Genomic DNA, 124156 nt, shown 5'->3' on the forward strand with positions numbered 1-124156 from the left:
GCCAAGAGGAAGCCCTGAATGTCACCAGGTGTGACTCCACACCAAAACAAAGAAAAAAAAGGGGGGGGGGGCGGGTGGAAAGGGAAAAAGAAGAAAATTTTAAAAAGGACTGGAATCAGGCTGTGGCTCAGCATAATGCTTAGCTACACACACACACACACACACACACACACACACACACACACACACAAACATAGTGCTTAAGTGGCAGAGCACGTGTCTGCTGGTCCCATGTGCAGTCGCTGTGACCCGCCGTCTCTCAGAGTTGGTCCCCACCAGCATCTCTCCCTTCTCCCACCAGCACTGCTGCAGGTGGACCCTCAGGAAAACAAAGTTTGTTACGCTGAAGCAGCTCCCTATCTGCATCTGGGTTCCTCTCAGGACTTCTGGTACTTAGGGAGTGACAGACATGTTCTCCTCCCTCTTGGGAAGGGGAAGGAAAATCCCCTAGATTCTCATAGGATGAATCGGCTCAGAGAGGAGATCGATGCCAAACACACCCTGAGCACAGACATGGAAGAAAAACCAGAGAAGGTCAAGACAAGGCAGCCCATCCATGGAGCCCGACGAAGGAAGCAGAAGGAAGCCTTCACGGAGCTGGCCTGGCAGGAATTTGATTGCTCTGACCTTTTGTTTTTGCTTTGGGTTCATAGCCTGCTGTACTCAGGGCTTAACTCCTGGCTCTGTGCTTAGGGATCACTCCTGGTGGGGTTGAGGACCAGACAGGATGCCAAGGATTGAACCTGGACCCACCGCAAGCCAGGCAAGAGCCCTTCCTGCTGTCCTGTCTCATCTCTTCAGTTCTTTAGCTTCTTCTTCTTCTTTTTTTAAAATGGGTTCAGGAAGCTTTATTGGCAACCAGCCATAGGCAGACTGGGAGACCATGGCCTCATGCCCTCCCAGCATCTGGTCTGACCGTCACGGGAAGGGGTTTCTATGGGGAAGGAGCCACGAGGGAAGGGTGAGTGCAGGGATGAATGGTAAACTGCCCTTTGGGTGTCCCCTAAGTACACCCCTCCTTCTCTATCAACCTAAACAAAGTGAGGACCAACAGTCCCTGTCGCCAGCTTTGCGTTGTCCTTGTTTAATATTTAGCTTTTGGTAGGTCTCATCCCTACAATCACTTCTCCCTTCATTTCTGTGGAAGTTGGGGTAAGGAACCAAAACCAGCTGCTTCCTGCTGACGTGACGCTTTATCTTTTTTTTTTTTAAGAAAACTTCTTTTTATTTGTTTATTTATTTTATTGAATCACTGTGAGATAGACCCTTACAAAGCTGTTCATGATTAGGTTTCAGTTGTACAGTGTTCCAACACCCACCCTTCCACCAACCAGGGCACATTTCCCAGCACCAACCAGTGTCCCCAGCTTCCCTCCCATCATCACCCCCACCCCCACCCCTTACCCCCCCAGCCAGCCTCTATGACAGTTGCTTTTCTTCTCTTTCTCTCTCTCTTTCTTCTTTTGGCATTGTGGTCTGCAATACAGATACTGAATAACCCTAATTTCAGTTCTTGTCTTAGCGTGATCATTTCCTATTATCGTCTATTGTCAATTATTGTCATAATAGGAATCAACCACAAGTGTGTGGGGGCAGAACTGGTAATGATTCCAACCATCTTCTAGTCCCTGTTTATCCCTGGCCGTGGATATTAATCTTCAAATTGTAATATATATATATATCACAGATGACTGTGCAGTCATTCTGGATCTGTCCCTCTCCTTCTGACTCATGTCACTCAGCATGATACTCTCCATGTCCATCCGTTTATAGGCAAAGTTCATGACTTCATTCTTCCTAACAGCTGCATAGTATTCCATTGTGTAGATGTGCCAAAGTTCCTTTATCTAGTTGTCTATTCTCTTAACCCTTTATATTTCCTCAAGGATCCCAGCATAAGGGGAAATCCTTTTTCTGTAACCCACATCTCTGTTAGGCTTGTTCTGTTAGCCCCCTCTGTCCTTTGTTGAAAAGAAACAAGGTACTAACTCAGATCTCCAGCCAGAGATTTTTTTTTTTCTTATGGGGGCAGGGGCTGTCACTGAGGAGTTGAGGACTTCCTTGTGGTTCTGTGCTTAGGGATCACTCCTGGGGGGCTTGAGGAACCGTATGTAGTGCAGGGATCAGACTCAGGCTGGCCACATGGAAGACAAGTGCCCTACCCACTGTACCGTGGCTCTGGCCCCTCTGGCCAGGGCTTTTATTTTATTTTATTTTTGAAAGAGAGAGAGAGAGTAGTTTTTATTGACATTTATTTAGAAAGATGTAAAGGCAGAGAAAGAGAAGTGTTTGAGAGAGAACATTGGTTTCTTTTTTTTTTTTTTTTTTTTTTTTTTAACTTTTCAGGTTATATCCGGCGATGCTCAGGGGTTACTCCTGGCTCTGCACTCAGGACTCACTCCTGGTGGTGCTCAGAGGACCATATGGGATGCTGGGAATTGAACCTGGGTCGGTCGCATGCAAGGCAAATGCCCTACCCGCTGTGCTATCGCTCCAGCCCCTGGCCAGGACTTTTATTTCTTTTATTTTTAATTTTAAAAAAAATTTTTATTAGTGAAACACCATGAGGTACAGTTGTAGACTTACAAATTTTTGTGCTTGGGTTTCAGTTATACAATTATCAAGTACCCATCCCTCCACCAGTGTGCCCAGGGCTTTTAAAAGGACATTGCCACTGGGCATTTGGGCTCTGAAGGAAAGACAGGGCAGCCAAAGAGGTGTAGGGAAGAGGTCAGATTAAGAAACCAAGCTGAGGAGATGCATTAGGAGCAAAGGCCTTTCCTTGGCAGTCCTTGCTCTGCATGACGTGGGACTTGCTCAAATTCGTCTTTCTCTTATCTCAAAATCTGGCCTCTGCTTTTAAAAATAAGATGAAAGGATTGGAGGTGTTTTTTCCAAATTCCCTTGGAATGCTAGTCCCCCAAATGATACTCCTGGGATGAGGGCACCTGCCCTGTGCACACCTGGTCTGGACTCAGTCCCAGCACCACAGTCCTGGATGGGCTGTATGTGGTCCTCGGGGTGTTGGCCTGTCAGGCCCCGGAGCACTGCATCCTCCAGCTCTCATGAGCTGAATATCACAGGGGCCCCGAGCTCCCTGAGCACTGCTGGGAGGCCCCTCAAAACATGAAAATGGAAAATAATTATGCTGCTACATTAATGAGGAGCTTTGGAATAACGTAAATATCCTATATTTAAATAGCACAGGGATACCGTCAGAGCCCTGTACGAAACAACGCAGGGAATATGGTAGAGTGGGTAACGCCTGTCTTGCACACGGCCGACATGGGTTCCTAACTAAGCACAGTTAGGAAGAAGGTCCTAACTTGGTTCCCTGAGCACCGCCAGGAGTAATTCCTGAGTGCATGAGCCAGGAGTAACCCCTGTGCATCGCTGGGTATGACCCTGAGCACAGCCAGGTGTGCCGCTAACTCTTGAAACCAAACAAACTGAATAATGAAAGGTGACAGTGAAAAGAATAAAAGGGAATGTGAAAGGAAGAATTAAAATTCAGTACTAAGACTTCATTTTAATGTTTCTGGGTATGGGGCCGCACCTGGGGTGCTTGGGGGCTGCTGTGTGCTCAGCCCAGTGAGCCCCATCTCTGGCCCCAGCCCACACTTGACTGTCACGGGGACCTCTAGGAGGGGGGAGGGGTACCACACATCAAACTGCAGTTTCATGCTTGAAAGGCCTCTGACACAGAGGTCTCCCTCTCCCCAGCTATCTCCAGGCAGGCCTGCCTGATGATGTATCTTCACGTGCTGGGTAATCTGTTGGCACCAGGCTGATCTATGGCTAATCACTCACAGAAGGTGCAGTTTCGTGGGTGATGAAGAAACAGAAGCACAGTTCTGTGAGATGAGGCCTTTAAAGTAAGAGAATTGCCTTCTCCCAGGTCTGTGCAACACCATAGCAGCAGCCAGGAGAGAGCCAGGTCCCATGGAAGGAGCCCATGCTGGGTGACCCGTCGCCACCCTGAGCCCCTACACCTGCCCCTAGCAGCCCGAGAGAGCCGGGCGGGAACGACCCCAGCAGCATGCAGCAACAGCCCACCCAGGGCGACAGCCACTGACCGGCCAAGCCAAAGGCCCAGTGACATTTTTTAGCTTTCTAAGGATGGAAGGGGAACTCTTTGTGATTTCCTCTTTTTTTTTTTTTAAATCCCAAGACTTTTATTTTTTTCTTTTTGGCTCACACCCGGCAATACACAGGGGTTACTCCTGGCTCTTCACTCAAGAATTACTCTTGGCGGTGCTCAGGGGACCATATGGGACGCTGGGAATCGAACCCAGGTCGCCCTACCCCGCTGTGCTATCGCTTCAGCGCCAAATTCCAAGATGTTTTAATTCCATGAACAAATTAAAGTTCACTGAAATGAAGAGCTGTTTTATTTTAATTTTTTTAAATTTTTATTTTATTTTTTTTCTTTTTGGGTCACACCTGGCGATGCACAGGGGTTACTCCTGGCTCATGCACTCAGGAATTATCCTGGGCGGTGCTCAGGGGACCATATGGGATGCTGGGAATCGAATCCGGGTCGGCCACATGCAAGGCAAATGCCCTACCCGTTGTGCTATCACTCCAGCCCATTTTAATTTTTTTAAAGGGCTACCCATTCTCTCTCTCTCTCTAGAAAACTTCTTTGAAGATAAATGCCTGTCACTGTCACTGTCCTCCCATTGTTTATCGATTTTCTTGAGTGGGCCCAGTAACGTCTCCATCGTGAGACTTTGTTGTTACTGTGTTTGGCATATCAAATACGTCACAGGGAGCTTGCCAGGCTTTGCCGAGCAGGTGAGATACTCTTGGCAACTTGCCAGGCTGTCCGAGAGGGTCGGAGGAATCGAACTCGGGTCAGCTATGTTGGCCGCTTGCAAGGCAAACGCCCTGCCCGCTGTGCTATCGCTCCAACCCCAAGATAAATGCCTAAGAAGCATAAAACCGAATTACAAAAATGGCCATGGTTTGTAATACCTTCAAAGGAATTTTTCTTTCCATTTTTCCTCAACCAAGTTAAATCATGTTTGAAAAAATCTTTAAGAATGTGATTTCTACCCCTAACTGCATCCTCGTTGGAGGAACAATGTACCTTAGTAACAGAAAATAAAACTGTGGTGTTGGTGTGTGTGTGTGGGGGGCAGATTGACAATCCAGTGGCATTTGCCTTGCACGTGGCCCACCCAGGTTTGGTTCCCCAGGACCCCCAGGTGGTCCCCCTGAGTCCTCCAGCAGTGATCCCTGAGCACAGAGCCAGGTATAAGCCCTGAGCACTGCTGGGTATGGGTCAAAACCAAAAAAATGGAAAAAAGAAAAGAAAGCTGTAGGTAAAACAAGCCACTGACCGAGAGAACTTTACCTCCAGCATTGACATCAAAGAAACTTGGGTTTCTTTCTCCTTTTCAAGTGTGTGTGTGTGTGTGTGTGTGTGTGTGTGTGTGTGTGTGCGTGTGTGCGCGCGCGCGCGTGTGGGTGGGGGGGGGAAGGGTGGAGGATGGATAGGGGGACAGGGGTGAACACACCTAGAGGTGTTCAGGGCTTACTCCTGGCTCTGCACTCAGGGATCACTCCTGGCAGGGTTCAGGGAACCCATTGCAGTGCTAGTAAAAGAGCTGTCTCCTCCTCCTCCTCCTCCCCCTTCTCCTCCTCCTCCTCCTCCTCCTCCTGTCATACCCAGGGGAACCCATTGCAGTGCTAGTAAAAGAGCTGTTTCCTCCTCCTCCTCCTCCTCCTCCTCCTCCTCCTCCTCCTCCTGTCATACCCAGGGGAACCCATTGCAGTGCTAGTAAAAGAGCTGTTTCCTCCTCCTCCTCCTCCTCCTCCTCCTCCTCCTCCTCCTCCTCCTCCTCCTCCTCCTCCTCCTGTCATACCCAGGGGTTGCTCCTGGCCCTACACTCAGGAATTACTCCTGGCGGTGCTTGGGAGACCATATGGTAAGCTGGAAATTGAACCCGGATCGGTCGCTTGCAAGGCAAACCTGCTATGCTATTCCCGAGATGCTTCTTCTGAAAGTATTGTCAATCATTTCAGGTGGCCAACACTGAAACTATGCATGTCCTTAGAACAACTCTCTCCGGAGAGCACGGATGAGAAAAACTGTCGTGCCCGGATCTGACACTTGGGCTATGAACTGTCTTTAGGTTAGTGTGTCTGAGAACCATTTGTTCGCCCTAAATCCCCTTCCCCTGCCATGAATCACTGGCGTTTTAGACCTTAACCCTCAGAGCCAGAAGCTGTATTAATAGACATTCTTTCTAAAAAAAAAAATGTTCTAAGCACCAGAAACTCTGACCTCGTATAGCACTCGACAATTTCTAAGAATAGACCCTGTCTCTTCATAAGAACACAATTCCTTTATTCAAGGCGCAAAGAAATCAGCATCCACTAACTCAGCATCCAACACAACTGCTAACAGCCCTTTGCAGGACACCCCAACAGCAGCCAGGAATGCAGTCTCCTTTGTCCATTTTTCACTGGAAAAATAAAGCAGCCTATTTTAAAACTCAGCAGGAACTTATCCCAAATAATTTCATTCTTCCAAGTGAAGAAAAGTGTCAAAGAATGTTTTCTCCCATCTTGTTTTTTAGCCTTTGATTCAACAGTAGAGAAACGCTGATGTCTAATCACTTACTAATTAACTGGGACCTCGGTTCTCATCGTCCCTGGAACTAACGTTTAGCCCTAATGCACTGTTTGCATCAAAAGCTCTCTCGCTCCCTAAAACAGGCTCTTTGAGCCTGGCAGAACATTTCAAAAGTTCTTTTTATATATTTTGCTAAATATGAGGGGTTGATTTATACTCTAAAAAGAAAAAAAATCAAAGGATCTGTTTATCTTACCAGTTCTTATTTATATGCCAATTTGTCAATTAAAAAAAAATTCCATTTCCAGGGGTTGGAGCAATAGCACAGCAGGTAAGGCATTTGCCTTGCATGCGGTTGACCCGGGTTCGATTCCCAGCATCCCATATGGTCCCCTGAGCACCGCCAGGAGTAATTCCTAAGTGCATGAGCCAGGAGTGCAACGCTGGGTATGACCCAAAAAACAAACAAAACAAAACAAAACAAAAAAATTCCATTTCCAGTATTTCTTAGGAATCCGGACTTTTCCTATAAATATAAGGAGGAAGTCCAGCTAAGATAATAATACTGACTTTTCCAGATTTTTACTTTGTGTCTTCTTTAAAGTGGACTGTGGGTGGTGGATAGTTGTTAGTGTTATGATTCTGGTATATTTCCCAGAATATATCTAATAGCATCTAGTCTAGCACTTCTCACTTTTAAAAACCTGAGAAACTTTTCTGCAGCACTCACTGAATGACCAAATGGCTGAGAAAGTACATAAAATGCTCTCCTGAAATACAAAATAGAAAGATTAGCTCCAGTTGTTTGTGATTCTGAAGAGAATGGGTTTTACATTGACATTCGGATTGCTTATTCTGAGTGAAAAAGAAAAAAGGTGAAGTGCTTTACAGTAGTATTAAAGGTGGGGTCTCACGCATAGAGCATTCCAGCACCACCCAGTGTGCCCCCCCCCCCCCCCCCCGTTGTTCTAGGGTCCCCCTCCCCCTCCTACCCTTTTCTCCTCCATCCCTCTGCCTGGATAAGCTTCTCAGGAAGGCCAGCTGTTTGTCACCTTTGGGTATGCTATTTCCATTATTCCCTTACTCTCTTTATGTCCCACATGAGGATGGCATTACATGCATACATACATATCACTGTATATCGCTGTTTCTTTATCCAATTGTCTGTTCTTTTGAACACAGGTTGTTTCCTGACTTTGGCTCTTATGAATAGTGCTGTAATGAACACAGGAGTGCAAATGTCTTTTCTGAATAGCTTTTAGCCCTTGAGGTAGATGCCAAGAAGTGGAACTGCATCATATGGAAGCTCAGTTCCTAGCTTTTTTCCCCAGAAGTATCTATAGTTGTTTTTCAGAGGCTGGACTAAATATTCCCACTAGCAGTGAAAGGTGGGAATTTTTTCCCGCCCCCATGCCAACATTGGTTGTTTTATTCTTTGTGATGTGTCACTGGTAAGAAATGATATCTAATTGTTATTTTGATTTGCATTTCACTGATAATGATATAGAGCATATTTTTTCCATATAATCTTGGTCATCTGTATGTCTTTCTTGAAGAAGTTTATGTTCATCTTTTTCCGTTTCTTTTGATGGGGTTGCTTTTTCTTGTTAAGTCCTACCATTGATTATCTTTTTTTTTCTTCTTGCTTTTTGGGTCACATCCGCCGATGCACAGGAGTTACTCCTGGCTCTGCACTCAGGAATCACTCCTGGTGGTGCTCGGGGGACCATATGGGATGCTGGGAATCGAACCCGGGTTGTCCATGTGCAACACAAACGCCCTACCTGCTGTGCTATCGCTCCAGCCCCATACCACTGATTGTCTCTAAATGTAAAATGAGGGGCTGGAGTGATAGCAGAGAGGGTAGGGCGTTTGCCTGGTACGCGGCCGACCCAGGTTCAATTCCCAGCATCCCATATGGTTCCCTGAGCACCTCCAGGAGTAATTCCTGAGTGCAAAGCCAGGAGTAATGCCTGAGCATCGCTGGGTATGACCCAAAAAGCAAAAATAAATAATAAAAAAATTAAAAAAAATGTAAAATGATCACCTTTTAATTTTTAGTGCAGAATACCACAAAAACTGAATTCCCATTGCTTAAATAATAGAAACAAAAACCCATTCAGGTAATCCTTTTTTTTGGGATACTTTACAGATGAGGAAAATTATGTTTTACTTAAAAAATTTTTTTTGCAATGTTTTTATTTTGGAATGAGTTTTGTTTACTTAATTTTTTTATATATTTTTTTGCAATAAGATTTTGCCAAATCACAGGTAGATTAATTTTCAGGCTGAAAACTCTGTAGCCTTAAGAGAATGGGAACAGGCTAACTCCCCTCCCTTCTGATGGGCCCTGCAGCCAACATATTCAACCTCCACTCTCTATAACAGAGCTCAGCTCTGCAATTCTTGGAGTGCATGAGCATGTATGCACCTCCTCCAAATTTCATGGTACTGACAGCCCAGTAGAGCACACAAATTCGATAGGAAAATTGAGTAGAAAACCACCAAGCTCAATGAGCAAAGTCATTAACACAGAGGCTCAACCACCACCAGCTCAGTAAATTACTAATGACTTTACTAACACCATTTGTGAGATGTAACGATCCGAGGCTGACTTTTATTGATCTATTTTCTGATGATTCCTTTTGTCATTTTATTGTAACAAGCAATCTGAAATAAATTTGTGTCTGCTAAGAGGATAGACTTGGGGGGTGGGAGGGAACCTGGACACATTGCGGGTCACACTGATGGCAAGACTGGGGTTGGAGCATGTATGCCTGAGGCTGTATTATAGGACATCTTTGTAAATCACGGTGCTATAATAAAATTCTTATTTTTGGAGGGGGACATACAGCAGGGCTCAGAGTCTTCTAGGCCATGCTGGGGACTGAATCCAGGGCTGTGGAATACAAAGCATGTTCTCAAGCCCTGACTCGTCTTCCCAGCCCCCAAGATAACTATGCTGTAAGTATTTTGAAGGAAAGATCTCTTATATCCAAGAAAAGACACTGCTTGACCTGGAGACAACATTGCCACAGTGGAATGAGGCATACAAACCAAGTATTTGATAATTTCCAAAATAACTAGTTATTTTTTCATATTTGTCCTACTCTTTTTTTAATAATATGAAGATAACTCTCCCCCCCACTCCTACCCATCCACCCCCCTGCTCTGTGCTTGGGGGTCACTCCTGATGGTGCATGTGGGGGGGGGATGCTTATCTATTCCAAGGATAGAAACTAGGTCAAATAAGTCTTAACCCCTTAATCTCTTCTGGCCCCTGCCTCCTTTTTTTGTTTCGGGGCCACACCTGGCAATGCTCAGTGGTTACTCAGGAATCACCCCCTGGTGGGCCTGGGGGACCTTATGGGCTTCACTATTGCTCTCGTGTGTAATCTCCAGTGACTAGGGAAACCCCGGGGGCTCTCTCTCGCGGCCTGCATTCGGTGGGCTCGGGCAGCTCCAAACGGCCGATGTCACGGGCGAATGAAGGAGGAAACGAGGTCGCCAGGCTGGTTGATGATCAGCTGCTGTTTATTCCATTCTCCCCACGCGCCTGTTCCAGTCTCTCTGAGCCCCTCATTCCCGTCTCTTCCTGACTCTCGCTCATCTCTCCGCGCTCCCTCTGTAAGCCCTGTCTCTCGTCTCTCCACGTGCCTGCTCCTGCACTCTTCCCCTACATTCTTCTCCCTCTGTCCCCCTTGCTAGTCTCTCAGCGCTCCATCTTGTTGCCCGGGCCTCTCTCGTCCCCCCCCCCCCCCCCCAACACACACAGCTCTCCAGCACAGGGGTTACTCCAGGTGGGGCTTGGAGGACCATATGGGATGCCGGGGATTGAACCCGGGTCTACCTGCTATGCTGTCGCTCCAGCCCCTCATCACTCATTTTATTCCTTTCAATAGTTTACTTTTATGTTTGTGGGCCATCCCATACCCGGTGGGGTGCACTCCTAGCTCTGTGCTCAGGGATCTTTCCTGGCAAGCTCAGGTAACCATGTGGTGTACCAGGTGCTGAATCTGGGTCGGCTCATGCAAGGCAAGTGCCCTATCCAATGTACTATCTCTATGGCCCCAACTCTTTATTTTTAAAAACTATTTCTTAAACAAAAAACTACGAACTCTTTACATTAAAATTGAGAAATTTATTGGTACTTTTTCATGAGGTGGTAGGCAGAATTAAAGAAGAAATATACAGCTTTAAATAGTTGAAATCATCCTAAATCTTCATGACAATTATACATTTATGGCTAAAAATAAAAAATAGACTTTAATAATTAAATCATTAAAAAATTTGCTCAATAATTTATTTGAAATTAAACCAATACAAGGATAACTGGGATCTGGGCATTTAAAAAAATGAAATGATGCCATTCATCCTTCTCAAAAAAATTGTGACCCTAGTAATCAACAGTGGTTCAGTTTGGTTCCTCACTCACAGAAGCAACCTCTCCTTTTCACCACTTAAACTGTTGTCGACTGTCAGTTTTTTGATTTGTAAGGATGCCAGCTTTGGCTCCAGGTGAAATGTTTCCAGAAGGCATCGGAGACCTAAGACATAGTTAGCCCTACTCAGAGAAGTGAAGGGTCAGTATCTCAAGCGTGACTGTCATGGCTTCCTTGAGTGCTCACTGAGGTCAAATATCCTCATACAAAGATTAAAAGGTAAAATTACATCTTAACAGCAGCCAAAAATTTATATACTTTTTATGTATTTACACTATTGTACATATTTACACAACCACAACAAATACTGAATTGTAGAAACAGGAGATCACCTATAGAATTATTCAATTAATGTCTCAGCTTTATTTTCTTGTGCAAACTGGAAGTTTTCTCAAACTCCTTAGAAAGCTAAAGACAGTCAACATTGCGAAGGCCACCATCCATTGTTAAAGAGCCAAACCTAAAATACGAAAGAAAAGTCAATCACAAAAGACTCATTTACTTGACTCCTCATCTATTAAAGAATACAGAATACTTTCTTGGAGTAAAGAATACTATTTTTTTTCTTAAACTCATTTGCTATATTTCTCATGGAAACAAGGTCTTATTTTATTGTAAATATGTAAAAAAAAATATAATTCAGTGATAGATGAGAATACTCTGGGGGTAGTTATAGCTTTATTTAGCTTGCATGTGGCAAAGCCATGTTTGATCCCCAGCAGCCCATACAGTCCCCTGAACACTGTGTGATCTCTGAGCATGGAGGCAGGAGTGAGCCCTGAGCAGTTGGGTGTGGCCCTGTGGCTCTGTGCACAGGGATAACTCATGTCACAACTCAGCCCTGGCAGGACTGGGGTGGATGGGACAGGGAGGGAAAGAATTGGGGAAGCGACAGAACCTAGAAAGTGTTGCTCAGTGCTGAGAACTAGATAATTCCTTTTTGGCAGGCTGGGATTTATATGAAAGGATGCAGAGTTGGGAATAAGTGGACACACTCTAAGGGCAGTAAGAATGAAATCTTGCTGTAGAGAATGCTCTTTGAGGCAAGAGTGGACAGAAAATTAATGAACAGGCTGTGGCCAGACTATTTGAGTTTGAGTCTGAGTTTATGCTTGACCCTTTGTGGTAATAGGAGCCTACAAGCCACTCAGACTCACTCACTCACTTAGTGGCCGGACTAGCTTAACAGTGGGCAAAGAAAGCTTGGCTGCAATCCCTGACAGATGGCAGGAGACTGAGACTAAGGAAACTGGTATGAGGTTACTGTCACAGCTCACAGTGAGGGAGACGGGAGTACCCACTGACGCTGATGTCCAAAGGAGGAGGAGAAGCAGTGGGTCCAGAGAAGAGGAGATTAGAGGGGAAAATGAGTTGGGAAGGAACAACATTCAAGAGATTTTAGATATTAACAATCTGAAGTGACAGAGAAGTACCCAAGTGAAGTCCGCACAGAAGACCTGGACTCTATTACTGTTGGGACTCTATTAGAAGACCTGGACTCTATTACTGTTGGGACTCTATCAGAAGACCTGGACTCTATTACTGTTTCTGGCACAAGTCCCTCAGCAGTCACTCAACCATAGATTGCCCAATAACCTACAAATTTTTAAAACGTCGGAGGAGAGATTTGGACATGTCTAGGGACTGGAGGTATTCAGTTATTTCTCTGTGGGGGGCCACTCCTGGCTGTGCTCATCGGGGTTTACTCCTGGCTCTGTGCACAGGGCTAACTCATGTCAGAACTCAGGGGACCATATGTGGTGCCTGGGATTGAATCTGGGTTGGCTGTGTGCAAGGCAAGGGTACTATCCCTATCTCTCCGGCTCTCATGCCCTGCAGGGGGCTTTGCAGGTGGCCCTGCAAATGACACAGCACCAACCAAGTGCTGGCTTCTTATGAACAAGGCTGGGGCTACAATGGAAAGTCACTGTCTAAGTGAGAAACCGTTATAAAAAATAATGTGCAAAAGATTTCATCTTCACAAAGTTGATTTTAGTAATTATATTAACCAATGCTTCTCGAAAATAGAATTAATGAGCTGACTTGTCTTTATCCAAATGGTTGAAAACACATTCAGAAGCACCACAAAAGTTCTGACTTTATATCCAATTCCTACTAGTCTACTAAAAATGAATAAGAAACCCAAATTTAGACACACACACACACACACACACACACACACACACACACACACACACACTCAACGTATATAAAAATCACCAGGCAAGAATGAACTTTGTATTACTCACCTTTCTAAAATATGATTATTTTCAGCAAGTTCTTTAACCACTCCTTCCATTTCTTCCTTTAATTTTTTCATACTACACATACAAAATAAAGATAAAAAATCTCTACTTAAGAAAGTACAAATTATTTTAGAACTGTACTAATATTGCTGTTAGTTCTCTAAATTGATCTAACTCATTTACATCGCAAACATATTCACAACAAATATAAAAAAATTCTAAATATCTAATGCTATACCTAACAGCAACATTAGAGTTAGCAAACAACCAAGTTCTTACCCAAGAGTCATTTCCACTAATGTGTTGGAACATGGATAAACTGGGGTCATGGTATGTTTCATTCCACTGGAGGCGGCAAACATTTTCTGAGGTAAAGTTTCTTGTAACTGAAATATCAGAAAACCACATCAATCATAGAACAAAGTCTTTAGCTATATATTATTTCAGATAAAATATTAATAGATTTTTGTTGTTAATTGTGGATACCATACCCAACAACACCGGGGTCCATGTGTCTGTCATTGTTCTAGGCCCTTTTTATAAGATGTTTCTTTTTCCATGACATCTCTTTGGTTCATAATGTGTGGGAATTCCAGGGGGTTAGTTCACATCTTCACATGTGTGAAAAATCACCAGTCCTACCACCACAGAGCCCCTGACTCATCCCTGCCCTCACTGCCCCTCAGGTAACCGCTCAGTCTAGGAGTTAGGTTCTGTTTTCAGAAATTTTAGTCGTAAACATCTAAGTTCTCAAAACATGACTCAAAATGCTTTCCACAAATGGGCAAGAAGATCTGAAAGAAGCATATTATATCCTAGTTCTACCTTGTTGATCACATCAAATATAAACACAATTTTTCCTACTAGGAAAATGACCTTATATTTTCAATACTTTCGGGAACTGTACCTCATTAGTATAGTCTTGATACTTTGATACTTCTTCTTCAATATCAAAACACTGATTAGTTAGTGATAATAACTGTTTCCTTAGATGAAGCATCTTTCTGAAAACCAAAAAGTATCAATTAATAGAATTCTTATTTAAAATACACAATAAACATTCCAAGTTGTGCAGTCAACACTAATCACCCTTCAAGTGTTCACTTGCCTCATCCAGTCTTCTGATTTATCCAGAAACGCATCATACTTTTTAACACACTCCTCTGTGAAGTGGGACAGAGCTTTTGTTGCATGGTAATACAATTTTTGCCTGTAATTCAGAAATAATTGAGGTTTAAGCCAACACAGCTGCTTCTATTTTCAAACATATAAATGAATGTTTCTTGTAGTGACCTGTGAGACTTTAGTATAACGCAGAAAAAGCAGAAGTTTCTAAGACAATAATTCTAGTATTATAACAATGAGAAAGAGAACGCTCTCAATAGAGAACAGTTAAAAAAAAAAAGCCGTGTGAGGTTAGGAGAGCAACCAAGGATGATTTCTATCCCGTGTGCCACCACCAGGGCACCATCAGGGCAGAAGGCTGCCCCCTCACTGTCCCACTTCAGGACCTCTCAAACAGGGATCAGAAAAGAGATCCTCAAAAAACACGCACGCCAGAAACAATTCTGTAAAAAATCAAGATGAGCAGTATTTTGCTTTTATTTTGGGGGCCACAAGTGGCTGTGCTCAGGGCTTACTTTTGACTGTATGCTCCGGAATCGCTCCATGTGGTGTCGGGGATTCAACCTATGTCAGCTGCACGCTAAGCAAGAGTCTTGCCTGTTTTACTCTCTCTCTGACACTAAAAACACTCGTAAGGACTGGGATGTGGTTTGGTGGTAAAGAATATACATATTCTTGCACATATTGAGTTCAAGTCTCATGGCGGGGAAAGGCCACTTGCAGATGTGCCATGGGGACATTCTTGGTGGTCCCTAAATTATTCAGTTAGCAGTGAGTGACTGGGGCCTGGCAGTGTTCGTGGGGCCATGTGTGGCAGGGACAGGGCTCAGGGTTGTGACCGTGCCAGGCAGGGCTCCAATCCTGTGATATTTTAGCTCTCAGGCCCTGAAATATAATCTTTACTATAATTTTAACTCGCAGAAGAGCCGTATTACAAACATAAAAATAATTACTAAACATAACCCAGATACTTACTTATCAAATTTGTGGATTTGTTCTTCATTATAAGCTAGTCCTAAAAAATAAGAAAAGATGTAACTTTTATAAATATAGAATCATAAAAATCAGATACGAAAAGTATTTGGATTTTTGAAATCATTACTTAAAAACGGTAGGTCAAACGTCAAAAATGGTAACCCCTGGGCTATACTGGCCCACCAACGTCATTACTTGGTCTGTACAATGTTAACATTAAAAATAAACAGCTGACATTTAAAAATCAGGGTATTTCTAATAAAACCGATTTCTCTAGCTTCTCTCAAGAAGCAAGCAACAAATGAGATGAGCCTGGGCAGTCCTTCCCTTGATGGGGAAGCTTGCTCTTTCTTCTCTATTTCTCAGGCTCCTCGGGCCAATCTCGCTTAGCGCCTGGGGATCACTTCTGATGGGCTGGAAGACCATATGGGGTGCCCGGGATTGAACCTGGGTTGGCCTCACGCAAGACAAAAGCCCTACCCACTGTACTATCTTTCCGGCTCCAAAAATACATATACATACTGAATTAACAGCTACGAAGACCAATTCATTAATAAGCAAATTTTACTTACTTCGTTCTGCTTTGTCTTTTTTGAACTGATAGTAAATCTCTGTGATGCAATTTAGGAGAACCTGTAGCTTTTCAACACTATTTAAGAAAAACACATAAATGAGCTGATGTGAGAAAGAACATTAAACGCGAAGAGCAAAAACTACCAACTAAACTTATAACCTACTGTCTATCTCTTGGATGCGTGCCTTCTTGATGGGCCCATGTATCTGCCAGCAATCCACCTGGAGATAATTTGCTTTCGATATCCTGAAGACTGGTCTCTATTGTTCCCTGAGAACTGGAGAGCTAAAAAAAAAAAAAAAAAAAAAGAAAAAAAAAAGGAAAGAATGAGTTCAGATTCAGAAATAGTCCTAATACTGATCATGTCTAAAGACTGAATCACACTTCTTTTGTAGAATACATCAATTCAAAGTCAATCTAATTATTTTTTAAATGCAAGGGTGATTAGGTTTATTTCTAATCTAGGGCCCATGGTATAAGAACAAGTGTGCAGCTAATTAGTTTTCGTACATTTTATCAACCTATTCTAACACTGCCTCAGGATAGCTCAGTAAAAGAGTGCATGTCTTGTACCACAGGACCTGGGTTTGATGGCTGGCATGGAAACAGTATTAAATTCATCTTACTTTTCTTCATTTGGAACACTACCTCAGAGAGTTGTGAAATTCAAACAGGCACATTAGCACAGTTGCAAGCATAAACGAAGGTATACAAGTTGCGCTTTGTTTAGAGGCTGAAGAAAGTAACTCCTATTTAACAATAGAAAAGGCACCTCAATAAGAACCTGCTAATTTAAGTTTAGTAAATTATCACTTATCTGCAACATAACTGAGCATTTGTAAACCTTGTGAAGAAAGGTTAGACTTTCTGGATAAACATTTCTAAATATTTTCTGGCACATTTCTCCGGGACCCAGGGATGGCCCTGTGACAGAAGTGCCTGCCTTGCAGAGGCCTCAGGATCCATCCTGGTGCTGCCCACCTGAGCAGAGTGAGGTCCAGCATCTCTACGCCTTTGGGCCTCTGCTGAATAATGAAGTACGCAATCTCTGGCCACCCCAGCCAAAGACGTGCACAGGTAGTAAGGCCAGGTTTGTGAGGACGATGACGACGGGATATCACAAATGAAATTTGGGACCAGGGCTGGGGAGACAGTATAGGAGGTAAGGCCACATAAGGATCCCTTGAGCGGCACCAGGGGTCACTCCTGAGCACAAACCCCCATCACACATTCCATCAGTGAACACTATACTGCAACGCGTAAGCACCACAACCCAAGAGTGGAACTCCAGCAAGCACATGTGCGCTATAGTTAAAGTCTAGAGCCCCAACGAGCACCACACGTGTCCTAGCACCACAACCTCGGTTATTGCAACAACAAAGGGAAGGGGAAAAACTGGGACCTATTTCATGCTTTTCCAGTACAGTGTGAAGTGGTAGTTTTCACCGCCATTAGCAAAAAAGGTGCTTTGTCATACTTTTTGTACTGTGACTTTTTTTTTTGCCTTAATAATTTTAAAGACTAAATAGTATCTCGAATTTTGCATTACTGTCAAGGTTATATACTTTTATAAGAGTTCTAGTCACCAGATCAATTCATTCCAGTTTCCTCCTGTGGGGATCTGGCTGAGAAGTTAAGCAATCCCTGTGTGGGGACTCTGATCTGTGGCTCTGCCTGGCTCCGGCCTCCAGCACTGCTGGCTATGAACTTGATGGCCCACACCAAAATAAATGTTTCGAAGTGTTTATTTATTTATTTATTTATTTATTTATTTATTTTACCTTTGATTATTTATTTATTTATTTTTTAAATTTATTTATTTTTTTACAGTTGTAGATTTACAATTTTTTTTTGTGCTTGGGTTTCGATTATACAATGATCAGATACCCATCCCTCCACCAGTGCCCGTTTTTCACCACCATGGATAATATCCCTCCCACCCCCATCCCCCCATCCCCCCCTGCCTCTGTGGCAGGGCAATCCCCTGTGTTCTCTCTCTCCGTTTGGGTGTTGTGGTCTGCAAAAGAGGCATTGAGTGGCAAACATGTTCAGTCCATAGTCTACTTTCGACATGCATCACCCCTCCTGGGAGGATCCTCCAAACATCCTATATTTGGTGCTCCCTTCTCTATCTGAACTGCCCTTTCCTCTAGGATACCCGGCTGGCCTCTAAGTTATGGAGTAATCCTCCTGGTGCTGATCTCAGCTATTCTTGGGTATTAATCTCATACTTTGTTACTTTATATCCCCCAGATGAATGCAATCTTTCTATGTCTATCCCTCTCTTTCTGACTCATTTCGCTTAGCATGATACTTTCCATATTGTACCACTTGTATGTAAATTTCATGACTTCATCTTTTCTAAGAGCTACATAGTACTCCATTGTGTAGATGTACCAAAGTTTCTTTAACCAGTCATCTGTTCTTGGGCATTCAGGTTTCTTCCAGTTTCTGGCTATTGTAAAGAGTGCTGCAATGAACAAACAAGTGCAGATGTCACTTCGACTATACATTTTTGCCTCTCTGGGATATATTCCCAGGAGTGGTATAGCTGGGTCAAATGGGAGCTCAATTTCTAATTTTTTGAGAATCGTCCATACTGTTGTCCAGAAGGGCTGAACCAGTGGACATTCCCACCAACAGTGAAGGAGTGTCCCTTTCTCGCCACATCCACGCCAGCATTGGTTGCTTTTGTTCTTTTGAATGTGGGCCAGTCTCTGAGGTGTGAGATGGTATCTCATTGTGGTTTTGATCTGCATCTCTCTGATGATTAATGATGTAGAGCATTTTCTCATGTGCTTTTTTGCCATTCGGATTTCTTCTTTGAGAAAGTTTCTGTTCATTTCATTGCCCCATTTTTGGATGGGGTTGGATGTTTTCTTCTTGTGGAGTTTAACCAGTATTTTGTATATCCTGGATATCAACCCCAGATGTGTATTCGGCGAATATCCTTTCCCATTCTGTAGACTGTCTTTGTATTTTGGTCACTGTTTCTTTGGAGGTGCAGAAGCTTCTTAGTTTAAGATAGTCCCATTTATCTATCTCTGTTTTCCGAAGTGTTTATTTTTTTGTCATGGCCAGTGATGCTTGGGAAACCACGTGGTGTAGGGATGAGCTTGGGTCTCTGGCATGCAAAGCCTTAGGCTTGTTGTCTCAGCTCAAAAAAAAGTTTTTTTTCTTTTGGGTGACACCTGGCGATGCTCAGGGGTAAGTTACTCCTGACTCTGCTCTCAGGAATTATTCCTGGCAATGCTCAGGGGACCATCTGGGATGATGCTGGGAATCAAACCCAGGTTGGCTGTGTGCCCTACCTGCTGTACTAGTGCCCTCAAAATATTTTTTGTCAACTACAGACTTAATTTTTTTTCCTTACCAATTTATGAGTTTTTTTTTTCTTTTTGGGTCACACCTGGCTATGCACAGGGGTTACTCCTGGGCTCTGCACTCAGGAGTTACTCCTGGCGGTGCTCAGGGGACCATATGGGATGCTGGGAATCAAACCTGGGTCGGCCGCGTGCAAGGCAAATGCCCTACTTGCTGTGCTATCTCTCCAGCCCCTTATGAGTTATTTTGATTTAAAAATAATGGTTTTTAATCTATTTTCCTCCCTTCCCTTTTCCTTTTTTAACACCAGGGACTCTGAGCCACACCCAGCAGTGTCTTTGCTCAGGGATCATTCCTGACAAGGTACAGGGGACCAAATGTACTGCTAAGGATCAAATGGGATTCGGTCATGTGCAAAGACAGCACCTTACCCTACATATTAATTTTCTAGCTCCACTTTTTTTTTAAGTCTATAGTTCTATTATGGGTAACACAGGCAAGATAATTTTTATTTATTTTGGTTTTCAGTTGGGCCAACCTGGCTGTGCTCAGGGCTTATTCCTGGCTCTGTACTCAGGAATCATTCCAGGTGGCTCAGGGGACCATATGGGGTGCTGGATAAACCTAGGCTGACTGCGTGAGGCAAAGGTCCTACTTTGTACTATCACTCTGGACCCAACATAAGCAAGTTTATTTTAAAGTCAATAATACATTTTTTAGTTTTTGGTTTTGGGGCGACACCTGGCAATCCTGGCGGTGATTGTGGGACCATATGGAATGCCAGGGATTGAATCCAGGTCGGCGGCATGCAAGGTAAACCACTCTACCTGCTGTACTATCTCTCTGGTCCCATTACATTTTTATTTAAGTAATTTCCTATTATGGTTCCTCCCCCGCCCACCTGTTACTTTACTTCTCCAAAGTTTGAATCTGGATCTCCAGAATGACCTACTAACAAATTCTGCTTAACCCACTTGTCCAATTTGTCAACCTATGCCATCTTTTGTTTAGCTTCTCTGATCTGTACAAGTCAACACAGCAAGGATTGTTGGAATCCTTTTCTGGGGTGTGGGGGTTTTGGGGGCCACACCTGGCAGTGCGCAGGGCTTACTCCTGGCTCTGTACTTAGTCATCATCATTGGAAAGATTTGGGGGACCCTATGGGGTACCAGAGATTGAACCTGGATAGACTGTGCGCAAGGCAAGTGTCCTACCTGCTGTACCCATGGAACAAGTTACTTTTTTTTTACAGCAATGCTGAGAACAAAAAGCAGCAAGGAACCCAGAACAGAGGGCAGAAAAACAGAGTGAATGTATGTAAAAATGTATTAAATTCATTGCTTGTAACATTAAGTCTATTTGAAATGTAGTATAAAAACCACACCACCTGGGGAATATCTACGCTGTTATTGAAAAGTAAAAATAAACGCAAGTTCGTAGGCTAACAACCATTTAATAAATTATGTAAAAGATGACTAAAATAGAAAGTGCTCTTCAAAATTTTCACAGCAGCAGAATCATCTGGTGAGCTGACTGAACACGGATTCCTGGGCCCTGTCTGGGACGCAGTAAGTTGGGGTCAGCCTCCTGAGCTTGCACTGTGGGCTGTTCTCACATCAGACTCGTGCTGCTCGAGAAACTACTCTGAGAAATCAGTGCCACGAGATACCACACAGAGCTTTGAAAAGCAATTCACTGGGGGGTGAGAATCTATCGTATTATTTTTTCTTTCCCCCATTCCAAACCCTCGTCATCACTGTCGCTGTGATGCGCAGGCATCAAACACTCTGCTGTGGCGCACAGGCCATCAACACCGTGTGGCGCCAGGCCCACAGGAAGCACTCAGACGGCCCTCAAACGCTGAGTGCTGCCGAGTGCAGCCTCACGCCTGCACGGCAGCTGCTCCCTCACTGGAGCCCCTACGCTGTCTTTGCTATTTACAAATTTCACTTCTGAAATTAAGGTTTGTTAGAAAAGGAGGCACACAATGAAATCTAGCGAGGAAGAATTAGCCTCAAGTTAAAGGTGATTTTTGTTCTGTTTTTGGGACACACCTAGAGATGCTCAGGGGTTCAGGAATTACTCCTGGCAGTGCTGAGGGGACCGCACGGCATGCTGGGGATCAAACCTAGATGAGCAGCACGTAAGGCAAGTGCTGTACCCTCCGTACTATAGTGCTTTATATCCACGGTCCTCCCGTTGTTCATCGATTTGCTCGAGCGGGCCCAGTAACGTCTCCATTGTGACACTTGTTACTGTGTTTGGCATATCGAATACGTTACGGGGAGCTTGTCAGGCTTTGCCATGCGGGTGAGATACTCTCGGCAGCTTGCCGGGCTCTCTGAGAGGGGTGGAGGAACCGAACTCGGGTCGGCCATGTTGGCTGCGTGTAAGACAAATGCCCTACCGCTGTGCTATCGCTCCAGCCCCAGTGCTTTATATATTGGCTACTATATAGCCCAATTCTTATAAGACTGATTTTAAACTAGTTAATCATTCCATGCTTTGATTCTCATAGAAATTGAAATCTTCACAAAAATATTATGAAAAGAAACCATAGCTTCCTAAAACAAACCAAAAAAAACACCACAACATACAATTTCAACTCAAAATGCTCAAATGATGCAAACATTGGAAACAGGTGATGTAAAGCAAGTTAGAAAACAAGCTCAAAAACGAACAAAAACCAGTATGGCTGCCAGATAGGCAGATACAGTAGAAACCCCCAAACATTGTAAGACATTGTTTCTTCAACAGCTATATTCTTTTTGTTTCTGGGTTATACCTGGGGAGTTCAGGAATTCCTCCTGTTCTGGGTTCAGGGAGCACCCCAGCGGTGCTCAGGGGACCATATGCAGTACCAAAGACTGAGTTGTTGTCTGCTGCATGAAGAACAGGTGCTGTACTTTACTATCTCTCTGGTCCATAGCTATAGATAGCAACATTTTCCAAGGGTTTTTGATCCTAACAAAATAGAAATTCTTTTCGTTTTAACCCAGTATCACTTAGATCTATAGGTTTGTGGAACAGCAATTTCCTTCTGTGATACACTGACATTCAAATAGTTGTGACCAATCGAACATGCAGTCTGAAGCCCTACGTGAAGTGCTCTACCACTCTACCACTGAGTTACATCTCCACACACTGAGCCGCAGTTTTAAACAGGGTACATTTGTGTTTAGTGCAAAACAGAAGATGTCACAATGCATTTCATTAGCAATAAGAATACATAAGTACTGGAAGGAGTTCCTAAAAACTAGAAAGGCTGCCCTCTTTTAGGAGATTTAAGCTACATTCATTTTCTTGGAAAGTGAGATCTAATTTGGCCAGCAAAAATTAAATTATGAACTGAAGTTTGTCACAACTTTGAATACTTACTCTCAACAATTTTGTGTGTATATCGGAAATTTCCCCTAACTCTGCTGCTTCTAAATTGACTTTCATCAACTTTTCATATCTGTATGAAAAATAAGTTAGGAAAATAAAATTAATAATTAAAAAACTACTCTATATTATTCTATCATAATCTGCTAAGAATGAAATATTGATTGTAAAGTCCATGAATTAATGGATTCCAAGAAAATATGACATATTCCTGAAGAAATTTTATGTAGTTCTACTTATAAATTTACATGTTAAGAAAGGAAATAAATTTTAAATAGTTGAATGCCAGGACATAAGTCAAAATAGAAAATTTCAGACTTAATGGAGGTCAATAATAAATAGATTCTATTTACTTATTATATTTCCTGTATATATTAATTGTGTAGTCTAGGAAGAGAACAGTTTACAATATTCTGTTTCAAAAGGCTCAGGGGACAAAATTAAAAAGTCAGAATGAATGAAAAGCAATTTCAAATTCTAAAAACACAGTTTTAGAATAACCTTCCAACTTCCTTTGTGGATTCCAGGTTTTATATTTTCTATTCACAGTGCCTTGTTAGCAAGGTAAAAAACCAAAATCAGATGACCTTTTCTTTCCTCTGCAAGGAGGAGAAGATACCACCTGAGATGGCATTCATTTCCTACCCAGGTAAAGATGCTTTCTGCCTCTATGAGGAAGTAACTTTAATCAAAGGTTGCTTTTGAAAACAAACACTTAGAGAGCATACTATATAGTTAAGTACAAGGAAAATATAATCAAACAACTTAAACCACACGGAACAACTTTAAAAAAACATTTTAACTACTACTAGAAAAGAGTTAAGCTACTCACACTTTCACAGTCTTTTCAATGTTTCTGATGCAGAAATCCAATGTGATCACAACTTCTGTCTTTTTGTGAACAGTTTCATTATAGTCATCTTTAACTAATTCTCTAAAAACAATTTTACACTCATTAGTTCTCTGAAAGACTTAATTCCCCTTATCTATAACTTCTATAAATTCATAACATTCTTGACATATTACAAACTCCATTCAGACTTTCTTTCCTTTTTCAAGGGCACATCTGCTGGTGCTCAGGTGACTCCCAGCTCTGTGCTTGGGGTTTGCTTCTGGTGGTGCTCAGAGGAGACGAGAAACTCTCCGGCAGCGGGGACTGAGCACAGGGCTCTCAAGCAAAGCATGTGCTCCAGCCCTCTGAGCTATCTTCCAGCCCCCAATTCACACACTTTAGGACTCTATCACAGAAAACATTTCTGGGATTTTATAGATTATCTAGGGCATAAATTACTACCACTTAGTAAGTTAATAGTTTAGAAACATAGAACATTAATACTATATTGAAGAATAAAGAGTAATTTATAATCTCAGAAATAAATTATACCGCATTATATCGTGTATCACTAGAATTTTTATTACATGTAGTACACTGCTTTAAAAAAATTTTTGTGATTTCTGAAGAAGCAGGACAACACAGTAAATGTATAATTAGAGGGACTTTGGACTATGTCAAAGGGCAACAAACCAATACCCAAGGCCTATTTTTCTATAGTCAATAAGAATGGAATTTACTTTTTACTAGGAGGTTTAGTTTTTTTTGTGTGTATGTGGTGCCAGAGATAGAAACTCTGCCAAAGGTTCTATCTCTGGCACTATTGAACTACATCCCTGAACCTGGGATTTACTTTTTGAAATGTCGTAGACACAAAATAAGAGACAAAACAGAACCTTATACAGCCTGTGACACAATACTGGCTAATAGACCAAAGATAATATAGCTCGCAAGTTGATTCCCGGCACCATATATGGTCCCTTGAGCCAGGAGTGATCTGAGTGCAGAGCCAGGAGTAAACCCTGGGCATAGTAGGGCACTCCCCCATGCCCGATAATAAAATAGTAATCGACACTTTATTTTATTTTGGTGATGCAAGATAGGGTCTTTTTTTGTTTTGTTTTGTTTATATTTATTTTGGGGCTACACCGACAATGCCCAGTTACTCCACTGCAGTCAGAGAACTATATGGGATATCAGGGATCAACATCGGGTTGGAGGCATACAAGGTAAGCACCTTACTGCTGTACTATAGCTCTGGCCCAGAAGAAAGATAGTTTCTATTGAAACTTATTTAGAAAGATGTGAGAGAATGGGAGAAGTATGTGTCCATAGGCTTCTCCAGAGTGCAAATAAGCAAGCAAAGCAACACCGAGACAAGCAAGTGGGATATGTTCGAGGGAGCATGTGGGCTTGGACATCCTTCAGGACATTTTTAAGAAAAGTTTGCCAACAGCAGTGTCTATGTTAAAAATTACTTTTGGGCACCAAAGACATATTTCTGCAACAGAGCATTTGCCTTATAAGTGTGAGGCCCTGGATTTGATTCCTATCACCACCAAAAAATAATTTTTTCCCCCTTCTAACTTAATAAACTAAAAGCTAATAAGGTACAGAAGCAAAGACTTCATGGAAGAATGGCTAGGTTAAATTAACATCAAGAGCAAATGCACGGTTCTCAATACTACAGGGAAAAAAATGCAGACAGCATTTAGTTTCTAGGAACTACTTAATAAAAGTGTTTAATGAAAGAAAAGCACAGCTTTGAAAACTGGGTATATGAACACACAACAAAGTAACATACATTTATGCATTAAACATGGAAAGTGACAGAAAAAAAAAACTATTCTTTTTTCTTGTCATAAGTAGTAACAGCAGAACAGAATGATGGATGAAATGGCTTTGTATGTGTTTCAGAGAGAAGGGAATGACAGATGTAAGCTAGGTGTATATAAATCATCACATCCACCAAAGAAACAGAGCACCATCATCAATGATAGGAACCCTGAACAAAGGTCCTTATAAGTGTGTATAAAATTAAGAAGTTTCAAATGATATGCATGACAGGCAGATTCTCTGAAGAGACCCTGATTTTTTTTTCTTTTTGCTCCACTGGGCTGTATTGAGGGCTTATTCCTGGCGGGCTCAAAGAACCACCAATATGGACGTCAGAGACTCAAGCTAGGTCAGTACGTATAAAGGGAACACCCTACCCACTGTCCTTATCTCTCGGGCTGGGAGAGACCCTGGTTTTCTGCTATGATGACACGCTCTGGTTATCACAGATTAAAGAAAAGTTCAAATCATACTCTTCCACAAAGCATTTTTAAGATCACTTTTAGGGAGATAATAACAAAATTGTTGTGCAATTTTGTGAATGTGCCAAAACTCATGACGTTGAATAAATTAAATGGTGAGTTACATTGTATATGAATTGCATCTCAGTAACAATGTTGAAATAGAGGAAGATTCTGAGGAGATAACCCCTAGGAAGAAGTACAGGTTGTACTGGATGGTAACTAGGCTAAGCCCTAAACGAGAGTGAAATGACCAGCAAAACAAAACAAGGTCCTCAGAACAGTGATTCATTTATTATCACACTGTAATGTGTGGGTATGTTTTGTTCTGTTTTTTTTTTTTGACTGGGAGTCACACCTGGGTGTGCTCAGGGCTTATCTTGCACTCAGGGATCACTACTGGCAGGGCACAAGGACATTCTGTGGTGCTGGAGAACTGAATCTGGGTAGGACATACGCAAAGCAAATGCCTTACGCACTGTACTCTCTGGCCCACAGGGATGCTTTAAAATTCAGATACCCTTTACCCTATCTATCTCACAAGGCTACTATAGGAATACAGCGGGGGAAAAAAAGAAAAAATATTCTGAAAGTGAAATATAAAACACAGATATTATAATAAAAATCACATAGTTTCAAAAGCTAAAGTACCAAAGAGTAGGCTGTTAGCTATCATTTTAAGGAGGTCTAAGTGAATGTCAACTTTCAAACTTCAATTTATTACTTACATCAACCATCGTATCCCCTTCCGCATTAATTCCTGATAAAGCAACAATGTACTGGCAATTCTACATGCATAACACACAACTCCAGTGATTGCCTAATGGAGAAATACAAAATATCCATTATTGGTGCTGTGTATGGAGAAGTAAAATCACAGTAACTGTCAACTGCTATAAACTAGGGACAGATATAACAGCAATAAAAACATTGCAGTTAAGACTAATGTTATAAAATACACTATCTCAAAGGATGAAATTTTCTTGTAAGTTTAAGGAAGGGCACAACAAAAAACGAAGACAAGACAATTGATAACATATGACAATTTAAATGATAAATCCCCCAAATCATGTGGACATAGTCATAATGTATCACTTCCACTACTGACAGGATGATCTGAGTTCCTGGCAAGATGGCAATCTCATTAAAGCACTGACCTTTGCCATGCTGGCATCCCCATCCAAGTCATAGCGTGGAAGGACCTTAGGGAGGGAAACTGAAATACAACAGTAAAGTCATTAATATGAGAAACAATTTCCAATGAAATGTTTCTCTTTTAAATAAAACATTAAAATTGTAACACTGAAATCTAGCAATAACCTTTAGATTAAATTATTACTGGCAAAACATCTTTTTTTGTGTATATGGTACTGGGCATTGAACCCAGGGCCTCATACATGAAGGCATTGTTTCTACCACTGAGCTACATTCTTGGTCCTACTATCAAAACTCTTTACAGTTCTTGATTAAAAAAGCAAGCAACAAACAACATATGCAATGGGGCCGGAAAGATAGTTTTGGAGGTGAAGCACATGTCCTGCACACTGCGGAGGCAGCAGCAACCCTGGTTCAAACTCTGGACAGCACTCTTGAGCACAGAGCTTGGAATAGCCCCTGAGTATCTTTGGTGTAACCTACACCTCACCCTTTCTTCAAACTCCCACGCCCAAAGGAGAATAAAAGCTCCCACATGTAAAAATTTCATACAAGCTATCTATACTACTCATAGCATGCGACAGGGTGGAATGAAGACGTTACTGGCACCCGCTCGAGCAAATCGATGAACAAAAGGATGACAAGTGACAAGTGATGACAAGTGACAAGCAACTTATAGGAGGCTAAACTTTTTCTTAAATATAGTCCCACACAATCTCAGTCCCACACAACAATCTCAGTACTTATCTTTATTTTATTTTTTGCTTTTTTGGGTCACACCCAGCGATGCACAGGGGTTACTCCTGGCTCTGCACTTAGGAATTACTCCTTGTGGTGCTTGAGGGACATATGCGATGCTGGGGATTGAACCTGGGTCTGCCGCGTGCAAGGCAAACGCCCTACCCGCTGTACTATCACTCCAGCCTGTCAGTACTTATCTTTAAATAAAATCCCAAAGATCTAAATAAAAACGTGAAATCTGGTTAACTTCTTATTTTTTGCTTGTAGGGTTAACAACTGAAAATGAGTCCAATGCAGGTCTGATTTTTCCATTGCCTGGCCAAGTGACTTATTTCCACTAGACACAGTATTTATTTGCTGAAATCCATCAAAAGGATGGTGTTAGTAGCACATTAAACGCTGAGAGCTAGCAGCCATGCCTCCCTCCCAAAGTCACTGCCGTGGGACTCACCCGCTGGCCCTGCTCCATCGAATACAACAAACTCTCCGAGGAGACCCAAGCCAAACAGCTAAAATTCATGGACACACGGTGTCGGGTTCACACCCCCACCGCCCCTTGGAAAACTCTGGGTGCCCTTAAGAGGGGAGGGGTGGAGTCGCCAGCCCTGAGAGGGAACGGGCGGGTTCCCAACCTGCTGCAGCCTGGCCCATGGCTCAGCGCCACTTTTTCACTCATAGTTGCTGCAGATGGGCTCTGGTGCCCAGACAAGCACTCCGGGATCTTCTCACCCTGCTTCTGGAAGCCAAGCAGCTCCCCCCCCCCCCCCCTCCCCCCGCAGCAGCGCCACTGGCCCAGACACAGATCCTGAAGTCTCTGGGCCAAGGGCACACATGGGGCCAGGCAACACCTCCACAGTCCTCACTACGGCCATCCCAGCGGGAGAGTGCCCCAAATTGGATGGGAGAGTAAAACAGAAGCCAACTGAACTCGGCGAACAGAAACAGTAGCACAGAAGACTCAACTAGCAACAAACGGCTGAGTAAATCTTTAGAACACTTCAAGACCCCACAGTGAGATATAACATTTCCACATAAAAAAAAGATTTAAAACTTATGATTTTAATACTGGAGCTCTGTTATTCAATTTTAATTCTAGAACTGTATCAACAGTTGTGGCTTTTTTCTACATTAAACAAATAAATTTGCTTAAACAATAGTAATTTAGAGACGACATACAACAAATTATTTTACCACGGCATGAAACAAAATATTCCAGGTTGCCTAACAAGGCTCTAAGTTTTATTACTAATCTCTTTCATCTAATTTATGAAATTTTAATGCCGATGCAAGTTCTATATTAATATCACCAACTTTATGAAATGACAAATCATTTTTATAATTAAGAGATTTTTCTTATTGAGTAGAAAGAACAAAAAAAGAAAAAGTCCATCTCACTTTTTTCGTATATCAATCCTATGATTTTCTGAGGTTCCCGGCTTACAACGAAGATTGGATTTTCCTCAGTAGTTTTAGGAAAATTCTGTGCCAGTTTTCCAGGTTCTAGAACTAAGCGTCGTCCTTCATATATAAGTTCTTGGTTGGAAGAAATGATTTTGGTTTGTTTATATACCAGTTCATGAAATACAGTAGCACTGTGTGAGAAACAATTTAAAAAGACAACAAAATAATTGGGATAAAATAATGATTAAAAATTTTTGGGGGGCCCACCTGGTGATGCTCAGGGGTTACTCCTGGCTATGCATTCAGGAATTACTCCTGGTGGTGCTTGGGAGCTCTGTATGGGATGCTGGAGATTGAACCTTGGTTGGTTTTGTGCAAGGCAAACATCCTACTCACTGTATTATCTTTCCAGCCCTGAGACTAAATTTTAAAAAAATAATCCTTCATTTCTAGTGATTTATCAGCTTTTAACCAGTCCATAGAAACACTGCTCTGCTGATGCGGATACACTACTATAAAGGCTGTCACTGTTACTGTCCTCCCATTGTTCATCAATTTGCTCGAGCGGGCCCAGTAACGTCTCCATTGTGACAATTGTTATTGTGTTCAGCATTTCGAATACGTCAGGGGTAGCTTGCCGGGCTATTAAACTGAAAATCCCATAGAACCTCTCTACAAAGCATCACTTCAAAATACTTTCTATTTGTATACCTCTACAGGGTATGTGCAACATACAGCCTTATTTAAAAAAACAAAACAAAACAAAAACCTAATTTTAGCCAGCAAGAGCCACACAAAACCTATCCATTGACATTTCTTACATTTTATATACCAATAAGCCATATCTCAGAAAGATAATTTGTGGCAAAAAAATTTGAAAAGAGAATTACCACAAGAACATTTTGTCTCCACCAGAAATAATATACCTAAGCTTTAAGCAAAACCCACATTTAGGTTAAAATAAGCTAAGTAGCTCCCAGAAGAGAGCGACACAGGCTGTCTTCACTGGGGCAACTCGGTGGGAGATGGTGAGGCCCCTCCCCAGCCCAACAGAGCCCCAGCAGCCAAACATCCCCACCCCCCAGAACCCAGTCGCTGCCATGCTCACGGCTGTTCTCCACGGGCTTGAATGAGCCTTACACATGAGTGCATCTGCAGAAAAGCCCAGGTTTGTGGGACCCAAGTCTGAAACCTCCAAGCTCACTTGCAGCAGGAAATGGCCTCCTCCCTGCATCTCCCAAGTTCACCAGTAGCTTGACAGTCACACCCACAAACTGCCCGTGGTGCCATATAATCTCATCAATGGTCAAGACCCAGAGACTCAGAAATAAAGCTCCCACAAGAGAGCAGCATAGGCCTCACCCATGAACGAATCTGCTCTATAATCATATTCCAAGTTTTAGAAGTCCTGGGCCTCTCCTACTCCACACCACTCATGTACCAAGAGTAGCACACATTTGATTGGTTTTAACAAACATGTTTATAATCTTTTATACAAGTACTTAACAGCTCCACAACGAAACACAACAATCTTCCCACAGTCTCCTCTAAGGAAACGTTATTAGATCATCATTAGCAGATTATTCATAACAAGCAATTACAAAATTGTTTCGGTGTTGCTTTGTGGGGGCACGGTTTGGAATTGGGGCTGGATACATTGGAAATACTATGGTGGGAAGGTGCAATGGTGGTGGGATTGGTGCTTGAATATTAAATATAATGAATTATTGTGAACAACTTTATAAAAATAAAATTTATAAAAAAATAAGTAAAATAGATTTTCTTCAAAAAATAACAATATTTTAACATTCAATAATGGAGAATCAACATAGTGTGCTTAAGAGCATTACCTTTTTTTGGTATTTGTTTTTTTTTTTCTTTTGTTTTTAACCACACATGGCTGTGCTTGGGGCACCATCCATGGTATCAGAGATCAAATCAGGGTCGGTTGCCTGCAAGGCAAGTGCCTTAACCCTTGCACATCTCTGTGGCGCTAAGCATTAACACCAGAGTCAGACCATGTGAGCTCAAATTCCAGTCTCTTTACTTGCACTGTTTATTATCACAAAGTTCACTGTCAACTTGTGCTACATTTTCTTATCTATAAAGTGGAAATAATAGTACCTACCTCATAAAACTGTTAAGATTACATAACTTAAACATTTAAAGAAATAAGAACATTCCATGCAATATGACTATATGTAATTTATTAAATAAGGTTTCAAATGATAATTTGAGAAAACAAGGTAGATTCTTTGTAAATAGATCTGCAAAATCAAAGCAATGATTTAGCAACATAATTTTGATTCGTCTCAGCCATAAGCCTCCACTATGATTTAGTTTGGATGGCATTATATGCTCCTATTTTTCATATAAGAGAATATGATTTTTTCCCTTTTTTCAGGATGGTGGATTTGGGCCACACCTGGCTGCACTCAGAGATCCCTCTTGGCAGTGCTCAGTAAAACAAATCTGGGTTGGTCACAGACAAGGCAAGTGCCTTACCTGCTGTACTATTCTCTAGTCTCTTCAGGACAGTGTACTTAATAAAATCTGATCATTTATAGATACTGTTTGTGGTTCTAAAATTATGCAATGAGAGAAGGGACAGAAATAAAGTCTTGCAGATGATGCTTTTGCTTCAAAGAAAAGTGGAAAGGAACTTAGGGAACCAAATGGGATAGAGGAGATCGAACTTGGGTTGGTTGGATGCCAGACAAGTGCTCTATAAACTGTACTATTACTCCAGCCCCTTCAATGTAATTTTCTTTTATTTTTGGTCACACCCTGCGATGCTCAGGGGTTAGTCCTGGCTCTACACTCAAGAATTACTCCTGGCGGTGCTCGGGGGAACATATGGGATGCTGGGAATGGAACCTGGGACGGCCGCATGCAAGGCAAATGCCATACCCGCTATGCTATTGCTCCAGCCCCTCAAATGTAATTTTCTAAATGGGAACTGGATATCTTGAGTCAAGTGGAAGCATCTTTGCTATTTTCTTTCATAATTTTTAATTTTTTTTTTGGCTTTGGGGCCACATCTGGTGGTGCTGGGGATTGAACCAGGGTTGGTTATGTGCAAGACAAACGCCATACTCACTGTACTATCATACCGGCCTCTGTAATTTTTATAAACACAACATAATGATACAAGATAAATACAAAAAGGTACTTACGTATTATAACTATGAATATAAATCTTATGAGCTGTCATATGTTGCAGTGAAAAGACATGAATTATCATTCGGTGAAGTATATCACTTGTTTCTGCAAAAAACTGGTCAAAACCCCAACACTTTTCCTGATCTGCTTCAAGGATGTTTGCAAGAACAGGGGTAAGTAGAACCTGAAGACCCCTAAAATAGAAAAGTAATTTGAAGAGTGAATGAATGTGTTCTATTTTGTCAAGATACAAATATATACCCCTCTCGGAGAGTCCAGCAAGCTACGGAGAGTATCCCACCCGCATGGCAGAGCCTGACAAGCTCCCTGTGGCGTATTCCATACGCCAAACACAGTAACAACAAGCCTCACAATGGAGACCTTACTGGGTGCTCATGAGCAAATCAATGAACAACGGGAGGACAGTGCTACAAATATATATTATGTATCAGCTGCTAATATTATTGAATTTTTTTTTTTTGGTGGTGGGGGGGAGGTCACGCCTGACGATGCTCAGGGGTGATGATGCTCCTGGTTCTGTACTCAGGAATTACTCCTTGTGGTCGTGGGTAGACCATATAGGACGTGGGAGAATTGAACCTGGGGCGGCTGTGTGCAAGGCAAACATACTATCCACAGTGCTATCACTCCAGCCCCCTAATATTATTACTGTCACTGTCCTCCCGTTGTTCATCGATTTGCTTGAGTGGGTCCAGTAACGTCTCCATTGTGACTTTGTTGTTACTGTGTTTGGCATATTGACTACGTCACAGGTAGCTTGCCAGGCTTTGCCGTTTGGGAGCGATACATGATAGCACAGCGGGAAGGGCGTTTGCCTTGCACGCAGCCAACATGGCCGACCCCAGTTCGATTCTGCCGCCCCTCTTGGAGAGCCCGGTAATATTAATTTTTTAAAACTCTAAATTAAACCTGTCAACTTTTCAGAAAGCCAAGTAATTTTATTTTAACAGTATATGTCAATAAGTCATAGGTTACAGTATTTTTATGCTATTCCACTGGTTATTTTCTGTAATTCTCTTCTCATGTTTCCTGATTTTTTCCCCCCTAGCACATTTAACAGTTTATACCCGGATACATCTTTAGGAATGAATTAGTGCCATTTCAACTGAGAATAACTTTTGCCATTATTTTATTTTGTTGTTGTTTTGGGGCTACACCCAGTGATACAAAAGGGTAAGTCCTGGTTCTGAGCTCAGGAATTACTCCTGGTGCTTGGAGGACCATATGGGATGGCAGGGATTGAACCCTCGCCAGCAGTGTGCAGCCAAGCATCCCACTTGCTGTACTATCTCTCCAGTACCACAAACTAAGAAAAATCTTTGATAGCACATTTTTCTAAAAATAAAAGGAATGCCCTGTTATTTTATCTTATTTAATCTTTTTCATGTTCTCACTAAATTGTAAAACATGCTCAAACCCCCAGATACAAAATTTCAGATAGTCTTAAAATGTAAACTTAACTCTGTCAGACACTGGTTTCCTTGTCTGTTTTAAAAGTACGCAGTGGACATTTTTCAGTTTGACAGGTAGCTGTTCTCCCTTCCTTTTAAACTTTTTTTTTTGGGGGGGGTGTGGTTTTGGGTTTACCCCAGGTCTGTGCCCAGAGTATCACTCTTGGTAGGGCTCCAGGGACTATGTGGGGTGGAGACAGAACCCAGGTCGGCTGGATGCAGGCAAGCACCCTATACACTGTACTATTGCTCTGGCCCTAGTCTCACTCTTCTTGTAAGAGAATTTATACCTCTGCTCTCTTGCTTCCTACAGGAGGTGGTCAGTGCTACAAATATATATTATGTATCAGCTGCTAATATTATTGAATTTAATAATAAGATTGTTAAACAAGTATTCAGAAATCTTTGTTAAATCAGAGAAGAAAACATTTCTTTCCCTGAGCTTTCAAAACCATGAGAATAAATCTGGAAATGTAAGATGCCACCCTGTGGTGCTCGGAGCGAGTCCGACTGGGAATGAAGAGAAATCAGAGAAAAGTAGATCTAAAGCATTCCATAAGAACAAGCTTTGAAAATCTGAGTCTGAGGATTCAGCTGGGCTGAATTCACACACGCATGCAAACTTTTAATTACAACGTAAATCTATTTCACTTTTCATTGAAATCAGTTGAGTGGGGATTTTCTCATTTGCTAGCCATGACATTTAGTATACATAAGAAATGGTTGTCATATATATGTACGTGTGTACACACACACACACCCACACACACACACACCAGAGAAAGCTTGTAATCTTTCTGAAATTTGCAATCAGTATAGTTCACATCTTCACATTGCTGATTCTGAGTTTTAGCAATATGACATATATAAACCTATAAACAGTAAGGAGTCTTTTTTTTACATCTACAAATATAGCAATATGCTTAATACCCCCAAATGAATATTTTCTAAACAGAAAATACAAATAATTGTTATAATATTAAATTTAGCTTCCCAACACAATGAACTTCTCTTGGTAATTCTAACTATATAACAAGTTTTTATTTGACTACTTTAAAACAACCAGGAAAAAGAAATTTAAGAACAATGGTTTCAAAAAATTATTCTAGTAGTGGAAATCTTGAATTAAAGAGTTTTTATAGGGCTTGGGGCAGCAGCTCAAAGAAATGGAGCTCAAGCTCTGCATGGAAGAGCCCTGGTTCTTCACAGTCCTAGGAGTAGTGAGGTGAGCAATCTCCACTCACTGAGCTGGGAGTAGTCACACCCTCCAAAACAAAATCCACCAAAATTAAATCAATTTTTCTCAGAAATCAATTTATAAAAATATATTGCAGGGGCCAGAGTGATAACACAGTGAGTAGGGCAGTTGCCTTGCACACGGCCAACCGGGTCCAATCCCGAGCATCCCATACGGTGTCCTGAGCATCGCCAGGAGTAAATCCTGTGTGCAGAGCCAGGAGTAACCCTGAGCATCACTGGGTGTGACCCAAAGAGCAAGAAAAATAAAAATCGTACTAACACGTTCTATATATTTTAGATATGCATACATGTATGTGTTACACATTCAAGAGAATTCTAATACTAATAAAATAATCATTAATCATTATAATTACAATGAGGTTGGTAAATCATAACCGGTATCTCTCTGGTCTCTCTGGACTCGTATTTTTTAGAATTCATTACTCCTATTTACACTACTATTTATAATGTTTTCATGGAGGTCAATATAATAGATATCAAGGTCCTATCCTGGATCCCCACACTGTCCAGAATTCTAAGACAAGTGATTAGTAATTTCAAAAATGTGTGCCCTATGTTCTCACAGAAACCTTGAAATTACCGACATGGAACACAATCTAGCTTTTTGTCACAGACTGAAAATAATGAACCAAAGCATATGCTTTTGGTAACATCTGGTTTCCTCAGAAAAGCTTCATCTAAGTGTCGTGATTTAAGCCAGAGAGACTCCCAAGAGCACAGAGTGAGGAGGGCGACGCACCGGGAGAGGCTGCAGGAGGTGGGCATGTCTCCGCTCCAGTCGATCGGGCCGTTCTCGGCTTTCTGCACTCCGGATATCGCGCCAGAAGGCTTCCCTGTGATTATTTTATACCTTGGAAGTAATAAAGGAGAATCAAGTAAGCAGTTCATCATTGCACAGCCAACCAATGGGCTTTGCAAAATTATTTCCTCAGATGCACCTACAATCATCTACTAGACGAAACTTTGTGATTGATGTTCACGGGCTCCATAAACAATCAAAATACTTTGAATCTGACTGACTGAAGTAGAATAGTGGTTGTATGATTTACTTTATATATGCCATAATTAATTTTCATTTGAGATCTCAGAGTGCCATATAACAGCATCTTGATGTTCACAACAAAAATATAAATTTTTCCATCTGAAAAAATCGAGCAAACACAAAAAAAGTCACGTTACAGAATGTCTCTAGACCATGGGGGAAGAAAGCAACTAATACCTCTTTACCCATATTATCTACAGGCATAGTCAACTAGACTATGTATATATATCAACAAGATTCTTTGCATATCAAAAAAAATTAGACATTTGGAAAAATGTATATACCAAAATTAAAAAGCAAATAAAATGTGATACTGCTGCAGGTGATAGAAATGAAGGTGAGCACTGAAGAAAGAAAGAGATGGGGGTAGGGAGGCAAAAGACTTCTAAAAGTGCAACAGTGAGTCAATGAGAGCAGCTTATGAGGTTTTCCTCAACAAAATCTGCAACTAGTAGAGAAATGCGAGTGTCATGATGTCAAGGCTGTGCATCTACCACAGGCTGGAGAGATAGCTCAATGGGCTGAATGCATGCTTTGTGGGCAGGAGGACCAGGCTGAACCCCCGGCACTGCCGCGTTGACCCCTGAGCGCTGAGCCAGGTGCAGTCCCCAAACAAAACAAAACGAATCCAAAAGAACAATACTTCCCAGATCAAAGAAAAAACACTGCAGCAGAATGTATATTGATAGAAAGTATTTCCGACATTTTTAATGTCTACACTGTGCTGAGCGATCTTTTTTTTTTTTTTGAAAAACGGAACAAATCAGTGCATTGATGTGGATTGCTGTGGCTTCCTCAGCTGAAGCAGCCAGGATATCTGCCTTAAGAGATTTCTCTTTCTGGGGGCTGGAGTGATAGCACAGCAGGGAGGGCATTTGCCTTGCACACGGCTGTCCAAGCATCCTATATGGCCCCCTGAGCACCACCAGGAGTGACCTCTGTGCACCGGTGGGTGTGACCCAAAAAGCAAATCAATCAATGAATAAAATAAAAAGAAAAAGAGATTTCTCTCTTTTTTTTTTTGAGAGAAAAGCAAGAGGTCTCAGTTAAGCCCAGAGTTTCAGATATACAAAGCATTTTTTTTACTACTGAGCTACATCCTCCACTCTTAAGAAATTTTCCGAAGATGGAAATTTATGTAAAATATTAGCTGCATACATAGGACAATGAGATAGTACAGGGCTTAAAGTGCTTGCCTAGATGCAGGTAACCCTAGTTTAAAACCGCACTGCAAGGTCCCTTAATGGCATTGGAGGCAGCCCCACCAGCACCAGCAGATGTAGCCCCAAACTCTCCAGCCCTGCAAATGATGATGTATCCATATGAGAAGGATCTGATGGTGGAGGAGTAAGTAGATATTTACAAAATAATTCCAGAAGAGTAAAAGAATGATGGCAGAATTCTGAAGAAAATGCTTAAAAATTTAAGAAAAAAGCTTAACTAAATTTGAAAAGATCCGTAAGTAACTCACAACTGGTCAACAAGACACTGAAGAATCACCACTGCTAGAGTGTGTGGTGAAGTATGTTTTACAAGTAAAACAGTCAGTACTACTTAGTACATCTCTGCACATCCACAAGCATCAGTGTTCCCCCAAATAGTTTAGTTTCTATACAAACAGAAGCAAAATCTTCTGATTTTTTTTTTATTTGCTACCACACCTGGCAGTACTTGGGAGCTCCTCTTGGTTTAGGCCTTGGTGGTGCCAGAGACTGAACTCAGGGCTCCTGCATGCAGCCCTCTGAACCATTTTCTTGGACCTAATTTTTTTCTAATGTATCTGTTCACGTTGTGGTCAGCCAGATCATCAAGTCTGCCTAGTTGCTTGTAACTCCGAGGTTTGCATTATTAAGGAACACAATTTGTATTTAATATGCTTTTAGGACAGCAAAAAAAGGCTGATATTGTTTTAAATCGTATTTATAAAATAGAGGTATGAGTAACTGCTTGGTGTCATAGGTACCATTTTGTTTAATGAGAGCCTCTTGTCGGGAAAAGGCTTTTTTTTTTTTTTGGTCCATGCTCAAGGTTCAAGGCTCAACACTCACTCCCGGTGGGGCTCGTTGAATATATGCGATGCCAGGGACTGAGCTTGGGTCGGCCACATAAAGGGCAAGCACCCTACCTGCTGTACTCTGGCTCTGGCCCTAAAAAGATTTTATAAAAACAGCACTTTCTAAAGCAGTCTCCGGTAATCATCTCTGTCAAGATAATTAGTAAAGTTAATGGCTAATTTCTTCCTGTGAATATTTGTTATCCTTGCTAAAAAACATACCATCCAATCTATCAGGGAAACTTTTATTTCTCAGACCAACAAAAAGACATGCTTCCCTAAATATTCTCATCCGACACTGTTTAACGGGATTAGTGAAACTTGCCTTTAAAAAGGCAAGTTCAGATACCTAGAGGTCTAAAACAAAAATGTTGAGATTTAAAAGAATGGTGGACACATAGAGTTTGCAGCGAAATACTGTCCCTAATCATTCAGTAAACAATGGTCAGAATTTCCTAATTTTGGTTTTTCTCTCTCTCCTTTTTTTTTGGCCATACCTGGCAGGCAGTGGCTCAGAGATCACATGCTTGGCCAAGTCTGAGGGACTATTTGTAGTGCTGGGACTGAACTGGGGATGGCCGAATGCAAGACTGTATCTTAATCCCATACTATCTCTCCAGTCCCAACCAATTAGTTTCATGTGTATTTGGGTTAGTTTGCATTAAACTGGGTCATTCGCTGCTTTTTTTTTTTTGCTTTGGTTATAGCTGGTGGTGCTCAGGGCTCACTCCTGTCTCTACACTCAGAGCTCTCTCCTGGTGGGGTCTGGAGGAGCACATGGGAGACTAAGCATTGGAGACTAAGACCGGTCAGTCACACACAGGCAAGGGCCCCAGCACTGTACTACCAGTTTGGCCCCTCACTAATTTTTTTAAACAAAAAGATGTGTAGTCAATTCAACAGGTGAATTTTACTTTTCTGGTTGCGCGTGGGCCACACCTGGCAGTGTTTAGGCTCACTCCTGGCTCTGCACTCAGGAATCACTCCTGGTGATGCTTGGGGATCATACTGGATGGTGGAGATTGAGCGTGGCTTGGCCGTGTGCCCTATCCACTGTACTATCTCTCGAGCCCCCCAATGGGTGAATTTATGAATGAATTCCACAGCTTGACATTCTCTTTCCTCCATTAGTTTGTAAAGAGTGATTTTTGTTGTTTTTTTGAGCCACACCTGAAACTGCTCAAGAATCTCTGGGTCGGGCCAAAGCAATAGTACAGCGGGGAGTGTTTGCCTTGCACGCAACCAACACGGGGTCAATCCCTGGCATCACATATGGTCCCCTGAGCACCGCCAAGAGCAATTCCTGAGTGCAGAACCAGGAGGAACCCCTGAGCACTGCCAAGTATGAACCTCTCCCCCACCCAAAAGAAAAAAATATCCCTGGGTCTGTGCTCAGAGATCATTCCTGCTGGTACTCAAGAGGGGGACTCTATATGTCATATACTGAACTGAAGTCAGCTGTGTGCAGCCTTAAACCCCCTGACACCTCACTGGCTCCTAAAGAGTGATTTTATACAGAGTAATTATTTTCTAAAAATTATTCATTTATCAATGAATAATCTAATAGTAAAACACATTCTATCTCTAAATGCATTCCGTTTACTACACTAAGGAAAACATAATTTGAAATGCTAATTTTTTAAAAGGGTAAGAACATTTCAGCTCTATTCTCTTATCAAATTTCAATTATATAACACAATGCTTTTAACGATAGCCGCCATACTTAAATAGTAAATGAAACCAGACCACTTAGGGCAAGAATTATATATCTAGTAACTATTTTCTTCAGTTATATGGAGGAAATACCCTGATAAGTACACAAATAAATATTTTACTGAACTAAAACAATAGTTTATTTTTATTTTTGTTTTGAGGTCAAAACCTAAGTTTTCAGGGGCTACTCCAGGCACTATGATCAGGTGTGACCCTTGTAAATGCTGAGGAAACTAAATACAGTACCAGGGATCAAACTGAGGTTGGCTACATGCAAGGCAAGGGTATCAGCCCATACTATCTCTAGTCTCAGCAGTTTATTTTTAATAATGGACCAATACTGGATACCACTACCACTTTGTATGCAAGATCTTTAAATACATTATAGATTAAGCTATATGCTTTAATAAGGCTGCATTCTCATTAAAAACAACTGAAAATAACAGAAATAATGGCTAAAACAACTTTCATTAATGTACATCTCCAACATGATGAAACAAAGAAAGACAAATGTCTAAAAAATACTTCTAATTTTAGATGGAGAACTCACTTACATCACTTCCTTATTTCTACGTGGCCCTTCAAATGGTCTAAATGGCAATGATCCAGTAGCTGCATGGTAAAATGTTACCCCAATGCTCCAAAGATCAACAGTTGCTCCATATTTCTTCTGATGATCTTTTCTTAGCACTGCTCTCTCATACATATCAGGATGCTTAAAAAAAAAAAAGATAAAAAATTACTAACATATACTGTTGCTATTACAGGAAAAACTCTAATCGTCAATAATGCCTACTATTTTCTAAGAATTCCACTTCCCCAAGATTGTCCTTGTCCTCAAGTCACCACCACCACCACCTACTTCTGAATTTTAATCACCTCACTTTATACTTCAAAGACAAGAACAGAAGCGAGCAAACATCAACTATTCCTTAAGCCATTTACCAAATACCAATCTGAATGGACACTGCAGACCTACCTTCCAGTTATAGCAGCACTGCTTCTAGCAAAGGCAAGCTTTTCCACTATACTCATCCACCACTGTAGCAACTCCAGAAACCAGGTCCTGCAATTATTGCTTTTATTTTATGCATGAATCCCACCCCTCCACCATTAGACCAGTCCCCCCAGCCTACATTCTTTACTATCACATTGAACATTGAAAAGGAAAAAACCCAGGGGTCGGGGGCTGGAGGGAATAGCACAGGAGTTAGGGTGTTTGCCTTGTATGCGGCCAACTCCAGTTTTATCTGTGGCACCACACTGGCCCCTTAGGATTGCCCATGTGGCCTAATCTGGCCATCTGCTCCCGACAAAAAGCAAAGGAAACAGAAAAAAGAAAAGTAAGTGCTGGGGAGATGGTACGAAGAGCTGAAGCATATACTTGGCATACTGAAACCCTAGGCTTAATCCTTGAGCATCACTAGTAGTGGACTACGAACACTGTTCCAGGAGTAACCCTGAGCAACACACTGAGAAAATTAATGCCAACTCACCCCTCTCCCCCACAAACCCCAACCTTAAAGAGCTCAGGAATGTGACTAGAGTATCTGCCTGGCAGACATGAGGGAAGCCACAAATCTGGCACCCTGCACCACCACCCATCCTGAGTGTGATCCCAGCAGCACTGGGATCCTAACAAATGGCACAATCAAATGTGTGAGTACTGCAACCAAGAGTGTAACACCACAACAGAGGTGTGCATGAGCATCACAACCAAGACGTGTGATCCCTCAGCAAGCATAAGGATGTGATGTCTAGTCATGCACCAACCACAACAACAAAGGGAATGGAAAGGGAAAACAAAAGCCATTTTTTTGGGGGGAGGACGGGGGTTAGGTCCACACATCAGGTAATGCTCAGGGATTACTCCTGACTCTGTGCTCAGGGGTTACGTACGGTGATGATTGAGGGACCATGTGGGCTATCAGGGATTGAAACCAAGTTGGCTGTGTACAAGGCAAACACCCTATCTGTTATATACTATCTCTCCAGCCCTCACAGAAAACAACTTTTATTTTTCAAAAATTTTTGTTTTATTTTATTTTTGCTTTTTGGGTCACACCCGGCGATACAAAGGGGTTACTCCTGGCTCATGCACTTACGAATTACTCCTGGAGATGTTAGGGGCACCACATGGGATGGTGGGAATCGAACCCGAGTCGTTTGCCGTGAGGGCGAGATACTCTCGGTAGCTTGCCAGGTTCTCTAAGAGGGGCGGAGGAATAAGCTGGGCTGGCCGCGCGCAAGGCAAACGCCCTACTGCTGTGCTATCACTCCAGCCATAAATTACCTCCACAACTCGTTAACACCCAGATCTCTGCATCTCCCAATTTTCTACTTTACCATAGTAAAATGTCTCTAACTATGACATTAAGTATCAGCTAAATGCTTTATTTGTTGCTTGTTTTACTTTTCATAAGACTATGACAAATGATGCATAGAGACTGAGAGCTATTTCCCTGGCCTTCAACTATAGGCCTTTAATTCTCCAATTATCCCTTACCTTAAGCCCTGGATTTATATGTTTTCTTAAATGTCTATTATTTTCTTGAATGCAGAAAAGAGCACCAACTTGACATACCCAAAACAGACTCCTGGTCTTCCCACCGAAGCTAATTCCTTCTAACTTTGATTTCTGACCACACTTGGCAATGCTCAGGGCTTCCTCCTGGCTGTGTTCAGGTAGAGATCCCAGGTCAGCCTCAGGTGAGGCAAGCATCCTGCCAGTACAGCACTGCCCACTGTACTATCTCTCCAGCCCCAGTTCCTTCTAATTTTATCCTCTAAGTAAATAGGAGGTCTATCCAGGTGAACACAACCAAAATCTATCAGGCAGCCTAATTTTTTCACACCACAAATGCAACCTGCCAGAGCAGGTCACATAGACTCTGAGACGACTACATTTCTTAGACCCGACCCAGAGGACTGGCCTGACGGGATTCTCTGGGGCTCTAGTGACCCAGACCAATTGCTGGCGAGATTAAACACAGCTGAGGCTCCTAACATCCGTCAGCACTACAGTACAGTTGCAACGAAGAGATGGACTGTATAGCTTAGAGCTTACCAATCCAGAACTTTAAAAAAAAAATTTTTTTTTTTTTGCATTTTGGGTCACACCTGGCAATGCAAAGGGGTTACTCCTGGCTTTGCACTCAGGAATTACTCCTGGTGGTGCGTGGGGGACCATATGGGATGCTGGGAATAGAACCTAGGTGCAAGGCAAAACGCCCTACCCACTGTGCTACTGCTCCAGTCCCAATCCAGAACTTCTGGTGGACATTTAGTTTTACAAGGAACCACCAAGGTTGCTTATTTAGCCTCCTGACGCTTACCATTATGGAGGTTATATATGTAAATTTGTAAACTTTTAAGATCCTTCAAAGATAAAGCTGAAAGGAAGCACTCTGGGGTGACTCAAAGGACCGATGCACATACTTTATATGTGGGAGCCACAGACCCAACTCCCCAGCGGGGCATGGTCCTACAAGCACCACCAGGAATGACCCTCAAGCACCAACCTGGGACTAGCCCCCAGAATGGTCAAATGTGGCACAACCCCTTCATACTTTATCTTACTTACACCCTTCCTCAATTAAAAAAGGGAGCACTGTACTCCTGTTGTTCACCGATTTGCTCGAGAGGGCCCAGTAACATCGCCATTGTGAGAAAGAATGAATTTTGGGGGCTGCAGAGAGATTATCGGTAGGGAGCTTGCCCCGCACAATGAGACCTGGATTTGCTCCCCATCAGCGCCTCACCAGCTCCACCAGGAGTGATCCCTGAGTACAGAGCCACAGGTAAGCTCTGAGCACTGTCAGGGGTGGCCCCCAAACAAAAAAGATTCCAAATCAAAACAATGCCTTAAGTGGTATTGGGTTGTGGCTTAAGGGACTGAAAGAACCAATGCAGGTAAAACCGTGGGAAAATGTTTCTTAATGGGAGTCGAGGGCTGGGTGTCTAATTTAGTAAAAGGGCACCTGCCTTGTGTAAGGCCTAGGTACACAATCCTGGGCTTGGGGTGTAGAGGGAGTCCACGAGTCTGACTTCCAAAGACAAAGGGTAACAAGCCCTCCCTCGATTTTTTTGTTGTTGCTGCAGGGGGAGGGATTCTTTCAGAAAAACACTTGAATGAGAAAGCAGAAGAGGAGATTAAGCAGGGGTCTGAACTGAGTGCCTCAACCTCTGTTTGCCAGATATGTGGGGTCCTGAGCGGTTTTGCTGGTTCTCTAGGCTAGCATATAAAGTAACTATTGTCCAAGAAGCACTAGCCAGGTCTCTGACCTACCAGTGAGTAATCAGTGTATTAACGGTGCTTTGGATAGATGAAGATTATCTGGGTATTTCTTACATTTGGAACAAAAGGTCACAAACCTGAGAAAAATAAATACAATTCTAGGTGACAAAGAGGGGACCCTCCTCAAAAGACGCAGGGATACACTGCCTATTTGGCATGGCTGTGACAACTATTCCCGAGGTGTTGACAGGCCAACAGAAACATGTGGGTGTGACACATCTGTCCCCAAGGGCTCTCTCTTCTGAAGATGCTACTGTGGCTGCTGTTCCTGAGTCTGCGCCTCTGATCCAGACTAGAAGGATAAGCACAGGAGCTCTAGCAAAATTCTCAGATTGTATTATTAACAAACGCTATTCACCATATTGAAATAAGGTGAAAGAAAGAAATGTGAGCACATGTAGGAGAGAAAATTCAACATGTGACCTAGAAATTCAATTTCTGTTTTTGGGCCACACTCAGTGGTGCTTAGGGATCACTCCTGGAGGTGCTCGGGGGACCATACGGGGTGACGGAGATGGAACCGGGATCAGCTGTGCGCAGGCAAGCAACTGACCCTCTGTACTATCTCTCTGGCGCTTCTAGTACATTTCTGTTGCTGTTGTTTTGGGGCCACACCCAGAGTGCTCAGGAGTTATTCCTAGCAAAGCGCTTATGAATTAGTCCTGGTGCTGCTCAGGGGACCATTCTGGGTCCAGGGATCAAACCTGGGTTGGCTGTGTGAAAGGCACGTGTCTTACCCACTGCACTACTGCTCTGGCCGCACAAATGACTTCTTTGAATAGAATCTTTTGCTTTCAGAATTCTGATGGATTTGTCTCTATAAAGAAAACTGGCCAATGGTTTTGAAAACTTTAGTGGTAAAGAGATAACTGTGTATATTAAAGTCGTAAGAGTTGGGCCAGAGAGATAGTAAAGGGGTTAAGGTGCCTGCCTTGCATTCAGATGACCTGGCCGATGCCAGAGTGATCCTTAGCACCACCTATGGTCTCCCGAGCACTCTGGCTGAGCTCAGAGCCAGAATCAGCACCCCTACCCCCCGGCCCTCAACTGCCTCAAAGACCATAAGAGCCAAAACATTTGGAAATATGTGACTCAAACTATATTAATTCAATTAAAAAACAGTTTGCTCAGGAGGTAGGGAGGTGGAAGAGAACTCTGGGACGTTGTTGGAGAGTTACTGACACTGGTGGGGTTGGAGTAGTTACATCAGATGCCTGTAACTATTACTAAAAGCTTTGTAAATCACAATGCCTAAATACAAACTGAAAGTGAAAAATATATAGCAAGTGCTCTTACTGAAAATGAATCCTTTATTAGCTAGATGTTTCTTAAATATATAATTATTCTTTTAGTTCATACTGGTGGTATAATTACAGAATTTGAAAATGATGTAAATTAGTAGTATAAGTATTTCTGTAGTGCCAGGGATCAAACTAGGGCCTCACATAAGCAAAGCATGCACTTGACTACTGAGTTATGTCCCTGACCACTTATTAAGAATTTTTTGGTTCATGTTTTGTTTTGGGACCACATAATATGGTGCTCAGTAGCTACTCCTGGCTGTGTGCTCAAGAGTAACCTCTGGCAGTGCTAGAACTTTACACGGTGCTGGGATTGGCTGCATGCAAGGAAAGCACCTTACCTCCTTTCTATCTCTCTGGCCCTAGTAAGAATTTTAAACAGATCAACAGCATCCTTAGAAACCAATATAATACCATCACCCCCCATCTTCATTAAAATAATTCAGAAATGTTTTTTGTCATAAAAGTTACACGTATAGTGAGCTGATTGGTCAACTACCCATATTTACAATATCTCAAATGAAATTATTAGTGATAGACGACTTACCAAATATTCTTCGGTGCCATACAGAGAAACAAATTGCTCATCATCTTCCAATTCTCTAGCTGCACCAAAATCTGTCAGTTTGTATACAGACTGTCCATCTTCCCCTATAACACGCATGATATTTCCTGGCTTGATATCACGATGCACTATGCCATTCTCTCGGAGATGATTCATTCCACCCACTTTAGCAGTAAACATAGGACAAAGAAAATCGCCATGAGGTATACATGTCAAATGTACATGTTAAACAAGATGTTTTTCCATAAATCGGTTCAAAGATATTTCAAATGAAAATAAATAGTATTTACATATCTATTTGAGAAATAAAGACTATGTGCTACAATGAAAAGAGAAAGATCAATACAGCATACAGTTCAATTTTTCTTAATATTTTTGGGAAAATGGAACAAGATGGTTAAGCAGATGACTTCCCGAACGATTTTGTGTTTTGTTTTGCATTAAGGAATCACTGAACCCAGGGACTGACACGGGTCACATGAGCACTCCAGTGCCAAGCCACACCCTCACTCTGGTTACACGTCACAAAAGTGTGTCCTGCCTGCACAGCGCCTGTGCTAGTCTCTGTGCTGCTCTAATTTTTGTGTATGTGCTGCATGCTTCCTGAGAACTTCTGGAAAGCAATTGTATTGGTTCTGTACATGTAAGTCACCTGCTTAAACTTAATGATAAAGATTCCAAGAAAGTGCTTCATCAGTCCTATTGTTCTTTTTTACTATATCCACCGGGCTGGAGCAGTAACACAACAGGTAGGGCATTTGCCTTGTACGCAGCCTACACGGCTGAGCCGGGCTCGATTCCTCCGGCTCTCTCGGAGAGCCTGGCAAGCTACAGAGAGTATCTCGCCCTCATGGCAAAGCCTGGCAAACTACCCGTGACATATCCCATATGCCAAACACAGTAACATAAGTCTCACAAGAGACATTACTGGGCTCCCTCAAGCAAATAGATGAACAACAGGAGGACAGTGCTACCGTGTTACTCTATCCACCAGAATCATCTCATGAGCACAGCGGGAGTAGCCTCTGAGCACCACCGGGTGAAGCCAAAACATCAAATTAAGGAAAAAAACCCCAAATACCCAAACATAAAAACCCCCAAAACCAACCAAAGAATTCTAGAAAGGTAAGCTTAATATACAACATAAAAAATAATAGAGGCGAAATGTTAGGCATGTTTACACAGAAATACATATACACACATATATGTATATATAATTCCATAAAAATACACATAAATGTGTGTATATTTAGGTGTTTGCGTGTATATATATATTTTTTGGGGAGGTGACATTTTTGGGCCACACCCAGCAATGCTCAGGGCTTACTTCTGGCTCTGCACTCATGATTCACTCCTGGTGGTACTTGGAGAACCATATGGGATGCCAGGGATTGAATCCAGGTTGGCTGCATGCAAGACAAGTGCCCTACCTGCTGTACTATTTCTCCAGCCCCTAAAAATATACGTGAGGCCAGGTACATAGCTTAGCAATACAGCACTTGATTTGTGAATACCGCGGCTTTGGGTTTAATCCTTCAAACCCAGCATTTCTTAGGGCTGGGCCGGGGCGCACTGTTATAGCTGGTATAGCACAAGCCTCACACCTATAAGATCCTGGTTTTGATTCCCAGCACTGGAAAAAACACAGATTCTAATGTGCTTCAGTACAATATAAAAAAGAACATTTTCCATTAAAAATTTTTTTAAATGAAGCTGATTTGGTTAATAGTCACTAACAATTTGAAACATTAGTTTGACAGCTGGTAGATGAATGTGAAAATACATTAAAAATAATCTTAGGGCTATCAACATACAATTATGAAAATTCAGGACTAAGGCTAACTTAGGTTTTGATAACCTGTAGCTTACTTCAACTACACAGGTTTGTATTTCTCAGTTTATCCTCACCTAATTGGTCTCCAGATGACTTCCAGTATCAAGCTGAATAATTCCCACTGACCTTATACTTTATCACCGGACATTTCCTGTTCCTCAAATATTGATTCATATGTTTTCAAGAAGATTTTATTCCTATTGGTTTGCCATGTGTTTCAGAAAAACAACTTTATTGGGATAAAAATCCAAGTACAAAAATTCCTCGAGGCATACAATCTAATAGTTTTTACTGCAGTCAGAATACAAAACCATCATCATAATTTCAGAACATTTCATTATGCCAAAAAGATCAACCCATACCTTACCCACTGTACTATCTCTCCGAACCCAAAGGTCTATGTTTTTTTTTTTTGGGGGGGGGGTCACACATGGCAATGCACAGGGGTTACTCCTGGCTCATGCACTTGGGGATTACTTCTGGCAGTGCTCGAGGGACCATATGGGATGCTGGGAATAGAACCCAGGTCAGCCGCATGCAAGGTAAACACCCTACCCGCTGTGCTATCGCTCCAGCCCAGCCAAAGGTCTATGTTTTTAATGTAAGAAATTAATTAAAAAAATTCTTATGTCATTCTTATATGTGCATATATTTTAAATCATAAATAAACGTACCCACATCTCGCAAAACAATTAAAAATTCAGACTCTGGTAGTCCATAGGCATTAGATGGCTCTTCTAAAACAGTGTATAAACTTCCGCATGGACAAAATTCCATAACAAGCACTTTATGTCTTGTTGTTGTCTGGAAAACAAAAATCACTGATTGGGACTTAAAAAGTTTAAATTTTATATCATACTTATCTGATTAATTTAAATGTAGGGTTTGCCACATTGATGAAGCCACTTCAACTGCTTCTCACAGGAGTCAGTATTTGTTGACTGTACACATGTAAAAATAAACATTTTTGAAGTTCCTGATACAATGCTGGATTACTTCTTGAAGAGGAACCAAGCACAGTGAAAACTGGCTATAAATGAACTAGAAAATCATTGCTGATGTTATAGTGGATTTGCTAAAACTATCTTTAATTTCTAATACTTCATAGCACATTTAGGTCATTAGAGCTGTTAACAAGTCTCTTGAACACTTGAAAATTTTCTCATTAAAAAATACTTTTATTGGGGGCTGGAGCAGTACCACAGTGGGTAGAGCGTTTGCCTTGCACGCCGCCAACATGGCCAACACAGGTTCTATTCCCAGCATCCCACATGGTCCCCTGAGCACCGCCAGGAGTGATTCCTGAGTGCATGAGCCAGGAATAACCCCTGAGCATCGCTGGGTGTGACCCAAAAAGCAAAAAAACAACAACAAAAAAACCCCTTTTGTTTTGGGGCTGGAGATAGCACAACGGGCAGGGTGTTTGCCTTGCACGCGGCCGACCCAGGTTCAATTCCAAGCAGCCCATATGGTCCCCTGAGCACTGCCAGGAGTGATTCCTGAGTGCAGAGCCAGGAGTAACCACTGTGTATTGCCGGGTTATTACCCAAAAAGCAAAAAAACAAAAAAACCCCAAAAACCCACACTTGTTTCAAGGAATAGGTTCCTAGTGCTAAAAACATAGGTGACAGGATAGCTGAGGTTCCTCTCACGGTAAAGTTCTAGTCTGCTCACTTGTATTTGAGCTACAAGGTATTAAATTAAAGCTGGACTTTAAAGTATATTTACAATAAATAAGATAATCAAGAATTTGTAACAGCTTTATAGGAAAAATACACTGCCAAATTACATATGCACACTAATTATAAGATATAAGCCCATTTCAGATAACTAAAATCATGAATGAGTCTTAAAATAATTATTTAACTCTAATTTTTATCTTACAACTTTTAATCCTTTTTACCTTTTATATTTTTCTCTACATATCTCCACTTCTATAAAATGTCTTGAATTTCTCTACTGAGTAAAGGTAAAAAATCATCTTACTTTTTCTGGCTTGTTTCTGGGCCATATCCAGCTGTGTCCAAACCTTATTTCTGGCTCTGTGCTCAGGAACATTCCTGAGGATTCAGGGAACCATACACTGTGCCCAGGATTGAACGAACCCAGGTGGTCAGGGGGCAAGGCACACACCCTACCTGCTGTACTATCTCTTTGCCCTGAAGAAAAATAATTTTAAAGGAAAAAAATGTTTTTTCAATAATGAAATATGCTGATTACAGAGAATTTGGTAAATGTCCATTATTACATAACACAGAGATAACTATGTCAGTATTCTGGTGTTTTCCCTTCTATAACAAATCACACTGTTTATATCTTATACTGCGTATCTTAAGGTTATATATTGCATATATATTTGAATCCTGATTTGTAACATTATTTATAAGCATATTCTGAATAAAATATGCACTGGCGTGTCTTGAAGTGGCATGAAGTATACAGAATATGCAGCCTAATGAAAAATTCTCTTTACCCAAAGAGCAATCTGGTATTTAACCCAGCCAGGTTACAGGAAGTGTTCTCTGGGCCTCTGGAATGTTCTCCCTGACAACTTGTCTTTCTTTACTTGGGCTTGACTACAAGACAGCTGAACAATGTAATAGAACATGGGAATTTCAGAATATGCATATCAGTTTCAACTTCTGGAGGAAACTGAAACTGAAGAATTAGCTCAAACTTTCCTAGAGCAGGGAAAGGTTATAGACCAAAGGTCATCCGTACAGGGTGTGTTTTAAGAATCAGTTAAAAACTATGTAAACCAAAAGCTCATATGAGTATTCAAAGTTGGCAAAGCTCTGCACTTGTTATTCATCAAGGTTGGAAGAATAAAATTTTCTTAAGGACAAAAATTCAGATTTAGAACCCTTTAATATACTACCCAAAATGATTCCTCTTAGGCATTTTCAATCTTTTTTTCCAATTTTGTGTATTTCTGCAATATTATAACTGGAATTGTAATTACGGTGTTCTTTTGGTTAATTTTCTTAGTTATTCAAGGTTCCAGCGAATTATCAATGAGTGTTGTCACACAAACCCCCAAAGCTGATTTGAAGCAAAGGCAGCCCTAGGGATCCCTAAATCTGTAGCTGATGTCTAAATGAGCACAGACTTATGAGAACTGTCTATGTGTAATTCAACAAACTCCTCTGCAACTGCTGTCAAGTTCTGAACAGGCCAGCAGTCTGCAGCGACACACTCTCTTAACCTCAGGTCTGCAGCCTCCAGGTGAGCCTCTCCCACATATTCGAACTCATTTCACCTTTCTTTACTAGACAAGAGATGGCAATGAACATCCCCGTGTATAAATTAAAGCATGCTTCTGATTACTTCTTAGAAATCATTTATATTAAGGATAGGTATAAACTGCCAAATTATTTTCCAAAGGTGTGATTTTTATTGTCCATGCCTAAAGGTATTAAAATAGATTTTTATTTTCATTATTTCTATCTTTCAGGGGGGAGAGGGTGGAGACCACACCCAGCAGTGCTCAAGATTTACTCCTGGCCCACTGTTACTATTGCTCTAGCCCCCATTTCCATTATTTCTAGTAATTTTCCTACTAATATTAGTATTTTCGCTATTTCCTCCTAAAAACCAACATTTGGTGGTGGGGGTGAGGAGGGGTATACCTGGAGGTGCTCAGGGGCATATACTCCAGTCTATTGAGCTATCTCTCCTGGCCCCAAACCTATCTTTTGTAATTCTACTTCATACACTACTCTGAATACATGAAATTTTATTCTCTTACGAAATCTTTTTGGTGTTATTTCATTTGTGTCAGTAAGACTAGTTTTAAAAATAAAATAATAAAATAGTATAAAAATATTCTACTTTCCTTTACTTCTTTAAGTGGAGGTGAGTCTTCCAAGTGGTGCTTAGTGGGTCCAGGGGCCAAGGGAGACTCAAGGCCCACATGGCCAGTGGTTCAATGTGGGGCCCTTGGGTGCCACGGGTCATGAGGGTCACCCTAGCAGTGCTCAGGGACATCCAAGGAAAAAACCTTGTGGTATTTGGGGATCCTTGTGTAGGGATCAAACCCAGGTTAAGCAGGCCAGAACGATACAGCAGCGGGGAGGGCATTTGCCTTGCAAGCGGCTGACCTGGATTTGAATCCTGGCATCCTATATGGCCCCTCTGAGCACCTCCAGGAGTAATTCCTGAGTGCAGAGACAGGAGTAACAACCCCTGACCATTGCCGGGTGTGACACAAAAAGCAAAATAATAAACAAATAAATCATTAAAAAAAACCAAAACCAAAACCAAAAAAACAGGTTAAGCACATGTGCCCTAACCTACTCCCTCACTATATCTCTGGGGTCTTTATTAACTTCTTTGTGATTCCTTGATACTTAACTCCAACTGTTCTATCTAGTCAATAATCTGAGGATACTTGGTGGTAGGAATTCTTATTTTTCTCATTAAAGGAAAACACACACAGAGGTCTGGACAGAGAGAACAGCAGGTAGAGCATTCGCTTTATATGCAGCCGACCTGGGTTTAATCCCCAGGATCACGCTTGGTCCTGCAAGCCCGGTGAGGAGTGATTCCTGAGTACAGATGGATAGGACACTCACTCCCCAAAGTAATAAACACGGAAGGGCCTGCAGGACAGGACAGGGATAAGGGACTCGCAGAGCATGCAAATGACACCTGCTGGATCCTCAGCACAGACAAGGTGCCCCAAAAACTGTCAGAGTGCCCCCCGAGCAGAGAGTTGGGAACAGTCATTGCTGAGCACTGCAGTGTGTGGCCCAAAAAGACCCAGACATCATTTCTAACTCAATTATCAGGTTATGTCTCCCGTAATACTATCACCATAATGAAAGATGAATTGAACTTTGACTACTTACCTCCTCCTCAATAGCAAATAATTTGACAATATTTTTGTGATTGAGTTTCTTTAACACTTCAAATTCTCTCATTTGAACATCCACTGGACGAAGGAAGCTTATGTTATTAAAAACTTTAATAGCAAATAAGTCACCGGTTTTCTGGAAAAAAAAAACAAATACTGTGCTTATTAATAATTTTACAAAGATAAAAATATATTAGTATAATTAGATATATAAATTTGTTTTAGAAAACAGAGCTTCTTAAACCTTTTTCCACTTGCAACACCTATTTGTCTGAGAAGTTTTGTTTGTTGTTTTGGGGTCACACCTGGTTGTGCTCTTAGCTCAGGGACCACTCCTGGAGGGGTTGGGGGAGTCATGTGAGATGCTGGGAATTGAAACTGGGGCAGCCCTGCGCAAGGCAAGTGCCTTACCCCTATACTACCTCTCCAGTCCCTCAAGAAAATTTTAACATGACCCTGGGTATAGAGGTATAAAACACATGTATGTAAGTCAAACACTTATTGTTTATAAACCATAAGATTTTAAGACAAATTTTCAATAACTTATGCAATTCTATATGGGTTTAGAAAGCAAGGGTATACAGAGCCCTCACTACCTTAGAAGTAAAGGTAACTTACTTTGACTTGACTTAAAAATAAAGTAAATCATTCTTTTCAAACAGCACGTGCTGGGATGTAGAAAGGTTATTTTCCTCTATATAACAAACAGTCTACTAATGCACACTGGAGCTTGCCTATATCTCAACCAATTACGTGTACTCTTCGCATTTTTTCCCACAGGAGAAGTCCATCTCCTGAACTTTCTTTCCCTTAAACGTGTATTGTTCTTTCTCTCCCTTCACATTTCTCTATGTAAACGTTCTCAATAAAACCTTACTTAAAAAAAAGTCCATTTATAACACCTAGCAGAAGAACCCTGATAATACCAAACACTTCCTATTTTTGTTTTAGACAAGAAATACAAAGTGAAACTCACAAGGGTTTTTGAAGTTAAAAAAAAATTGTTTTGGGGCCACACCCTTTGATGCTCAGGAGACCACTGAACCTGCGTTAGCTGCCTACAAAGCAAGTGCCCTATCCCCTGAACTATAGCTCTGGCCAGTGTACGGCTAAAGGTAGCCTAAGGACTTGGTGCAAAGGGCTGGGATGTGTGATTTGCACAAAGAAGCCCTGGATTTTCTTCTTTTTTTGTTTTTGGACCACACCTGGTATGACCACCTGGGGAGCCAGAAATCAAACCCAGACTAGTCAGGACGAAGGCAAGTGCAGTATCTGCTGCTATATTATCTCTCTGGCCCTGAAGCCCTGGGCTTGACCCTCAGTACTGCCAAGAATGGTTCCAGATTATAGAGCTGAGAGTAACCCAGAGCATTGATAGGCATGGCCTTCCCTATAATAACGCAAGAACTTTTAAGATCCATTCCTTAGCTGTGACAATATGTGCATATGTGGGAGAAAGAGTTGTAGTGTAAGGTTAAATTAGACAAAGGTCACTGGATTGTAGCTCTGCTACCTCTGGTACCTTTCTGCCACTGTGCCTGGGTAATTAACAAACTCTGTAGGGGAGCAAAGACAGTTCCTCTCCTCTATCTCACGCCTGCAGCACTGTCCCCTCCCGGCCCCACCAAGGACTAAGATGGAACGCAGAATTACAAAGCACCACTATAAACAGGACAGAATCTGAAGAGACATGTATGCTCAGTTACCTTAAGAACCGTGATTTACAAAGTTATTGATAGTTGAGTTTTCGGCATGTAATATTTCAACACCAATCCTACCACCAGTGTGTGCCAACTTCCCTCCACTGGGGTCCCCATACGCCTCTCCCTGCCCCCACCCCAACACATACACCCTGGCAGGCACATTACAAAGTTCAGTGGTTGCAATTTAGATCTCATGTTCCCAGTGTTGCTGAGTCTGTGCTTTGGATATGCAGCTCTACTGCTCTCCCACATCACAGTATAATCAAGGCCCTGGACTCTGTTCCCACACTGTTTCCCTTTCTCATCTTCTTCCTCCCCCTCTTGATTTCTTTCCTTCTCTGTCCTTTTCCTCCCTAAGCTCTGGGGTTAAGGGTGATTTAAGCATCCCCTTCACTACATAACATGTCCTCATGCCATTACCCTATAATGGTAAGTGAGATCATGCTGTGTTTGTTTCTTTTTCTGGCTTACTCGATCAACGTATTTTCTAGTTCCGACCACATCGCAGCAAATTGCGTGATTTTATCATTCCTCGCAGCTGCATGGTATTCCTCTTCATAATCCATTCATCTGTCTTTGGACACCAAGGTTGATTCCACATCGCAGGTACTGTATTGAGTGCAGCAATGAATAATGGTGTGCATATGTCCTTTAGAATGAATGTCATTAAGTCCTGGGGGTAGATGCCCAAAAGTGGAATTGCTGGGTCATATAGCAGCTGAAGTCTAAATTTACTGAGGCCTCTCTATGTTGTTTTCCACAGGGTTGAACCAGACAGCATTCCCACCAGCAATACATGACGTTCTCTTGTTCTTTACCTTAAGGCTCTCTTCTAGATTCTCCCACCTCCTCCAATCACTAAGTGAGATACTCAAAATTTAATCCTATGAAGGTACCGGCAGAGGAACAAAGGCATGCGCGTCTCGGGGCTGAGATCTCCAAGCCTGCTCGGATCGGGGCTGAGCATCCTCCACCCAGATCCTCCATCTTCCAGTAGGCAGGGGTCACACCCACCAACTGACCCCCCGGCGCCGTGTAATCCCATCAACGGCCAAGAACCAGAGACTATAAAAGCCAGCTCTCGGAAGCTTATTATCTCATTCTTACTTTGGACACACTTGATCTTAGCCAAAAGGCCGAGGGCTGGAGCGATAGCACAGCGGTAGGGCGTCTGCCTTACAAGCGGCCAACATGGCCGACCCGAGTTCGATTCCTCCGCCCCTCTCGGAGAGCCCGGCAAGCTACTGAGAGTATCTCGTCCACACGGCAGAGCCTGGCAAGCTCCCCGTGACATATTCGATATGCCAAACACAGTAACAACAAAGTCTCCAATGGAGACGTTACTGGGCCCGCTCGAGCAAATCGATGAACAATGGGAGGGCCTTTTACTTTGGACAACCTGGCAGGCTACTGACTGTTAACTTGCCCACAATGGCAGAGTCTGGCAAACTGCCTATGGAGTACCCAATATGCCAAATACCAGTAACAATGATGGGTCTCATTCTCCTAAAGAGCCTTGAATATGGCACTTTAAAAACTCAGGGTTAGGACGAAGGAGACGTTACTGGTGCCTGCTCGAGGCAATCGACAAACAACAGGATGACTGTGATCGTGATTAAAGGTTTACCTTATGATCCAACATTTACCAGGCAGATGAAAAGATCACTTCTTTGAACTTGGGGGTCAAGCACACCCCTCAAGGATATCTTCAGTTCTTTGTGTTGTTCCAACATTGGCACCCTCTTAACTTTCCATATAGACTTCCCACTTATAAACATTATCCTCTTCCTGTCAATATCCCAGTTCTCAAGTTCTTTTCTCACTTAATAAAACCTCACTACCTGCAGAGCAGCATCAGAAGACGACATCTAGATCATTTCTTCCTTTCTTTTCTTGTTCTCCTGTTGGATAACACTGGGTTGTCCGTGCTCATTCTGGTCTTCCTGGACGGACTATGACTTGGGGATACAAAGCTGCTGATCTCTTGGCAGCACCAATTTTTACCTTGGCTGCAGAAGAGCACCAGGCCTTATAAGCAAATGCTTGCCATCTTCATGTTCACCATCATATTCCAATGTGAGAAGCCAGGCGTATTGTCCGTGCTTGCTCTATCTGTGCCCCTCTACACTGCACCTTCCATGTGGCTGGAGCTGATCCCCAAGGCCTACAGGTCAATGTATTATGGCAAACGGAAAGTATGTATGTCATATTCTTTCCCAAAAAATCTTTTCTCCATGTAGCTATAGATACTTATTCTCTTTTCCTAGGGGCTGTTCCCATTTCTTCTGAGAGAAAGCAGTTTGCTTCTTTCTACTACAGTGTTTTTTTTGTCATGGGCGTTCCATCTGCTATTAAAACTGACAATGGCCCAGTCTATACTAGTAAAGCTTTTTAAGCTTTCATGTGATGAATGGCAAATTAAACACACTACTGGAATCCTTTATAACCCACAGAGACAAGGCATAGTTGAGCGTAACCACAGAACCCTAAAACACAGTTATTAAAAAACCAAAAGGAGGTATGCCCCCACTTGGCTCCCTGTCCTTGACATTATTCTCTTTAAACTTTTTAAAATTTACCTCAAGGAGAGCCCTACAGAGCAGTTGAGAAGCATTTTCAGGAAGGTGCATAGGCTAAGGACATAATTCTCCTATTTGGGTTAAAACTGAGAGTGAGTGGCAGGGAACTCCTCATTCGGGGAAAAGGCTATGCTTTTTGTTTCAACAGATGACAACCCCACAAGGAAACTTTGGGTTCCATTACGTCTCGTCAGGAGTCGAATTCACCTGCCGGGTTCAGCCCCCAGACCGCCAGACCCTCAACTCTCCAAACCCCAGCCCGCCAAACCAATTCCAGCTGGAAGCCATAAGGAAATCAAAGGAGGAGTCAGCATCAGAGAACCTGTGGAAAAAGTTCTCTAACTCCTTTACAAGACTGCTCTGCCATTCCCGACAATTTGTTGGGCTCCTGATTGACTCTCTCCTGAGACTCACTGCTGTGACCATTAGCACTGTGTTGCCGGAACAGCTCTTCAAACCTTGATCCAGACACATGATTTCGTCAAAACGTGACAAAATGACTCTCACCACCTCTGGACAGTGCAGGCTACTGTCAACCATGATGTTGTACAATGATTGGACACTATATCAGACGCTGCTCTCGGTTCAGGAATGGGTTGAAATTTTAATTTTTGGGGTTTTGCAAACAGGAAATGGGGAGATGTTGGATAACACTGGGTTGTCCTTGCTCCTTCCGCAAGGAGCTTAAGCTTAGGTTTACTGAGCTACTCCGACAACAGTGCTCCTGAGGCACACCCAATTCCATCAAGCACCGGTAACCCTATACTGCTTTTCTTTCTCCTTTATGTCATTTGCATGGCTTATTTAGCAATCTCTTTTCTGTATAGACACAGGAAGACAGCTATGTTTTTATAATTTACTCCTGGGCATCCATCGTATTTACCTGATTTAAGCCTCAGTTGCCCTTACTTCCTAACACCCCCAAAAGGAGGGTCCTGATGAAGGGACTGGGTGGACCCAGGGCAAGTTGTAAGCTACCCTGGCATCAGAAGCATATACACTTATACACCATAAGTGTAGTAAGTTAAGACCACGCTCATGGAACAAACTCTGTCATGGCCCAAAAAGAAGTAACTGAGTAAGAACTCTGCTGGGGTTAGGAAAGACTAACCTGGCCTGAGGACTGTGGTCTGGAATATATGGCGAGATGTCCCCAGGAAGAGCCAACCTTTAAGCTTAATATATCTCTTACTGTGTTCAAACAAAATGACTACAAATATTAAATATGTAAATTTACTATGACTGTTTAAATGTACTACTAGCTGAGGAAAAGATAAAGCAATACACCCTAGATGGAATCCCGCCCTTGAGTAGATCTCCTAGTAATCTGGAGTGCTCAACCCTCAGATGAGGTTTTGTCCTTGAGTTAATCTCCTAGAACTTCCCCTGAAGGAGTGGCTTTACCTCTGTTTGACATGTTACGACAATGTTCAACCCGACCTATGTGTACCCCCACCCTTCCTGATTTCTACATAACTATGCTGTAAGGGATAAAACGAAGTAGAGGACTTTAAGTTCTATGAGTGGAATAGGATGATGGAACTATTACTGGGACTATGACCAAAACTATGAGTATGACTATGACTGTGCTGTAAGGGGAGACTGGACAACCCTGGGGAGGAGAGAGAAATAAACTATGATCAGCCTGGGGCCCTATTTTTTCATTCCCGAGCCTTCGCCTGTCTGTCGCTGTGGGCCAGCCAAGGGAATGGCTCTCGGCCACCAAAGGTTCCTGTGCGCACGCGCTCTGGCACCTCCCTGCACTTTTCCTTTTGAAATTCACATCCTCCCCCATTAACTACACGTATAATCAACACTGTTTCCAGATCACTTTCTGACAATATGAAAATAGAAGAAGAGTTTATAGTCGAAACATACCATATTCCTATTTGTTCAACCAGAGTAAGAACATTACCAAATATCTGTACAAATCAAGAGGGTTAAGTTTCTTTTTGAGGACACACGCCCTAAACTTAATCTAAAATAAGGAGAATCCTGGCCTTGAGAAATAGAAAACTTAGTGCCTGACTTTCGAGCACCTGGTTACAATCCTGGCTGCTCTGCGATCTGCGGACTCTGGAGTAGAGCAAGTATTTTCTGCTCATGCCAAATGGGGGGTGAGCAACCCAAAACAAATTCTAACCACTAACAAGCAATACAGCCACGGATGTGTGACCCCTGGTCAGCCTGTGTGTGAGCAAGCAAGGACTCTTGGTGAGATCACAACCGTAACTTGTGTGCCTCAACGAAGAGTGTGTGCCCTGGTGAGCACATACGCAAGTAACTGCAACGAGAGGACGAGGACCTCAGGGAGCACCACACGTAAGAAAGAAAAAAGTGAAGCACCACTGCCAGGCGTGTGTGTGCATCCCCAGTCACTGTGACAACCACCATCATCAACAACAACAAAGGGAAAGGGGAGAAGGGAGGGAGGGAGACAATAAAAAAGGATGAGAATCTTAACAGAGGGAAGCAGGGGAAATAATAATTTTGTCACATATGCTGTGATCTCTGCCGTATTTTAAAAAATTGTATTACTAAACATCGTACCTGAAGATACGTAAGGATGAACTATTTTCCCTTTATTAGCTGCAGTGACTCATCACTCACCGTGTCAAAGTCAAAGCACATACGAATAACACTTCCAGATCTACGTTCACATATTTCTATACAGCTGGCAGAGCAACACACCCTGCCACAGTTCTCTTCCCTTAACTTCACCTCAGTTCTCATGCACACAACTACCCAGCCACTCACATTAGTAACGAAAAGCAACTGAATGAAAGAGACAGACTTGAGAAGTTATACCCTCTGAATAACAAATAGTAAACTTGGGGACCTGATTATTCCAAACAGTAACACGAAAGGGTTTTAGCTTTCCACTATCGAAAATTCTCACACAGATTATTAAGGGAAAGTGGGATTTCTTGTGCACAGTCCTACACCACTGAAATTGATATCACAGAAAAAATACTTTTTCTCAATACTAAACTGGGTCTTAGCAATTCTTTCTTTTTCTATTTTAAAAATTTGGGCCACTGGGGCCAGAGTGATAGTACAAAGGTTAGGGCTCTTGCTTTACATGTGGTCATTCCAGGTTCAATTCCCGGCATCCCAGATGGTCCCCTTTGAATCACCAGGAGCAACTCAAAGACAGCAAACCCGAGAGTGTAATGGGACAGAATATGCAAGCACCCCAACCTGATGTGACACCTCCAGCAAGCACCATGGTCTGCCACGAACTCAATCCACATCTTCACAACAACAATGAAGGGAAAGGAAGGGGAGGAAGTAAAAGTAAACAGAGTCCTTACTCTGTGTAAGCACTTACACAAAGAATTCTGAGTATCTAGAGGACAAAAATACGTGGAATATTTACTAGTGCCAGGCATTTTAAATATTCCTCATCCAATCTCCATCACAACCATGTACTTGCTGCTCTAGCCATTTGTAATTTATGGTCCTCCTGAATGATATTTTTCTTTTTTTTTTTTCTTTTTGGGTCACACTCGGCGATGCACAGGGGTTACTCCTGGCTCTGCACTCAGAAATTACTCCTGGCGGTGCTCGGGGGACCATATGGGATGCTGGGAATCAAATCCAGTCGGCCGCGTGCAAGGCAAACACCCTCCCCGCTATGCTATCGCTCCAGCCCCCTGAATGGTATTTCTATACTAAACCTAAAACTCTTGGTGGGCTAGGCCCACTGCAGCGTCTGACATCTAAAAGGATTCCAACATTTGCTCAATTAATTTGGAAGACAGAAGGTCAGATGTGGTTTCATCACTAAATCCTGTGCTGTCACCTTTTTTTAAATCCCTCTTGGCACAAACCACAAACCAAAACAATTCCTAGGACAAGAATGCCCAAGATTCACAATCAACTGGATGAAGGACCCAGAAACCATAATGAGCTTTGATCAAAGATGGAAACTATTCTGGAATCAGACGGAAAAAAAAAACCAAGAGCTGTGCATATGACACTGATTCATTCTCTATAAACCACAGAAGCTGTTCACAGTCATAAACTCTCCCCGGAGGAAACAGCCCTCTGAATACTTATCACAATGTCACTGACAAAACTGACTACTAACCTCAAGGCTACAAGAATAGATGAAGGAACTCCTCAATACTAAAATGCTTCCTGTGCTTGAAAAGAATGTTAGGAGGCTGCAAACATATTTGGCTCTAAAAAAATTTACAGAGTTGAAAAATTAATAATCATGAGTCACAGAGGTAGCTCAAAGGGTTGAAGTGCACGCATCGCATATACAGGGCGGGCGGCTTGATCTCCAAGAATCATGAATGGGCTCCAAAGTGCCACTGATGCAGCCTTCGAGGTCCCTAGCACTACTGGGGAAGCCTCAAACAAAAAACGTGATTATATGCATTATGTTTTTTACTCCATTATTTTATCTTCTTTCCCAGGACAGAAACCCCTTAATATTTTGTTTGGTTTGGCTTTTGGTTCACACTTGACGATGCTCTGGGGTTACTCCTGGCGGTGCTTGGGGGACTCTTGGGGGATGCTGGGGCTAGGACCCAGGTTGGGCGCACACAGGGCAAACACCCTATCCACTGTGCTATCTTTTGGGTAACACCTTTTGACATTTTATTTCAACTTATTTTAATGATTCTTAATTCTGTCCCGCTATAAACTCTGATATATTATCTTTCTGGTTCTTCAACCTCCAGAATTAGTTCTTTTATTCTGTTCTCACTTCTAACAAATTCAGAGGCCCTTCTGCCAGAATATATAAAGACAGCATTTTCGACCTGGACTCTTGATAAATTTCCTTCTCCTCCCACGTCTTGAAGGATGCTCTTACTGAGGCAAGAAGCTTGGGGAAGTGTTTTAGAATTATCCTCTCGGGTACACTTCAATTTGCTTACTCCAACCCTGCCACAGTGAACATTCTGTCACTGCCTGGGCGGCAGAGATTGAGGAAAGATGACAAAGGTTCACCCCTAAGTTCCCCAGCCATTTTTTTTAGCCAACCTGCTGTTTTTTCTCCACACTGCCCTCATTGAAGGGATAATAATGACCGATTGACTCTGACATGTACGGCAACCACAATACAGGTATGTTCTTTAGGCAAAATCATCAAATCTCACATCAGAGTACAAGTGTATATCTTGGAAGGGCAAAACAAAAAATACAGTGAAAACAGAGTGAAACAAAAAAACCAAAAACCTTGGTTTTCTCTATACCAACCTTATGTCTTCCACGAAAGACATTTGCAGTAGCTCCTTGACCCAAAATATCAGATAAAAGCCACAGATGATTGGAAGTGCTCTGCATCTCGGCTTGATCAGGCGATTCTCGGTATACTAAGAGAAAAGGGGAAACGTGCATGTTTGACATAAGGAATCATTTAATAAACAGAATGCCATCTACTCAATTTCAAGTTAGATCTTATTAACAGTAACTAAATTGAAATATACAAAGTTCAATGTTAGTATCTAAGTTTCTAGCTATATTAAAGGCTAAATGCTTGTGTACACTTTGCTAAAACCTCTAATATCACTAATATCACTCTAATAAACCACTAATATGACTCATACTCAAATGAATTCCTTTGTCACAGGTAAAAAGAGAAATCTATCTTCCTTCTAATTTAGTAAATGTCACTGACAATAGTGGTCATCTCTTTCTTTCAAATGTCTTGAAAGTTAAACCAAAGAGAAATTATAAAGTGTTTTAAAAAGAAATATGGAAAATACAACAAAAACCGAGGAAAAGGACTTTGTTTCCTGCCAGGGTAGGGCAACAGGCAGGAAAGAGGTTATGTGGAAAGCCTTCATATCTTTTGCTCAATTTTGCTGTGAACTGCCCTAAAAAAAAAAAAAAGCCCAGGAACCAGGGATCTAGCTCAGAGATAGAGTGTTCCTCTTGCATGAGGTCCTTGGGTTTGAAAACCTGTAACCTCAAAACCAAAAGGGTACTCTCTTTAAACAACAACAACAACAACAACAACGACAAAAAAACCCTACCCTTGGTCTTTAACACTGGAAGGTTACCTGGGTGTATAGTAAAAAAAATTTGAATTTCATGTCGGAGTTGCAATCAATGCAATATAGCAAAAGCACTGGTCCCACCCGGGGAGGACCTGTCAATGCTAAACCCGAACACACTACAACAGTCGGTCATGAACGGCTGCCAATATCCAAATTAGGACTGGGAACAAATAAAGAACGGCCATCGGCCTAAAATGTCACCAAAATTTTCGATCATTCAAGACGGAACTTACAGTTTTACCAACCAATCGAGTTTAAACCACCGAGACAGCACTTTGTGCGCAATGTGCAACAACCAAAACCAAAACCAAAAGCACAACACCTCGTCACACCTAGGGGGAAAGAGCCGCAAAGAAAGAAATACACCTCTGTCTCCAGCAGGGAGGTAGTAAGCCAGCAGAAGAGAGCGCGCTGCCCTGCAGCGAACCAACGGGGGTAGAGCCGACCCTTCCCGATCCGACCGGACCCGCGGCGGCGAGGGGGGTCCCACCCGCTTAGCGCGAGCATCCTCTAGGCTATGCGGCCAGAGGGGGCTCTCCGCGCGCGGGGCCTGTCGGTGCCCGTGTCGGTGCCCGTTTCCCGGGGACCCGCCGGGGCCCAAACGTGACTCAGCAGCTCCCGGAGGGGCTGTTCGGGCACAGACGCGCCCCCACCCCAAGAGTGCGGAGCCGTCCAGGGTGCAGGCGGCTCAACAAGTTGCGTGAGCAGCGGCCGTGCCGCACGCGCGCGTCCTTCCAGGTCGTCCCACGCGGGGCAGGCGCAGCCCGCGGCCGCCAGGGCTCGCGGGGTGGGGGGTGGGGGTGGGGGAGACGCTCGGCCGGCTCTTCGGGAAGCCCCCCTGGCCCTGGCTGTGCTGACGGGGCACGCTCGGGGCGCGGCGCCGTCCCGGGCCCCTGGAAAAACGCCGGAGCGCGGCGCTTCCGGTGAGACGCCCAGCGGGTCGGCCGCCGAGCCACCCCCCGCCCCCCACACACACGGTTAACCGTCCGCCGCGTATCGCCGGCGCCGAGGGCGGCCACCTGCGAGGCCGGGAGGATGGAGGCGCCCCGGGGCGCAAGGCCGCCGCCCGCCAGCACGCCCGCCCGCCCGCGAGCCGCCGTCGGGGGCCCGGAGGGTCGGCCTCGGGGCCCGCCCCGCCCCCCCCCACCCCCCGCTCTGACTCAGCAGCCGCCCGGCGCCCCCCGCGGCCCGCGCTCGCGGCAGCGCCCGCGCCTCCCCCGCCGCCCGCCGCCCGCGCGGCTCCCGGCCCCGCGGCCGCCCGCTCGCTCACCGCGCCCGAGCTCCGCCGCGCCACCGCCAGCGGCTCCCGCGGCCTCCGGGAGCCTCGGGACACTTCCGGCTTCTCCAGCCCCGGCTGGGGCCACGTGACCGGCGGTCCTCTCGCTCGCGCGCGGCTGCGCGTGCGCACTCGCCGCCGCTCGGGCCGGGGCCTCGGCGGCTAGCGGCTGGGGCCTGAGCCCCGGCAGGTCCCGATCTGCTGCTGCCGAGGGTCACGGCTCCTGCCCATCCCCTCGCGTGAGGTCGAAGGCGGGAAGCTCTGCGCAGTGAGCACGGGGATTTCGGTTCTTTGGGGAGGGTGGGGGTGGCAGGGAGGCCACACAGCCGGTCCTGCCTCTGCACTCAGGAATAGCTCCTGGTGGACTCTGGCACCCGTGCCGGGTGAGGGTGGGGGTCCCGGGGACCGACCCCAGGTGGGCAGCGTGCAAGGCCAGCGCCCTTCCCGCTGTACTGTTGTACTGTTTCTCCGCCCAGTAATTAATGTCTTACAACTGTGAGTACCGCCCGGGTGTCAGCGAGCCACAGGCGGAGTGCAGGGACAGCTGGTGGGAAAAGGGACTTTGAACTGAATGCAGACCTGCCGGTCAGCCTGGGAGCGGGGCGGCTCAACAGTGAGGGGCTTGCAGAGCGCCCACTAACCTAAGTCTGCAACCGTTGGTTTTGATCTATCCTAAAGGCCACGGTCACCGCAGGGGCATGGCATTTTATCTCTTGAAAATTCTTGGTAAATTTCTATATGAAATTCACTTAACTTCCTCTTTTAGGAGTATTTTTGAAAAGTGGCCTTTTTCTCCAGTAATCTAGCCATCTCCAAACGGTTGTTTCCTGGAGGAGTTCCCTTCTGCCCATGACAGCACCAAAGCTTTTCTCCAGAGCAAAAAAACCACACTACTGCTATCTCTCGAGGTGGGGGATGGGGGCTAGGGTGGGCGGGAGGGGAGTGCCCTTCCCTATGGAACAACTCCAAAACCAGCAACGAAAAGGGAAACCATGACAGGGTGGCCGAGGACAGAGGCTTTTGCAGGTTGCAGTTACCGAGATGCTCCTTGTGAAATACTAAATTTAAACAAAGGTTGAAGCTTGTTTTTTTTCAGCTTCCTTAAGCATGTTAACTGCTATGCACAAGGAAGCTAACAAAAGCCCCCACTCAATGCTTGTCACAAGGTTTTATCAGAAAGTTGAAATGGAGTCATTAACAGTTCTGTTCACTGTTTGCAGTTCAGTTCTCCCCTGTTATAAGGAGGGAGTATTATAAGGACTTGTCATAATCCCTTAGGACACTCAGCTTCACAGCTCAAAGTTGTATGGGAGAAATTGTGATTAACTGAGCCCAAGGCCCCCCATTCACACTTTTACAAGCAATAGTGATGAATACTACAAACACCACAGTGTATTTTAAAGGTCAGACTGCTTTTAAAAACTGTTAACGATTCTTTCCAGATTTAATCTCAGAACAGAACTGGACCAGACATCCCAAGACCCTGGTGATACAACAGATGGTTCATTTGCTAACAAGTGAGTCATCCTGGAGGCGATTCTTAGGGAGCTTGCTTTTGGAAATGAAGTACACAAAAAATAAGACAAATCTGACTTACCCAAATTGCTGGGATATTTCCAAAATGGTACTCTGGGAACTTCAGAGAATTGAGAGGCATTGTTAGACATGATTTCATAATGTTAAATATGATGTTATGGTTCTCATTCCATGTACTGATTTCTCAGCTCTGAATATATGTAAATCTTATGAAGGGCTTTAGAACCAGAGGGCAGGCCAGGGTGGTAGTTTGAAGGGCTGGAAAAAATTCTTTGCATGTAGGAACCACGGACTTGATTCCCAGCACATGGTCTCCCAGAGTGACTCGGACCAACCCGAGTACCTTGCTGGAAGTAGCCCCTGAACAATGCTAGGTGTGCCCCTCAGTAGCCAGGGGCAAAGGAGGTGGTGTAACCTTATGTATATGGAAATAATACAGTATAATACAGTAGTAAAAGCTGTTACTAAGCTTTTGTGTGCAGGCACTACGTATGCACCTTTGTGTTTAACTTTATCCCCCCACTGCGTAACAGTTATACCCTGTAATACCAGCACACACACACAAAAATAACAATTTTTGGCATAGTATCTGATGATTATGTAAGCTCTCTTACCAAATCATATTTGGGCTTTTAGACTTTAAAGTTAAAAGGAAGGAGACAAGGGAAGATATTTCTAGTATTAAATGAGCAGTTACTGCTTATAAGCATCATAAATGGGTATAATGTGCTTTAAGTAAACCTAATAAAAGGAAAATTGGGATTTAATTTGGTTTTAAAATTCAATCAACATTCTCACAGGCTTTTCCCCATGCTTTTTAATTTTTTTTTGGTGGGGGGGGCAGGGAGCTGATTGAGAAGCCATACCTGGTGATCCTGAGGTTCACTGAGAGGTGCTTGGGGGACCCTGGATTGCCTGGGGTTGAACCCAGGCCCACTACATACAGAGTATGTGCTCAGCTGGCTAAAGCTATCTCTGGGCTCCAGTGCCAAGATTCAATCTAGCAGAGCTAAGAGGCATATAACCTTTCAGGAGCATAATTAATAAACCATCATAACCTTCAATGTGTGAGCCTTTGAACAGATAGGGAGAAAAAAGATGAGGAAATAGGGCTCAAGTGTGTGTAATAATACCAAAAGAGACTTGGTAGATTTCACTACGTAAAATTTATTTAATTTTTTTTTTTATAAAAAATGTAATAACACCAGGGCCTACTCTGAAATCAGTTAATTTATGAAACCACCTCTTTTGTAGAATACACATTGGCATTAAAACAGTGTAAAGAATGTAATTGCTATCTACAAAAAAAAAATTAAGTTTTGATTGGGTATTTCCCCTGCACTTTGCGGGTTTACATACATCCAAGAAAATGAAAATCTTCAAACATTTTATATTCAGCAATTTTTTAAAAAGTACACTGTTTTCCTGCTGTGATCTTTATAAAGGGCTTAAAGTTTCAAGTAAGAACAAAAAAAGGTACTAGGATAATTCTGCTGTATCTTTCAGCAGCACTTTTATATAGAACAGTTTGAACTGGCATGCAAGCAACTTCTCCTGTTGTCACATACCTGTATTTTGGGAAAAATCACACCCATTTTACAGAAAATTCCCAATACATATACTGCAATAAGCTCAGAGCAATGTTAAAAAGACCAGTGTGAATGGCACACAAAAATTGCTTCCTTATAAATTATTAAATGGAATTCCTCATCATGAAGTAGGCACAGGAGATCCAGTTCTTAGGGCTTTGCTCTCTGGAAGAATACCTGTAAATAAAGTACAAATTAGTACTGATGTCAAAAGATGCTACCTTTCACCTGAAGAATGGCTCCAAGTCACTGAGAGCTTATCCTTTCATACGATATAAAGGCTATTTAAAACATTTCAGAACTTCATCACATCCAAACTAGCTTAAGAAACTTCTAGACGCTTTGAGGAAGTCTAGAGTCAATTTATGTTGACATAATTTAGGAAACTAATGAAAATATAGCATTATCTCTAAAGCTCTGAGATTTAAATGGTCAGACGAAGAAATGTGCCTTTTCACTGATTAGTCACTGTCCTCTGTTGTTCAGCGATTTGCTCGAGCGGGCCCAGTAACGTCTCCATTGTGAGACTCATTGTTACTGCGTTTGGCATATCGAATACATCACAGGTAGCTTGCCAGGCTTTGCCGTGCAGGCAAGATACTCTCGGTAGCTTGCCAGGCTCTCCGAGAGGGGCGGAGGAATCAAACCTGGCTCTGCTGGGCTGGCCGCACAAGGCAAATGCCCTACACGCTATGCTATCACTCCAGCCCCACTGATTAGTAGTACTGTCAAAATTAATGTGGAGAAATGATAAGATGATGGAGAAAACCAAGTAGTCAGTGCCATAAATAAAAATAAACCCAGCAGTTTTAATTCCTTAAAGATTTTTTTCCTCTCCCCCTCTCCCTCTCCCGTGGGCCAAGACAGCTCAAAAGGACGAAATGCATGCGTGGCATTGAGAACCCCAGGTCGAGCCCCAGCAACATTTGGTTCCCTGAACAAGGGACTGTGTATGGTCCCCCCAAAACAAAACCACTCTCCCCCTAAACAAATTCGACATCTGAGACTGAACAAGTACCAGTTTTGTGAGGCAGTGACCCAGCACTACATATTTGTTTTCATAGTTAGATACATGGTAAGTGAACACAGGTAAAGGGTAGGGAGATAGTATAAAGGGCTGGAGTGCAGGTTTTGCATGTGGAATTAAATTAAATTGGGTTTAAACCTGGCACCACAAGATTCCAAGTCAGGAAGAGCCCCCCCCCCCCAACCAGGTGTGCCACCAAAACTAAGAAGTCAGCTCTCTAAGGATGAAGAGGACACATGCACCATTGTTCCTCTTATCTGATAAAGATACTCTTAGTGGAGAGAAAAGAATGCTCACTATATATAGGTAAAAGAAAGCCTTTTACAAGGAGGCCATGCTTGAGGTAAGCCTAGAGAAACAGGGAGGATTCATAAAGGAGGGTATTTGCTAGTGAGGTAGGACGTTGGAGCATCAGCAAGAATAGCAAAAAAACTGGGCTGGAGCAATAGCACAGCGGGTAGGGCGCTTGCCTTGTACACGGCCAACCCAGGTTCGATTCCCAGCATCCCACATGGTCCCCCAAGCACCGCCAGGAAACCCCTGTGCATCACCGGGTGTGACCCAAAAAGCCGGGGGGGGGGGAGAACGAATAGCAAAAACTGTTCCTGTAAGAGAAACCAGAAAGGGAGTCTGAGATGGGGATATGGGGCTGAGGAAAAGTCCCAATACACCAAACTAAGAATAGGGAACTTTTTTAAGTCTTATATAGGCTTATGGAGACTATAAGGAAGGAGAGTGATTTTCAGAGGACGGTTCAATGTTTTCAAATATCAGCTTGGCTAGAATAAGGAAGTAAGATCAGAATAACATGCTTACACAAGAGGAGCAGCAGTATGGGCAGAAAGGAAGTGATGAGAGGAGGAAATATCAGCAATACCTAAGGTAGCAAGCAGGCAAAAAAAAAAAAAAAGAAAAGAAACAGTTTTTTCCAACTAAAGACTATGGCCGGAGAGAAGCTGGGTGTGGAAGGAAGACATTTTATAGATGCTGTCTGGATTAATCAATAAACTTGGAACACAATCCTGATAGATCTGCTGTTAGTTATTTCAATCGTTTTCTGAATCCTCTTGTCCACAAATCTGATCATTTATTAAACAGAGGCTATCTCCCTAAGCACTTTGCTTTTACAGGAAACAAGAGTGGGAGGATCCCCAATTACACTCAACAAACTTTGGCAGTTCAAGCTGAAAAACAACTACTGGGGGGAAACGGACAAAGATGTCAGAATCGGAAACAAAGGGTAGCACCCAGCAAAGTATCCTAAGGTTAACAAGAATTTCACTGAATGGGTTAGACCAAATCCACTGTCTTACCTACTGCCAAAAAATCAGCACCAAGCTTTACCCTCACATGAAGACAATCAATAAAAAGAACTGTTTTTTATTCTGACACACTGTAATTTCGTTCTCAGATCAGGAGGCTGGGAAAATCACTTATGCTTGGTATTTGCAACTGTTAGCATAGTGGAGCGATAGCGCAGCGGTAGGGCGTTCGCCTTACAAGCGGCCAACATGGCCGACTCGAGTTCGATTCCTCTGCCCCTCTCGGAGAGCCCGGCAAGCTACCGAGAGTATTCGATATGCCAGACACAGTAACGACAAAGTCTCCAATGGAGACGTTACTGGGCCCGCTCGAGCAAATCGACGATCAACGGGAGGGCCTTTACCTTTATGGCTAGCTGACTAGGTTTGAGCAAGACGGCCTGCCTCACTATTTCACTGTTAATATGAACCTACTTGCTACTTCTTGCAAAATTGGATGTTTTGTGTGTGTGTGTGTGTTTTTTTAATTCTGTGTTTTTATGAATATAAAAGAGCCTTGAAGTCAAATCAGGGAACTCTTTTTTTTGTCCATTTGAAATAATTTAAATGTTTCAAAATAAGATACAACCATTAACTTGTACTTCTGTTTCTGTTTTTAGTTCCTTATAACCTATTATGAGCAAATGTTTTAAAATATTAAACACAGTATAATATTTTAACTGTAGGTTTGTGGGTTTTTTTTAATTTGTGGGTTTCTTTTTTTTTTTTTTTGGTGCTAAGGATCATATCCAAAGCTTCACAAATGCGAAGGAAATGCTCTACCACTGAGCAATAGCCTTGACCTGTAACTGCAGACTTTTAGAACCAGGTTTACTACATAACTAATACCGGTCAAAATGAAATCAGATGCAGTATCCTGTAATATAATATCAATTATCTCTTGTCTCTGAAACATCACCTAACTTTATGAAGCTAAGTAAGTTTTTCAAAGACCTACCTTTAAGTAATTTTTAAAAACTTTAGCATCAGGCTGCTGAAGTGCTTGACAGAACTCCTGTAGGGGATGGGTTAGGTATGAGGGGACATGGAAGGGAAAGAGAGAAGAAATCAATATATATTAAATCCATCAATTCTGGGCCAAGTAGATAGTACAGGGTTAAGGTGCTTGCTGTGCATACAAATGACCCTGGTTTGATCCCGGGCATCACATGGTTTCCCAATTCCCACTGGGAATAAGCCTTGAGTACAGATCTGGGGGTATCCCCAGAGCACTGCCAAAAGTGGCCCAAATCTCCACTCCCCCCCCCAACAAAATTTCTCTGTAATTCAAATACACAGTATTCTTTGAAGATTATGATTAAAAACTGAAAGTGAATTCTTTTTTGCTTTTTGTGCTGTACCCAGCAACGTTCAGGGCTATTCCTGGCTCAGTGCTTGGGGGATCAAGGAGGCAGGGACTGAATGGAGGTCTCCCACATGTAAGGCATTTTCTCACACCACTGAGTTGTTTCTCTGGCCTAAAAGTGGCCATCTTAACTATTTTTATATAGTGTTTACTATATGCATACTGTTGTGCAACATATCTCCAGAACTTCTTTTGTTTTTGGACACACCTGGCAGTGATGGGACCATGTAAAGCTAAGAATCGAACTCATGTCTCCTGTATGCTAAGCATGTTAGTAACCTCTTGAGCAATATCCAGTCCTGAGAACATTTTTATCTTGCAAAACTGAACCTCTGTATACACTAAACTCCCCTATTTCTGTCCCTTGGACACCCATTACTTTACCTTTGGTTTCTAAGTCTATCTCAGATGATTCATAAAAGTAGAACCATGCAGTAATCAATTTTTGGTGATTGGCTTATTTTGTTTAAAATAACATTCTCTGGGGCTGGAGGAATAGCACAGCGGGTAAGGCATTTGCCTTGCACGCGGCTGATCTGGGTTCGATTCCCAGCATCCCATATGGTCCCCTGAGCACCGCCAGGGGTAATTCCTGAGTGCAAACCCAGGAGTAACCCCTGTGCATCACCAAGTGTGACCCCCCCCCCAAAAACCCAAACAAACCCAAAACTCAAAGTTCATGCATGTCATAGCATGAACAGGATCTACTCTGTGTGTGTGTGTGTGTGTGTGTGTGTGTGTGTGTGTGTATTTGTTTACAAACAATGATCAGGGGGTGTGAAGGCCACTCCCAGTGATATTCAGCCAAATGGGGTGGGTGATTTAATGCTTAGCTCAGCAATGTAGTGTGAGAGGTAGGATTTTCCTTGTTTGTCAGGGTGACAGAGGAATTGGCTTCAACCCTACAGGGCTCAGGGTTACTCCAGGAATCACTCCTGGAGGGGCTCAAGGGACCAAATGTAGTGCTATTGACTGAACCTGGGTCAGATGCATGTTAAGACAAGTTCCCCACCGGCTGCACTATTTTTCTAGCAACAGGAGCTCATTTGCTAAACCCCTTGTGTGTGCGAGTGCTAGGGAAAGAAGCCAGGTCACTTATATCCAAGGAATGTGCTTTTGCTGCCGAGCCACCTCCTCAGCAAGATTTCCGTTATTAAGCAGAAAGTAATATCTGTGTTATGTTTATAGTCACCGGCTGCGGAATGTTTCATTCAAGGCCCACCACATCCATGACAAGTGATCAGCACAACAGAGCAGGCTGTATTTGGGAAATCATGCTTGACAAAATCATAATCGATCCAATAAAGTTCATTCTTGATATCACGCAACTGTGTAACACGTTTTCATCTCCCTTTCACTCATCAAAGGTTGTTTCACCAAAATAGTTACCGGCATTTTCAAATGTAACAGCTGTCAGAGAGGTGGCTTTTACTTTGAGGCCAGGGCACTCCTGGACAACACCTACTCACCCGGACGGGAGAGCAGGACACCAGGGCAACGTTACAGTGTGACTGCTGCTCTCCCCCGTCAAGCGGGCAGCCGAGCAGTTACACCAGAAGACGACAATCTCTTCAATGTAACTTTGCAAAAATTTCATCAGAGGACACATGATCCTTATCTTTTATCATAAAATTACTACGTAGAAACACGTCATTTTGCTTTAGTTTAGCAATCTGAAGGAATTTAACACAAAATCAAATGGCGGCTCTGGGGCATGGCTAAGTGGCAAAAAGCACCTGCTTTACATGAGTTCGATGGTGTCACCATATGTACCGAGCATGGTCCTGGCAGCTGCCCTGTCCCTGGGACCCTCCCAGCACCCAACAACATGCAGATCTCCTGTGCACAGCCTGATGTGAGCATACTGCAGCCAGGTGGGCCCTCAAGCATGTGTGAGCACAAGAAAGCAACCTCACTTGGGTTTCCAAACACCTCAACAACAACTGTGTAGTTCCTGGCGAGCACAGAGGCCGAGTGTGCAAGCACTGTACCAAGTGGCTTGCAATCTCAGAATAGCGGCAAAAGGAAGGGTAGGAGGAAAAAAAATCTCTCTTCAGGGAGCTGCTTGAGCTGTGTTCAGAGAAGGGCCTGGACAGGGCTGAGGGTGCCACTGCAACCAACACTTGGTCTAGCTGTATGAGCCTGATGGTTTGGGACTCAGGCCCAGCAATGCAGTGCTGCACCAGCCTGGCAGTACAAGAGGCCAATAAGGCGACACCAGCATGACTTGGGAGACAGAGGGAGAGGTGTGAATCAAGACATTTGGAACACAGCCCGACTAGACTGCAGTTATCTCCACATAGCTATAGTATTCTTTACTAGTTACTGGAGTGATAGTACTATGGAACCAGCTTGGGGCATCCAGCCTGCAAAGCACGTGCTCCACCCCTTGAAACTATATCCTTAGTTAACACAGAAAAAGAAGAAAAGAAAATATGCTACCACTTCTTACCTGAATTATCTCTGGTGCTACCTGCAAAGAAGGCAGGTATTCTTGTTGAAGATACTGAATGCATTCTGGGCCCTGAAAATTCAAAGATAATTAAAACGGAATTATTTTCTTCCTTGATATTATAATGTGCAAGAAAAATTAGAACAACACACATAAATACATGTTTGGTTTTTGGTTCACAACTGGTAGTGCCTGGATTGGCTATCGCTTCTGGTTGTGCTGGGGGTCTAGGTTTGTACTGAGAATAGAATTCTGACACAAGCAAGTATTCTACCACTGAGCCACATCTTTGGCCTCCACACAAAACACATAGATACAATATAATAACTGACAGGAATCCCTTATAATTTGAAGCCTGGTTCTGGCAAATTTCTGGTAACTTGGACAAATTAACCTCTCTGAGCTTCAGTTTCCCCATTTGAAAAATGTAGCTGTTGTGAGGTCTAGATGACTTAATATAAATCTTAGGCTGGAGCAGAGTACAGAGGGTCGGGTACTGCTTGCTTTGCATGCAGCCGATCTGGGTTTGATCCCCAGCATGCCATAATGGTCCCCCCGAGCGCTGTCCAGACTAATTCCTGAGTACAGAGACAGAAGTAAACCCTGAAAACCATTGGGTGTGGCGCAAAAAAAAAAAAAAACCAGGAAAAAAAAAAGATAATAGAAATGTGATGCTCTCAGACTAACAGTATTCACTGCATGTTAATATTGCTTAGTGTTACAGAGGGCTAAGATTAAACATGCTTCTAAATCAGGAGCTCAAAAAGCCTAAAGATGCACTGAAAGGAGACAGCCCAGGGGTGCTCCTGTTCTATCTTCTACGTGGACTGGAGGCCCCTGGGACAGAGCCCCAGAAATTAAAGTAAAAGCAAGAATAAATAAAGTGACACCATCTTACGGGCAGACAAAAGGCCCAATGCCACATCTCCAAAAGAATATGATGCTGCAAAATCTTCCCAGGTAGACTGGTCCAGGCTGAGGACTCTGGAGCCATCTCAGAATGTGGGGTGTGCGGATTCCCCAGCAGCCTGCAGCCACATTCCACACCATCTGACACAGAAATGGCCCAGCTCCACAACTGAACCTAATCAAACTGCTGAGCCACCAAATTGTTCCAGATCTACAATTCCCGGACCGTGAAGCCGTGTACAACTCCTAATTTCACAAAACTGTCAGATCAGGAGGCTCACAGCAAATCTGATTGGGAAGTTGCATAGAAGCCCACCAACCTCCACAAGCTTAAACAATTAACATAGAAGGCTCAGCTAGCATTAACAACACAGCAGATCCTCAGACAATGACTAGTGACATCCTTATGAGATGTAACAATTATCGTATATTGACTCTTATTGATCTAAGTTTTGATAATTCCATCTGCCTTTGTGTTGTAACAATGAAGTAAATTGTTGGTGCCTGCAAGGGCAGGCTGGGGTGGCGGGAAACAGGGGACACTGGTGGAGGGAAAGTCAGACTGATGGTGGGGTTGGTGTTGGAACACTCAAGGCCCCAAACAATTGTATTATGAATGACTTGGTAAAACAAAGTCTTGAAATAAAAACATTCAAAACAAAACAAAACACGAATGGGTGATCTGGTGGCAGATAAGAACAAAAAGCACATCTCCCTTTTCCTGCTCACCAAACCAACGGAAGAAAAATTTAGTAGACGAGGAAGTCAAAATCCAGGGAAATAACATGTTTTGTCCAGTGTGCTCTGAATTAAATCTGTATTTAAATGCGGGTTACCAGACTTAATTTTTTTTTTAATTAAAAACTAGAAGGGGAAGAAAAAAAGCCCCTGAGGAGGAGGAACTCAGTACTTAGTATAGGACTAAGTTTGCAGGTCACCCGACTTTTCAAGCCACTGCTCTTCCTCTGGAGGCCCAAACATTAGACTGCTTGTAATTTTTTTCATAAACCTGGAGACTAACACCTTTAATTCCTTAGATCCCTCCTGCTTCCCTTCTCATCTATCTCTTTATTTCCTGCCAGTAACCTCAAAAATCCCCACTACTACCACTTTAAAATGATCTGTGGTACTTTTTAAATCAGGGAAGTAAATTTATGCCTCAAGAGGAAATTAGTCAAGTAAATAAATGAGGAACTAAAACATCGAAGCAAAAAATTCTCAAATGTTCCATCTGATTCAGTTCTGTATGTATCTAAATTACAGCTTCCTTTCAAGGACAAGGTAAACATTTCTGTTAAACCTCACTGTTTTTTATTCCACATTCCCTCCACTCTCTTCACAGCAGCGACATCAACCCGTCTCCTCTCAAGACTTTTCCTTTTCTCTTGACTTCCATAGCCTTTGGCTCCATTTCTGGCTTCCTCCAGACTCTCAGCGGTAGCCTGGGTTGCTGCTACTGTGGACTTAGAAAATCTCCAACATTCCTACCATGTCACTACTCCAAAATTTATCTCATCCTAATTACTTTAACCCATATTCCAAACTGCTTTCAGAACAGTTTCTTAAACTACAGCCCTGGGCCTGAAAGTTGGCTCAGAATGGGCTGGGCATATGCTCCACAAGCTGCAGGCCCAGCCGAGTTTGACGCCTGGCACTGCAGTGGTCCCCTGAGCATAGCTGGGGAGTGACCCCCAGGCACAGAACTGGGATTAGACTGAGCACGACCAGCTGCAGCCCATACCTCCCTGCCCAACTACAACATTTCTAACTTCCCAACTTTTCACAGAAAACACAAACTTTACCACCCAGCCCGGCACAGACCCCCACCCCAGATTAGCGATTACTCCTACCTCCATACTTGAGCTAGACAGGAAGCACTATTATTTCCTACCAAATCTACCATGTAGGATCTTCATGAATAGCTGTGATTCACTGTACAGAACAATCCCTCATCGGTCTGTTTAAAGTCTGGGGAAGGTACCTTTTTCCTGCCAAGGGTTATCTGTGTTTTTATATCTTCATCTGCAGGCCCTGAGATACAGGCTTACTGGCTGTGGGCAGCAGACAAGAAGCATTCATGTTTGCTTCCTCATGTTCCAATGCCAGACCACCAGGATTTTGTGGATCTAATACAACCAATTCTCCATTCCTGATATACAGGTTAACAACAAAACAGAAACAAAACCAAATCCCCCCAAATAATCACTTCTTTCCTGTGGCTCCCTTAGATTTGTCCTAATAGGAAAAATTGCATCTTTTTCTTTAGATCCACACTATTATATTACAGATGTATCACCTTTATTTAACATGCCCACACGGCAGAGTCTGGCAAACTCCCCGTGGTATACCCAATATGCCAAATACCAGTAACAATGATGGGTCTCATTCTCCTAACCCTGAAAAAGCCTTGAATATGGCACTTTAAAAAAAAAAAAATCTCAGGGCTAGGACGAAGAAGACGTTACTGGCACCTGCTCGAGGCAATCGACGAACAACAGGGTGGTCGTGATCGTGATCGTGATCACCTTTATTAAAGTCCTTACCCAAAATAAAATGAATTAAAAAAAAATAGGGCCCTTACCCCATTCTACTGCATTATTTATCTGCCTTGATTTCAGGCACTATAAACATTTCATTCTGCAATATATAACTCCCCACATAACAAACCAGCTCCCAAACATATACCCCTTCCATCCTAGCAAATAATGGGCATAGAGCAATATTTCTAAACTGGAGAACCACGAAATCGCTCAGCATAGAAACTTCAGTTCAAAGGAGGGGGTGAGCTGAATGGAGACCGGTCAAAGAGTTCCAGTTTTAGGGGGTAAAGGAAGCTGCCCCAGGTGGCTGCAGCAATGAGGGAGCAGCACTCCTGCGTGGACATCCTGACTGGAAAGAGGCTGGAGATAGACATTTTTGGTTTGTTTGTTTTTTTTAACTACCCAATTTTTAAATGTAAATCATTTCAAGTTATTTAGAATATTATATATAAAATTTGGTCATAATAATAGTTCTATCACCCCAAAATAATGATGAGCAATTACAAATAATACTGGGAGGAAAAAGGGATACTATCACTCTGATTCCATCTTTTCTTTATTACCAAAAAATCCTAACTTTTTAATTTAAGACACAGTACTAGACAGATAATACAGTGTTAAGATGCTTGCCTTGCATGCAGCCAATCCTGGTTTAATTCCTGATACCATGTATGGCCACATGGGCACCACCAGAAGTGATCTCTGAAGAGCCCTTGACCATGTCTGGCGTGACCTTCCATCTTGAAAATAAGGCCACAATCTTTTTGGACCCGGGGGAAGAGCGCAGTGGCTTAGAAATATCCATCTTGTGGGATAAAGTTGGGGATTCAATGCTTGGAGTTTTCACAGGTGCCAGACATGATGCTGGCAACTCTGCTGCCTGAGATTTTCAGCAACATACATGTTTTCAAAGCACCTCAGGGAAGCGTGTGTGAGAGAACAACTTAAAAAGGATCACGAGCACTGCAACTAAAATTAGGTGAACATCAAGGCCACAACGTGCCACCACGGTAGGCACAGGTGTGAGCACTTGGGTGGACCCCAGTAAAGCAACACTAAGGAGTGAGGTCCCGGCAAACTCAACTAAATGTGTGTGTGAGCCACACCCAGGCAGGTGTGTGACTCTTGATCATCACAGCATCCAAGAAAAAGACAATATAAGTGCAACTGAAGCTGTAACAAGCAAGCACACAAGGTAAATATGAAGGGACGATGGGGCTTACCCGTTTGAGATGAATTGTTTTCAGTGTCACTGCACACTCAGATAAGGCCTGTGGAAAACAAGTTGAAAAATTTTAAGAGTCAAATTTCAGTTACTGATCCAATGCTCTTTCCTCTTTATTTCCCTGTCCTTAACAGGGAAATGCTAACTGCTCCGTAACATTTATCTCTGAGAAGGAACAAAGGAAAGAAGGGTTAACAGGCAAACTGAAAAAGTGGGTTGGCAAGGAAAAGTAAAAGAGGAAAAAGGTTTTTTTTGGTTTTTTTTTGGGGGGGTCACACCTGGTGATGCACAGGAGTTACTCCTGGCTCTGCACTCAGAAATTATCCCTGGTGGTATTCAGGGGACCACATGGGATGCTGGGAATCGAACCCAGGTCAGCCGCATGCAAGGCAAATGCCCTACCCACTGTGCTATCACTCTAGCCCCGAGAAGAGGAAAAAGTTTTAATAAAATCATAATTAGGGATTCCACTTATGGGAAGGCCACACCATGTATAAAATCTTAATATTTTTAGACTTTGATCTAGCTCTCCCTTTCTCCGGAGAATTTCGTGTTCTCCTTAGAATTAGAGTCTTTTCCTCAATAAAACTTGCAACTTCACTTAAATGAAAAATAGTCTTGACATTAAATACTCTGATGATAAGCTTTAAATTACTCTGAATGGTTAAGAAGAGTATAAAAAAAAAACACCAGCTTAAAGTTTTTTTTTTTTTTTTTGGGGGGGGGTAGTGGAGGGGGTCATTCCCAGTTGCACTCAAGGCTTATTCGTAGCTTTGCACTTGGGGATCACTTTTAGTGGGCTCAGGGTTACCATGTGGGGTGCCGGGGTGAAACCTGGGTCAGCCACATGTAAGGCAAATGTCCTGCTTTTACTGTACTATCGCTCTGGCCCCAAAAACCTGAAGTTTAACTTAAGTATAACTTTTAAAATTGTCAGGAAATTAATAATTCAACTAAACTTTAAAGAATGTTACTAGGGCCCACGAAGACCCACAAAGGGTCCTCAAAAGGCTCAAAAGGCACATGATTGCAAGCTGAAACCTGGGGTTCAATCTCTGGCACTGTATGGCTCCCCAAGAACCACTGAGGAAAACCTCTGAGCGCAGAGCCCCCAAACACTGCCAGGTATGACCCCCAAAACAAACAAAAAGGTGTTTCCATCATGTATGTGTTCATGGTCCCAGAAAAGATCCAGGTCATTAAAAATGGAAAGAACTGATTTTAACACATTTAATGTTAACACTGAACTTCAGGGGAAAAAAAAATCTATAAAAAGTACTAGCAACTTTTAAAAAATGAATTCTAATTTGAAATTATTCCATGGTAAAGAATCAGTTAAGCCTAATCGGATCAACCTTGCATTAAAGAAGAAATTGTGACTTAAAACACATGAGATCTATGAAGGAAACAATGATTCTAGGTACTTACCAATACTGTCTGTGCATCTGCCAGGTCAAACGTTTGCTTTAAAGGTGCTAGGAAACACGCAGGGACAATGTGCTTATAAACAAAATCCGCAAATCCCACAGGTCCGTCTTTACCTCCTGCCAAGAGAGTTTAAATTTTCATCTTGATTATATAAAGAAAATTAATTTATTGCTGGGGAGAATTAACTGCCAGCCCTGTCTAGGTTCTGTTTCATTTCTAAGAGTCTTGGAAACATTCACCTATATGAGGCCATAGGCTCAATCCTGGGACTTTGTGTGTGTGTGTGTGTGTGAGTGTGTGTAAAATAACCTCTTGGAGAGAGAGTACAGGGCTTAGGGTGCAGGCCTTATATAAAGCTGATCCTGGTCTCATCTCCAGCCTTGGGTAAGGTCCTTGAGCACTGTCAGCAGTTACCCCTGAGTGCAGAGCTGAGGTTAAGGGGCATGATCTGAGTAGTCCCCAGGCCCATGGCAGCCTAACACCCCCTAGTCCTTAGGACCCTGGAAGAACTGCCCGCTTGGTAGGGGGAGAATCGCTAGGACGGGTTCTGGATCTTCTGAGCATGGCTGGGGAGGGAAACTCATCTTACCCCAGAGTTCTACCAACTTGGAAAGGATGATAAAACATGTTTTTTGTGCAATTGGATCTGGATATTCGACTGCTCCTTGGATGACAGTAACTAGCACTCGTTCTACATTCTCTGCACCTATAAAAGGAAAAATAAGTTTGATTTCAAAAGAAACTAGAAGTGAACTTGAAGCTCTAATTTCCACCTAATGACAAGGCCAAAGCATTTCTGAAATTAAGATTCCCTTTTTTGGATTCGTTTTGGGAGCCACGCCCAGCTGTGCTCAGGGCTTACTCCTGGTGGTGGTCAGAGGACAATATGTGGTGTGGACCGTATTCAATTAATTTAGCGCCTACATTTTTAGGTATAAGCTACTGAAAAATCACTCTTCCCTTAATATCTTGTTTTCTGGATTTCCAATATAGCAAAATTCTCTGTTAATCTAGAGTCCCATTTATTTTTCAAGTTCAAAATGGCCACTCAATTATCAGAATGATTCTGGCAAATGGTCACCATACTATTTATAATATTAAGGAATCAACTAAAAAATTAAGAAGCCAACTAGAAAAATAAATTAGGGTTTGCCTTAGGGTTGGGGAAATGGCCCAAATGTTAGGATACATACTTTGTATGCAGGAGTCCCAGATCAATACCCAGCACTGAATGCTTCCCCCAGCAAAGTTGTGGGTGGGTGGCCTTGGAGCACTGTGCTAGAAGTTGTCCCCATACCACCAATGTGCCCAAAATCCAAAATAAAATGAATAGGAATACTCTCTTAGATGTTTATCCAAATGGTTTGAAAATACCACTCTGAAAATATTTATGTAAGCTGGAGATAATACAGCAGGTATTCCAAGTCACTTGCCTTGCACGTGCTGACCGTATTCAATCTCTGGCACACCTTACGTCCCTCTGAGTCCATCAGGAATAAGCACTGAGCACTGCTGAGTGTAGCCCCAAATCTGTGCCCCCACGCCAAAGGAGAAAGAAAATATCTATGTACCTACCACTCTCCATGGTCACCACACCATTATTTAAAATAATCGGAACATGAAATCAACCTAAATGCTCAAAGATGACAGTATAAAGAAGCTGTGGTCTACTCAATGGAATGCCATTAAAAATTACCAATAGAATTTGGGCCAGAGTGATCATACAGCAGGAAGGATGCTTGTGCTGCACAAGGCTAATGAGTTTGATCCCTGGCACCCATATGGTCCCCTGAGCCTGTCAGAAATGATCCCTGAACACAGAATAAGCACTGAGTACTGCTGGGTGTGGCCCCACTACCCAGGCCAAAAAAAAAATTGTAACATCTAGGACAAAAATGGATGGATTGTAAGGTTTATGTAAGAGAAAGAAGGACATGAAAGACAATGGCATGACAGATGGGCTCACTCATGTGGAATATAACTAAAGTAGGAGCTAACAAAATAAAACAGACTCCATCAAAACTACGGTTGCCATCAGAGATAAAATGACAAGAATGCATCAGTAGAGGTATTATAAAATGACAAGAATGCATCAGTAGAGGTATTATTTGATGGATGGAACTGAACTTTGGGGTGGGTGAAATGAATCTTATTCCACAAAGAAATGTTAAGTTATATGCCCAAAATTCAATGTTGGCTGAATTGATTGATAATGCCTTAGGAAAAAAAGAAATGATACAAATGAATTCTAATCCATGTGAAAATGGATTCCACCCTGAAAATAAACTATCATTCTAGAGGCCAACATGCAGTCACTAGGCAGACACACAGGCCAGACAAGGGTTGAAACACACAACAGAGGCAGCAAACACCCCACCTTGATTTGCTATGACTTCGCTCATTCCGCTGCCTGTGACCGTCTGCAGAAAAGCAAAGTAACTCCTTCGCAACATCTGCTTCTCCAAAGCGGCAGACTGATCGTTTTCTTCTGCTGGTCGGAGCAGTACTTCAAAAATTGCATGCAGCAGAGGCATGAACATTTGCTGCAAAAATGGGGATACCTGCACCTAAAAGGAAAAAAGTAACTATTAATTCTTCAGAAATGAGCAACAAAATTGTTTTCATTATTTTTTTTGGGGGGGCATACCCACAGTAGTACTCAGGCCTTATTCCTGGCTCTGTGCTCAGGATCCCTCCTGGAAGGGCCTAGAGAACCATATGGGATTTTGGGAATAGAACCTAGGTCAGCTGTGTGCAAGGCAAGTGCCTTACCCACTGTACTATCTCTGGTCTAGGTGAGAAAATTAGTAACAGGAGCCACAGCAAAAGCTAATAAATCCTTTCTCTAGTTTCCATTTAGAATATGAACATGATTCAGTTAGCAAATACAATGTTCTAATTCAGAGGCCAAGGGGACATATGCATGCCTTACACGCACAACACCCCAGCCCCATCCCAACACTGCAGCTGCTCCCTCGCACCGCCTGAAGGCCCCAGAGCACAGCTGGGACTTCTTGGGACTTAGCACTAAACCATCCAGCCAAGTGGGCAAGTAGCACCGAGAGAGGTTCTGGGCCCCCCAAACACGGAGAGGCAGCCCTTCCAAAACAACCGATACAATCTATATAACATATACAGTATACCCTGAGGTAGGTTTAACCCAATTCCTATAATTTGAGATTCAGGTTAGACTAATAGAGTCAGACATATTCCACAGTAAAAGACTGTTCTGAAATATTTTCAAATTTATATTCTCAAATGAAGTTTACTGCTAAATATAAATGAATTTGTATGATTGTCCCCCAAGACCCTGGGACTTATTCCTTAACTTATTCCTTATGCCTCAATGTTTCCATCGACAAATTATAGTATATACAAGTAAAGCTGTTATGAGGATCAAATGAATTAACATACGGGAAACGGTTTAAACAGATTTAAAAAGCAAGAACAAGTGTATGTGTTATGTGCAAAGCTCATGTTTGGCTAAAGCTTCTCCTCCACAAAACTGACCTTGCCACATTATTAATTTTATTTATTTAGTTTTGGGGCCACATGTGGTGGTGCTCAGAGTTCACTCCCAGCTCTGTGCTCAGGGATCACTCCTGTGGGGACTGGGGACCAAACCCGCTCAGCTGCATGCAAGGCAAATGCCCTACATGGCACACTAGATTTCTCCAGTCCCCACCACGTTACTTTCAAACTATTTCTTGGGGGTACATTCCATTCTGGGGTCACCCTCTCCCCACTCTGGGTGTGAAGTCTCTTTTGTACTTCAGAGCTCTGCGCTGGGGCTGCACATGCTCTTCAGGGCAGACTTCTGGCTTTTCTTTTCTCACTCTCTCTCCCTCTCACCAGAGAATCCCACATTCTCTTTAGGATTTGGATCTGCTTGCAATTATCTTGGATTCCCTAGGTCCTGAAGCATGATTTTTGTCAAAATGTGGCAAAATGACTCTCACCCTCACTGAACAGTGCAGGCCACGGGTCAATCACGAACAGTGATCGGACACTTTACAACAAGCACTGCTCCGGGTCCAGGGGCAGACTGAAATCTTGGAACAACAAATGGAACTGTCTTGTGACTGGAGTGGCTCCTTTTATTGTCACCTCCCCCTCCCCCAAGATACAACGGGTCCGCTCATACGTATGACCAAATTAGGTACCATCTGCAGGATTTAAAGGGAAGTATGTCTCTAGACACTCCTGCCTTTCGGGATGAGATTGTTCGAGTGTTTAAGGATAAGCTCCTAGGAATTCAATGAGAATTTAGCCCAGGGGACTGTGGATGCCACCGAGGTGGATCACCCATGCTCTTTGCAGCACTGGTATGGCCTGATCATGTCTGTTTTATTGATTTTTAGGAGCCTGGCTCCTGCGGAGAAGATTAGCCAATGCTGAGAGAGCAGCTGTCTAGACTATTTCTATTTTTTTGCATTTTGCAAACAGAAAAGGGGGAGATGCTGGATTCTCTGTGGGCACTGTTTCTGAACCACATGGAAGGTGCCGCCTCTGGGGATTCTCCTCGAGGCGAGAAGGATTCAGAGACACAGCTCCAGAGATAGGGAGGATAGCACCCAAAGGGTGCTCATAATTAGTTACTGCTGTATATCTATTCATCAGTTGTCCTTCCATAGTTCCAAGCAGCTCAGGCTTGACACTGGGTCATCCTTTCTCACAGAGAGCTTATGCTGACTGAGTCATACCCATATGGTGCTCCCAGAGCTTATGTTAATACAGTTACACCCAAATAGTGCTCCCAAAGCTTATGTTGAGTTACACCCATACAGTGCTCTTGGGGCACACCCAGTTCCACAGGAAGCACTCCAAATCCTCTGTGTTTAACTTCTCTTTTGTATTTTACTTCCTCTTGTCTGTTAACTGCATTGTATCCCATTCTGTCTCCCTACCCTTCATGGAGTAGTTTCTCTTTTCCCGTGGGGGGGTGACAAGTGGAATAGGTTCCGAATGCACCAGGGAATTGGGTCACTTCAGGATGGTGACACAATTAAACGTTTTTTAATTAAAAATCTCAATTATTGGCTCTTCAAGCCCCTGTTCTCCCTTTAACATGTATCCTACTTGTTTGTCTCTATGTTTCTTGCTTATTTCCCTGGGGAAGGCTGTATTCACTCCTGAACACCATATTCCCTCTTTTTCTCCTCTCACACTTTCCTCAGCAAGTTTTATTCAATAAAAACCTATCTTGTTTTTTTTTTTTAAAAAAAAATTCAACTGTTAACTGGGCACACAAATCACAGTGCTTTTTGCCTTTTTGAAACGGTACTTAAAGCCATTTTCTTTGCTTTTCAAAAACAATTATAATTTTCTTCTATTCCACACAGCCAATAAAGTGTTTTTATTAAAATATCTAGTAAGCTCTATATATTAGGCAGTCAGAGAGACGTTGGGAATAATAAATACACAAATGACCCATGTTCTCAAGGAACCTCTATTTAAAAAAAAAAAAAAGTTAAGCTAAAAAAACAACTTGATTTTTAAATCCAGGGATTATCTGAGTTCTAAAGTTCATGGTACCTTAAATTTGGCGGTAATCTGGTTGATAAGAGGAATGAACTCCTGGAGGTCTTTTGCTTCACAATCTTTGAGCATATGTTCTGAGGCAGATGGAATGAAAGGAAGAACTTCTTCCTCCAGGCAAATAATCATGCGATGAAGGAAAGTGCGAACTCCACTTCTGAGAATATCCTTTTGCAAGGGACAACTGAGGGCCGGCAGGAATGTCTGTAAACAGTCCAGATAAACTTCTGAGCAGCCACACTGCTTCACAGTCTGCTTGTTGCTGAAAGCCTTGCTGGTTCGACTGTATGAGGAAAATCAGGTAAACTAGTTTTCAGTTTATTTTTCAAATTTATGAGGTAACCAAAACAAATGCAAATTTATAAAAACTGACAAAACTAAGAAGTCAATTCATTACAATTACATTGAACTCATATAGTTATTTGTAAATGATTGCATCCATTTGCCATTCTAGAAAGCAAATTAAATGGGATGTTATGTGGGTCTAATGAGTAGGACTAAAAGTATTTTAAAACCCAATAAAATATGCAGAGAAGAAAAAGATCTATTTAGGTTTTTTTTTTTTGGTACTAAGTTGTACTAGGTAATCACAATGCATTTAAATTTAGAAAACAATCTTTAGAACCAAGTAATTTATAAAACTACTCTAATAGTAGGTTTTGCACTAAGTATCTTATAGAGCATTTTCCTTCTTTAGCCTCTAATTAGCTATTTCAGCTTTCATACTGTTACTGTCTGCCAAGGAAAAGGATGAGTAAAGAGAAAGGGGCAGAGAGAAAGTCTGGGTGGTCTTCAGGGCACAATTCAAGTGAAAAACAAAAAAACAGGGTGGTCTCTTTAAGCTACAACCCAATAAAATAAAATAAATCCCTAGAAAATATCTTTTAAGGTCTCTTTAAGTTTTGATCTGAGATGTCTCAGTATATCAATGGCAGCTAAACCCTTCCACTGATCCTGTTAAATAGAGAATCAATTTGTGCAAAAATAGAAGAGTCAAGAATTTTGGTGACTATCAAATAAGAAACACACACTATTATGTGATTCCCAACTGAGTCATCTAATTCAGGAGATTTTAGAAGTTTAGACAATTCTCTGCACAATCCAATTTTTTTAAGGGGATCAGATGGGGAAGCAACATCAGGCAGTGCTCAAGGGTGCTCAGGGACCTTGCAGTACCAGGGATCTAAGCCAGGGCCCCTACATGTGAAGTGCATGCTCCAGCCCTCTGACATATCCCCCTGGCCCCAGACAATTCAATTGTGGAACCTGGGACATACTTGCCCAAGTCTAAAAGATCCTTAAGTAACACCCATGTTACAATCTGAACTGCAGTCACCCACCTGGCAAATCCAACAGCATGATTGAGACAGTCTGCTAGTGATGCCTGCCTTTCTTCATCTTGAGCCAGCATTAACTTTTCTAACAGAATTTTAAACTTCTCCATTAAGGGAGTCAACAGATTTCTCATTAATGCTTGCTTCCGCTCTGCAGGGTATTCACTATTAACAATCAGCACTCCAGCTGTCTCATAAATAAATAGTTGGTCATCACTGCTCAACAAAGACTGGTAACCATTCTCCTAGAATGAAATTTAGCTTATTGAAAAAAAATTTTTTTGCCAGTTCCTCTCATAAGTAAGTGTAAGAGGGACAGCAAAAGTAATCTATCATACCAACTCATTATTACAAAGATACAATCAGGTACTTACAAATTCAAAAAATTTCTCCAGGATCACAAAATGAAAAGAAGGAAAAATGAATTAGGGCAGCCAAAAGTTCATGAATCTGATTCTACTTGACAACATTTTGTATGGGGTCATGTAAGTATTAGTCTTGCAACTTGTTTTCTTTGGTAAATCTTATTTTAAGTGTTATTAACACCTAAGTTATTTTGAGGCTAAAAATGAAGTGTACAAAGGTGCCTTGGGTATTAGTTCACAGGCCACAGAAGTCAGTATTTTATAGTGCCTGAAAGTTGAATAGTAACAAAACCCATGTAAAACATACACATACAACACCACTTAACTGGGAGCCGGTATATCCCCACGGAGCCCCCAGGATATTCAAGAGAGTGAGTGACAGGTGAAGATCCTATACACAGCAGACCACAGCAAGGTCAAATGGGGGCTTGTTGGGGGAAAGGTTAAGGAACACTGATAAACACAATAGCTGTTTGTTTGAAAATAAGTTGGGCCAGAGAGACAGCTCAGTGGGCTGAGCCCCTGCAAAGCACAGTTTGCTTGCAACAGGCCCTGGTTCAATCCCAGCACTGCATGGTTCCCAACACCTATAGGAGTGGCCTCAAGCACGAGCTAGGGGTAGCCCCGCCATACCAAATGGGCACAGCCCCCGAAAACAAACTAAACAAAAATGTCAAACACTCTTGTTCAAATACATGCACATATCCATCTTAATAAAATTTTTAAGGAGCTTTGTTACTTTTTACAATTATGTGCAAAGAACAAGAGTGGGGAAATAAGACTAAACCTTCTTGTTAAGGAACAATATATTAAGTGGGAAGGGTGCTTGCCTTGCACATGGCCAAACTGGGTCCAGTTCCCCCCACCCCTTATGAGCCAGCCAGTAGTGATCACTGAGTGCAGAGCCAGCAGTCAGCCCCGAGTACAGCAGGGTGTGGCCCCTAAACAAAACCAACAACAGAAACCACAGGAAAACAAAAAACAAAAGCAACAACAAAAAAGAATATATAGAGTCAGAGGAATAGTCTAGCAGGGAGGGACTCTGCCTTGCACATGGCTGACCCGGGTTCGATCCCTGAGTGCAGAGCCAGGAATAATAACTGAGCACTGCTGGGCATGGACCACCACCCACACCACCCAACAAAAAAGAAAAGAAAAATAATGTATAAACACGGTCTAAAATGAGGATGATCTTAGTATACCAGAAACTTCTTACATTTAAACAAGAAATGTCTCTATCTAGAAGATAAATCATTTATTAAGTATCACTAGGGTTGATATATTTGTACTGCTTAAGAACAAAACAGCTATACGATGAACTCAAAAAGAGTATACACAACTCAATGAAAGACTCAATAATCAGTAAAAGCTATATGAATCAGGTGTTTTTGTATACTGGAAAAGAATTGTAAGTGTAGCAGAACTTCCAGTTGAGAATGAATGGAAATCATCAATACTCGTAAGGTAATAGCTGAATATGGCTTTAAAAAGTCAAAACTGTCTAAACCACATTGGTCACGTGAACTGTGAAGACAAACTGGCATTAACTATGTGAAGCCCTTTACTCAGAGGTGTCTGTAGTATGTAGGCAAAGAAATTGCTCGTGGTTTACTCCTGGCTCTGTGCTCAGAGGTGACTCCTGGTGGGGCCTGGGGACGATATGGACTGCCGGAGATCAAACCTGGGTCTGCCACATGCCAAAAACAGTACCTTACTCTCTGTACTAGTAACTTCCCCAACACCTACATACTTTTATAACCTGAATACTTGAAATGGAAAAAAATGAAGCAATCTTAGTAGTGTGCTTTATATAATAACATATCAAGTCAAATTTTACTTAAAAAGTATCTCAACAACCTAGTCTTCAGTAGGAAGCTTATCACCGGGGAGACTAAAGGGGATCAGGATGGGGGAGACGGGCAGTCTGGGAGGCGGAGGGACTGTAATACATGAAAGCTATCGTTAACCACCCACTGTGTTAAAAACAAAAACAAAACAAAACAAAACAAAAAACCAAACCAAACCCAAAGTATCTCAAACGGCTGTACTCAAGGCTTATTCCTGACTCAGTGATCAGTTCTTGTGGGGCTCAGGGAACTATATGTGTTGCCAGAGATAAAGCAAAATCCCCTATCCACTCTATTGTTTTCAGGCCAATTGAGGTACTTCTTTTGAGCACTGTAGTGTGTGGCCCCCAAACAACAACAAAGTGTCTTAAGGAGCAGAGATGACTTAATGGAGTAAGTGCCTACTTGGCATGCAAGGGCTCAGATTAGATTCTGGATGTGCATGATCCTCCAAGCACTTACGAGAGAAAATCCAACGTATTGCTGGATGTGGCCCCCAAAGAACACCAACCAAAAAAGTCCCTTAAACCTTTCTAGATGAAAGGGAAAGCAAAGTATTTCAAGCCAGGGCAGGAGAGATAGTACAGTAAGAGATTAATAGCCATGCATGCAACCCCACCCAGTTTGACCTTTAGCACTGACATTACATGATCCCCAAGCAACACAGGATGCAACCTGGTACAGTCCCTGGTCACCACCGGGGTGACCTGGGAAATCCTTAACACTGCAAGGGCTGAGTAATGAACCATGGGCAGGTCTGGTTGGCTATAATCACTGCAAGGGGCCCCCGTGCTTCTTCACCAGGGTTTGGGAGACCACCTCAGCCAAAACAACAAAAAAATAACACGACAAAATATCAAAGCATCCAAGTCAACCAGCACATAAAAAATTTCATCTTAAGCCTAAAATTACAATTAAAAACATCAGTATAGAAGGTTCTGAGCAATAGCATAGCGGGTAAGGCATTTGACTTGCACATGGTCTACCTGGGCTCAATCTCTGGCATCTCATATGGTCCCCTGAACATTGCCAGGAGTAAACCCTACCTATGCATTGCTGGATGTGGCCCCAAAATAACTCTCTCCTCACTCAAAAAAAAAAAATCAGCAAAAAAACTAGCATAACGGCAGTCACTGGAAATGGAAACTATGATTGTTGCACCAAGTAGACAATAATTTGGTAAATTTTTCCTTCTCTATAAAATTCTCATCAATATTTAAGAGTATGGAGAAATACCTGTCACACTGCCAATCTTATTAGTCATAACGGCTTCCTAGCTCTATGTTTTGTTTCTGTATTTCTATAAAGCTTTGGTAAGAAGTACTAATCTTTTATGTCCACCACTCCATCACTTGGGGTGGGGGGGACCCTCAAAGGCATTAATACTACTTTGGAAGTTAGAATTTCAGTTGTGATTATTGTTACACATTAAAAATCTATATAATTTATAAACCGACATTACTTTGATAAAAAAGGCACATGAAACCTCAAGGAAAACCCATAATTTGGAAGGATACTTACAGGTGGAGAAAGCTCTAATAAGTCTTGTATTCTATTCAAAATGTCCTCAATAAAAGGATTCATTTGTTTACTGAATAAAGAAAAGAAGGAAAATCAATTATATAAATAATTCTGCTTGACAATTGCTTAACATACCAAATTTCTCTGTAAGGGAAATTGAACTTCCTGACCTGAATTTGGTCCTTGCACCCCATATGGTCCCAAGTGCTGTCAGGAGTACCGAATGCAGAATCACAAGTAAACGCTGAGCACATCCAAGTGTAGCTCAAACCCTAACCCCACTCCAAAAAAAGTTCAATCATAAGCAAGCCATGTAAGATTATAAAGACTGGCTATAGTTCAAAAAATATATAACTTTATTCACTGTCACTATCCTCCCTCAATTTGCTCGAGGGCCCAGGAACATTGTAAGACTTGTTGTTACTGTGTTTGGCATATCGAATACGTCACGGGGAGCTTGCAAGGCTTTGCTGTGTGGGCAAGATACTCTCGGTAGTTTGCTGGGCTCTCCGAGAGGGGCAAAGGAATTGAACTTGGGTCAACCAAGTCGGCCACGTGCAAGGCACATGCCCTACTCGCTGTGCTATTGCTCCAGCCCCATATAACTTTATAAACATAAAAATAAATTTTTATACCAAAAAAATGGTACTAGTAAATAATACAAAATAGATTAGGTTAAAATATGTTTCTGTAAGAAACACTCTTTAAGCATTTAAAAGAAGTCAAATAGCAGTAATCCTACATAAAAAATAAATAAAAGAAGTCATAAAGTCATTTATTGCTTGGTAATCAACATCATTAATGATGATATGTGTTACATATAAAAAGTACTGCAAACAAATCACATTCCAGTGATGAACAGAGTGGCTAATGAGCTGGAAAAGAAGTTATAAAATAATGGTTCAAAATAGGGAACACCTGAGTTTTTCGAAAAAGTATTAGAGAGGGGGATGGTCCCTGCAGCAGGTCAACCTGTACCTGTGGGGCGAGTGCATCAGCAGCCTGATGGCGCCTTCAGACTTCCAGATACCCCCAAATTGCTGCCGTGCCTTTGGCCAGACCCTAACAACTTGGGGCCAAGTTTACCAAGAAATTAAATGGCAAAAAATTAGGTATAGGGGAGACACACCCATAAACCACCTCTGGCTCAACTATATAAGCTCATTTATTGGCCTTACTTGAGAGGGCCACAAATCTCGAAAGAGATCAAATGCCGCAGTTAGGGACGGTGGCACTGTGCACTCTGGGCAAGCGAGCAAACCCTGCAGGGCATATGCCAAGAGTTGATTTCTCTGGAGAAGATGGAAACAAGGCCAATGATCCAGAAACACACAAAAGAATCTCTGAACCGAACAGCTCACTGAAGAGATTCCTCCAGACCCTAATTATCTAAAATTTTAGAATTCCAGGAGCACCGCGGAACATCTTACGCTATTCTTAACAAGAAATACAAAAGAGACTATGGGGAAGATTGTCTGCCATAGAGGCAGGGGGAGTGGTAGGATGGGGCGGGGGGGGGGGGGGAAGTAATGGGGACATTGGTGGTGGGAGACGGCACTGGTGGAGGGCTGGGTGATCAATCTTTGTATGACTGAAACCAAACAGTAAACCTTTGTAACCGTATCTCATGGTGATTTAAAGAAAAAAGACAATAATAATAAAAAAGAAGTAGTAGAACAGAAAGCCAAATCTACCACAGATTCTTAGACAACAACTATCTCATTTAATAAGCTTGAAAACAAGAATTAAACACCAGAGCTGAAATTCTGCACTTACTTGAGAGATTTGACAAATCTAGAGAATAGGTAAGCAGTTCTGCTCCGCACTTTAGCACTGGCATGCCGCAGGCCTCTGTGATCCAAGAAAGCCATCTGAAGAAGCAAGAGAGACCTGACTGTTTCTATGATTTATCCAACCAAGGCTCTCCCTGCCATTGACACAGTAACTTTTGTTCTGGACCACCACCAACCGTGCAGCACCAGGCACCCACTCAGAGGTGCACTCCACCCCCTCTGACAACTCCTTAGACCCACAGGACATTTCTGTTCACATCAAACTTTACTTCTTGGCTCCTAGACAGCCGGAACCAAGTGTACTTGTTACACATACTACACACAAAAAGATCTTTGAGAACTTTACCTCATACACTGCATATGTTTAAAAAAAAAAAAAGACCACTGAGAACATTTTAAAAATTAGACAGCTATGTCTAATTTTGAAGAAATGGAAGAATTAGTTTCACTATGTTTAAGGGTTTGGGAGAACTTTTGGTTCTGGAAAAAGAAAATACTTTCTGCTCATTAGATGAAATACACAGATAAAAATTTTAAGTTGGCATTAAAATGTATACTTACTAGCACACATGGAATGTGTTGAGGTTCAACTGTGAAAAACTTTTCATATCTAACAACAGTTTCAAAAAACTCCAATGTCACAGATGTATGCTGATAGGAACTAACTCCAGATGTTACCAACTGGAACAAGAAAGAGATAAGAATCTATCCTTATTTACTGCAAAAATCAAAATGACCCAATATTAATACATATAAAACTTAGCAATAAACCCAACTTCTTTTAGTAAAATAAAAAATTGGCTCAAAGTAATCTTCAGTATACTTACAGTTCGCATCATATCCTGCAAAGCACTAGCTTTTGAAACATCACCTGAGAAGTGAGCACCATGAGATACTGGAAGAGCTTCTGCCAACATATAGAGCAATCTTATTGCTACTTCAACTTCCATAAACCGTGTAGTTTGCCAGTTCCTACCAAAGAATACTATATCACTGAGAGCGAAACAGAAATTTGTATACAAGTAGTAATGCACAGCATAAAAAGACACCAAGAGCTTTCTTAATTTTAATTTTTTTAAAAAAATTTATTCATTTTGCTTTTTGGATCACACCCGTGCTCCTCACTCTGTACTCAGGAATAACTCCTGGTGGTGCTCAGGGGACCATATGGGATGCTGGGAATCGAACCCGGGTCAGCTGCATGCAAGGCAAACGCCCTACCTGCTGTCCTATTGCTCCAGCCCCAACTGTCTTAATTTTGAAAGAGTCATAGCCAATATTAATTTTAGCAGGCATAAATTTGTATTACAAAAGTAGAAATAACTTCTGTAATTCACTTTGTAATTTTCCAAAGAGCAATACTTCCCTCTCCAGAGCATGGATCAAGATAAATGAAGAAAACAAGGCAAGAACATTGTTTCAGAGATAGAACATTAACAAGTAAAACAGATTAATTGGGTAGATTACTTATTGCATACCATCATCAAGGAGAAAAAGACTCCTTACAAAGTCAGTAAGAAACTTACTGTAGTGTGGAACTAAAAACTCTGCGAACAGAAGCCAGCAGTAACTCTGGTGAAACTTGAGCAAGCCTGTCCAACAGTAATTTCAACTGCTTTCTATATTCTACAAACATGGCTTCATCTTCACCCTAAAATGTAGTTTAATTCTCATTTAAAACACTTAACACCCATGCAAGTGAATTCAGCATTTAAGACTTAATGCATACTTTTTTTCACTGATATTTATTTATATAGGAAAACTTTACTATGTTTAATAGACTTTCCCTCCTGCTCACAGATAACTTCCGAACATAGTAGCCTGCGGCCTTAAAAACCTAGAACCAGAAGCAGAACAAGGAGGGGGTTAATGACAAGAGCCTAATGCTCTTCAATTATTTAGTGCCTGCTACTAGGGCAGGTGTGGGTGGTGGTATGGAAAATTAGAAATATTGATGGCGGCAGGAGGATTGCCCCACAGCTTGGAAGTCGGCCTCACATACTGGGGGGAAAGGCAGCTCAGACAGAAAAGGGACCACCAAGTAAAGGATGCTCCGAGGGTCCACTCGGGATGGGAGATGCATACTGAAAGTAGACTATGGACTGAACATGCTGGCCACTTAATACCTGCAATGCAAACCACAACACCCTAAAGAGTAAAAGAGACTGCGCCTGCCACAGAGGTGGAAGTGGGGGTGGGGGGAGGTGGAGGAAAGGGGGAGTTGCGAGGGATACTGGGATCATTGGTGAAGAATGGGCACTGGTGGAGGGATGGGTACTTGATCACTGTATGACTGAAATGCAAGCATGAAAGTCTGTAAATCTGTAACTGTACTTCACAGTGATTCAATTAAAGAAAAATTAAAAAATTAAATATTGGTGGTGGGAGGATGCAATGGTGGTGGGATTGGTATTGGAATACGGAATGTAATAGATCACTGTGAACAACTTTGTAAGAATTAAAAAAAAAATGTCTAAAGCCAAAACAGCTTATGCTGGGTTTTTGAGAGAACTTCGGCCCATGTTTCCTAATCCAATGTATCTTCGTGCCCACTGTAAAAACTATGACTGAGATACTACATGTTATAAGCCAGGCACTATATAACTGCACAATGTGTTAGTAACCATCACCGTTATTCTTTAACAATCCAAGTTTTTTTTTTTTTGAATGCCCAAAGCAGGGAAGACCTCTAACACAACACACAGCCAACCAGTATGTGCAATGAGCAAACTGCTAAAAAGCACCAGATGACCCTTGTATCTGACGGGAAGCTGACACACCAGCCACCTGGCAAGACCATTAACCACAACAGTCCAGACCCCAGAGACAGCATGTCTGACATTCACTACTAATGAAAGCCAAGGGGCCTATGAGCGCCAATAATATTTACAAGGTTTGGGGCTACAAAGAGACAAAGGGACAAAATTCCAAAAATGAAAGGATTTTACAAACGTCGTAAAATCATTCCCAATGATTTTACAAACGTCAAGCTCAATATGAACAAAACTAATCTTTGAAATATCTCATTCTGAAGAACCCAGAACAAACAAATCAAATCAAATATGATATAAGCAAACAAAATTAAAACTAATTCCTCCTGAACACAAAAAACTTACCTCATTTTCAAAGTTATATTCTTCATCATAAGTCAATTTTTTCATAACGGCCAACATGATTGCCTGGTTAAGAAATCAAATATCTTTTGTCAGTTCCCCTTAATTTGGTAACATTTGAAATTAAGCTATGATTCAAGGCAGACCACAGGCAGAGTCAATTATCGGTTCAAAAGAAGTAATCGGAAGTAAATTACCTCTACATTAGCTTTTTGCTGATCCGAGAGCACTGAAAGCTATTTAAAAAAAAAAAATCATTAGGTTTCCTGAAGTTATATTTGCTTATCAAGATATTTTCCTAAAACTTCCAATTTTCCCAACCACCACCAATGTCTGGTGCTATATCACAGGTCAAACATGTATTAAAATTCATAAAAACAAAAAGAAAGAGACAGAGAGGGAGGGAGGGGGGAAAGAAAGAGAGGGAGGAGAGACAGAGAGAGAGAGAGGAAGGGAGGGAGAGGGAGAGAGAGGAAGAGGGAGGGAGGGGGGAGAGAGGGAGGAGGGTGGGAGAGAGGTTGGGGGGGGAGAGAGAGAGAGAGAGGAAAAGTGTTAGCCACGGAGGCAGACTGCAGAGGCGGGGTGGGAGTGGGGTGGGTGGGAGGGAAACTGGGATTATTGGTGGTGGGAAATGTGCACTGGTGAAGGGATGGGTGTTAGAACATTGTATGACTGAAACTCAACCATGAACAACTTTTTAACTGTATATCTCATGATAACTCAATTAAGAGCTTTTTTTTTAATTTCAAAAAATAAAATAAGGCAAAACAAATCCAGAAATCATTAAGAGATACAGGAAGATTAACCACGATGATTTTAACCTTCAGGCATTTCTACATTGCCTAAAGTTCATAAAAAAATATATAGCTGTGCATTTTATTCATTCATATATTTTATAAGGGGCTTCCCGAGCAGTGCTCAGAGGACTGGACTGACAGTTTCTAGTGATTTTTGTGCAACTAGCCTGGCAGTTTGTAGGTAAGGCCGGAGGATGGCTGCATTGGTGCTGGGGTCCAAGACGCAGAGGGAAAAATACCTCCATGACTCGTTCTAAAGCTTGCAAATCAAGTAAATTTTAGAATCTAGCCTAGTCCTGTTTCTGGCGACAAAGTTTAAGGGAAAAAAGGATTAAATAGGTCCTTACTATTATGTACATCAAACAAAAAGATTAAAATAAGGACTGACCTGTTTCAAAATATGAAGATAGTCATAACAAAATCCAATAATGTTGGAAGAGATGTCATCATCCTCATGGATTAGCAGCTGCAACATCAGCGCCACTTTTGTTTCAATAGCTTGCAGTGCGTCCTGTGCATTCTTAATATCCCCATTCTTAATTAATTTAGTCCAGCTAACTATCAATGACTGTCCCATTCCATTCACCAGTTTAGAAAATCTGGCCAGGAAGTCAACATCTTCTTCCTATGAGGGGTAAAGAGAGACCTCAATTTAAAGCCACCCATCTAAGAAAAAGACTAACTCACACTAAACTCTAGTATGAGCCAACTGATGTTTGGAAGATTACATTTTTATTTATTCAGTTTTGGTTTTTGGGTGACGCTCAGCTATGCATTAGGGTTGACTCCTGACTCTGTGCTCAGAGACCACTCCCAAATGGCAGTGCTCGGGGCCAATGGGTGCTGCTCTGGGGATTGAATCTGATGGAATCTACATCTGACCTCTGTACTTTCTCTCTGCTCCTCACTGGATTAAATTTTTAATGACTAATATTAGGCCAGAGACAGGTGAAGCAGTTGAGTGCATGTTCTGCACGCAGGCCTGGGCTCATCCCTGGCACAGTCTCGTTCCCTCAAGCATCACCAAAAGCGGCCCTTCCCTTTTCAGCAAAGAGCCGGGAGGAGCTCTGGAGCAATAGCACAGCGGGTAGGGCATTTGCCTTGCACGCGGCCGACCTGAGTTCGATTCCCAGCATCCCATATGGTCCCCTGAGCACCACCAGGGATAATTCCTGAGTGCAGAGCCAGGAGTAACCCCTGTGCATTGCCAGGTTCGATTCCCAGCATCCCATATGGTCCCCTGAGCACCGCCAGGGGTAATTCCTGAGTGCAGAGCCAGGAGTAACCCCTGTGCATCCAAAAAAAGGGGGGGGGGGGGGGGAAGTATAGAAAAAAAAAGAACCACAGTGCAGGGGCTGCCATCAGCTAAGGCCCTCTCAGGCCACAACTCAAACTTCGGATATGAATTCCATTAACTAATGTCACACTGTTCTCTCCTATATAGATTTGTACCTTTATAATTTTAGGTCTTTTACTAAGCACTTTATAAGAACATTAACAATGCTAAGAAAATACAATTTGTGGGCAAAGAAAAGGCTAGAGCTGTATTACTGATATATAATCAACAGAGATTTCATAGTAACCTCATCATAACCATAGGTAAAACAAATGAAAACCCCTCACTGTTTCTAAATTATTAATCTGTCATACTCATAGCCCCACTCAGGGGTGAATTCTAATAATCAAATGAGTGATAATTTAAAGTATAATGAATAGATGGCTTTCACTGTTGAGTCTAATTGTTTACCAAAATGACTATTATGTAAATAGCATAGCCCCATGCCACTGAAAAGTATAATCCACAGACAAGCTGTTGGGTTATTTACAATGTCTACAAATGTAAGTGCATTTGTTAGAAATGTAGTTACATGTGACAATCCAGATGACAAGTTTTAAAAACTTCTTTTACCATCCAAAGCAAATGCTACGTAAAATCTTGCGACTTTTTTCTCCTGGAAGGGAGCAACATGACGCCCGCCATAGCCATGCCACTGGACCCCGTGCCAGGCTGTTTCACTCGGGCTGCCCCAGAGGGGGGCAGGTGAGAGCCCTCTCCGACTCAAGGGACCCAGCCACGGCAGCCACCACCACACTCAAGGCTGTTCCCCACTCTCTCGGGCAGAACCTCACGTATGAGTGAACGTATTCCTGGACCGTGCGACACAGAAGACAGTTTTCTATAACAGACAATACAAAATATATTATTTCGTCTGTGCTTTGGAACAGGGATTGGGGCTTGGGGTGGAAACATCCCAAATTGGGTGGTGGGAAGGTGTAAAGGTGGTGGGATTGGTGTTTGACTATTAACTGTAATCAAGCATTGTGAACCACCTTATAAAATAAAAAAAAAATTAAAAATATTGTGACTTTTCAGTAGTGATTTGATCCTTTATTTCACTTAGGAAAGAAAAGAAAAAGAAAGCACACCTCATTTCAACCTACCCTATTCTAATTTTATAACTGTTCGTTTGTTTCTGGGCCACAGAGTGGTGCTCAGGGACTATTTCCTGACTTGTTGCTGAGCGGAGGGGTGGGGTAAGGGGGGTGGGGTGTCACTCCTGCAAGCAAAGCATATGCTCCAACCCACTCAGTTCTCTTTCTGGCCCAAATTTTAAAAGTTTATACAAAAACTCACCTGGTCAATGCTGAAAAACCCAGCAGACTGCAATACTCGACACAAAGACTCTACTAATTTCATCTTATCAACAGGATCCATTCCTTTATTTACAATTTCAAATAAACAGTCACATGCCTCTTCCCGTAGAACTTCTATTGACATATGACCTAGCAGCATATTTATAAACCTGGCAATGTGGGAATAAAACAGTTTTACGGTTTTCAGATTCTTCAGCTTTCCATACCATATTCTGCAGGTTTATAATATTAAAACATCAGCAAACTTACCTATCATTGGCTATAAGGGATAAGTCTATCCAAGAGACATAAGCCCCAACTACTTCAAGGCACTGACATGTGACTTCTGAATTAGTATACTGATAATTTTGTAGGATTTGGTACCATGATTCCACCAAGTTTGGAATGCACTGTTCCCTCATGGTATCTTTTATTAGAGTATTCCTACGAGCTTCCTAAAGAAAAGCAAGACACCTTATTACAGCAAAGTGGACCGCTTCACAAAATTACACTTGATATCTGAAAAGCTGCAGTAATTTCCTCACCACTCAAATTTTTGAACTTGTTAACACAGTCACTGTCAATATTTCCTATTTGGGAGCTCTAAAGTCATATCCTGCTATTCTTTTTATTTCCTTTCTGCTATATTCCTCAGAGCACACTAATTTCTTATCAAGCACAGGCTATAAATATGCATTATTTACAAATTTCTGGTAAGCATGTAATAAATTACCTGATATTTAAAGAGAATGGCAATAACTTGAATGCATAAGGATACCCTTTACATTTTAAGTATGTTAAATATAAAACGAATATTTCTATACATTGTTATTAAGCTACTTTACTGATATTTTCTCCAACCCCTGTCTTTTTTTAATAAAGAGAAAACTATCTCAGGAAATAAAGAAATGAAGACTAAGAAGATGAACTATGTGATTAACTGAGAACATAGAAGACCCCAAAACTGGTTCAAAAATAATGTTTCCTCCTCACACTATATAGCTCTGATAACACTAGAGAAATCAAAGTTCATTTCACTAAAGAAAGTGCTTATTTAATTAAAAAAAAAAAAACCTAAAAAAGTAAACGCCTAACACTATTGTTATAAACTTCAAACCTTTGTCAAGCAAAGTTCAAAACACTGGGTAAATTTATAAAACGTCTTCCTGCTCTTACTATTTTTCACTGTATTGCTCACTGCTTCCTATAAACTCCACTCTAAAAACTTTGTAGTACTTGCCTCTGATGTATGTACCACATCACGATCGACCAACTCTGAATCAATAGCCATGAGGACCCGAAGATACAGATCCACACCTCTTGGATTTAGGTCCACAACTGAGAGAATGTCAAAAAAAAACTTGGGCCATTTTGTCAGATATTCTGTCACAAAGAGCAAGGCGAAGACTTGGGCTGCTTTATTGCGTATAAATGTCTTCTCTGGCTGGGGACTCAGCATCTGACGAACAGATAAATCCATAGATTAAATATAAGTGAAAAAGATTCAAATACATTTTTTTCCTATTTATCATTAACAGGCAAAAATACAAACTTCAACACAGTTTAGACTTGTGCAAAATTATGTACTTGAAATTAATTAAGTATTAAACAACTGGCGAGATAAAGAATCACCAAATGAAAAAAGGTGCAAAATGTTCTTTCTTAATTTTTCAGAAAAAAAGTGTCAGAGACCATTTCATTAGTTCCTGTAATTTTTTCCTAAGGAAAAACAAGTAATTTTTTCCTTCCAGTTAAACTTCCTCTTTAAGGGAAATAAAAACTCTAGTTATACAACTGATTTATAAACTATGGTTAGTTAAAATAAGGATGTACTGAATAAACAATTCTACTGATACCTTTGGAGAGGACCCTGTGATAGGCTGGAGAGGGACAGAGGGACCATACAGAGGTTAAAGCACTAAACCTCTTATATGTGGTTGATCTGGGTACAATTCCTGGCACATGGTCCCCCAAGCACTGCCAGGAGTGAACCCTGAGCAAAGAGTCAGGAGTAAACCCACAGCGCTGCTGAGTACGGACCCACTGCCAAACCCTTCTTCCCACCAGGTACATAAGGAAAAGAGAAAAGGACTCTAAAGAGACTGCCAGCAGGGTTCACTGATTTTTGTCTGGGAGTCACACAACACTGGAGCTAGGGGTTATTCAGCATTCAGTGGTCACTCCCAGGGGAGATTGTTTAGTCCACTGACCAATCTCTCTGGGTCCTTTTAAGAGTGAATAGAAAAATAATTTTTTTGTCAGAACAAAACAAAAGACCTATAGTTTATAGCCAAAGGTTCCATAATGCTATAAAGAGAAACAGTAATATGTTTCCGTTCTTGATGATTTTTCAATTATTCCTGCTGCCATCTAACCAGTAGCTATTCAAAGCTAGTACCTAAAAGGAAAAGCTAGAGGGATCATATAGAGAATGGAAAAGCAATATCATTGAAAGGTTGTACACTGTTGCAAGAATAACAAATTAGATATCCAGTAATGAGGTACTGAATGAGATTATTTTTCTACCTGAGCTTGAAGCCAAGATATGAGCGTCTCCCTAATTAGTTGTTGTTGGACAGTTGTTAGTTCTGAGTATCTGTTCAAAACAGAGAAGAAAAATAATAGTTACATTTGGTGCCTTATCTTTAAAAAGTTAACAGTTTGTTTATTTGAAAAGGAAAATTTGTATAGCACCTGACTGCTTAAAATTCCCTAAATAGACTGATAATGCCACCTACATTGGTGTATTAGTTGGGCATCAATCTCAGTTTGAATTCTGGCTTACTTCATGTTTAAACAAAATAAAAGTCAACAATTTTTCAGATCGGAAGTCAGTGGCTTATAGAATAAATGAGTAAGCTAAGGGTCTAGGGAGCAGTGGTTCATTTATTTAATAAAAGCAGGGTTTCTGAAGACAAGTATGTATCCATTTCATGCTTCTGTTCAACTCTGACACAGCAGCCAAGCAGGAAACATGCTTGGTATTGCTAAGTCTTTTCCAGAGAAGCTGGAAATTCTTTTTTTTTTTCCTGTGAAATGGCTTGATTTTTTTTTTCCCTTTTCTTGTCATGCTGGGAATAGAATTCTAGGCGTTTACACATTCAAGGCATGCACTGTAGCACTAAGTCACATCCCTGGCTAGAAATAGATTTTTAATGAAACCAATGAACTTAGAATTTTAGAAACACTTTGCGATAAATCAAAGAACATCTGTTAACTAGATATGGCATACATTATGAATTTAAAATTTGTATTATAGTTTTTTCCAAAAGAGAAGAAAAGTTAATTAAAATTACTCTGTGAGGGCCATCTACCAAAAACAACTATTCTGTTAAACTAAAATGTGTTTAAAATGCCCCTTCCCCAAAATATCATTTAAAACATGAGAAAAAGGCCTTACTTGTACTTAACTTGATATTCTAATACTTGAAAGCAGAAAAACTTTACGTGATCATCACTACAAAGGAAAAAAAAGAAAAAATTAGACAAACAGAAAACAGGGAAATAAATCAGAGACAAATACTAGTAACACAGTTGAAAAGCTTTTCAAAATACGTGTTTGGCTTGTTTTCTACCTACTGATCATTTATTACATTCATACACATTTGTTTAAAAGCTCTGAGAACTTTGACATTTACCATATTTATTAAATTTGTTAAGACCAAAAATTAAAAAATTAGGATGCATCTTAAGTATAGTGATTTGCAAAGAACAAGCATTTCTACTAGTTGTTAGTATTAGTGTAAAATCTTAACATCTACAGTTTACAACAAAAAGGTTTGGTATAGTGAAACGAAAGGTAAAAGGGCCAGAGGATGAATCAAACCAGATATGAGCATCAAAGTCAAATGGAAGAGTTTAACCCTAGACAATCCTACTGCAGTCCAGTCCAAAGCATGCAAGGGGTCAGACAGACTGGCAGTCCAGCTTCAAAATTCATACCACAAATACACAAACTACAAAGATACTGCTGTCTACACAGGCAAGAGAAGCAAAAATCAGTATCCACCAATTATCCACTGCACACATCCCGGTTGTAGTCCTCCCAGGCTGCCGTGGTATTCACACACACACATGCGCTCGCCAGAGTGGCACTTCTAGTTGCAACACTCACTTATCTTTCAGCTGCAGTTCTGGCTGGGGGTTGCAAACGTCGCCTGTGGTGCTGGCTGGAGACGGCACTCTCTGGCAGCACCTGCGGTCCCAGGCAGTAGAGCTGCTGGGACCACACCAGGCACACGGAGGCAGCACCAGTGTGAGAACTCATGCCCTTATGCTTTCAAGGCAGGCACTGTTCGCAACTGAGCCACCCCCCGGGGCCCAGTTTTCTATTTTGTTTCATAGCTCTTACATGTATGTGGGATTCACCGTGCCTGGTGCCAACCCAGAAACTTTCCTACCCATTCCTCCCACTTATCCCAGTACATTTTCTGCAGTGTTGGGGAATCAAACCCACTGAGCCACATTCCCAGTCATAAATGAAAATTAACTGAAAATGACTCAGAACTCTGGATATTCGACCACAATCACAACAAAGAGAAGAAAGCTTATAGGTGGAAATACTCTAACACTACATTTTAAGGTTCTGTTTGGAGATAACTGTAATGGCGAGGTTAATGAGCGCAAGAAAAAAACAAATGAGGGACCCAAGGATGTCTCTGTGTCAAACAGCCCTGCCTGCGCATGAGGTTGTGAGTCTGAAGCCTGTAGGCGAAAGAAATGGCAATGACCCGGGCTCTGCCGTAGGGGAACCCCAGTGCCACAACAGCAGGTGCGTCCTCCACCACACAGCCAGCTGAGTGGGAACACAACGAAGGGTGTGACCCTGATACAACAGTACAACTAAAAACAAAAAAGTATGCGAGCGCCATGGCCAGCCAGGATGTGCAGCCAGGTACACAGCATAAGACAAAAAGTCCTTTGACTCAGTAGTCTGTCTCGGAATGGCCAACGTGTTTGGCTCACTATTTCTCTCATCTCTACGTGGAATAGTTTTTTCTTTGTTTGTTTTGTTTTGGGCCACAGCTGGCTGTGCTCAAGGCTTACTTCTGGCTCTGCACTCAGATCACTGCTGGCGGGGCTCAAGGGACCGTGTGTGGTGCGAGGGAATCAAGCCCACGTCAGCTGTACCAACACAAATGCCCCGCCAGCTTTACTCTCCCTCCGGCCTCATTGCCAAACAATTTTCTAAAGCAAAAATGAAAAGTGTTCTATAGAAAGTTTTAAAAAAATATAGGTGAATGTAACAAGTTCATAGAAATTAGGATTTGTCCAAGAGCTATGCAGCTTTCATTTTAATTACCTGTAGGTCCTCTGGGCCAGAGCTTCTGCACACACTTGCCAGGCATCTGGGGAAACCTTTAACTGCTCGAAATAGGCCAGGGCCTGTAAGATTACAAAGAATAAGGCATTTTGGAATAGTCACTCTTCCGGGAATTAAAAAAATATTAAGAAATCAGTGAATCTAAAGAAAAAGTAGCTAAGTCATGGAATTCTGTCTTCTGTGCAACTTAGTGATTATCTCTAGAAAGGGAATTAAGGGGGAAGTGGGAGAGTGGGGGTTAGAGAGGGAGAGAGGGGGAGAGAGAGAGGAAGGGAGGGAGGGAGGGAGGGAGGAAGAGAGAGAGAGAAAGAGAGAGAGATCACATGCAGGGGTTAAGGTGCTGGCCTTGCTGTAACTGACGCTGACACTGGTTTGAATCCCTTGATCCCTAGCACAAGTTTCCCCAGTACAGAACTGGGAACAGTTACTTAAGCAATGCCTGGTGTGGCCCAGAAACCAGAAAACTAAAAGAAAAAAAAAATTTACTTTTTCCTTTTTTCTGTTTTGTCCCAACCCAAGAAGGGAGGGAGGGAGGGAGGGAGGGAGGGAGGGAGGGAGGGAAGAAAATTCTATCTGGTAGATAGTCAAATCTGTTTCCTTAAACAAAGTAGACAATATAAAACGATACTGTACAGAATACCCTGGATTATTAGGACCAAGAAAGAAAATAAAATTGTTAAGTGCTATACATTATTAAAGCATAAGCAATTATAAAATACATAGGACCAGAGAGAGAGTACAGAGCTAAAGTGCTTGTTTTAAATGAAGCCTACCCAGGTCCTGTCCCTGGCACTGCATACGAGCACAGAGCAGAAGCAGCCACTAAACCCCGCTAGGTGTGGCAAAAAAAACAAAAACAAAACAAATACAAATTTTAGTTTTCCTATTAATCATTAAGCTATTAAATAAATTAACATAGAAAAATTCTCTGCACATCCTTTGACCTATTAACAGGAGTATTTAAATTCAACGGTAACAGGAGTATTTAAATTCAACGATAAATTCCCTATATAATTAGATTGTGTGCACGTGTACATGTATATATTTTAACTGTATTCTTCATCAAAGTTTGTAATTATATTTTACTCTGGGTAAGAGTTTTTTTTTTAAAACACACACATACACACACAAAACCTCACTGCATTTACTATTTTCTTGTATTATTTAACAATGTGAAGGATAGGTTTTCATTTTGTCTCATGGCTGTTTCCAATGACATATTACCTGCAGAAATTACTATATTACAATATTATACTACACTATATATAGTATATGTACGGAGTAGCATCAGAGTTCAACTGCTGTACAACAGTAATCCATGAAAGGGCTGGGGATGTAGTTCAGTGGTAGAACACTGGCCCTGTACATGTGAGACCCTGGTTTCAATCCCCCCCACCTCCCCACCCCCGCTCGAAACAAACAAAATTCCATTAAAACCAGAGCTTCTTAGAGATGCCTCCAGGCGGAGTTTCACCTGGGGCACCCCAGAGTGTGTGCAGGTAAGTCCCACCACCTGCCCCAACAGAGCCCGGGCACCCAAAAACCTCCAGAACCCAACTGCCGCCACACTCATGGCCAATCTCCCCAGACTCAGGACGAACCTCACACATGAGAATGAATCTGCTAAAACACTCGGGTATGTGGGTTTTGTGACTGAAATCTCACTATCAACCTATTATTTCAATTAACAACAAAAGTGGGAGGAAAGAATTCAGCAGCTAAAATTGTTACTAATGTGCTTTTTTAAAAAAAAATATAATACTTATGAAGCAAAACAGATATTGTTTTATTTCGGGGCCACACTTGGCAATAGTTAAGGCTTACTCCTGGCTCTATGCTCAGGGGTTCAGGGGGACAAATGTGATGCCAGGATCAAACTGGGGCTGCCTATATTTTTCTGACCACCCTCCCACCCCCCAGTATTCAGTTTCTTAACATAAATTTGTATTATGAATTTATGCATTACAAACATTACCAAAAAAAAAAAAAAAAGGGTACTGAGGGTACTGAACATGTTGAAGCTTTTTTATCAATCAGATTTTTTCGGAGCATTTTGTTTTGGAGCTGCACCTGGCAGTAGCCCCCTTGGCGCTGGGCAGGTGCTCAATAAGCAGTACTGGGGATCCAACCAGGTCATAAAAGCACACACACAAGCCCTCTGAGCGCCCTCCCAGCCCATCACCTAGTTCTTATCACATCTTCATTCTAATGCTCTGTTGTCTATAACGTGGCAACAGAATCAGTTCAGCTACTTTCTTTTTAAAAAATTTATTTATTGAATCGCCAGAGAACAGTTACAAAGTTTTCGTGTTTGAATCTCAGTCGTACAATGATCAAACACCCATCCCTTCACCAGTGCACATTTTCCACCACCGAAAACCCCAGTATGGGTTGGAGAGATAGCACAGTGGGTAGGGCATTTGCCTAGCATGCGGCCGACCCAGGTTCGATTCCCAGCATCCCATATGGTCCCTGAGCACCGCCAGGAGTAATTCCTGAATGCAGAGCCAGGAGTAACCCTGTGCATCGCCACCATGTGTGACTCAATGAGAAAAAAAAAAAAAAAACCAGTATAATGCAGCTACTTTTATGGTACATGTAGAAAAGAGAATTAGACATAACTGAGAATTGGAGTTAACAGACAGTGATCTACCTTGCCACCAAGCTGGATTACGGTACCACTAACCACTAACTTCAGGACTACCAGAAGTCATTTTCTGTTAAGACTTCTTTTTCAGCCAGACCCAGGTCCTCACACACATAAAGCACAAACTCTACCACTTGGCTACCTTCCTGGCTACCAGCAGTGCCCACAGGTGAGTGTGTGATCAGGGGATCACTCTTGATGGCATTTGGGGAACAATATGCAATGCCAGGGATCAAACCAGTGATGCTTACAAGCAAGGTAAGTCACCTTGGCCCATATCTCTGGCACCAGAAAAAAACCCCACTTATTAGATGGTGAAACTCAGTAACCAACCAAAAGACTTCCAAAACAGTGAGTACGTGGGGCCCAGGAGACAGCACAAGGGTCAGGATGCATGTTGTACTCACAGGACCTGTCAGATTCCCAGCCTCACATGCTCTAACCCCAGCACTGCCAGGAGCAGCCCTGCATACCTCAACGACAGGACCCTAGCAACAAACTGTAAGTGCCTTGATAGCTGAGTACTGTTGGGAGGGGCCCCTACGTCTCCTAAGCACTGCTTGAGACAAAGGATACCCTCCCCTCCAAAAAAGTGAACATAAAAATAACTAAGAAGGTCATGTAAAAACCTAGTAGTTAAAGGCTTTTATAATGATGATGCAATATCAAGCCAGATTGGACAACATAAAATCTACGCTTCAGCTTTGTGACTAAGGGTTTACAAGGGAAGTAGTTTAAACCCCCATGGAAAAGAGTTTTTATCTACACACAGCACAAGTGAACTTTTTGTATCTTTTGTGTCCTAAATAGTATGACAGGTATCCTTAGCCAGACATTTAAATCACAATTCCTTCGATATGTAGAACAGGTTGCTTATTTAACAGCAGATGCATGCATGTGATACTACTCTGTAAAAAATAACTTAAAAATTTTTGTTAAATTTTTGCTTAAAAGCAGAAAGCTACTATAATATTTAGTGAGACAGTTAACCTCATTTATGAAAGAAGATCCTTTGCTATAAGGAGTATAACGATGACAAAATGGTTCTCCTCCTACTTATCCTACACTTCAAAACGCCCACATGTCTTTAAAAATTTTAATTACAGGCTGGTTCGATAGATTCTTCTTTTATCACACAGCTATAGTCATGATTATAGGTACAGGCTACAGTATGTTTAATTGTTTATATTTACCCAAATATTCCAATACCTCATAATGGATTCCTGGACATGTAATCATTTTACGTAATCTAAGACATAACACAAGCATAACTTCTTACTTAACACATTTGCCTAGACTAAATCACAAGGATGTTAGGTATCAGTAAGGTGAGTTCTAGACAAGTAGAGACCGAGCTAAGCAAAGGGAAAATAAAATAAGCAAATCTGTCACTATGGAATCATCGATTTGCTCGAGCAGGCCCAGTAACACCTCCATTGGAGACTTTGTTGTTACTGTGTTTGGCATATCGAATACGTCACGGGGAGCTTGCCAGGCTCTGCCATGCGGGCGAGATACTCTCAGTAGCTTGCCCGGCTCTCCAAGAGGGGCGGAGGAATCGAACTCTATCCCTCAAATAACCCACAGCACCACAACTTTTAAAGAATTATAAACAATAGTTGCTGTGACATAGAGACCTGTCTTGAATCACGTATGATTTTAATATTTTCGGGTCAGAGAGAAAATACTGCAAGTAAAGTGTTGGCCTTATATGTGGCTGACCCAGTTTGGATCCTAGGCATCACACATGATCCCCCAAACACTACCAGGATTGATCCCTGAGCATAACCAGGAGTGATCCCTAGGTACAGAACCCAGAGCATCATCAAGTATGGTCCCCAAAATCAGAAAAACAAGGATACTTTTTAATACTTTTGTTGAGCCATCCAAAGAAAACAAATATCAACAGGCAATGTTTCTGTATTCATCACATATTCAAACACCTCACATTTCCTACCCAAATTAAATATTTATCATCAGGTACACTTTTTAAAAATTCAAGATCTCTGTGGTAACATGCTTTAGAAAATGATTAAGCCAACTTTACTTACCCTTTGTCTGAAGTCTGAATCAGCATTTGGATTTAGCCCTAAAAGAGCCTGTTCATCCATCCCTGCTGCTATACTTGGAGTTTTCTGGCCTCTGATCCCACAGAAGAATCCACAAACATCTGCAAAAATATACAAAGAGCTGAATCACAGGAAAAAAAAAATTGATGCTTATCCAGGATATCTACACTTGATCTTAGCCAAAAGGCCGAGAAGCGATAGCACAGCGGGTAGGGCGGTCGCCTTACACGCGGCCAACATGGCTGACCCGAGTTCGATTCCTCCTCCGCCCCTCTCGGAGAGCCCGGCAAGCTACCGAGAGTATTCGATATGCCAGACACAGTAACAACAAAAGTCTCCAATGGAGACGTTACTGGGCCCGCTCGAGCAAAATCGACGATCAACGGGAGGGCCTTTACCTTTACCTTTACCAGGATATCAAGATGACAACATTACATAAAGAAGTTCAGGAGTGTTGCTTAGGAGAACCTTTCCCTACCATGGGAGATTTCCTTCCCTTTCCCTTCTTTCTATTCTCTTAAATAAAAGCTCTTCTGAATTTAAGGCAGGGAATGGGGGGGGGGGGGGGGGGGAGGAGGAGTTCAAGTGTTAAACCCACTTCTTATGAAACGATCCAAATTACAACCAAAAGTTTAGGTCTCAGCATAACATTCTTGTTGAATATTCTGCTGAATCTTGCATAATATTCTGCTGAATATTCTTGTCATATGAGATTTCCCAAAGTCTAATGTATGCTACCAAAGTTCTAAGATTTTCTGATTCTTCGAGATTGTCAATAAATAATTTCTTTCTAAAAAGTAATCCTTTTCTGGGCCAGAGGACTAACTCAACGAGAGCTGGAACCCATGCTCTGCCTGCAGAAGGCCAAGGTTCAAAATCTAACACAGCACTGGTCCCAAGCAGAGGGAGGCGGCGGCGGCCCTGGCATCGCAGGGCATGGGCCCCAAACCAAAATAAATACCTTTCTACTTTAAATAAAAGAAGCATTTCGTTTATGCACTGTTTGTACTTATCTTCAACAACTAAAAGTACAATTATCCAATATTAAAATGAAAAGAGCAATATAGACTATCCTATACTGTAATAATATGCCTGTGTCTACTTGTGTCAAAAAAAAGAATTAGAATAACTAAACAGGACCGTGGCGTTGGATGTCCTCGTAGCAGAGATTACCATTTTCAGACCTTGTTCTTCCTCCCTTCCTTCCTGGCCATCCCACCAGCTGGCCCTAGTCTTGTGCCTTGCTCCCCTCCCCCCCCCCCATTTATGCCATGTTCACCTGTGGCTCCCCTCCCCCCCCATTTATGCCATGTTCACCTGTGGCTCTTAGAAGGGGGGGGGCACCCAGGGGTCATCCCCAGCCCTAGTAAGAAGCACTAGATTCGAGGATGTGCTTTTGCCTTCTCCCAGGTCTGTCTAAATCAAATGATATAGATCAGTGTGCGTGTTTAAGGCCACAGAGAGCTCAACCCTTCTGAACTCCTGGTTCTATTACCCTGCAGACTTCAGCTTCTCACTGCCCTCAGAACTGGGACTCAAACCCTTCTGAATAACCAGCACTCTGCACTCCAACACAGCAATGCCAGGACTCTGCCTTTCATCTTTGTACACACTGCTCTTTGCTGGTTACTTGGTTAACCCCTGCCTGTCCTTCAAAAGCTGGCTTCCGAGGTCACCCTTTGAATAAGCTTCTTTGACCTACATTGTCCAATTCTCCTAAACTGGGTTAAATGCCCCCCATCACCCCCAAATGCTGAACTTCGCCACTTTGAGTGCCAACCAGTTTTATTAGCCTCCAGGGGCAAGTCTTAACATTTTTACACCAACTTCACACTAAGATTTCAAATTTGCAAGACTGAACTTTACTCTATTCCTGTTATTTGCAAACTGGAGCCACTTAGACAATTGAGAATAGAGAAATCGAAGAAACAGGGGGCAGACCATCTGCCTCAGGAAGTTTTAAAGATTTTAATTTATATATGTAAAGCATGCTGCATGTAGTGGGCCCTCGATGAGTTATTTGTAATTCAGACCTATGCACATATGGAAGAACTATTAAGAATAATCCGGACTTATAATAATAGTGAACTTGCATTTTAAGATGAGAAACCCCAGATACAAGAAGGAGGGATTTCCCCCTGGCCCTGAAAGAAAGAGCTGGCCCAGTTTACAGGGGCCCAGGGGCTTGCTCCAGCACTCCACACAGGGAGGCACTATGGTTGATGATGAGGGATGTAACTAACATCTATATTGAGCCTGACAAGGTAAATGTGATACACGTGGATTTTCCCCTGAAACAGATGTATAAAAACCCCTGAGTGGGAACTAATAAACAGATTGCTGATTGACCACCAAAAAAAAAAAAAAAAAGGGAGGGATTTCCTCCCTTCATCTGGCCAAAAAAAAAAAGAGAGACAATCTGATTCACCTGGGGGGAGGTGAAAATGCAAGCACAATAAAGACAATTTAGTACTTCTACGCATCGCAATGAAAAAATCCCTTATTAATATATTTTGGTTTTGGGAATCACACCAGGATGTGCTCAGAGGTTACTCCTGGCTATGCACTCTCGTGGGCTGGAGAGACCACACAGGATACCGAAGACAGAACCTGCATGCCTGAGAGCCACACAAGCGCCCTAACCACTCGTACAATCTCTCTGGCCTGTGAGATCCTTTAAAGATTCTGGAATTTGGTCTGGTTTCAGGGAAAAAAAATGCTTAAGATTAGTAAAGTCACTATGTCTCTCAATAGAAGTAGCAAGTAGTGCAAAAGACAGAAAAGAATACTCAAGGAAACAAACTTGTTACAGTTGTCAGTACAGAATGAATCTGTCACAGAGAAAGAGGATAACATGCAACAGTGGGAAATTACTTAGGAGAGCCAGCCACCGCGAGAAGCTACAATCAAAGGGGTGACAATTTTCCCAGTAAAAGTTACTCATGGATCCGAAAATAGTTACTAGCTCAGCAAAGCAGTACGAGGCTCTGAACATTTGTTAGAATGCAGTCATCACTTCAATTATGCATCCAGCAAAGTTCCAGGAGAAAGACCAGCAACATAAAAACGATCAGGCCTTAACTTTCCCAGCTGGCCCTCTAAGTCCAAGACTCCAACAACACGGTAAAACTCCTGCACACCTCCTGGATGATATTCCAAGCCCAGGTCTGAATCTCTTGAGCCTTTCACACACCAAGCTGACCAGTCGCTTTAATAAAACGTAACTTCCCCCTGGTAACTAGTTAGCACTTTGCACAAGTACGCGCTCGCTTTTTGTTGGCAAAGAAACATCACGCTTTTCTACTCCTGCACAGCGGTAGGGGGGAAATAACTTGCCCGTGCCGGCTGGTAAAATGACTAACCAAAAAAAAAAAAACCACTTTTTTTTTTGGCTGGGGAGGTGGTCCCGGGGTGGAGGGCAGGGGATCGGGCATCCAGTCCGGGGGGCTCTGCACTTGAAACTGATGGCAGCGCGCTCCCAGGTTACGAACGCGCTCGGTCACTTTCAGGCCACCGGTGGGGTCCCAGGCCGGCGGGGGGTCTGCAACCGCTGCGGCCAGCCCTGGCCCCTTCCCGTCCTCACGATCCCTCCCTCCGAGGGAGCCTCGTGGCAACTCGGGTGATGAAACACCCGGCAACGGGCGGCCACGCGCCCGGGACGCCAGGGCGCCGGCGTCCGGCCGCGGCGCAACGTGCCGCACCCCGCCCGGTCCGCAGCCCTGCAGGGGACAGCCCCCCCTCCCCGACCCCCGAGCCCCGCCGCCCGGCCCCCGCCCCCGCCCCCGCCAACGGCCCCGCGAGCCGGGCCCTGCTTGGGGCCCGAGTCACCTTCCGTCACTCCATCCCGCGTCCCCGCCTGCACGCCCGAGGCTCGGCCGCCGCACGCTCCCGCCGCCCCGCGTCCCCGGCGCCTTCCCGGCGTGGAGCCGCTCGGCCGGGCTAGCCGGAGCGGCGGGCGGGGTCGGAGCCCCGGCAAGGGAAGGCGCGAGAGGGCCGGCTAAGCCGCCGCCGCCGCCGCTGAGTCAGCGCCAGGCGCGCTCCCCGCGTCGCTGCCGCGCGGCCGGCGCCACCGCCTCGGAGAGCGCGGACCGCAGCCCACGGCCCGCGGCGCCTACAGCGCCCGGCAGGCACCGCGCGGCCCAGCTTCCGGGCGGTGGCGCAGGCGCACTCCGCGCAGGCGGGGGGCGTGGTCGCCGGCGCCCGCGGTGCATGTCGGGATGGGGCGGCGGAGCTGGGGTGGGCGCGGGGCGCGGGGCCCGGGCGGCGGGGCCGGGGTTACCCCGTCGCGGCCGATGTCCCGCCGCTTCTGCCTGTTCCTTGAGCGAGCTCCGCAGTCTGTAACCTAGCCCCAGCCTCGTGCGGTCACTTCAGGCGCACTTTTGTGCCTCCCACGTGCACCGAATCATCAGCCGTGAGGATGCGCATCCGCTGAGGAGTGTAGAAAAAAAAAATTGAGTATCTCTTTAAACGGACTCATATTTTGTCATTCGAGAGAAAGGGGAGGACTGGAGCGATAGCACAGCGGGTTTGCTTTGCACGCGGCGGACCGGGTTCGATTCCCAGCATCCCATATGGTACCCCCGCCAGCACCGCGCAGAGCCAGGAGTATTCCCTGTGCAACGCCAGGTGTGACCAAAAAAGAAAAGGAGAGTCTTCTTGAGAGCCAGTTCTAGTGGTCGATTCCTTTCATGGAATTATTTTGTTTATTCATGAACTGATTTATCACTTTTTTAAATTAAAAAAAAATTTTTTTTTATAAAAGAGCCATGAGCTGGGCTGGAGCAATAGCACAGCGGGTAGGGCGTTTGCCTTGCATGTGGACTACCTGGGTTCAATTCCCAGCATCCCATATGGTCCCCCAAGCACCACCAGGAGTGATTCCTGAGTGCAGAGCCAGGAGTAACCCCTGAGCATCGGCTAGGTGTGACCCAAAAAGCAAAAAAATTAAATAAATAAAAGCCATGAGCCATGATTTAGAAAATTAACTGATAGTTGAGTTTTAGGCAAACATTCATTCAACACCAATCCCTTCACCAGTGCTCCGAGATTCCCTCCCCATCCCAATTCTCACTCCACCCTCATCTGTCAACTTGACAGTCACCTTACAGTTTTAGTCGTTGCCTCTTTCATGTTTTCTGTTCTGTTGAATCTGTGCTTTGGGTATATAAAAGGGTATTTTTTTATAGAAATACTTATAACTTATTCACACACAATTTATTACTTTTGTGCTTTTAGAAGTTGGGGGCTGGAGAGATAGTACAGGGGTAACACACCTTGTTGGAGGCCAATTATAGTTCCCTGAATCCAGCCAGAGTAATTCCTAGACACAGAGCCAGGAATAAGACCCAGGCACTGCCAGGTGTGGCCCTCAAACCAAACCAAACCAAACAAATCCTACTGCATAGAAATAAATAAACTGGACAGACTACAGCAGGTAGAACCTGGGTTTAATGTCCAATGCCCCATACGGTCCTCAGAGACTGGCAGGCATAGTCCCTAACTGGAGAGTCAGAAGTTGCATCAACAGGTGTGACCCAAAAACAAGAAAGAAAGAAAAGAACCATATATACTGTGTAGATGGGAATTCCAGGTTCCATGCTTAGTTCTTGACCCCAATTTTAGGCACGTTACATACTCTTTTAATTTGCTTATTTGTAAAATTGGGAATAATCATATTCTTCAGAAATGTGAGGATTGTTGTTCATGCATGCATTTGGAATAGTAAGAGGTCAAAATATAGATTTCTTTTTTGGATATCCAATATGTTGTTAATGAAGTAACAATAAACAACAAACAATTTGGATCACAATCAGGATCATCCTGTTCTTCGTCGATTGCCTCGAGCAGGCACCAGTAATTTCTCCTTCATCCTAGCCCTGAGATTCTAAAAAGTGCCACATTCAAGGCTCTTCCAGGGTTAGGAGAATGAGACCCATCATTGTTACTGGTATTTGGCATGTTACTGGTATTTGGCATATTGGGTATGCCATGGGGAGTTTGCCAGACTCTGCCTTGTGGGCAGGTTACATTTGGTAGCCTGCCAACTTGTCCAAAGTAAGAATGAGACAAACAACAACTTGGAAGGGAATGAATATAATAAAAGGCTTGAAACAACTTTACAACTATACTTATTGATTGATCCACCATGTGCAACATTGTACCAGTCACTTCTTATATAAAACATCTTGTATCACTTTTGCCTCATGTTTGTGATTTTAGTCTTTAAAATGTCAGGCTAGAGCCCATGAGACATAGCCTCATTGGGTGGAGCACTGCTTTGCCTGGGTTTACTCCTGGTACCACATGATCCTCCAGAAACCCATGTACCTAGGCCTAGAGTACCAACTGGGCATTGCTGGGTGTGCACACCACCACGGGAAAAAAATAATAATGAATAAGATGTCAGGGTAGGGGCTGGGAATGTGTCTCAGTGGTCAGCACTTACCTTGCCCTGAATTTGAGTCTGACACTTACAGTCTCCCTAGCACATGGACACCCCCAAGCACTGAGCTGGTAAAGACCTCTGAGTATCACTGGTTATGGCTCCAAACTAAACCAAAACAAAACAAAATTCCCAAATACTTTGAATTGTAGATTTTAGTTTTGTCAACTTGTTGTTTCTGGCAGGCTACCAAAAGTATCCTGCCCACATGGGAGAGTCTGGCAAACTCCCCGTGGCGTATTCAATATGTCAAAAACCAGTAACAATGATGGGTCTCATTCTCCTGACCCTGAAAGAGCCTTGAATGTGGCACTCTTTAAAATCTCAGGGCTAGGATGAAGGAGACATTACTGGGGCCTGCTCGAGGCAATGGATGACAGTGATACAGTGAAACAGTGAAACAGTTGTTTCTGAAACAAATAAGGAAACAGGATGGACTCCAACTGAAGAGAAACTCAGAGGAGTATTAACTTTGGTTATATCATTCCATAGTTTGGCTCATCTGTCCACGAATGGATTGGCAGTTTCTCATGTCAGAGTAATAAAAAATGTCAGTTATCAAAGTTTTGACAAGGTTTTAAGAAAGTAGTTCAGCAGTAGAGCTCTTACATATGAGATCCTGAGTTTGATTCCTGGCAAAACATACACTCTCTCTCTCTCTCTCTCTCTCTCTCTCTCTCTCTCTCTCTCTCTCTCTCACACACACACACACACACACACACACACACACACACACGCACGCACACGTTGACAAACTACGGTGTCATTTCATTGAGTAAGAAAGGAGCAGGGTATGTGCAATGAACATTGTCAATATTTGGAAAGTAATTAAAAGAGAAATGAATTTTTTGTTTTGATTTGAGTTATACCCCACAGTGCTCAGGATTTACTCCTGGCTCTTTGATCAGGGATCACTTCTTGTGGTGCTTGGGAAATTGAATCTACGGTCAACTGCACTCAAGGCAAGTGACTTAAATGCTGTACTGTCTTTCCAGTCTACTTAGGTCAGGCCCATCAGAGCAATCTGTGTCTTCTGACTGTGTGGATTCCCCAGGCCACAGAGTGTGGAAAGAGCTGAGTGCTCCTTCCTTGAGTACAGCTGTGAAGGGGCAGCTGATCAAGTTGGGAAAGGACCCGGCGTTTGTGGTCCATATTATCACTGTTTTAACTTAAAGCATGTGTGCCTGATATGGCAATACTTCTACATGTTTTACAACACTTTTATATCAACATTTTTGAGCATTTATGTGACATAAACCATTCTAAATGCTATGCATTCACCTTCACAACACTTTGATGAGGTTGGCAATACCATTGCTGCCATATTGTAGATGAGGAATCTGACGTAGGCAAAAGTTAGGTAGCAGGCTAGAGTTGTGACTCTCCTTGGTAGAGCACATGCCTTTGCATTGAACCTCTGGATTTGATACACACACACACACACACACACACACAGAGCAAAGCTGAGATTCGAGCATAATGTGAATCTAACGTCTATTCAAGACAGAATTGATCCTTGTTTCTCAGAGGAAGCTTTGTTAAGGATGATGGGCATTGTAGTCAAAGTCAGTTCTTAGCAGTATCCTAGGACTCGTTCCTTATAGCAGTAAAACTCTTTTGGCCATAGACATAGCTCTGTGGGCTGGTGTACAATGCCTTGCATGCAGAAGGTCCAGGTTTATTACGCAGCACTGTGTGATCCCTGCACATCGCCAGCAGTGACTCCCGAGCACTGAGACAGGATAAACCCTTACCACTGCTGGGTGTGACCCCAAAACAAACACAGAAACAATAGAACTTTGTTCTTGTCCCTGATTGGAAAAGTATTTGAAAGGATGATGATAGACAGCATATATTACAATATAGTTTCCAATCTTCATGTCTTTTCTGATTCCTCTTTTCACAGTCATGGTCACGGTCCTCCCGTTGTTCATCAATTTGCTCGAGTGTGCCCAGTAACATCACCATTGTGAGACTTGTTGTTACTGTGTTTGGCATATCGAAAAAAGCGGTAGGGCATTTGCCTTACAAGCAGCCAACATGGCCGACCCGAGTTCGATTCCTCTGCCCCTCTCGGAGAGCCCAGCAAGCTACCGAGAGTATCTTGCCTGCACAGCAGAGCCTGGCAAGCTACCCATGATTCCTCTTTTACTTGTAGTATAATCATTTTGTCTTTTACAGATAAAGAAACCGCATTGGATCTATTCTAAGCAACTTTCCTAAGATACATAGTGACCAAATGGCTGATCTAAACCTTGGACCCCTGATTCAAGATTTCAGTACTTGGGGCTTGCACTTACCCTTTAGCTTTCTTAACAGGACTTCCCCATGACTGTATTCTCTCTCTCTCTCTCTCTCTCTCTCTCTCTCTCTCTCTCTCTCTCTCCCCCTCACTCCCTCCTTTTTTTCTCTCTCTCTCCCTCCCTCTACTCTCTCACTCTCGCTCTCTCTCTTGCTTTCTCTCAATCTCTCTTGCTCTCTCTCCCTCTCTGAGCTGAGCTGAGTTGGAATCCAGGGATCACTCTCTGTGATATTCAGCCAAGTCAGCTGATCGTTAAGACCCCGCTCCCAAGATACAGGATACAGTACTACTCTGGCCTGCAGTGTTGGGGACTACTAGGGTTACCCTGGTGGTTCTTGGGGCCTCCTGGGCCACACCCAGTGATGCTTGGAAGGCTGCATGGGGCTGGGGCTGGAGCCTGCCCCTGTACTATTTCTCAGTCCCTCGACTGCATTCTTAACCCATCCAGTTTCCTTTCTATGTTATTCTCCCACTAATTATTCATTTCTACAGCCTCAGTTCTGCCAACATGCCTTCACACTCTCTACTTCTAGTCTGAATATTGGGCACTCCCAAGTCAGAAGCCCAGACAGTGATGCTTCTTTACAGCACCTCAATTCTTTTTATTTTTATTTATTTTTTATTGAGTCACCATGAGATACAGTTGCAAAGCTTTCATGTTTGATTTTCAGTCATACAATGATCGAATACCCATCCCTCCACCAGTGTACATTTTCCACCACCAATATCGCCAGTATCCACCCTCCCCTTCCAATTGTCCCCTTGCCTCTATGGCAGACAATTTCACCCATTATCTCTCTCTCTCTTTTACTTTTGGGCATTATGGTTTGCAGTACAGATACTGAGAGGCTATCACATTTGGTTGTTTATCTACTTTCAGCACACATCTCCCACCCTGAACGATTCCTCTAATCATCATTGACTTAGTGATACCTTCTCTATCCCAGCTGCCTTCTCCTCCAGCTCATGAGACAGGTTTCCAGCTATGGAGTAATATTCCTGACCCTTGTCTCTACTGTCCTTGGGTGTCAGTCTCATATTATGTTAGTTTATATTCCACAAATGAGTGCAGTTATTCTATGTCTGTCCATCTCTTTCTGACTCATTTCACTTAGCATGATATTCTCCATGACCATCCAATTATAAGCAAATTTCATGACTTCATTTTTCCTAACATCCACATAGTATTCCATTGTGTAGATGTACCAAAGTTTCTTTAACCAGTCATCTATTTTTTGGGCACTCAGGTTGTTTCCAGATTCTGGTTATTATAAACAGTCCAAGACCTCAACTCTAATATTCAAAATGAAAGCCAGAATCATTCCCACAAATTACATCTAACTCCTGATGGCTGTTCCTGCCACTTATCTAAACATCCTTGCCATCTTCATGTTTAATGATCCATTTCTACTTCAGCAGTCCTACTTCTCATATTTATCCTGTTTCATTCCTTAGTTCTTTTACCTCAGACTAGACCCTCAGAGTTTCCCTCTAGAACTTCTGGAAGTCAGTTCACTAAGAGAAGCACCTCCACTACTTGAAGGCTGTCTCGAGGGGATGCTGCAGGTGATTCTATTTTTCCTTGTACTCTTGGATTTCTAAAAATTCGCCACCACACCCATGTGATAATGATGGAGTGAGGAGCACTTACTTCAATATAAACAGAAGGGCAAAGTCGTTCTCTTTGCTCCGAGACCTGCTGAATGCTCCTTTTCCTCAAGAAGCCCCTTTCTGGGCCTCAGAGATCGCACAGGGGCTTTGCATTCAACTGACCCTAGTTAGATTCCAGGCCCACAGGATCCCCAGCGCACAGCTGCACATGGCTGCAGTGAGCCCTGAGCAATGCTGCAGGGCCCAAGTTGTAGGGCCTGTCGTCTGAGAACGGCCAGCAGGGACCTCAGACCTCCTGAGCTCTGCTTGGGAGATTTTCTCCAAAACCAGACAAAACTTGCTTTTCCAGATTACCTGGACTAGGTAAAGGTAAAGGTAAAGGCCCTCCCGTTGATCGTCGATTTGCTCGAGCGGGCCCAGTAACGTCTCCATTGGAGACTTTGTTGTTACTGTGTCTGGCATATCGAATACTCTCGGTAGCTTGCTGGGCTAGAGTTTTTTTAAATTATGTCATTAGTTTTTCTAAGCCTCATGTATAGAGGCATATAGGTATAGATATAAATATAGAAATAGATTATTGGTTTTGTTTCAGGGCCATACCCAGTGGTTCTCAGGTTGCACCTGGTGGTACTCAGGAGTCTTGTGATGTCAGGGATCAAACTTAAAGCGTGTGCTATCTCCCTTGAACTCTCTCCCTATCACCAGTAATATATTAGTTTGTGTGACACTCATATATATTAGCTAATCTTTTTTTTTTTTTTTTGGCTTTTTGGGTCACATCCAGTGACGCACAGGGGTTACTCCTGGCTCTGCACTCAGGAATTACTCCTGGCGGTGCTCAGGGTACCATATAGGATGCTGGGAATCGAACCTGGGTCAGCCACGTACAAGGCAAACACACTACCCGCTGTGCTATTGCTCCAGCCCTAAGCCAATCTTTTTAATTTCATTTAGTTTTTTGTTCTCCCCTTCCTTTCAGTGTTGTTGGTGGTGGTGCTGGTGGTGCTGTTGCACAACCCAGAGGATGTTCACATGCCCCACTGGCATGTTTCTAGTGTGCTGCTTATCAAGGGTCACACATCAGGGTCACATCCTGGACTGTGTCATTTACCGAGGTGTGCATTCCTTTGGTGTAGTACTTACACACAGTGACCGAAGCATGCTCTTAGCTGAGGCATGCAGTTATGGCTGTGGAGCACTCCAGGGTAGGGGATTGGTGAAATGCTCACAATGTGCTCACCAGAGGCAATGCTTCCTGCAATAATACTCACACCTCCTTTTAATTTAGGTGCTTACTGAGGATGGCACCCCTTTTTGTGGTGCTTACGAACACCTGGCTGCACCAGAGATAAAATAGCAGAGCTTCTAGGCTCAAAATAGCAGGAGTGCCTGGACTGCATTACTGCATGTGAGATGCCCGGAATTTGAACTGGCGACCATAAACTTGCAAGACAGGGGCTCTAAGCTTCCAGTGTCCTATTAATCAATTCCTGATTTTGTTTATAATTAAGCTCCCATTCATTATTTGTGAAATGTATTGAATTGAACTAAAAATTATATCATTGTGAACCGATCACTGAGTTCTTTATCAATTTTTTCTTTATATTTTGAAGAGTTAGTACAGTGGGCAGGGCACATATCTTACCTGTTGCCACCCTGGTTCGATTCCCTGCATTCCATATGGTCCCCCAAGCACTGCCAGGAGTAAATCCTGTGTGCAGAGAGCCAGGAGTAATCCCTGAGCATCACTCGGTGTGGCCCCCAAACAAACAAACAAAATACATTTTTTTCTTCATGTGCTTCATCTACATGCTTGTTAAGCCGGAAACCATTGTCACCAAAAGCAAATTCATAATGAGAACTTGACAGAAAAAGAGGATGGTAACTAGGTCAGGTAAACTGTCATTATTGGCCCTAGTTTAATCATTGGTTTCTCTTAGAGGAAGTGGATGTGAAGGTGGAAGCCTGAGGCAGAATGGAGCAAAAGAGAACCATTCATTAAAACAAAACAATATTTTAGAGCCCAAAGCATTTGCATATTTCCGTATACTTCTTTATAATGACACCTCTCTTCCATATGTCAGCTGATTTCTAATTATTATAAATATCTTAATGGTCAGTGTCTATTAATACTAAGAAACACTAAGAGATCCCTAAATCAGAAACCTTAAAAAAATTCAATCTAGGACTGGAGAAACAGTGACGGGGCTCTTGCCTTACATATGGCTGACCCGGGGGTCAATCACTGGCATCCCCTTGTAGTCCCTCAACCTCAGTCAGGAGTGAAACCTGATCGCATAGTCAGGAGCAAACCCTGGGGACCACTGGGTGTGGCCCCCAAACCAAAAACAAAGTCAGTCCACTTGCTCGCCACAAATCTAAAGTTTAGAAGGTTCAGCTTGAAACTCTGATCCTTCTTGAGGTCAGAATGGGGGACCTTTCCCCACCTCCCTCCATAACCAAGGCCCACTGCTGCCACCATGTAAGCTCATCTACTAGCTCTCTTCCACAGACTCATAAATAATCTCAAAAGAGATCAACCACACACCAAAAAATTCTTGGATACCACGTCCCAGTTGACATCTCTGGGGCAACCTCGGGAGTGTTGGTGGTGGTGGGGAGTCTAGGAGGGGAAGGCCAGCTCTCCTGACCTATCAAAGCCCTGGCAGCCACACTCATGCCCCAACAGCTGCTGCCAAATGTCTGGCCAGACTGCTTAAATATTTTGGATTTTCTGGAGCAACCCTGTGACATCTTCAAACTCTACAATACTAACTAACATTCCAGTAGAAGCACACCAGATTGAATGGGATGTAATGTAGAAACCAGCTAATGTTAATTAACAAAAACATTAACACAGAAGGCTTAACGTGCAACAACAGCTTCAGACAAGGCCTTATTATCCCCATGGTAAGATACAACAATTTTCACAAATTTTCTTTCACAAATTTACTCAAGGCCATTCTCCATACACATGAAGGAACTGGCAGAGGAACCCAGGTATGCAGGACCTGGGGCTGAGATCTCCAAGCCTGCTCAGAATGAGACGGGGCCTCCTCCACCCAGATCCCCCATTTTCCAGTAGCTTGGCAGCCACATCCACAAACTGCCCCTGGCGCCATGTAATCCCATCAACAGCCAAGATCCAGAGACTAATCAACAAAGCTCCCAGAAGACTACCTCTTATAGTCTAGCCCACTGATGTACCTAAAGCAGCACACATGTGTTTGGTTTTAACATACTTGCTTGTATTCTCTTATGTACATCTCCGTCCCTCTTGGAGAGCCTGGCTAGCTACTGAGAGTATCTCGCCCACATGGCAGAACCTGGCAAACTCCCCGTGAGATATTCAATATGCCAAAAACAGTAACAATAACAGGTCTCATTCCCCTGACCCTGAAAGAGCCTCCAATAGGCCATCGTTGGGGAGGACAAGTAAGGAGAGGCTGCTAAAATCTCAGGGCTGAGACAAATGGAGATGTTACTGGTGCCGCTCGAGCAAATCGATGAACAATGGGATGACAGTGATATACAGTGATTTTTTTTCACTGAAGTATTTTTTGATAATTCCATTAACTATTCAGTGGTAACAAGCAATATAAAATAAATGACTGTGGGGCTGTTACGGGGGCAAGCTTGAGGGGTGGTTGGAGACAGTGGTGGTGTGACTGGTGTTGGAATACTGAATGCCTATAATAAATCATCATGAATAACTTTGTAAAACATGGTGTTTAAATAGTGGAAAATATTTTAAAATAAAAAAAATTTAACTTGGCATCCAGCAAAGAAGCATTTGAAATTTATTCGGCATATGGGGAAATCATACAAACAAGTACATCATATACTTCTTCAATTTATTTCTGGGCTAGTGGCTAGGCGAAAATCTTGAAGAAAATTTTGGCTGAAATGTGCACATTGGATTAGTTTCAGGCAAATAATGTTTCATTCTTTTTTGATAATTTTATCAAGAAACATCTACTGTTTGTACAGAATCTATACCAAATGGTTTCAAAGAACTAAGTTCCCATCTCAGCTATATTTGTGGTAATAATCCATATAAAGTTTACAAAAGTAAGGGACTATAAGTTTATTATTAGAGTTCTTCAAGAGTTCACAATTGTACTTGATTCTTACACCAACTCTGAATGAGGCAGGGAAGGAAGTAGTAACAATATTTTTATTTTATAGATGATGAGGCTAAGGATAAAAAGGCTAAGTGGGACTGGAGAGATAGTACAAGAGTGAGGCACTTGCCTTGAATGTGGCTGATCCTGGTTCAATCCCGGCACCAAGCATAGTCTCTTGAGTACTGCCAGGAATGGTCCCTGAGCACAGAGACGGGAGTAAACTTTGAGGCAGTTAGGAGGACCACACCCCTACTGGAAGATTGTGATTTTCCAAAAGCCTCACAAACAATGAACAACAGGGTTAGTTCTAATCCAGTTTTTCTGACCCCAAATATAGTGAATCCGAACTCCAAATACAACACCCTCCCCCCGCCCCAACCAGCCTGAATTAAAGCCCTTTCCTGCAGTCTGAATATTACTGTTACCATGACAACAGTATAGCATGTACTGAGAGCTGGGAATCCACGATATTTTGCCTTCTCTGTGTACCTCAAAGTTATATGCTTAATTTAACCAACCACCAATTCCTGTGTCAAAGTCTCATCCTCATGAGACCTTTATCTTTTTAAAGAATATGTTTTGTTTTGTTTGGGGGCCAAACATGGCGGTGTTCAGGTATTTTAACTCCTGGCTCTATGCTCGTGGGAACATATGGGATTCGAGGATTGAACTCAGTTTGGTCACAGCAAGGCAAACACCTTACCTGCTGTACAATCTCTTCAGCCCCCCCTATGTCTTTCTTAATGTTTGTTAAATCTGGTTCCCTCATCACCAAAAGCTCTTCCATGCTGGGCTTGGGAGATAGATCAGGTACTCTGTCTTATCTTGCTCCTATCCTATCCTTCTGCTTCTCTCAGTTCTAGAAAGTGGGACTGGAAATCTGAGACACCAAATAGCTTCTTGAAATGAGGCTTCTCTCCTCCGTTGGGAATTGGCATTCCACCCTAACACTCTAATGTTTTAAAGGAGTCATTGGCCTTCCAAAGCTCTTGTGACCTGGTCTGTTGGAACAGGTGAGAGGCCTTTGCATTCTATTGGTTTCAAGCAGCACACTGTTTCGAGTGATTTAGATAGAGGAGTCTTGTGTGAGTGTGAGTAAAAGGAGTTACACT

The 124156-nt window shown here is 42.7% G+C and overlaps 2 protein-coding genes, 1 long non-coding RNA gene and 1 pseudogene across 7 annotated transcripts; 1 reads left to right on the forward strand and 3 right to left on the reverse strand.

The window, feature by feature from the left end:
* Positions 1-10703: 10703 nt before the first annotated feature.
* Positions 10704-64310, reverse strand: TBK1 (TANK binding kinase 1). Of its 3 annotated transcripts, none has more exons than XM_056130661.1 (21): positions 64203-64310; positions 62130-62236; positions 52629-52769; positions 48453-48582; positions 45927-46108; positions 40336-40496; positions 35713-35823; positions 32256-32435; positions 29074-29270; positions 26940-26998; positions 26511-26602; positions 23486-23587; positions 22648-22726; positions 16109-16230; positions 15944-16020; positions 15372-15411; positions 14380-14481; positions 14179-14275; positions 13551-13657; positions 13275-13346; positions 10704-11485 (listed from the first exon to the last, which is right to left on the reverse strand). In XM_056130661.1, exons 2-21 carry the CDS (start codon positions 62214-62216, stop codon positions 11434-11436), a joined length of 2190 nt encoding a protein of 729 aa, XP_055986636.1. In that variant the 5' UTR covers positions 62217-62236; positions 64203-64310; the 3' UTR covers positions 10704-11433. The 3 variants fall into 3 exon arrangements, with proteins under 3 accessions (XP_055986636.1, XP_055986635.1, XP_055986638.1); XM_056130660.1 differs by having other exon boundaries at positions 14179-14271; positions 14376-14481; XM_056130663.1 differs by having other exon boundaries at positions 62130-62245; positions 64203-64264.
* Positions 64311-64360: 50 nt separating this feature from the next.
* Positions 64361-72328, forward strand: LOC130038947 (uncharacterized). Of its 2 annotated transcripts, none has more exons than XR_008794807.1 (3): positions 64361-64476; positions 65651-65725; positions 72216-72328. It is a non-coding gene; the product is annotated as an uncharacterized LOC130038947 (long non-coding RNA). The 2 variants fall into 2 exon arrangements; XR_008794808.1 differs by lacking the exon at positions 64361-64476 and adding an exon at positions 65033-65116.
* Positions 66892-108663, reverse strand: XPOT (exportin for tRNA). 2 transcript variants are annotated; one of them, XM_056130760.1, is made up of 24 exons: positions 108545-108663; positions 103826-103908; positions 101924-101980; positions 101050-101119; positions 99764-99982; positions 98794-98978; positions 98525-98693; positions 96278-96514; positions 95290-95328; positions 95096-95158; positions 93506-93630; positions 92807-92951; positions 92541-92660; positions 91963-92057; positions 90187-90256; positions 86460-86698; positions 85117-85402; positions 81959-82148; positions 80171-80287; positions 79582-79697; positions 78152-78199; positions 73480-73551; positions 70620-70676; positions 66892-67510 (listed from the first exon to the last, which is right to left on the reverse strand). In XM_056130760.1, exons 1-24 carry the CDS (start codon positions 108602-108604, stop codon positions 67484-67486), a joined length of 2889 nt encoding a protein of 962 aa, XP_055986735.1. In that variant the 5' UTR covers positions 108605-108663; the 3' UTR covers positions 66892-67483. The 2 variants fall into 2 exon arrangements, with proteins under 2 accessions (XP_055986735.1, XP_055986736.1); XM_056130761.1 differs by having other exon boundaries at positions 98794-98974; positions 99760-99982.
* LOC130039007 (uncharacterized) lies at positions 108624-108761 on the reverse strand (annotated as a pseudogene).
* Positions 108762-124156: the final 15395 nt, after the last annotated feature.

This window comes from Sorex fumeus, unplaced genomic scaffold, assembly GCF_029834395.1.
Source record: "Sorex fumeus unplaced genomic scaffold, SorFum_2.1 ptg000081l, whole genome shotgun sequence".
Classification (NCBI taxonomy): domain Eukaryota; kingdom Metazoa; phylum Chordata; class Mammalia; order Eulipotyphla; family Soricidae; genus Sorex; species Sorex fumeus.

Bases quoted from the DNA above. Each gene is read 5' to 3' on its own strand.
- TBK1 (XM_056130661.1), bottom strand. From the start codon at position 62,216: ATGCAGAGCACTTCCAATCATCTGTGGCTTTTATCTGATATTTTGGGT. The intron at 52,770-62,129 runs GTTGGTATAGAG...TTTTTTTTCCAG, and splicing joins TCTTTCGTGGAAGACATAAG to AAAACCGGTGACTTATTTGC. The intron at 46,109-48,452 runs GTACGTTTATTT...TTACTGCTAAAG, and splicing joins AATTGTTTTGCGAGATGTGG to TGGGTGGAATGAATCATCTC.
- XPOT (XM_056130760.1), bottom strand. From the start codon at position 108,604: ATGGATGAACAGGCTCTTTTAGGGCTAAATCCAAATGCTGATTCAGAC. The intron at 103,909-108,544 runs GTAAGTAAAGTT...GTAATCTTACAG, and splicing joins ATTCAGACTTCAGACAAAGG to GCCCTGGCCTATTTCGAGCA. The intron at 82,149-85,116 runs GTACCATGAACT...TTTTCCTTTTAG, and splicing joins AGATTACCGCCAAATTTAAG to GTGCAGGTATCCCCATTTTT.